The sequence below is a fragment of the Struthio camelus genome, chromosome Z (genome assembly GCF_040807025.1).
Source record: "Struthio camelus isolate bStrCam1 chromosome Z, bStrCam1.hap1, whole genome shotgun sequence".
NCBI classification, from domain to species: Eukaryota; Metazoa; Chordata; class Aves; order Struthioniformes; family Struthionidae; genus Struthio; species Struthio camelus.
This window is the reverse complement of record NC_090982.1, coordinates 21066638-21210816: the sequence shown is the minus strand read 5'-3', so window position 1 is coordinate 21210816 and position 144179 is coordinate 21066638. Positions and strand designations below refer to the sequence as shown.

General features: G+C 37.2%; 1 long non-coding RNA gene across 1 annotated transcript; it reads left to right on the top strand.

The window, feature by feature from the left end:
* The first annotated feature begins 62344 nt into the window (after positions 1-62344).
* LOC104142533 (uncharacterized) lies at positions 62345-125756 on the top strand. The gene is made up of 3 exons (XR_693724.2): positions 62345-62628; positions 88275-88336; positions 125683-125756. It is a non-coding gene; the product is annotated as an uncharacterized lncRNA (long non-coding RNA).
* Positions 125757-144179: the final 18423 nt, after the last annotated feature.

Genomic DNA, 144179 nt, shown 5'->3' with positions numbered 1-144179 from the left:
GATGTGACCAGAGCAAGGTCTGCAGACTTGCACTCCTGTATACTGAGTTGAAATGAAGCTCTGGGTCTGTGGGGGTGGAAGGAGGCTCCAGGTGAGGCTGATAAGGGTCAGTAAGGCCTGCTGGTGCCCAGAGCCCAGACAGAGAAGCTGAAGGAGTTGGTCTTGTGAGAGAAGAGATGGCTTCTGAGAGACCTTACTGATGTCTGCTATTACCTGATGGGAGGATATAAGAGAAGAAGGAACCAGCCTCTGCTTGGAGATGCACGCTGATTGGCTGAGAGGCAATGGGTACACATTGAAATATGGGAAATTCCAATGTAATGTGAGGAAAGAAGATTTTTTCTTACCATATACGTGGTCAAGTGCTGGAACTGGGGCCCACAGTGGTGTGGGAACTCTGTCCTTGGAGGTGCTCAAAACTCCAAGTGAAAATGCCCAGAGCAACCTAATTCAATTAGATCTGCATTGAGCCATGAGTTGGACTAGGTGACCTCCCGAGATCCCTGTCAACTTACTTTAGCCTGTGGTTAGGGGCAGCATTACCTTCTTATGGGAATGTGTCAGAAGAAAAGTCATTCTGAGCAATTTCATGGCAGCTGAATGTAGAGTAAACATGCAGCTACGTACTGAATATGGGATTTGCACTCTAAGAATGAGGCATAGATATGCATCATATGTAATGTTAGGGATTTAACAGGGAGTTAAGTCATTACTTTTCATGAGAAACTGTTACAAGGTAAATTGGATTCATCTGAACCTGGGCTGTTCAGTCTGAGGTTCGTATTCCTATGCTTACATGTTACAACTACTTTAAAGCAAAATTCACCCTTTTGTGGAAGCATGAATGAAAACAATTGTTACTTCTGTAAAGCTCAGTTAAATTAACTATTCACAATCAAATTTATTTCTTAAAGATATTTTTTACTTTTTTTTTTTTTTTTTTTTTTTGCAAAACAGTGATTCGGACAGAATAGTTCCAAAAGTTAACCTTGTTGTATGTGGAAAGCTGACACCGTACAAAGAAAGGTTTTAAGAGGGAACTGAATTACAGCACTTGAGCATGTCCACTAGGTGACACTTAGAAGGTACACAGAATCTACTGCGTAGGCAGAAGGCATGGGATACTGCACTCACTTGCCTCTATGGTTTTTCTCTGAATTCCCTTGAATTCTGTAGCCATCTTTGCAACAATACTAATTGCAGCCAATTTCAGCTGTATTCCATGTACCGTTTTATGGTGAGATGGTTTGCATATGACTAGTCCTCACAGAAACATAACCTTGAGCAGGAGTATCAGCAGGCCCTACTCTTAACATTGATGGAAGCAGGCCATGGCACTAATCTGAAGCAGATTAGGGAACTATAACTGTTGTTGATGGTATTAAGAAAGATGCCCCATGAAATCAGTCACCAACTTTTGATCTATTTTCTATTATGAATGACAACTGCTAAATTTTCTGTATGCTATCAAAGGGGAAGTAAAATGCATCTTTTTGACTATGCTTGGGAAGCTTCTCTCCGAACTGTTCATTTTGTGTGCTCATTTTTTTTTTTTTTCCGTCTTGCTCATCCGATCCAGACATTCCAAAGCTTGCTGTGATTTCTCTGATTTTTCTGACCTGTTCTTCTTTTCTGTGTTTCTGATCGCTTCTACTGTATCAGTAAAACCAATCTTTATACTTTTTTTTTCCTCACGCTGATCTTCTGTATGGCAATTGGTGCTATTCCTAAAACTAGCTACCACAGCATATCCCTCACCATATTCAAATGCTCCCATCAAATGACACCTGCCATCTGTTCTTCTATAGCTGAAAAAGATGCAAAGACTTTAATTGTACAAAAAGCTTCAAAATCACTAGTATGTGCCCTAGAGGATGCATTTTATCCTCATCATCTCTCCCTTCCCCACTTTCTCCTTGTCAATTTTCTGCTTTTTTAAAGTGGTGTGGTGTCAAATTTAGATTATACTGTCTTTAGAACAGAGAAGATATTTTCTGAGGAGTATATTTCTTAAGAAAAATATATATTTTAGAACTTTGACACCTTTGCGGTTGTTAATGACACCATAAATTTTAGCGTCTTTATGAGAGTTTTTCTTTTTTTATTTAAAAAGTTGTTATAGCATAAGAAGAAGAGAGAGATGTAGAGAACCAATTAGACACCTATTTTGTGCTTCTGTATATAATGCAGTTTGCATACAAAGCTCCTGTTTCTGAAATATAATCTTTTTGTTGTGGACACCTCCTGACAATTCTGACATCAGCACAGCTGGATATCTGACAAGCTAGAGGGTTTAAAAAAGATAAGTTTAGGCATTGCAATGTATTTGATTGACAATATGTCTTAGACCAGTGGTAAATGAGGTATCTCTATGTTTGAAGGAGCAGGGAGGTGAGTACTGTAGTTGTCTGTGATTTGTTCCTGGCTAGGAAAATGACACAAGTTACAGCTAAAGGAAGATGCCTTAGCAGAAACAGTTTTTACTCAGATGAGTAATTCCACCAAAATCAGTAAGTTTCCTCATGAGAAGTATTCCAGAACCTATCGGAAGATCTGGGTCGACAGAGTTTCTGTAGTTCAGCTTGCTTTATTTACACTAGAAATTGAAAGAGACAATGGCAAGGTTATTGTCTTGAGTAAACACGTAAGAGTAAATTTCTAGCAGTTCTTTACTTCCACTACATACATTAACTTACTGGTTTCACTGTGAACAAGTTATTTAATTCTTACTGGCTATTTGTTTCTTCCCATTCATGATGCTGGTTTGCTTTTGGAAAGAATAAATGTTTTACTTGTTATTACTGGTTTTTTTTCTCCCATTCACAGAATAATTAAATGAAGAGAAGATCTGTCATTCACGCAAAATAGCTACAATCTACTTAATAAAGCTTGCAACAGCATTTCTGACTATGCCACATTTTGACATGTACTAACAGACATTCATCACTGTTGTAAATTAACACTTAAGGAATTTCAATTAGCACATCTGTTTTAAATGATATCCCACATAACTCATAGCATTATCCATTATCAGGGTCCACTGATATATGTGACTACTCAGTGGGGCTAACACTACTTCCAGTGAACTGATGGGCAGCTTTTCTAGTGATTTTTCACAGGAGTGAGATTAGGTTCACTGCTTTTCGATGCTTGTATCTGTATCACCGAAAATAGTCAGTTTTGAAAGGCGTACGATTACTGTGAGGGGTTGAGAAACAGCTTCAATCAAAGTATTAACGGACAGAGACAGAGACTGTTGAAACATACTGTGGTTTACTTAACTTTACGTAGAATGAAAACCTGTATCTGCAGGCAATTTTCCCAAAGAGAGAAGAAAATGTTCACTACTCTGCCAAAAAATTAATAGTGCATAGTATGTCTGTACCATTTCCATCAAAACAAATTGTCTTTATGATGTTTTTGAACTCAGCTTTGGATGTTGTACTTTGTACTGCAGAGAAGAGACCTATTCATTTGATATTTATTATTTTGCCCCACAAGTTATGAAAATTGTATTGGTGATGGCTGAGAGCAACCAGGAGTGAGAGCTGAAAATACAGTCACACTCAACATAACTCTCAGACTTATTCTGTTGTAAACATGAACTAGAAATGTTTTCTTGAAGTTGCTTTTAGAAACCAAGGTCATAACAAAACATTGGCTTGATACTCAGCTGGGGAAAGGTAGAATAGTTCTCAAAAGTTAAAACGATCCTTTACATTAAATCTTTAAAATGATAGCATATTGCTTCTTTTTCAGCTGTAACAATATAAAACATTATTTACCTTCTGGTGATAATAAGAGGCTTTCTGATGGTTCTCAAAATAATAAAAAAGATGTATCATATATTAAACAATTTCCTTTGTAAATATCTCTCATTCCAGTTCCTGATGCTCTACAATGCTGGTCAAAGGAGTGTTAGCTTGGTTCAGTTAAGTACTATTAGCAAGCTATCTTGACATTATGACAGCATTCAACACTGCACAAAAATAAGTTAATAATTATAGATAGATAGTTAGCGGGTACATATGGTGGTGCAAGAGAAAACATACGCATGCTGTGCTTTGTCCTTACACTTTTAAAGCCTAAGCTGGGTACAGCCAGTAAAAATGCTTAATATAATTTCAATTTTACTCAAAATAAAACCCCAGATCAAACTCATAAATGTTCCCCTTTTATAAGACACAAAAGATAAGGATAGTATATTCAAAGATGGGTACAAAGAGGGTGCAGAACTCAGTACCTTGCCTGAATAACTGATTCAGTAGCTTCTGCTGTGTATGAAAGACCCTGTCATTATTAATCTGCAAACACTGTGCAACAAGTGACACTAAAATTACATCCAATGTACTGTTAAACTAACTGTAATAATTACTTCATTTCACAGGTATACTCATACTCTAGATAAAAATAATCCCGCTCTTGATACTTTTAGGGAATTTCCATGCAAAAGGTAAATAGGTACCCAGGTTCTTTGTCTGCTAAGTATTCCTTCAGGGAAATTTTTTTTTGTGGATTTTTGTTTTTTCAAGTTGTAATAACAATTGTTTTAAAATGACCATACTGTGGTTACTCTGTAATTTAGTTTACAGATTCTTTAGGGCATGTATCAGCTCTCTCCCTCCTCCTTCAGCTTGCCCCTTTTGTATAATAGTAATGTTTAGACCTCTAGCTTCCAATGTAATTCAGCGCAGTGCATGCAGTACAATATAAGTAGTAATATATAGTATGTATTTAATGTCTTAGGTGATTGTTAATTATTGTTAATTATTTACACAGGAGTAGTAAAAAGCAATGTCAGAGCTGAGCACCAAAGCAGGGAAAGCAGACACCAGTCTTTGCTGCTGGTGTGGGATGGAATATGAAATGGCTGCTTGAGGTAGATCTTTTTCATATTAGAAAATGTCATAGGAGTCTTCACAGAAGCTGAGACCTGAGCCTAAATGGATTCGAGTGTCCACGGAAGTGCACAAAACCTACAGTCGTTGTAGAAGGTTAAGACTGTTCATATTAGCTGCAGAATTCAAGGGTTTCCCGACCTTTCAGCAGATCTAAATAGGCTGATGGAGATCTGGAATACAGAATATATGTGGAAAATAATGTCTGGTATACATCCATTGCTATGATTTCTTTAAAGATAAATCTAATGAAATCAGTAACACAGAAAGTTTGAATTCCTGGACTATAGTTGAGCAATAAAGTATAGCAAATATGAAAGGCATGGATTGTTGTTTTTATTTATTCAATACTATGCAAAAATGGATACAGGAGAAGAGCTGATAACTGACTGTAACTCACATTGCTGCAATGCTGATCCTGTCAGCACCTATTGCTTTGTTTCTTTACCAAGTTGGCTCTGATATTCCAAAGCTCTTGCAGTCATAAGGTTTATTTTCCTGACCCTCTGTCAAAGCCTGCATGAACCAGAGCAAATGACTCTGTCCAACTGTCTCATCATACTAAATGTCTGTATAAATTCATCAGCTAGCTAGAAAATCTAATCTGAAGGGCTACATAGCCTGCAATGATCTAGTACATTAAAAAAAAAAATTGTAAATCAGAAATTTCCATCAGATAGTTCTCCCTTTCCAGACATCCATCCTTCCAACATGACATGGTAGGACAACCATAGTAAAAGTAAGGGGAGAGAAAACTTCCTAGCTACAGAAGTGAACTGAGGATAAGGCTTATTTTCTTACATGTGCCTGGAATAACAAGATATATTAATGACAGCTATACTTTCCGCTCATATTCATTCCCTGGTAAAGGCAAAAGTGTGGATTTGGTACTGATCCTACATTAAATTTTTATTTAGCTATCTTGACATTCATATGTATATTTCCAAGGTTTCACACATATCTGGTGATCCTCTCAACTTTCCTTTCTTCCCCCTTTCAGTTTTCCACTTTCAGAAGTTGAATGTTATTCACTTTACTCACAGTGCTATGACATCTGCAGCTGAGAAGGGCTGTAAGGCTTATTTCTTGATTTTTACTGTTTGCTTTATGTAGGTATACAGCCATTTATTTACAGGAGCATGCCCATTTCTTTCACATAATATATCCATCATTATCACCTCCTATTTTATATTTAATACAATATATTTAATGTTATAACAAGACTTACTATCATCTAATATGTGTGTGTGTGTGTGTATATATATATATATATATATATATATATATAAATAAGTACCTCCTGTTATAAGCAGCAAATGACTCTTCAGAGCCTTTTGTTGTCTTCCTGTCCTCAATGTGCACTTTAGAACTGATTAAAGCATCACAGATCTTGATTACTGGTTATCCAGTCCTCCTGATACTTAATCACACGTGTCGAACATATGCCAGACATTGTTGGATGTCAAGAAAGCCAACATTCATATTTTCTGTACTTCCTCAAATACCTCAGCTAATATATTCTCTCCATCTGTTGCAGAAAAGCATATATACGATACAATAATGATACTGGAGTTGTCTGTTTAGTCTATTCCATTACTGTCCAAAGTTGAGACTATTTAAATACCATTGCTTAGTAGGAATAACTAAGTCCTCTGAACAGTTTTGAACATCTCAGCCAAGATTCCTGCATTTTGCCTCTGGCCACAAGAATAAACCAAAATTCCTATTTGTGCCTTTTACATCTTGTGCAGCTACCCGGCTGCATCACAAGCCCACTGTGTGATTCCTAGGGAATTTCTCTTTTTACTCATACTCTGCTCCTAGCCAACAACCTTAGATCTCAGCTTGTGACCAATCAGGCACATATCATGCCGTTATGAAACCTCTTTTTACTTCCCTCGCACACATAACCTTTCTCATCAGCAGCACTCAGTCTCACCGTGCAAGCCCTATCTATACCTGACACTATTGACCACCTCACTTAGAAATTCTAGTCCCTCAAGGAACATGGAATAGCGTGGATGTAATGATAAGGGAATGGGAGAAATTCACTGTTAGCTGTCAGGGAGGATTTCCACCATCAGCATTAACCATATAATATAGTGGCAGTGGAGGGCAATGAATGTGGAGAGAAGTGAGAGCAATCAGCAAGCTTTCATTCAGTGAGATGGAAGAGCTTGTCAAAGACACAAACAACTAATCAGTTGCCAGCGCTGATTGATGTACCAGCCTGCATTCAAATCTATCATCGTGACCAAGTAATGCTTATCGTTTACCCAGTGGATGGATAAACTAGAGGTAATATATGGCATCTAAGCAAATAGATCATTAATTCCGCTTAATATGTGGGGGCTAAAGTTTAAATCTTTTTTTGAACAGCAATCTCTCCTTTTAGGAGGAAAAAAAAAATCTGCTGCGGTTGACTAAGCAATAAAGGGTGTTTTTCTTTTCTTTTTTTTTTTTTTTTTAAGTTACAAATTTGCTACATAGGATTTTATTTCTGCCTACACCTCACAACTATGACTTAGTATTAAATCTATCAGGGAATATTTTTTACCCGTTAATTAAAACGGCTAAATAAGATAGGAAATAAAATGCTAGTGGAGGCAGAAGACTGCTGTTCTGCATTTCTTCCTTATGCTTTACACTTTTGTGTTTCCCCTTACTACTCCCCAAACTCACCCTGACACACTACTAACATTGACTTTGTATTCTTTTTTCTGATCATGAGATGAAATTTTTTAAGAATTAATTGGGTTTTATTATTGCTTGACCTCTTCTTAATTGCGGGGCGTGCCACGGAAAGATTTCTTAATGGTTTGTAAATTTCACATTTGGCACCAATCAGCATCAAAGAGAGCAGAATTTGGCACATGCTTTTGTGAAGTGATAATTCAGGGAATAATTAAAGGAAATATTGAGGTCTCCGTTGATGTAAATTAGAACTGACTTAGGGTTGGACAACGGGAAATAAGCAATCTGTAGCTTTTCAGATAGAGCGAGGCTTGGTTTCTACCTTCTTTCAGTCATCAGTGGGGAAGGATGCAGGGGTTAATAAATACGAAACAGTGCCTGAACTAGCTACATCAACTATGATGAAATAAAAAATAGAACTTATGAAGTGGAAACGCTTAGAAATATAACTTTCTAGGATTTGGAAGTTTATTAACATACTTTCCGGCCTTTTCCAAACATTGCCATTAGCCTTTCTTCAGTAGCATACTTTTAATAAAAAATTAATGATTTCATTCATGATTTGTATCTTATGTGATAATAAATTATTAATATAAGGCAACGACAATATGCATAAAAATTTATATATTCTATTTTGCTTAATATACTTCATCTTTAAGACTACAAAAGAGATCAAACCTGCTATTAAAGTATTTGACTAAAGCAAAGACCTATTGAAATTGTAACCAAGTAGTATATTCAGAGAAGTTAAGGCTGAGAAAAATATTATTTTTCTTTCTTAACTTTCAGAATTTCATTTCTGGGGGGAAAAAAAGCCTTTTTGTACAAGTTCCAAGAGATATTGCAACCTAAACCTAAATATTTAAAGCAGGATATCAAACATGCAAACTTTTCAGTCATGCAGATATTCACAAAGTCAGTGTATAAGTCAAGTGAAATCTTCACTTCCAACAGCATCTTGACTGTCTGACAGTAGATTCCTAAGGCACTTTGAAAAGATAATTTTAATAATTGGTAACAAAGCTCAATTTGCAATCAATACAAATTTTGCCTTTAAAAATATTTCTTGAAATTGTCCCCAACATTAGCATTAGACAAAAAGCACTGATGGAAAACATTCCCTTTTCTCTCAGTGGCTACCTCTGAATCGCAGTGATTCATCTACATGGAAGCTGTAAAAGCACAGGTTTTACTAACTAGAGTGATAACATATCAACTACAAGGCACTGGAAATGCTTATGAAAGAAATTGTACAAGTTTGAATTTTATGATCTTAATTTTCGGTTCAAGAAAACTTATTTAACTATAATGGCTTAAAAGCACCTGTTATAAAATACGTTCACCAGCTCTTTGCTTTGAGAACTGAAATGTGTATGCTTTACAAAACGTTGATCTGTATGTTTGTTCAAAACAAGCTATTCTCTTTAAGATGAATATTTTCTATCACATATGGAAAGAATTTTTGTTATCTAAAAATTCTCAACATTAAAACATGCTTTAGATGCTTTATAATAACTTCTGAATAAACCTTAAAAATTATTTGCAAAGAAAGATAAAATATAATACAATGAAAAATACAATAAACCTACTTGTGTTTGTTAATACAAAACTTTGATTTTCTAATATTTCTTTCATAGCCTCCTTGAGACCTATAAAAACTAAAAAATCAACTCAAATACAACAAAATAGACCTAAGAGGACTGAAATGCAATTCTGACCTGATAAATTATATTCAGTAGGTATTATTTTTGAATGGTGTTCACTGCCCTTGATCCCCATCTTGCAATGGCTGCTAATGTTACTTTACAATCTTGTGCCTAAACAGCAAACTATAGTCTCAGTTACAGAGAAAAACTCAGAGCAATAGCAATTTTTCTCTGTGTTTCTGAGCATGCTTATGCTGTCACAAGCTTGGTTAATCTCTAGCATTTTTTAAGATCAGAGTTTGATGGGAAGGATATTTTAACACATATACAATCTCTTCATATGAACTTCTCATTCTATGACTGCTTTTCACATCCGGACATACCGGTCCTAGTGTGCTTCTGGGCATATTGTGTGGTATTTGGTTACCATCACATATTGGACGGGATCACTTACATTGTATTTGAGTCTCACAGTGGTCCAGGAAACAAGCATGGCTTAAAACAACTACCTCTTTTTAAGTGTTAAAAAGTTTGAAAGTACATGTTATTTCTACAGAAGAAGTAATAACAATCCTTGGGAGGCTGGTACCAGTGAGAGCATGCGTACAGGGGAAAAAAAAAAAGTCATCTGATGGCATTTGAGATATGCCTATCCAGGTCTGTGTACTAGGCAGTTAAATATGTAAGCACCTTCTAAAATAATTGATCTATACTATGAGGATATTAGCTGCAGAGCTCTGTTTTTTATTGACCATGGGTGTCTAACCATCATAAATTAAACTAGAAGCTGTTATGGACTAGGATGCAGATTCCCTTGTGTAAAGGTGCATGTTCTGCCTCTAGGAGAATTTCTGAAATTCCTACAAAACTAAAGAGACAAACGCACCTGAAGGTAGACAGTGGCTTCAAATGTCTAACTCAGAAACTGTGATCTCCATTCACTGACAAGAAAAGTTTCTATAGTTCAGGTAATTCCCAGGTGAACTAGATATCTGATGCGTAAAAACCTGAGCATCCAACACGTAAGATCTTGGTCTATGTGTCAGGGAAATGTTGCCAATATTGCAACCTATATAGCCTGCACACAGTTCCAAAGTGTCACTGTTTGCACAGTCAACTGTTTTTTGTTCCATGATCAGCTCCACCGAGGTCACTGTGATTACTGATAGAGTTAGATACTATTACGCATAAGGAAGCAGCCTAGCATACTGCCCTCAGTGCATTTTCATCTCTACTGTCTTTTTTGCTTTAAGAAATCTAACTGCAGTCAAGTATAGCATTTCAGACCTCTGAAATCTAGTTTGAATTTCATACATTTTTATTCCCCTTGAACTTCGCTTACATTTCACCACAGTTTTGTTGTGGGAGTACTTCTTGCACAGGCAGCTCAAATTATTCAATATCTGAAAGTACGTATAAACATCCCCCTTTATATATGTGCAGGTGTGTCAGTTAAAAAACATACAAGAAATAGAATTTAACAAAGGATCAGAAATACCCAGCTGGTAAATTAAAAAATTCATAGCACAACTGTTATTATTACATTTATTCTATTTTCCTAAATCTGGTGTTATTTACTTTTAAAATGATGCTGTATGTGGCATCTAGTAGGGTAATTGCATGCTTAGCGTGAGAATTTGTGGATAGTGTCTTTGCAAACAACTCTTTGAAATATTATTTAAAATCTAATTTACTTTTTTTTCTCTTTTGAGCCTTCACAGAACTAATTCTTACTCACAGCTAAGAGATTTTGGAAGCGCAGTTCAGTTAATCCAGTGTTAGTGAGCCATGGGACAAATAAAACCCATCGGAAAGAGCCTTTCAATTACAGTGAAATAACCAACTCTACCTACTTTCACTCTAGCTTTCTCCTAGTAAGCAACACAGTTTTCTCAGAAGTGATGATATCAGAAGCTCTTATACTCCTGTTCTGACAAGAAATTCTCAAAATAAATTATTAGACTTCCAGCTACTCACCTACCTCCTTTCTTCAGTGTTACTCTCTCCACGTGAGGAAATGTCAGTCCCAGAGTGGTACAGTTTGCACTCAGCGTGCTCACTCCCAGAAGGAAGTTTATGGTTGGTGCTCAAAAAGGTTTTGTTCCTCTTTTGGCTATCCATAGGAAAGATAAACCATGCCAGATTTTGGTTTAGTCCGCTCACCGATTCTCCTTGTGACCTACACTGCCTTATTCACGCTACTTAAACTAGCATGTTTACCTTTCTACGTAAACCAGACTTTAAATAGGGGTGGGAGAGAGAAGAGATCTGCAGTCACCTGTCTCATTATGCTGCAGGCCATCGGTACTATGCCTCTGTTCTACACATACATACAGTCTTTTTCAAGACCATGCTAACAAAATCCATTTTTAATTCCCAGATATTCACACATCAAGTAAGACATGGAGAATTCGTATAAGCAGGTCACCTGCTTTTGCCATAGCTTGAGAAAGAATATTCTTCACGGAAAAGAGTATTTTTTGAATCAAGGTATACAAGAAGATATCTTTTACATTAACCTCCAAAAGGTTGCTTGCACATATGATATTGTCCCCAAAATAGATTTTTATGAATCAGTCCCTTGCTCAGTTTTTTATTTCTCATTGCGGTTACATCAGATCAAACCTCTGGGTCTTGCTCTGCCCTTCTCTGAGTTGTTGCTTTTGTTAACTTCAGGTGCTCTAGTTAAATTTAAATTCCATATGGCTTTTCGTAATGGAAACATTTCGGGTCAGCTGGAAATGACCTTAAGGAAAGATCAAATCAGCAGTATATTGACTCTTCTTTTTTCAGTTATTTTTTCTTCACTATTAGTTAAACAGATGTTCATTATATGCCAGAAGCATGTATTAAGCTAAACTTCCTGTAATGATTTCACATATTTAGCATATCTGGAGAAAAAGAAGAAAAAAGAACAAGAAGAAATGCGAATTAGTTTTTAGTCCAAATACATACTTTTTTTCAAGAAAAAAATATTAGAAACTTCAAGAGCATTTAGGCTATAAGGGGCTTAAGATACTTTTGAAAACAGGACTTATAAGTATCACCCTAGCCCAAAGTAAAGCATTGTAAAAAGCTCTACAGGCCTCTGTGGTGGCCAAAGCAGAGTGCCACTCTAACAAGTTGAACTGTTTTCAGCGTCTGAGGTACCTTACCCAGAGACATTTCAAATGTGCTTGCAGAGCAGTATAATATTATGGAAGACAAAACTTTTGAAACACCTTCATGATATGGTCACAAGTCAGAAGCTACTTAAGACAAAGTAGGCTTATACCAGAAGAAGGAGCTCTCTGGCCAAAAGTTCTGGGCTTTGTACTTTCCCACAGATATTTTAGCCAAATTCAGCATCTAAAATAAACCTGTGGTCATTTTACCCTGCAGTTTTTAACTGTTGTGCAGTAACTACACAAACACAATTTTCCTGCCATAGAAGGCTCATTGATCTAAATGGCAACAGAGGAAAGTCACATACTGTGTAGCTTCTTAAGGAACACTAGGTTTGATTCCTCTTCTCATTACTCATGGCTAAGGTCACTGCTCTATTTCTTTGAGAGACGAGGTTTAGAATCTGATTCCTTACAATCAAATAGGTGTATTAGCGCTTTTTTTTTTAATGATAATACACTAAAATTCTTTGAATATTTGGACTCTGATAAAATAATACTTCTATTTTCTAGTACCACCTACCTTAAACAGCTCTTCTCATTTCAAAGAACTGTAAAGTTCTTTTCTTCTATTATATTTTGAATTGTGCCCTTTGGGTAGATTCAAGTAAAACTGTGGCCTTAAGAATACAAGAATACGATAATCTTTTCTGCATCAGAAATGCAGCCACTTAAGGAAAGAGTATCATAGGTGTTTACCAGCATTTCACAGAAGTTTAATAAATACAGTGAAGAAAAAAACAGTCAATGTGAGATTTTAGGAAAATAAAAGGTTTTATATTTTGTTTTTCAATAAAAAGCAACAGATTTGATACGGTTACCAGGACTGGCTCTTTCAGCTCTGTAAATACATATACGTTAGGAAAACTGAGAAACTTTTCTTCAGGAATAAGGTGACATTTTGTAGACACAGCTTTATAGACATGGCTCTCTATATGGAGGATACTTAGGATTTATTGTTTTAATGGCTCAGTGATTAAGTACCTGAGATGTCTCAGCATTGGTAGTTGCACAGTGACTGAAAGCCATGCATCTTTTTCTTCCAATACTGCAGTCCAATGACTGCGATGACTCAGTGACATCCATCCTCCCAAAACTGTCTAAGATCCCAAATGCTGCCATGTCCTTGAGTGTACCTCAGAGGTACATTCTGTAGCAAACTAGCACCTTAAGCATTTCTATGGGCAGAGCGCAGATTTTTAAAAATGCCTGTCACAGTTGCTGGTGCTGCAGTATGAGATCCCAAAAAACAATAACTTGGACCAGAGGATGGCCTCTTAGCAGTGATTTTTCAACTTTCTCGATCAGGTCTTACCTTCTTGTTACTCCTTCTTTTCTAGTCCCTTCTTTTTTACCAAGGTTTCAGCACCACATCATGGAGTAGTTAATGATTCTTTGGATATTTCTTTTACATGATGTTACTTACTTTGTAAGGACAGATAGGATCTTAGCTGAGCTATGTGTGATACTACTATAATAACTATTTTCAAATATTTATACAAACATGCAACTTTTTCTTATAGCATCTCTCTAGGATGTCATCTGCCTAAGGAATAAAATTTCCTGATGAAATACATGTGACACTGCAGCCCACCGAGAAAAGCCATAAATTGGCAATGATATAAGGGCAATGAAGTAGTATATCAGACCTGTGATCTGCCCATTGCATCTTTCTCCATCTGCAGATATTGAAAGAGAAATAAACAAATGTGGAGAAGGGAGGCAGTACGTAGCAAGTACAGCTGGCACAGAATGACCCTTAAGCCTTTATGAACATGCTTAATTATCCCTTGCCCTAACTGCACAGGTAAGCAACCTCTGCCTCTTGAGAGACTTGACAGAGGTAGCTAACCTTTTTCCTGCCTATTAAGCAGTTCTCTGCAGCTGACCAGTTTAGCATCCCAGTGGCAAAAACTTGGAAGCGTAACACTTTCTTTTTTTTTTTTTTTACTTTTTTTTTTTACTTTTTTTTTTTTCCCCCGACTCGCTGATCCTTATGTGAAAACCGCTATTGTGCAGCTGGCTTTGCTAGGACTGCAGAAATCAGAATACTTGGATGGAGGGGAGATCAGCTGCTATTACTCCCAAGCTTAAAAAAAATAAAGCTTTCAGTCTGCAAAATAATCAAAATCTAAAAGACATTTGCAGATTAGAGTCATTGGCTCACTTTATACTGTAGGACTGGTGACATTTTGTCACAGAATACACAATGGTTAGTTTCTTTCAAAACTGCTGCAGTGTTTTGCTGATAGCTGCCAAAAAGCAACAGGTGCACGAGAAATCATTAATCTACAGGATGCTGTTAATTATTTATACATTGACAAAATCCGTTTTTAACTGAATGTTCCCTGCCTCATATTTTCACACTTACTCTTACTGAAATCCCTTCCTTTTTCATGTCAAAAGGTGGTAGAACTCAGCCCTGTAATGCTTTGGCAGGGAAGGTTAATTTTCCATGTTTTCATCATGCATGAGCAGTGCTTAACATCATTTTAAATATCATTAGGCAGCAGAACATTATTTGTAAAATTGTGGGCTGATGTTCCCCATGTAGCAATGGGGTAGATACAGCTCAGGCAGCAGCAACGGGAATCTGCCCCCCATCCCTTGCCCCTTCCGGACACTTCAGTGTCAGCAACTTCTTTTCTGAGGAGAGCTCCTCTCTTCAGTCAAATCCTGGGCTAAGACCGAAAAAAAAGGATGCCAAATGGAGCTAATAATCATGCTTTTGTGTTGTGGACATCTGCCCACAAAGAACTCTCCCTCAAGTCATTTAGCATAGGCCACTCAGGAACTATCAGCTGTTAATAACATCTTGTTAGTGCCAGCTTACACTGGATGCAAACCAGTTGCAAAAAAAAAAAAAAAAAAAAAAAAAAAGCGTTTTCTCTCCCAGCACAAGAAAGGGTATTTCTGTGTATGACGTTCAGAAGACCTAAGGTGAACTCCTCTCTTGGACACATATATCATTTGCGAGTGCAGGCACAGGCTTCTACAGTTTGTAAAACTGGGAGGGTACTACCATTTTTCTTTCATCCTTTGTCTTTTATATACACTTGGTTCCTGAGCTCCTAACCAGGGAGTCTGTTGCTTGCTAAGGAGTTCCAGTGTAACAGGTCTCTGATATGTGCTCTAATAATATGAGCAATTAGCAGGGCTTCTAAAAATAGTACTAATCAGCCACTCACTTATGGCTCAGTTGTGTTGCTTCCCTTATGCTTACCAGGGATGTGTGGCTGCTTTCTCTCCCGAGTAATTGGATTGACTTAAACAGGACCACCTGTGGGATAATTATTTAATTTTCTGCCTAAGAACAACTAAACCTAGGCTTCAGCTAGCACTGAAAATTATAGATCGTTACAAAACCCCTACTTAAAAAGGTGTGTGTATATGTATACATATATACATATATGTATATATATATTTACAATGCTGATGTCAGGAAAGACAGCAGTCATAAAATACAGTTATGTCATAATGGAGTAGTTTATAATATGTGACATCAACACACTGTAAAGGATTCTATTACAGAAATCTGCGTACATACAGTTAAGCAAATGTTTTCAGCCATCTTCAGAAATAGTGTTCCTCACGTTTGGTTTAGTGCTGCATTCATGTGTCTTAATGGCAAGAGTATTACTGTTGCATACTAATCCTGGTTATTATGAATGATGCTACTAATTACATTAATACTATAAACAATATAAAGGAATGTTTATGCTATTAGCTGTCACTTTTGATATTTATGGTCATAAATTAAAGTCTAGGAAAAAACAGAAAACTACTTCATTCATTCAAGAGGTGTGCCTGGCTATTCAAAAATAATTATACTACTTGATGAACCATGGTACTGTCTGCTCTCATCTTCCTGTTTGCTTACAGATCAGATACTAATAGCTAATAGGTAAATGATCTGCCAGTAAGTTTCACTTCATACTGTGTTTCGGCATGCACTATAACAATTCATGTGATGAAAAGCCGCTTTCTACCATATGCTGACATATCACAATGCAAGATGGTGAAGTGTCATAACCGACGCATTGCAATGTGATCTGCCACCCATGAAATGGGATGCTTCAGAAAAACAACATGTCAGTTCTAGAATAAACTCTGACTTCTGCAGGTACTGAATCCAGCAGACTGTGTAAAATGCCTTAAAGTTATCCATAGATTGCTCAGCTCTTCTGCCAATATAAAACTACAGGGCTAATTTTAGCTTCACATTGGAAAGGGTGCAGTTAACCTCACAACACTGCAGCACTACACTAGCAAGATTTTATTTTAGCCACTATAGCAAACGCTGACTTTTAGCTTCTATAAGGTTATTTATTAAGACATGCAGTTACCTCCCAGTACACACAATTTCTCGATGTCTGTGGATGGATGGCAAAGGTCCTAGCATTTATTAAGCTCTGCTACAAATCAAGTCTACTGAAATAGTCATGATGTATTCTATTAGTAAACATAAAATATATATGCAATATAATGTCAGCCTTTCAGCATAACTGTAGCCAGCAGCCAGATTTGCACTGTATTTGGCTAATGTGATTCTGAGTCAGCACTTACAGCACAGGGAGTGAAAACAAAGGGTAGCCGGACTGAGGAGATATAAGGAATCAGTATTGAATTCTACTCATATTAATGGTTTAACTGCAGAAAACCAGTTTGGCTGCACTTGGTTAGCATGGGCATTCTACCATTGGACTGATAAAGACATCAGCATGCTGTCTTACATTGTTACTGTGAGTATTTTAATGTACTGTAGTGTTAAATTCTTAGGGTGGGGGGAAGGATTCCAAGTGAGTTAAAAAATTCTTGATCTCCCACTCTGACTTAGCTTGGTTGGGGTGTAATGTGTGCAGTGTGAAGACTGCAGCATTTGTTTCCTTGGAAGGACATCTCAGTTTACAGCATGACAGCAGGGGTGTGGTTTACCTCAGTTATTACCATATTATATAAAAAAATCAAGACAAATGATTTGGAACACCTGTGAGAGGATTTCACATGACAAATTAGTGGATCACTGGGTTGTATGGGGCTAATTCTTTGGTATGTGGTTGGCAAATACTGAAGTCTAATTTCGTTAAATTTTCACCACACCAGAAGATGTAGACATACTGCTTTGTCCTGGAAGAACTGTCACACCAATCTCTTTAAAATCAAACTCGCTTGTACGCTTGCTGCTATGCAGCTTCAGAGGTTCATGACTAGATGACTGTTTTCCAAACCTTCACAGGCCTGCTCTTCTGCTATGCTGTTGCTATGAATGAATTGTTCATCTTGTTGATCTGTTATTTATTTTTATTTTTTTAATAAGATACTTCAACAAACTAATTGCAAAGAGAGTTTATAGATAAACAAACAAACAAACAAAACAACAACAACAACAATGAAAAACACCTAAATCTTTTTTTCTGGGAGACTGCACAAGCATATCACTTACTCATAAATTCCTTCTTGTGTTTTTCTATGGTCCCAGAATAGAAAATCATCCATGTACCCCAATACTATTTGGCAGGAATTCTTCATAATTTTATTTCTCATACAGCTATATGAGCAATCTAATAGAGTTAATTTTATGCAGTCATTAATTTTTCATAGATAAAGCCATTTTGTCTTTCAAGAAACTTCTGATTATAATTTTCCTTACAAGGTTTCTCCATTCTGTCCTCTGCCCAGACTTAAACTATATGACATAAACTATATGACAACATCAGCAGCTAAATTCATTATAATGTAGTAGCCATTTACTTTCTTCTATTTCTGCTATTAACTTTGCCATAAATGTTTATTATCGCTTTTGGCAAGACTGTAATTATTGTGTATGCATATATCATGTATATATTTATTTATAAAACATGTATATATTCATTTATAAAATGGTTTCTCATTTGCTGTTTGTTCCTAATATATCATTGTCACCCACAAAATAAGCCATTAGGGATTAATGCTTAGCAAAGAAAATTCTGTTAAGATATATAAAGATGTTTTAATTGCTTCTTCCCCTGAATGAAATGTTAAGAGCAAGTATAGACAGATGACTGCAAACAGATGTGAACTGCTCCCCTTTCCAGTCACAGCAGAAGTGCAAATCCCAAAGGTGCACAGATACTTTGCTGTGATACTAAGTTAGCGCTTCCTCCCAGAGCTCTTCTAGGTGTTGAAGGCAAATACCTATATAGAGCAGTTACTTCTCACTGACTTTCCTGATGTTCCTACCACTGATACCAGCTAGGACATCTACAGAGCTTGCCTCAGTTATGTGAGGTCCTTCCCAAGGCTGAGATCAGTAGTGCATGAGATAATGGGGTTTATAGCTGATTATCTACCCCCAAATAACCAAAAAATTAACCAAAAAAACCCTCTTAATATATGGGTTCTGTCAGCAGAAGCACCCCTGCAAATAAGGATCCTGTGCTAACTAAGTTCTGACCACCACTACCTCCAGCTCTTTGCACTATCTGGCGCAAATTACCCACAAACATGTAGAGTAACTGACTTGCAGATGTTATATCCCAGGGAATTCTGGTGGTCAGTAGAATTATGAAACAGAGATGAGATACCTATGAAAGTCACTGGTCTCCCATGAATGACATATAGTTCTTAAATTTTAGTTTAACTCTTCACTTTGCTTTTCAGAGATGATAACATAGATATCAGAATTTCTACTCACAAAAAAGACCGGTAGTGGCATGAAAGGATAAAACCGTAAAATAGCTGTTCCAGTAGTAGCTGCAGGCTCTGGTAGACTGCAAAGTATTGTATTAGACTTTTGTTACATTCATCAAAAATGTTGAAGTATACAGGCAAACGGCTTACGCTGACCATATGGCTGCGCTAACAAGATAGCAGTGTGAGAAACTGCCAGATATTCCTGGTATCACTGAAGAGGTAAGGTGCCAGCAGATGGCTAGCCCTGGCCACCTAGTTGCGCTGGTAAGATAATAGTGTGAGGAACTGTCAGACCTTGTAATTATAAGATGAAAGGGAGTAGAGGCTTAACAGATCACTGACTAAGGGGAGATTATCAAGGTAACAAAAAAGGGTACCAAGTCAGCAAAAAAAAAGTGCAAGTCAACAGTGCTGACCAGGGGCTCAGCCCTACTCTTGGTGACTGTAATTTAGGACAGAGCAATAAGCTCACTGCTTCCACCATACTCATGTTTGACTTACGTCCCCCGTCGGGGAGGCCTGGCATTTTTTGCTCTGGCCTTGATTAGGGTACACGGGGACTGCTCTTCCAAACGTCAGCGAGGAAACACCCGGGGGGCACGGCCTAACAACATGGCCCCTTCTTAACAGAAATGCTTCGTGATGTGTTTGAAATTCTAATCTGTAAAACGGAAGCTGCGAAAGGAAAAATTAAAATGCTGCTGTTGGGCTTTGGTGAGCCAAAGCAATTGTCAAAATACAGAAGAAAATGTGCAGCAGACAAGCGATTTCCAAAGCAGTTAGATATCACATTGAAAACATGTAGAATAAAACCCACAAAATATAGAAAATCAAAGGTGGCTCAGAAATGTCGGTATACAGAAGATATATTTTGAGAGATATTCCTCTTAAAACAGAGACAACCACTACATTTTTTTAATGTTTTCTTAGTTAAGTTTATCCTAGCCTTAAAGTTGTGCTATAATGTTTGCAGCCATCTTAGTCTGTGCATAGTATATATTAAACACAGCCGGTTTTGCTGGTTTGAAGCACTGTGGTCTGTTCTCAGCAGGAAACTTGCAAGTACTTCTGAAGAAATCACAAAAGCAAGAGGAAAAGAAAACATCAGTAAAGAAAACACAGGCAATAGGGAGATGATGATGTCATTTCACAGGTTAAGTAGCACACAGTTTAAGGTGTCTGGCAGCTCCTTCCAGTTCCAATTTTAAAAAGTAATTATGGTATTTACTTTTTCAAATAATTATTGGGAGGACTATGACAAGGACATATATTTGTAGGCAGTTGGTTACTGTTTAACTTTGATTTAATCCGCAGTAGGATATTTTCCAGGTTAGGAATGGGGAAGTTGTTGGCAGCATCTCTAATGTGTTTGTGCTTTTAATTATGTCAAAGTCAGTAGCACCGAAGATAGATTTTTATTGTTTATGGATTATAAATATATAAATATTATATATATTATAAATAAATAATGAAAATAATATGACGGATCTGGAAATGGGGGGAGAGGAAATTAGTATTTTTATTTTTCTTTCCAAGGGAAGAGAATACATTTAGCACTCAGTAGGACAAAAGTAGACACCCAAAACAACATTACAGAAAACAGCTGCCTGCAAAGGAAAAAAAAAGTTTCAGAAAACCAGTTGCCATATCACCATCTAGGTAATATATGCTTCTAGATATATGATGAGAAGTATGATGAGAATATATCTTTTCCTTACTCAGAGCTTGCTAGATCTGGCTGATGCGGTGTAGAAGCCTGATTGTATGGTGTTAAGCGGTCATTCACTTGTACTTAAGAATATACCGTATACTGTCCAGGTAAACTCTCCTAATCTATCATTCTTGCCAGAAGTGCGTGCTAAAGATATAGATTGTCCTTTACGTTTTCTCACCGTACAATCAAACTCCAGATCCACTTAGTCAGAAATAAGGTCCAGCGTAGCCATCATTGGTAATAGATGATGAGATCATCCTCAGGAAAGACAGCACCAAGCTGAAACTACAAGGCACTTTTAAATGGTTTCAGGGAATGCTATCGTCTATCTTCCCTCTCCCAAGAACAGTTACAGGACAAATACAGCTAAGAGGGAGCAATGTTTAGCAGAACAGAGCTGCGTACTGGGGGACCTTTTACATAGAGAAATCTCCACCGCGGTCAAACCTCCAATAATTAAAGATAGATACACTTTAGGGGGAGGGCAGGAAAGAGAGAAAGTTTTTTTTCCGTAAGTAGTAGTAGTACTTTTTAAGATAGTTACTATCACCCTTTTCATTTAAAAATCTAGAGCAGATATTTATGTTCCACCTTGGTTATAGAGTAAAATCCAGTAAATCTGAAACAGTGGCACATATAGTCTTGACATCTTATCAGTATAGCAATTTGATCCTAAAATAGTTTCAGAATGAAACACAGCTGAAAGCAGAAACGCTTAACAGCCTTAGTATGTTGTCAATACTGAATATTATCACTTTAATTCAAACTATTTGAGATTGTTAAGTGACAGATGGATTGAACTCCTTTTTTCTGAGTTGGGTAGATCATCTATAATAAAGACTAAAAATATTTTTACAATTTTGTATCATTTCAAGTGTTGTTATCCCTTTGAAACTTTTTATTTTAAATATTCCACAAAGCATTTTAAAATATTAATTTGATCTTGGTGGAGGGAGGGAACATCAGTCACGGAATACTGATTTTTGAATCTGTGACATCATAAAAGCATGAATGGCTTTAATCTATCCTATTTATAACTACATTTTGGGGCTTCTCGAATTATATACGTTGCAACATGAATCACAAAATAGCAACGCAATTGCTAGACGCTTAGAGAGCAATAAAAGGCCAGACAGGATGTATGAACACATTTATTCCTTCCTCAAAGCAGAAAAAAACACAACATTACCATCAACACAGAAACACTTCAAGTAACCAATAACCTTTTAATGATAGACATGATGCTGATCTGGAATAGTATAGAGAAAGAATAGTAAAACCTTTATGACCCATTCCTATTTAATAGCAGCTGTGAGGGTCCTAAACTTCTTGGAATCTTGTAATTCCTTGGAAGAAGGCTTTGGACAAAGTATGGCAAGAATCTGCAAGATAAGTAAAGCTGAGTGCTTCTTTTAATCATCTTTCTTTCAGGATTAAAAAAATCTAAGTATAAAAAGGCAGATGTTCAGAGCAGCATAATGTCAGGTGGGATCTATTACAGGAAGCAATAATCAAGTCTGATGCAGATCTATGCATATAACAGCATGTTCTGTACTGAACTGTGGTTTATTATTTGCCCATGAGCACTTTGATTAATATAAGTTTACTTAAAATAATGCCTATCTTGAATTTTTAATTAGAAATTTGCTTAGAGTATGTTAACAACTTCCTTTCTTCATGGAGAGCATGCGGAACTGCATAATTATGGTGGTGAGCGATTAGCACCATCAGTTAAGGGTGAGTTATGGCTAAATTATTCAGTAGGTTTCAGCTTCTTTGTGCCTCAGAAGGTTTGCATTTTGACTGCAGAACTGGTCCCTCTACTTACCAAGCCTTTCTTTTGCAACTGGGAGTCATAAGGGGGATGCTGCTGCACTGATGTTTTTTCTCCATAGGACAAGGTCTTTATAGAGATTTGAAGAGAATGCACAGTGGACAGTCTTCTAGCTCCCTGCCAATTCACACCTTATCCAGTGACGCACTGAATAGAGCAGAAGGTAAGAGACAACTGCTCCATCTTTGTCACTTCTGTGTGGATAATGGGCTACATCAAACACGAGGTGAAATATTCAGAGATGTTTCATTTCACCTCCTTTTCTACAATAGTATTTACAAAACTATTCAGAACATTTGCAGAAGTTATCCTCCAAGAAGTCCATCAGTTTATCACTCCAAATTATTGTCAAAATATCCAGAGCTGTTAAAGGCAAAATATTCAATGTTATAATTTTACCAGATTTTTGCCTGTAACGTGGCATTAAAAAGAATGTGGCACTAAACTAAACTTAACAAGCTAAACTTAAATAGCTAATAGATGAACTATTTAAATGGCTCACAAGATGCTTCCGGTATTGAGACTTACTTAGTTTTAGTACCAATAAAAACATCATGGAGTCTGAAATAAGAATATTCCAGAAACAGAAATAGTACTATTCTTGGCATGGTGGTGATGATAATCTAAGACTATGGTTTGCCCTTTCATTAGTGGCCTCAGACCTTTGTATTTCTTTGTTCACAGACTTCAGCAATTACTGTTAAACTTTAGTATAGGCCTTCTTCACCTTTTGAAATGCCATCTCCATTTTTCAGTCCTCCATAAATGCACCCCTTCTGCTCCCATTTAATACTTGCTATTATTAACAAGCTAGTACCACAGCAGCAGAAGTTCTGTATTGTTCTGTTAAAACATAATAATCAAAGTTTTTGTTTCTATTACAACAGTAGTAAAAAAGAGAGGTCCTATATTCCCAGATACTGAAAACAGGGTTAGAAAGCAGCATAATATTGAAGCATTTACAGGGAAAAGGTCTTACCCTCAAAAATAAAATTGAAATCAGCAGGAGTGCTCACGGTAACAGCGTTAAGCATGAATTTTAAGGACAATGGTCTTAGGTAATCAAAACAGATATAAACTTGAAGGAAAATTGCAGGTAGAAAAACTAAGCAAAGAAAAGTATATGCTGTCCCTGAATTCAGCAAAGAAGTCAAAGGCAGAAATCAATCCCAGACCATTAGAGTGAAAGTCATGAGCTGTAACAATAGTTTCCTTTGCATATCTATAATGAACTTGTTCCCCTAATCTTCTATAAAGACCTTTAACACCTTCGAAAAGTATCTTGTTAATATAAGTATCTGATTATCCATGGGACAACCTAACAGTACTGGTCAGCCTAGTTTCATGGCATCTACAATATCTTCTACAGCAATGTTAAGTTTTCTAGGTGGTTCTTGAATCTCTGATTATGTAATAATAAAGGGTTTTTTCCTTTGTCTTTGCCTTCCCCCACCCTTTTTTTCCCCTTCCTTTTCCCTTTATTTCTCTTTCTCTTTTGCTTTCTCTCTCTCTCTCTCTCTCTCTCTCTTTTTTTCTTTTCCTTTTTCCCACTCTTAAGATGATAGGTACCTCTACCTATTTATTGCTACAAGAGGTATATCAGGCAGAATAACAGTGCACATTCATGGGATTTCCCAAAGAGAGACTTTATCCCTCATTCTTTCAAAATAAGAAAGTACACCTAAGGAAACAAAACGTTAATGTGGAACCAAGTACCATACGCAGTTATTTATCTTGCGGGTTTCAGTCTTTTGCTGCATTAGCTCTGTCCTCTGATGTAATGTGTTTGACTATTTGCTTGGATAGTGCTCCTGCTGCTGACTTCTACAAATCTTTCAATCTCCCATGTGGCTTTCTTTGGTTAATAATACTCCATAAGTACTTAAAATGGCATTTTGATTTGTTACAGAAGGGAAGACTGAACGGTTCTTGACCTCCCACAGTACTGTAGATCATCCTTGATTTAAAACAGTAATCTAAATTTTCCACATTAGCCTGGAACACAACATTTTTAGTATGCCAATAAAATAAAATTCCTTCAAAGGAAATTTTATTTCCAGAAGCAACTTTCAGAATACAAATATGAATATGCCTTTATAAGTTGTTAGTTTTCAAACATATTAAAAATCTAGATACTCCAGGAAAATATATAAAAATTAATTTAATAAATATTCCTAATATATGAATCGAGATAATTGACTGTCTTATCAGGAATATTTATGATGTGTTTAACTTATAGCTCAAAAATGAATATTAATATTTCAGACTTTAGTAAGTTTGTCCTCTGAAAGAGTTCTACCATTAAGCATCAATAACAACAGAAACATATTTCCTTGGGTAAATGATAACATTCTTGAGCTTATAGTTTCCATAGAAGCTAAGGTATAGCTGGTTCTCATGGTTTTCTTCTTAACTTGTCTAACTTTTTCTGAATTTCTATCCTGTAGAGTAGGCACATATGTAATAGACTTAAATCATAATTGGGCATATTATTTTACTAGCATAATCTCAAATGTTGAGAAGTAACCTTGAAGATTCATAATCTTCTCTTATTATAAAAAGTCATTTTATAAAAATGCTCTTCTCTATTTTAATTATTTTCTTCTTTATGGATGTGCTATGGGGAATTCACAGACAACTTCTACCCAAACTCTTCTTTAAAAAAATTTTATTTCTTTACTTTAGCTCTTTTTTATCATTTGCAATTATTTTTTTCCTCTTTTTGAGTTTCTCCAAGGTAAATGAAGGAAAATAAAAAGGAAAATTGAAGAAAACAGAGTACAGAGGTAAAGTTAAAGATTAGGGGCAGATACTTTTCCAGCATTCATTCTAGTTTGAACTGCCCTTCAATGCCCTTGTCTGGAGGCTACAGCATTTCACCTCCTATGCTAAGGTCACTTTTAAGGACAGAACTGCAAGTTTTGGAGAAGATTGTTAAGCATTCGGTTCTCTGTGATAAAGACATTGATATTTAAAAATATCCTTTGATAGACTTCCAAATCTAAATCATTAGAGCCAAATGCTATTATAAAAGCTGCAGGGTATTTTGTCTGTCTCTGTTTCCAACGACATATAAATGCCAATTGTTTTGCAGAAATACCTATCAGGAGGCACACTCAGAAAGGAATAAGCTACATGGAGTGAGCCCCTGTGAGATCCTAGAGTACTTTAACTGACTCATCTCTTTGAAATGCCTCAGTATTCAAAACTTCTGCTTCTCAGGCAACATGTTTTGTTTTGATTAAATAATTTCCACCTGGCAGACTTTGTCTCAAAGGCTCAAGAAGAGTGTACTCCATCACTCCAGAAGCGTGCAGCAGAACTGCGGTTATCGTCGACCATAGAGAAGGGATTCAAACAATACTCATTGCTTTTACCAAGTTGCCAGACTTTTACTTAGGCTTACTGAGGCAATGTTATGCTATCCCAAAAGCAATGTAACATCACTACTAGTGCTAGTGATACAGCAGTAAGATTCAGTCAAGACTAAATTGAACTCATTTTCAAGATTTAATTTCCATAGTGTGGGTCAGACAGATTCAGTAAGGTTGAAGCTAATGATCCTTGGCAATAATTTTGGTCCTCATCTGGCACATTGAATTATATCTGCCGTAGACAAGTGGGTCAGAATTTTAAGGACGCTTCACATAACCCCATTATCTTTATCATTTCAACTAATTACTCCTCCTTTATTGTATCCCCAGCTTTTATCAGAAGAACAAAGAGTGCAGACAAATATTTAAATAATAAGGACTGCATCTACAATTAATTATGGATGCAGCACAGCATCTGAGGAATTCAGGTTTGCAGTGAAAATATGAATCCTAGAGCAAATGCCTGTCTGAGAAGATCGAACAATAGTTAGATAGCTTTCAGACAGTGTTTACTGTGCTAATTCATTGTTTGTTCATTGTTGTTTTGCGCCTCCCTTTTTGCCATATCCACTCCCTTTCCTTCATTTCTAATTTAAACTGAAAGAGCCTTTTGGTAAAAGCATTTGGTTTCAGTAATGCTATTCCTTGAGCTTCCAGGGAGTTTGCATCCTTTCCTCTGGCCAAATTCTGCCACTTTGGCTCCTTGAAATTCCCTCATGTGATTTCAGCTGAGTAAGGCTGTAGGCATGTGTCCGCTTCCAGTTACAGTCATGCCAAAGTGAAAAGCTACTGCCCCTAATTGCTTATTACCAGTGCCTGAGATCTGCTGGTTGTAAAGCTTGGTTTATAAGAATTATGCTAATTTCAAATATAAATCAGCCTACTGTTCCCGTGTGGCGTGAAAAGCAAATTCTTACCACCCTGTCTCTTTCAGGCTGAACATAGTTTGAGACCATGTGCGAGAGAATTCAGGACGGACAAGGGAGCATCCTGCTACCTTAATGGCTGGAAGAGCCACATAGTCATCTGCCACAGCATGCCATAGGGGCAGCTGGAATTGCCTACCTTCTCATTTTATGGCAGTGGCTGCTGGGTTTTATTTTATTTTATTTATTTTGTTTTATTTTATTTTAAGGTATGTCTCATGACTGACATCCTGTATGTGAAGTGACACTGCAGACTATGGTGTGGGGAAGGGAGATGCTCCACAGCATTTTTTTTTTTCCCTGAAGCCACAGCATAGCCTTGCAACAAGGTAAAACGATGTCAGGTAGTATTTCTGGAATTTTACATTTACCTTGGTAGTAGAAAACGTTTGGGAAATTCTGTCTTTAGAGTCTGAGATTTTGGTTTTTTATTTGCTTTTAATTGTGAACACTTGCGTATTTGTGAGTTCATATGGATATGTCTTCTGCCACGAAAGTGATCTGGATTCACTGGCAGGCAAGTTGAACCCTATATAGTTTTATGATTTGAAGAATGCTAAAGACATTACTTCAAGGATTCACAATGTATATAAATATCATTTATCATTAACATAAGCACCTCATGTGCGACAAACTGAAATGAGGCCTCTTAATAGTAATAATTAGAGATGAGAACAGAGCTTCCAACCTAACTGAATCATTAGGCCGTTAATGAATGAAATAACAGCATTCATGTAACATTTTAATATGCAATATTTCATCTTGTCTTTGTTTTTGCTGTATGTGCCTCTTATCTGATGGTATTTTGAGATTCCAGAACAACAATTTTTAATGGTCAGTTGGGGTGAACTGTTTGCATTTTGGCTTTGAGAGAATTCTGAAATTACATAAAGATCAGGCCTCTCAAAGTTTTAATTATTTTTGCTTTGTTGAGATTGAATAGCAAAAATATATGTGAGAACTTTCAAAACATGATCCAAGCGACATTCTGCAATTCCTTGACAATAAACATATGTAAGACACAGATGGAGAATCAACAGTTTTCAGAACTAAAAGTATTTTGTCCCAAAATAATTGTTTTTCTCTTGCATGACCATTTCTTTTTTAAAAAATCTCTCCCTCTCTCTGTAGATATATGAATATATATAGATGTGTGAAGAAAATGAATGCCCCCATCAAATTTTGTGGGTCTTCCTACTTCACTTTGCTGATGTATAAAATGATTTTCTTATTTTGTTCTAACTGAGTTTAAGTTAAGAAGGATGTTAACAGGAAAACCCGAAGTCTATTCTGAATAACTCTTCCCTTTCCCTTTCCCTTTCTCTGTTTTCCTGTTTTTTTCCACTCTCTGTTTTTCCTTTATTTACATTTTTTCTTTACCAGGACCCCAAACCACAATTACCATGTAATATGACCTTGTATATCTCAGAGGACAGAGCTAACGACACAAATACATGCGCACACACACAGACACACACACACACACACTCACATCACACACACCCTGCGCACACACACACACACACCCTGCACACGCACACACACGCACACGCTCACAGCACACAACCCTGCACACGCACTCACACAAACCCTGCACACACACACACACACACACACACACACCCTGTACACACACACACACACACACACACACACACTCACATCACACACACCCTGTACACACACACACACACACACACACCCTGTACACACACACACACACACACACACACACACACACACACACACACACACACACACACACAGAGTAATACTCTTTGATCCTCCTGGTTTGTACTGATGTAGTAGATATTAAGCATTTCTACCGAGGTATCTACAGATCTGGACACTGTAGGAACTCTTAGAGATTCACCCATAGCTAAATCTGGCCTGGATGCTGGCCTTTTGTACGCTAATCAAAATACTTTGATTGCACACAGGTGTTTATTTCACATATTAGGGAGAAAAAAGAGGCTGTTTCTTGAAGAACAGCATGAGTGGCTCTAAAGTGGAGAACGGCCATCTGAACTGAGCTAGTACTGGAAAAGAGAATGTACGGTTGCAGGGCTTCTTTTATCTTTTAAACGTAAAATATACTTTTCTTCCCATTTACAAAAACAATAATTTCCAAGGCCTTCTTTCAAGCCATGAATATTTTACCCAGAGCTCCCTGAGAGGGAGAGAAACAGCTTTTCCACCAGCTGGTGCAGGGTTATATTTGGCATATGCAGCCCGGATTCAGTTATTGACTTAGAAGCCCATAAATACCCCCCTAACAACAGTGCCGTGTGTAATACACATCGTTGGGGAACTCCTGAACACAGATTTCTAAGGTAGCTAGCCTGCTTGTCGACTAACAACACGATGCACAGCGAGGCAGAAGACTTGAATTTAGAACAGGTGGATAAGATCCTGAGACTGGCAGGAGCTGCGGAGCCTTCAGTAACAAAATAAGCTCTGGGAATTTGTATAATAAAGAAGGAAGCTAGTCCTTCGAACTGTTTTCTGTACTTGTTTTGAATGACATAGCAGTGAAAGATGCTGAATTAATAATGTTGAGGGATGATATCTTTTTTGCAAGTCACATATACGGCACAATTAGCAACAATATAAGCTTTCTTGTAACACCAATCAGTTTCCACCAGGCTTCTACGGAAGTCTGTATGTTGACTATACAGATTTATGTTTTGATATGATTTGGTTCAATTAATCACTTATTTTCTGTTGAGGAGATTAATATTATTGTTTAGGATTAGATAGTTCACTCCTCTCTGTAGAAATGTTCATAAAAATACCTAATTTTTTCAATATTTACATGTTCTCCTAATCATTTGCTTGACAAAAATAGTAGAATGTCCATATATGCTGAATAGTTCAAACCGTGTGTAGTACTGGCATGTAACAGCTGGGATCTATTACTGCCAAGTGATAATTAAGCAAAGTTGGCAGTAGAACTCTGGGAAAAGTTTTGTGTGCAAAATACAGCCATATATCTTCTGTTAGGAAGTTTTCTGTGTGTGTGTGAAAAATGGATGCAGCTGACTTTCTGGGGTGTTTTGTTCAATCATTCGCTAGAAGTGAAGACAATTTTGATCAGTTTAAAATGGGAAGGTTAACTCTGAAAGTTATTATAATCAGAAAGGTCAGTCAAGTAGAAGAATTCCTGAAAATTTACTTTATTTAGAGAACCAGAGTGAAACGTGACTTCGTAACGGTATCCATAATTCATCAATTCTGCCTAATTCCAGACCAGCAAAAGAATTGTATGAATTTTATAATAAGCTTTGCTTAAAGGGAATATTGCAGACTCATTACAGCAAATTGTATGCATATAATTAAGTATTTAAATCAAAATTTTGGCTCCAAGAGTGACACACATTCAATCAGGCAACATAAACCTGCAGGATGACCATGGCTTTGAAAATGCTTACTTGTACAGTTTACGCCAAGCGTTTATCATTCTGTGGATTTAAATATGGCTACTCACAGTATGAAACTCAAGTGTACGTGATATGTTGCCAGGGACTGGTCCAGCGCGCTGATATCTCCACAGTTAGGAATTCCCAAAGGAGCAATGCCAGAAGTGACTTTTGTGTGACAAGTGTGTACAAGGAGGTGATAAATACATAACCTTGATGTGAGAGAAAGAAATGAAACTTATGAAATTGTGAGTAGTTGGTCATCTCAAGTTAGTAACTGTGAATCTTATTGATGTAAAGGACTAAAGGACATCACAAGGTTGGAATCAATAACCTGTCTTAATGGTTTGCACTGCAGGCTGATTTGAACTAGACAACAATTATTTGAGAAGAATTCAGAATTCATGAAAGTGAAATCTTCCTTAGTGCTACTTGCTTAGCACTCCTGAAAAAGGATAGAGCTATTCCTGGACTTATGAGAACTAGTTTTGGGAAAGGGCTTGAAGATTACAGTCATGACGTCCTATGTGCTAGACTCTTCTACAACTTTTATCCCTTTAAGTCTGTTTAACCTCTCAGAGCCCACTTCATTAGGCAAGAGTAGACTCTTCCTTTGGCCACATACATCCTACACCAGCTACCTCTGTGAATAAATTGAAAGCTGTCACTGCTTTGGTTCTCAAGGAATTTGACCTTCAGCAAAGTAAAATCTTTTTAGTTCAACTTACCTCTTCTATTTCTTCTATTTAACTATGACTGAGCATCTGGAATGCAGGGATTATCTAGGGTGATGTTTTTATGCTGTATCTCATTTTCTTCTTTTGTCCTTTGCCTTGCCTCTTGGCACTTTGTCCTTCACCTGGTACGAACCATATTCATTCTTAGTACCTCTTGGTAAGATGCACTATAATTCTTTTCAGACATGTTTATCACTATTGAGTCTAAAAGAATGTGGAAGAAAATATTTTCAGAAGTACCTTCTTGCTGCCCCAGTATAACACAGGGAAGCAGACAATAAGCAGCTATAATCCTAGTTGTATTTAGAGCTTTAGAAAGGCCCTTTTCTTTTTCCAGGTTATTAAAAAAAATAGTTTTGAGAATGGGCTTGGAAACTGAAAAATGTTATAGAGTGCAGGTTGTATACTGTAACTCTGCAGATCTTGGAATATAGCTTGAAAGTTTTTCAGCCAGATAAGTGTTCTGTAAACGTATCACAGAAAGGTGTCACAGTCTGTATAGAATTGTATTTAAAGCTTCTATCTGCCATTAAATATAAAAACACTTCCTGGGTAAATGTAGCTGGTTATTATTGTGGGAATACAGTAGTCACTGAGGTGACATGGTGTAGGAACTTTTCCATGCAGATCAATACTGGCAATTCATTTGGGTGGCTATGAAATTTTCAGTGTTAGTCCATTAACATTGAAAAAGAGAGCTGGAAGATGATGTAGAAACAGAAGCAAGGAGAAGGCAATTATAAAAGAAAACAGACTGCAGTACATTCAAATGGGAAGGGAGAAGGAGCAGACAAAAAATCTTAGCAGTATATGACTAATTTACTCACATATGTGCTGGCTACCAAAGAAAGGTCCTGCTGTTAAAAGCAGAAGCTATCAGCTCAGTGCCCTGAGGATGAACCTTTGTAAGATCCTTGAAGCAACTATTAGTTTAATTTCGTACAATTTTCCTCATGTAGACTGGTTAGGGAGCTATAGACCTCTTTTTAAAACAAAAATGCAAACTCAAAAAATAAAATTCCCATTTGTCTGAAGGTATATATTATTTCATTTATATATAAGGAGCCTGTGGCCACCTTTACTATTGCTCTAGATTTTTCTTGGTGTTAAAGAACAGCTTGAGTTCTTACTCTAGTGCCTGAAGTTAACATAATTAGTAGATTTCAGCAGCAGGGGAAAACAAGCATTTCAACATATAGAGTTATCTACTGAACAGAAGATTATACAGTGAGAACTAGGAACAGAAAGCAATAGCGTATCTTGAGTCTTTATTAGCCTGAAATCTTTGGGTCCTTTCTGCCAGTTACTGATCACTTCTTGCTGCTCTTAGACCTGCACAACCCAGTGATTAAATCTAAACGTAAGCAGCTATGAAATGCTTCTGCTCATTGTAGTTGGATGAATCATACTTACCAAGACGTTGTCATGATTCTCATTAAAAAAAAGTATGTTGTGTAGCTGTCTCTTTGTTTACCTGTCTACTCTACAAGTATCTGTGAATCTTGCTACTGGCAAGCAGGGAATTTTGTATAGGTGGGATGAGGATCTCAGAAAGATTAAACCAAATCCAATCGGATATATCAGTATGTTTTATCTTAAAATACTGTTTAAAATTCAAGGATGAGTATATATGGATGCTCACACCTTGGACATACCAGTTTATACAGAGAACAGGAGAATAAGCAGGGTAGCCTGGAGCAGGGTAGCATTACACTACAATGTAAGATAAGTAGTTTAAACAGCGATCCTCCTTAGTTTCTTTTTATCCTGGGACATAACAATGGCATTGTTCATCACTTAATGACTTCTTCCTTTTTTAATTTTTTTAATAGAATTTAAAACAATTTTACACTATCCAATTATTCCACGAAAATAACGTTTATGGCCTTCTTAAATTTCATTTCATTTATTAAACCAGTTGTGAAAGATGAAAACCACCATAAAAAGTTGGAATATTATTCCTAAAAGGTCAAACTGTACTATTTTCTCTTGGTCTGAACTTATTCCCATGGCTATCAAAGCGAGATATCCTGTTAATTTCAGTAGGAGCAGAATTAGAAAAATATTTGAGGAGTTTGTAGAAATTTTGCCCATATACAGAGGTGGCTTGCAATAAATCCCCAACAGTAGAGCCAAATTTACCTTCCAAGTGGAAAAAATCTCTAAATGGATTCCGGCTTAATCCTTTAACAGAATTGCTGGATGAAATATGTAGCTGCTTGTTTTAAGGCCCATTATGTCTGGTGATGATTGGAAAAATCTGTAGACGCTTGCATGTCTGAGAAACTAGAGTGATTCCTGATCACTTTGTTATCTTCAAATATTTTTCAAAGGCTCCTCTTTCAGAGGACAGAAAAATGGTACCTCCCTTACTTCTGCATGGAGCTCCCTCTGCTGTAAACAGGTTTTCTAATAGGCTTTTCCTTCATGTGTCTTGACAGTAGCAAGCCTAATAATAACCATTTGCCTCTTTAATGAAATCTAATTGGAAGTAAATGTTTTTGGTACACCGTATTGTGAACATGTTGACAGCAGTTAGTGTGAACTGCTACAGTGAGACATCATGCTGTTTGGGAAGTATGAATGTGATGGAACAGCTCTAAGAGGGAGAGGGAAGAAAAACCAAAAAAACCCACAGTCTTTTGCAATGTACAGTGTCACATACACTACAGCAGACCCTTGTCTATGTGTGTTTTCCAGGACTGTGACTGTGAAACATACAGAAACATACACCAATCCCTTTCCATTTGTTACAAGAATTCATCATTATACTACACAGCACTGCCACTTTCTCCTGTGATGAGCTATTAGTAAGGATGGTTCACAATGCTGCGGTGTTACATAGGACTGAAATTAACCATCTCTTCTGTACGGCTTCTGAAGAATGTTACGCAGGAGCACAGGAGGGGTCTGCGGACTTGCTGACTTTCTATGAGATGATGAAAAAACTCATAGACAAATACGAAGGAGCTGTTAAAAATGAGGTCAACACTATGCAGAAAAGTAGCAGTTTGAAAGAAATGTTTTATGGCAGCATGCAATGTCTAGGAACGGACCTTCTTCTCTGAAGTACTGCAAACTTTCCAGGAGGAAAAATCTATACGGAGTCAAGGTGAAAAAAAGATGTATGTGAATTAATTAACGGTTCTTTTTTAAGACGTAAACAATGTTAAGAAAGTGAAAAAAACTTTATATTTTTGCTAGATGTTTTTGCTAGGATTTTTTCCTCTTAAATTTTCTGAGATCTGGAAACATCTTAATGTTCTAGACTCAAAGGTGACTGACCTATGAATGACGGCTTCATATCAAAATATTTACATCATGGTCCATTTGTAATTATACTGTTAGACCATTAAAAATTTGTTGGGCCACTGATAATCAACTATGCTTACATTTGGATAAGATCAGTAAGATTATTTCAGATGGAGATAAAGGCTATTCAGATGCACAGTCTATGAAACCGTGGACACACTCACTACGTGCTGAGGAAAACTTTGTTTTAAAGCTGGCCTACCCAAGAGCACTCTATTAAAAGGAGATACCTAATCTCTGAATTGCAGAAAAAGTGGAGAAGCACAAACTGTATGCTCTTCAACCAATATGTTAAATGTGACCTGGTATATTTACTTCATAATAACCTTCAAAACTGCAATATCTTCACTCTATATTCTACACAGCAAATTGATTTGGCAAGGATGGGCTGCCTCATGCTGTATGTTTGTAACCTGTGGTTGAGCAATTATTCCTTCATTTTTAAGAGACTTTACTGTACAGTACATAGTATTATGCCCTGTGAATTATTATTAGACTATTGTGACTCATGGCTTACACCACTACAGTTTGTATCACAAAGGGACCATTTTCTCTTACATTAATGTAAAGGAGAAAGAAGCCCAAAGCAGTTAAATCTGTAGCATACAGGTGCTAATTACTCCTATATTTGACCTTATTACCTTATTTATGGACTATATGTAGAGTTCAATGACTTTATATTGCTCTACTTTAACAAGTTATCACATTTGGGGTTCTTTTAATTAAAACTTGTAACTTTTTTGTAGAGTTAAATTATGAGTAATCAAATGTGTTCTGGGTGTCATTACATCAGTTTAGCGAGATACAAAAACATTTGTGCTTAACTTCGAATATGTGTAGGTCCTATAATATATTGCATTACTCTTTTAGTTTTTGATTAAGGTCTTGAGACTAGTCATGCTAAAGTAGCCACGGTCTTTCAATATGTTCTGATGATGTCATATCAAATCAGATATTAAATATACATTTCAATAGAAAAATAGGACATAACTTAAAATAAATAGCCTATGTGAGAAAAAATTACCATGCGAAGAGAATGTAAATGAGCAGAAGACAGAAAGGAATTACGGTGGAATATGCTTATAAAACAGAACCAAAAAGTAGGTCACGGAGAGGAAAAAGAATAGACACTGGCTTTATGTGGTAGGCAATCTTATCATTTATTTAGTTTATAATTTATTTACAAGAGCATTCATACATCAAAGACAGCACAGACTTGTTCAAAAATGGATGGGGAATAGATCTGCCTGCACTCAAGAACCTGTGTTACAAGACCATTCAAAATCCTAATCATAGTATTAGCAGCTCAATTTCGATCTGTGAAGCAGGGTGAGTCCCTTTCAGTGCAGCATACGGGGAAAAATGAGGTAAGCTGCTGTTAGAGATGGCTACTCCTCTGAACTGCCATGCCCCATGGATCACCCTTTGATGCTGACAAGCATTGGAGAACATTGACAATTAAAGATGCAAGTTAGGTGAAACAGAAAAGAACCAAATATCTGGCTGCCAAATGATTTCTTTTGTATTGAGGCTATGTGCGTAATAAACCCAGGGCGACATATTTTCGACTTGGGCCCTGATTCAGTCAAACACTTCGAGCTGATATAAATCCCTTTAAAGTCAACAGCATTTGCATATATACTGATACTTAAGTATATGAGTAAAAGCTGTATCAACCACGGCTACGGATTTTATCATTATCTATGTTAGGAAAGGTATGATATGCTTTGCTGGAGATAATCCTGAAATGAAATGAAGATCTAAAATTTAACTTCAGCAGATGCATGCCATTCATATCTCTTCATGAATATTTCCATTTTGAATTTAAGGCTGACTTATCTGAAGTCTTCTGATGTCCACAAAGCATCCATTTGTGGTCATAACCCTCGTTAAAGTACTCTACAGAGTAGTCAAAAATTCATTAGAATGCTGCTGGGGAAAAAAAAAGTAAAAGGAGATAAGATTTAAATAAGTTGTGAGCTCATTTTGGTTAAAAAAAATGATTTAAATAATTTTTTTAAATATATTAATATTGAAGATATTTCCAATAACAATATTTAAGGCAAGGACTCTAATCCTAAACAGATTATTATTCTTTCATTCCAACAGTAATTCTATTCCGTATAAATAACTTGAAGAATGACATTGTAATGCTTGACTGTTTAAAGACTAATGGACAATGATATGACAGCACTTTACTCAAAAAAACAAATAATTTATCTCTTTTTTTTTTATATTAACTCTTTTTTTTTAAACAGAAGCTGTATGCAGCCAATCACATGCATAGATTTCTTTTTCACTGCAGCAGAAAAACTGCAGTTGCAACACTGTAGCTTGTCATCTAGCCAAACTGCTTCCAGAAATCTGGTTACCCTTCTAGGATCAGGTCGTGGTTGCTTACTCATAAAGGGCATAAAAGGGTTTAAGGAAGGCATAAAAGTTAGCAGATATCTTATTTCATGCCTTGTGTACGGGCAACCCGAGATTAGAGTCCTCATGTTGAAAGAATACAGGAGGGCATTCAGAAAAAAAAATAAATGGGGTAGAGGCACCTAAATAAAGTAAAATCAAAAATGCGTTCTCCCTCCTGTAGTCTCCTTCAATTCCTGTAGATTTTAGGCCGGGCTGGGAATGTCAGAATTAAGCGTCTCAAGCGTGAAGTTGTAATGAAACCCAGCCCACCATACCAATCAGTCTAGGTTTTCTTTCGAAGGGTTATTTGTCAGTAAAGACCTAATGTTAAATGATAGCTATTAGACATTGAAATGGCATTTACCTGTGCTTCACGGATTCACTGAAATGGCTTATTTAATAATATTTCATTGTTTTCTTTACTGAAACTGCACGCGAAAGTCTTAGAAATACACGTGCAAAGCTTGCTACTGGATAACAGAACGGATCTTTCAGGAGAAAGGATTAGAGCTATCCATTTTGCTTCAATTATTATCTCATTCACTTACTGGTTTATAAGGAAAACAGTTTTCATTATTTACAGAAGGGTACCTTGCTCTCTCATACCTCCAGGCATTACTCCTTGCTGGATAAAGACAGCATTAAAGGTTATATTGCTGAATGCTTCCCTGTCCCAAAAAGAATATCCTCCATTCTAACTGATTTCTCTTAATTGTTAATTCTATACTACATATACTCATACGCAGGGAATGGTTGTCTCTATTAAGCTGCTTCTGTTAGCTTTTTCATTGTAAGCTTGTTTTAGACATACATTGACTCTATTCCAAATGACTTATCTTTGTGTAGCTTCCCCTTTTAAAAACTGTAAAGTATCAGTTAAATCTAATAGATGTTAGGCTTCTTTGTTTTTCTCATTTATTTTCTTAGAGAACAGTCTAACATATTTTTCATTAAGAATAATTGGTTTAGAATGTAGGTTCTATCATTCTGCATTTTTCCCCATATTTACAACTTGAAACTACTATACAATTTTGAACTTTTTTTAACAAACTCTGTACTACATCTTAGTACTAGATTTTTTTTTTTTTTAATTCTTCCCTATATAGCACTGTTACTGGTGTTTCAAATCAATCCCTTCCACTTTTTTGGGCCCCTCAGGTTTGTCAGAACTGCTCCCTTAGGAGTATTATATCTTTACAATCCCTTTTCTTACTTCTGTTCCATGCTTAACCAATCAGCATTTGTGATTACCCACTAATAGATGACAAAAGTGCCTAATTTTTCTTTAACCTAGAGAAAGATGCAACTACCTTCCTAATTCAAGCTACAGACTTCTGCTTGCAGTTACTTTTGGTTTTATGTTTTCTGAGAGAGTTTCAATTTTAATAGCTTGGGTGAATTGGTAACATATATTTTTATCCCATTATTTCAAAGATTATGAAATTGTCTTCCCTACAAACTCAACTACCTTTAAATTTTATTTTGAAATTTTATTATTTGTATTTTTAGTTTTAAAAAAGAAATGACAATTGATTCATGCACAGAAATGGAATAATGATGGAAAAATGTTTTCTATCATCAATGGATCCAAGCAAAATAAAAAGCACCCACATAACTAGGCTTCTATAAATATTATCTTAATTTTTAAAACTACTTATTTCAGTTATATATTTATTTTAATGTTCCTTTTCTAAAAAAATATTTGGAAATTGATTTATTTTGTTTATCTAAAATTCACTCCAGATAGACACACAGGAAAACCTTTTTCTTTCGTATTGCACTTCAGGGATCTACGAGCTCCTGCTTGTTTAACCATTTGTAATTAAGCTACATTGTTCTAAACTTAGAGAACAAGTACTGAGTAATTGCAGTAAATGATTTCTAGTCAAATCGTAGATAGGAGAAAACTGTTACATTATTTTAAGCTTTACATAGTAGCTAATTTAAGAATTCTCCATAGCGATGAAATTATTATATTATCTACAAAAGTCAGATTCACTGGATTACACGTATATCATGAATTATACAGCTCTATAATATTTTTGAGTAAATAATTTTAGCATTGATACACTGGTTCAGAATTAAAAAGCTTAGGAATCTGAATATGGAAACGTTTTTTGGTTTTGGAAATAAGTTTTCCATTTGGAACTCATAAAGCATGTAATGAAGATAATAGTTCTTTAAGAGTGTTAAAAACAAAAGCAGTATTTGTGGCTTCATTGCCTTTACCATTTCAAGATTAAAACCCAGTACAATTCTTATAGTGAATGAAAAGCAGAGAAGCAATGAAACAAGACTATATTATGAGTGAAAACTTACTGAGATTTGCATCTTTATCTTTCAGTTTTATGTGTTGATATCCAAATAAATGAATAGATATGCATTTAAATGCTTGCTAATTTAGATGGCTATTTTTTCTACATAGACCTTTCCTAGAAATAATTTGTCTGTTTGTTTGTTTGTTTGTTTTTTATTTCTGTTTCATTTTAATCTTGCAGTAAGAAATATCTTAGATTCCTGTGCCTCTCACTGATGTCATCTAAAATTTGTGATATTCATAACTCCTGAAGATTAGGTAATAGGCCCTCCCGTTGGGCGCTCGAAGATGTAATTATCTTATGATGAGTAGAACAAAAATCAAGGGACCAAACCATAGAAATCACTTTTAAAAATGTGTTCTCAATATGCAAACCTTTGGGTTTCCTGAGCAGTGAGAATAATCTGGAGGTTTTACTAATGAAATATTGATTGTTGCCAGTCCTATGACAGTGGCATTGCTTAAGACAGTGTAAATAAAGCAACAGCTCAAGGGCCAGACTCACCAATATTGAAAGTGGGATGTCACAGCCATCGATCCGGGACTCATTAGGGTGCAGGCTGAGCGTTGCTATGTGATCGCACCCGCGAGATGGATCACCATTTGCAGACGGAACATGCAGAGCTATTTCCCTGTCTTCCCCCGAGAAACAGATGCAGTTTTCCAACAATAGGGAGATTTGTGGGTACACAAATCAAGTCTATTATTAAAAAGAGATTTCTCTGGGAGCTCTTAGCTGTTCATAAGAGTCTCAGGCTCCATGGTTGCAGTTCCAGTCTGCAAAGCTAAAATTTCTTGCACAAAACCATTGGAGGATCCGGGGAGACTTTGCTCCTTCTTGTAAAAACTTCTAGGATAGTATTTTTCATCCTGTGGTCTAAGGACTTTAAGGAATTCATAATATAAGGTCATTCTGTACACCTGAAGTTATTAAGGAAAGCTAAACTCACTGGTTTAATCCTACTGACAAAAAAACAATGGTCCAAGCCTCCTCTGGAGAAAGGTAGGGCTGCACAATTGGAATAGTGGCTAGCCACCCTCGGTAAGATACCATGTAGGAATCATAGGGAAGATGAGCTGAAAGATCAAGTCGGTAGGACAGTTTCAATGAGGCTGAAAATTAGCTAGCTGACTTGCCCCCAAAAACCCTAAAAAGAGCATAGCAGATTACCTTTTATCCTTTTAACTTCCAATTCAGATGAACAATCTGAAGGAGACAGCATTTATATCATTAGTGATCTAAATCTGACTGCATTCACTTGTGTCATACATATATATATATTTCACAGAGCTCACCCCTGTTTGTGAACACGCCACATATGTCTTCAGGGGATTCTTTATTGAATCTTTGACTAGGGAAAAGGACTCATTCCCAACGGAAAAAAGTAATAACCTGCCTGATGTTCAAGCTATGCACTTCTATGAGAAAACTGAATCCCAGACTCTATGTTTCAGGCTAGAATTTTGAAATCCATTACACAGGAGCTGGTACAAAATACTCAATAATTCATTCCTATACAATCCGTATGTTTTGAGGTTTTTTTAGTCTTTGACTTAAACTGTGGTAACAAGTCTCATGATGACTAATTGGAACTAATTACTTCTTAGAACAAATTAAAGAGAGGGAGATGGGAGGGGGGAAATCCAAAAAATCCCTTCTGCGGAATGTTTGAGTGGGTGTATTGTGCCTCAGCAGCTGTGTTGCTAAGTACTTTGAATGCTCCCTGTGAGCCTGCAGTCCTAAGCACTCTGAACAAAATACACATACATGTGATTTGAAACTTACTCTTCTGCAAGAAGCTCTGGATTAATACTTAAGTGGTTTTAATAATCCATCATTAAGTCGCTTAATTTAATTATTACCTTATAAAAATGACCATTGGAACGCATAAAAACTCTCTAGATCCAAAAATAGTGAGTAAAATGAACGATGTAGTTGTATGACACCCGATAAAGTCATTTTTCTATTGATTTTTTTTAGCAGAAAAGCAGATCAACGCATTTCAAAAACTTCATATTAAAGTGTATTCTTTCAATCCTGTTTGAAAATGACTTTTTCTTTTGGTCACTGATGCTGATGGCCATAAGTTTTTAGAAGACACCACTCTGCAGTTGAAGATAGGCCTAAAGTACAAGATTCATCACAAGATTCTAAATCCTACATAATCACCTAAAATTTGTGGGACATTATCAGGCACTCTATTTTTCTCTATTCTTAAAGGAATTTTTAAATGATCACAAGTTTCTTTGAAGTAACAAGGGTAATAAATGAGAATGCAATGAAAGATCTGCATGCAGTAGCAATAGCAATATAGTGGCATAATATCTTTTTTTTTTTAGGTCAAATTCTAGAATTTTACAAATACATTACTAGAAAATATCTCCTGCCAAACATTATTGCATGGTAGAATTTTTAGAAAACAAAACCCCACAGTTTAGAAAATTACTTTTGGATTTTTAATGACAACGTTACCTAATAGAGCAAATTAGAGGACAAAATATAGAAATCTTGGAAGGGGAGAAAAGAATTTCCTCTTTTAATTTACTTTATTTCTCAAAAGCTTCTCAAACACTAGCTTCTGTTAAAAAAAAAATATATATACACACACACACACACATATATATATACATATATATATAAAAGTTCTTCATTTTTTACATTTTCCATGACAGTATAGATCGTTGAATACAAAAATCAAAAGAAGATTTCAGATAGATTTGTTTAATCCATAACTTGCTAGGTTCTATTAGCTTTGACTAGGAAGCCTATGTACAACTTATACAATGGCTTGTAAAGGTCTTTGACTGTAAAGGCCAAGTTTTCTGCAGCCCTTGGAATGGATACAGGTTACTAGAGCGCTTGCTTTTTCAGAGGAGCTGTGTTTTTTCACTTCTCTCTCTTCAGCACAATTTGTGCTTGTGCACAGCTTTTCCCTTGGGACTCAGAACAAATACTTCTCCTTAAATGCCTTCAGTACTTTTTCCCCTTTCACATTCCTCAAGATGTTAATTGTTGGATGCTTCATTGCCTAAAGTGTTGTCAGACTAAGTATGATTCCTTCAGCTCCTGCTTGCACACGACAGGACTGAATCAAATGGGGCCCTGGGTTTATAACCACTCTGTCTTACAAACTTTTGGACCATAATATTGAATTACTAGCTGTAGAATGCTAGAGAAGCAATCTGATTGATAGATTTTTAAAGCCAGTCTTTTTATCAATCATAATATTTACCCAAGTACTACTGGTACTAGCAAGATCTGCAGTACTGCAGTTCAAAATACTCAATTCAGAGTGAGAATCAAGAGATGTATAAAGCCTTGTAAAATACATCTGTTTAGGACTGTCTTTTACATGAACAAATTACAGTATGGTTACTCAGTGTAATAGGTATACCTAAGTGGAACATCTGTGCAAAAACATGTGAAATTCTCTTACATGAATGTAGAGATTCATCATCAGGTTCATTGAAAATGATTTATTCTTATAGGTACCTCTTAACATTGCTGCGGAGAAAGTTGCTTCACCTGTACAGGTCATATTTACATATAGCTGGTGATGAAAATCCTCTCAGGAAAATCGCTGCAGTGAACCGGTTCTGCTCTTATAGCACGCTCTCTTCCACCTGAACAGTCTTTTCTGCAGCACTGTTTGACTCTGTGATAACAGTATTTGGTTAGTACATGCAGGCACACATTTTACAGCTAGGCTTTAATCATTTCCAAGGCTAGGTTTTTGTTTACTGGTCTTCAGAAATTAATCACTGCCATTGCATTGTTAAGAGAAAAATAATGAGACATTGATGAAGTAGCTACAATTTGTGTACAGTGTATAAAAATCAGATTATGCAGAACCAAATCAAGAACTTAAAGATATTACTAAGGCAAGCTCCCTTCCTACCTTGCATTGCAAATAGTGAAGGTTAAAGGGGCAGTAATTAACTCATGATAATATGAAAAGACATGAATGCTTTAGCAAATATTCAAAAAACTGCTAATCTATCTGCATGGATACACCCCAATGCAGGTTTCAAGAAATGCTGAGTTAACAAGGCAGTTCAGATTTCGTAGTTTTTTTTTTTTTTAATTATTACTATTATTTATGACTGAACAATACTCCTTCTGCAAATGAAGTAGTTTTCAACAATTAAAAGCTTGTATCCCACATGGCTTGAAAGGAGCAGAATGCATATAAAAGAAGTTAAAAAAATGTTAGATATAGTGCATCAAAAGAATGAATATTTCTGATGGGCAAAGAGAAGAGAGAAACAGATGCTGAGCTTTTTTCTCTTTAAAAGCTCTATATTTTCAAATACTTTATAGGAAGAAAAGAAAAATAATTGTGAATTTCTTGATCACAACATCTTTCTTAGTACAGTCATTTTAGAAAATGGATTTCTCTTTCTAGCAATGCAACTGTTCTAGTGTGGTCAAACCAAAATGTTTGAAAATGCTTTTTTTTTTTTTTTTTTAAATGAAACCTTTCTTTACTTCACATGAGTCCTTTAATTAGGTTTGACTTTTAATTGTCTTAGAAGATTGTATAAGCATCCAGATAGCTCTCTTCTGAGGTGGGATTGAATATTAGGATATAAATTCCAGATCTGGCTCCAAGTTTTAAGGCTGAAAATCACTAAGGAAAAACAGCAAATTGGGAGAAGGCAAGGAGCGTATTGAAATTGAAACTACAGAAAACTTTCTGGCTAGCTCAGCCAACTTTCTTTCTTTGCTTGGGTTGCAAAGAAAAATCTTGCTCTTTGCAGACTGCACACCTGAATAACTGAATTTGTGGTTTTGTTATTACTCTGTCTGCTCCAAGGAAGCATACCCTCGCAGTAGTCAAAGAGTTGTTCTCTTTTTTCCTACTGGGAATGTGTGCAGCTTTATCTGTCATTAACTCATACCCTTCCCCTGATGTCTCACTAGAGTCTGCACCAAGCCGAACAGAAGCATGCTCTCTGCCTTCCTTCTCTTAAATAAGCTATTTGTGACAGCCAGACATTCTAGTTTCCAGTGACAGAGGATGCAAGGTGAATTAGTCATCACATCTTCCATCTGTATATCCTGCGTCACTGTGTCTGTACCTGATATTTTCATAATGGAGGCAGAATGATTGTCCCATGCTTCTTTCTTTCATTTTGCCCTGAGCAGAGAAGTAAATAGCTTCCTTTAATTATATAAAGGAAAGCTGGAATATTCAGCTGGATCAATTTCTTTCCTGTATAAACTACACTCGTGCTAAATCCCCCCAAAACATCACCATCAACAACAACAAAATCGGAAGTAAAACGTATAGCATTTTAAAGTTGACATTAGTTTATTTTCAGTGATTTTCCTTACTCTCTTCCTACAGGACTGATGAGTCTGCCAGTATGGTAATAGACTACTTGATTCTGCCTGAACCCATAAGTAGTATCAGAATTCATGGTACCCACAGGTAATTTTCCTCTTCTACCTGCACTTATAAGCAGCAGTATTTCTCCAGGTTTGTAGCACATGCGTCGTTTTTCACAAAGTCACTTTAGGATTACATCCCTCCGTGCAGCGAAATAAAAAATGCAACCAGCTCCACTCTTGAGACTGCTGGGTAAAGAGATGAGAGTCCTGACTGGAAAACTGCAAAGGGTCACTTAGGCAGGGAACATATGACTATCAGTTGAATCACAGTGGTTTTACAGGGGCTGTCAATGGGACAAATATCCAGCTGGAGTGAATACTATAGATACCTGCATAGCAAGTAGAAAGTGGGCAGCTACGGCCTTGGATTTGTTTACTCTTCAAAATACCATCCTCATTGGAGGGGTGGAAGAAGCAGACATGTGAGTTGTTTTGCCCAAGGCCACACTGCAGGTCGGCAGCAGAGCTAAAAGAGCCTCCAGGTCCCCAAGTCAATCTGCCATTGCTCCATGCCAGCAAATCAAATTTCAGAGCTGATCCCATGCTCCGAGTCTCACGTAATCCAGGATTTGCAATGTTATCTGACCCCTGTGGGAGGAAGTGTGTAGGAAGCGAATACTGGTAGGATCTTTTCCTCTCTTTTGGTAGGCATGCCAGGCAGAGTCTGGCCCAGGGCCTATTTTGGAGGAACAACAGTCTTGGGATCTGGCTTGCTAAAATCATTAGTCTCCTTGTTCATACCAGTATCCATATCACACAAAATGTGAATAAGAAGGCAATAGTGCTATATTAGCAGGAATCAAGGGACTAATTAGTGCTTATGTTTCTTTTTTACTGGAAAACTAAAGAAAAGACATGGAAACGGGAGAAAAAAGCCCTAACCTAGCCTCAGAAGACTGGTTTACAAATATTTTGGACTTGCCCAGGCTTCATGTAACTGTTGCAATCCAGAGTTTGTTTGGCACACTATAGAGGGAATCAAATTCCTGTAATCAGTGGGTACATTTGCTTCGGTTGCTAAGAATAGCAATAGGTGCTTGAAGAGGTCTTGTATTTTTAGTTTATAAGTACCTAGGTTTGTCCCTGGTGAAAGGCCTTTGATGGTCGTTCCTCTGTCTCCTTTTTGGTGGGTCACACCACCATATAGTTGGACAAGTAGAAAGCGGTTAATATTAGATCAGTCAGTGCTCAAGAAGCTATAGGGAAAGTATGTCTGTTGATATGTAAGGATATATTTGACATATATAGTAAATGCATAAATATGAATAAAATATATAAAAATATATTTATATTTATATGTGAAAGAATGAAACAAAAGAACAGAGCAAAGGAAAAATGAAGGCTCTCTAGAATAGATACGAGTAAGTGTGGCCTTGGGAAAGAAAGGCAGTTGGTTTTAGAGTCAATATTTCATAAAAACACAGTGACATGGAAATGGGAGTGACACTGAGGAAACAAAGTATTCCAAACATGCAGTGAGATTAGTGTTCCTAATGAAACAAACATGGCATGTGGGAAGGCCAGTCAAAACCTGGGTGAGTAAATATCACCCACGAATATGATCCATGTGGAGCATGAGCAGATAACAGGGTGCTGCAACATCGTGCAGAAAGTGAAGCTTGTTAGGGCAAAAAAAGGAGACAGACTCTTTTAAAATTCCCACACTCTTTATAAGCATGGAAAAGCTTATGTAAAAGATAAAAATCAATACTATGAAATCAACCACAGCTTTGGAGGAAGAAAGAAAGAATGCTTGTCTAAACTCAGGCACAAGAAGTGTTGGTCTTGTGTGGCAGTAACAGATCACAGAGCCCTGTTTGCTCCTCTGCAGATCATATGCTTTTTTACATCCAGGAAAAGTCTGGCCACGCTAAAATGTAAAGCTCCCCCTGCCTTTGTCTCTACTCCATTTCCTGCTTTGGCCCTACTATACCCGTCCTCCCCTCAAACTTCCGAGGATCAGCAGAAGGATCCACTGGAAGTGGGAATGGGAAAAGCTTTTGGGAAAACTCAGCTAGGACAGACCACTGGAGTGCAGCTCAGCTCATTTCGCTAAAGGCTCATTTCATGCATTTACTCCAGTTTTCTTTACATTTTTCTTCCCTTTTCATCACTTTGTTCAGCATCACGTTTTGTATACTGAGAAGATTTCTTCTGTACTGGTAGAAGATCTCTTCTTATATATCTGTATGTTAATTATTGCACAATTCATAATCCCCAAGAAGGTCAGTGTGCAGCTTCAAGTATGAAAAGACTTTGCATAGATGGACAGGAAAGCTGTGCAATAATTCCACTTTTTGTTCGTGTGCTGGACAAATTGAAAGTGTTTTCTAGCTGATTGAATATCTAATTTTCATTCACAAAATGGAAATATAGCATATTTTAAACTCAGTATCTTTCACTCTTTCAGTTAGCAATAAAGGTAGCATTTGAAATGGAGTGTCACTGGAAGGATGAAGAAGAAATGCATCATTTGAAAAGAGTATAATATTGTGACTTCTCTGAAATTCATCCTTTTTGGTTCCTTATTCAAAGTACCTGACCTTCAGAAAAAATGCTCCGTTAAATCAAAATAAAATTCTTTACAAGATATTTAAATTGAAACTTTTTTTGAATTTTGAAACAGAGAAATGCCAAAGCCAGTTAGATTGCAAGATCCAGCTGGCATATGGCCTCTGTATGATAATGGCATCATCAATATATATGTATAAAAGATAAAGGTAAATCAGCAATAAAATCCTATTCCTTCCTTGTCAACTTAACCACTTCCATGCTTCCCACTGAAATCTGTTGCTGCTATGTCTTCTCTGCTGTATCATGTTCACTCCTTTCCTTTAAAGACCTGGAAGCCTCAGTTTCTTCCTACTGTTTACCGTGTATGCTCTTGCACCATCCTTTTCTCAGACACTCTGATCAATTTCTGTACTCAGTTGTCATTATTTGCCAGTAAATTGCTGGAGTGGTACCGTGTTAGGAGCACTGCCCTCCCTGCATGGTTTGCATGGCAATGGGCCTCGTGACATTCAGACTTCATTCTGTATTGCTGAGAACAAATTAAACAGTTAAGGACACTTACTGGTTTTGTTATTTTAAGAAAAATCAATGAGAGTGCAAGCAGTTACAGATTTTCTCATCATGTTATCTCTCACTGAATTTGGCTCAGTCAAATTAAGTCTCATTGCTCTATCTTTCCAGAAAGGTCTCAGACCAGAAAGATAATAAATAATTAAATGAATCATACAGATGGAAGTATGCAGCCTTATGCAAAACCAGCTCTTCATCTGCTCAGAATTTGTAAGACTTTTTTCTAATTGTAATTAGAAGATTTTGAACAACCAGTAACGCTTGGAGAGCTTTGATGAGCCTTTTAGGTAACTCATTCTGAGTTTGTATTCATATACCTCTCAGCCTTCCTTCCTGCATGGTTCTAATTTTTACCTACCTTGTCTCATATCCAAGAGTAGCAGCACAAATGAACTATATAAAATAAAGTACCTCTATTTCCTGACACTCAAAGAAGCCAGTAGCCCTGAGCTCTGTAGCATAAACAGTTCTAAATACTCTCCATTTAAATGCATATTTTTGACAGTTCACCTAGTCTGAGCAAAAAATATACATTTTCCCTTCTAGTAGTAGAGGAAATCAGAGTTAACCACGGACTTTTCTTGAGAGCCGGCTTCCACATTTACTTCTGAGAGATCTTTATAATTAAAAAGCATACCCATGTAATTTAAGAGAAGAAAGTCTAGTACGTGCTCCAAGTAAATTGAATTTCCTTTCTGATTGTACTAAGAAAGGTTCTTTTGCATTCATGTAAAATGAAGGACAAGGGGGTGTCTATGACTAGAAGATCCTTTTCCTAGGGAATAAAAAAAAGAGAGTATTTGGCCTTACTTTGAAGTGATATAGTGGCACACATTGTAAGGAAAGCATGAATGACTTTGAAGATTTTTTGTCACAGATACTTGGCCTGCTTCTCTGTTATTGCAGCTGGATGAGCAGGAATAAGTCAGCTGTGGTCTTGTTGTTGGAAGGGGCAATAAAGCAAGCTTTGCTGTAAGCAAACTTTTTTTTTTGCACTTTTTTTAAAATTCAGTGCAATTGCGACATTATTCTGTTTTAGCAAGAACAGTCAAAAAATCTACTTTTTAAAGGGTCCTACATTTTGAGAACTTTTACAAGTTGATGAAATTTTGACTGCTTTTCAAAATATCTTTTTTTAAAATAAATCTTAAGTTCATAGACATTTTAACATAACATGTCAATCACAGTTTTCCAGTCTGAGGAGGACTTTTTCCAGTACATGGAAATACATATATGCTGCATAATCACTTCGGTCTTAATCATTAGTCAGGTTAGTATGTTTGCCCCACCTTTGTTCAACAATTTTTCTTCTGAAGACATTGACTAAAAAGAAAAGCTAGTAACAGGAGAGGATTTTAACAATAATGTCATTATCTAAAATGGACTTTTTAGCATCATCCTTTTAAACTGGTACCTTTTAATAAGCAAAGTGGAATAAAATTCTAAAGATCTCTTAAAAATGGAAAAATCCCAGTGAGGCTAACTGTAGCACATTGTATTAATGATCATTCCAGATACTTCAATAGGTACTAGATGTGTATTCTAATACCCCTGAATTAGGGGTATTAGAATCAGAAACATCGCCAGCTTCTCAAATGGTTGTATTGATTTTGTTTTCCTTCCTTGGATTTGAGACTAATAGTTTGAATGAATTGACTAGAATCAATTTCCTTAAGCTACGGTGGATCTAAAAGACATTCTCATTGTATTTGCCTGTTTTGCTCTATAATGCACCTGAAGATGTTGGAATCAATGGGAATTCTTAGGATACATCCAGAAGAGACATCATTTCACTGTAACCCAACATTTAATTCCTTGGCAAAGTTCAATGCTTGTATTATAGGGTACTGGGAAGGAAGCAAATCTCTCTGCCAGATGAAATCTGCAGGTATCCATCTGTTCACGAAGCCTCTTGACAAGAGCAAGCCCTTAGTAGTGCACATGGCTTGCACGCTGCAAAGAAGGAGGCCAGTTCATCTCCGTGGGCCTCAGGCTAGGAGCTCTGCTGTGCTGCCAGGCTCACCACCTTAGCGCAAAACTGTCAGGAGAAAAGCATTTTACAAGCCAAACCTGTCTTGTATCTATTGACCACTTCTATCTGTTGATCAGGTATGTCATCCTGTTGATCCTTGAAAAATGATCTGCAATAGCTAAAAAGTTCACAGCTGTATGAGGTTAAAAGGGTAAAAAGCAGTATCTGCTATACCTACCATACCATACTACTGTACCAACAGAGGAGTCTGGATATGTTATATGTAATTAATTTCAATCTTATGGATAAATTCCATCCTGGCTAGCATCCATATTTTGATAGAAAAGTTTCATGGATCTCCTGGGTGACAAATTTCAGCTACTAACTATTCCAAAATAACTGCCTGTCTCAGAGCAGCTCCTCACAGTAATGTGTGATACCATTAGTTCATTACTCTCACACAGAGAGGAAAACCGAGCGCTAAATCATCATTGCCACTTCCTCTGTCATCTTTGCGTAGATTTGCCAGACAAATAAGTGACCTTGGGAGTTTTGCTGGGACAATATTAAAAATTTTGTGTCATTAAGCATTTTGGCGCATTGAACTTTTAAAGTGGTAGTTTTCAAATATTCACTTGTTACTATTTTAAGAGGCATGGGAACAATTATTGAAAACCACTGCTAAAGAGATCATTTCCTATTGTTTGCAATGTTGCACAATGAACATTGTTTAATGAGGCTAAAAATCCAGGAATGTTCCTGGAACATGCATGTTCCAGGAAACAAGGAAAAATCTATAAGTGATGGTTTAAGCTTAGTCACCGTACCTCCCAAATCTTTCTTATGCTATTTTCTTTTGCCTGTGCAATTGTCCAAAACAGTCCTACATAATCAAATTTTGGAGAAGGAAAAGGAAGAGAAACATATTTGCTGTATCTTGAAACAGCTTTAAGTCTGTATTTCTTCACTGCCTCTTCCTGTTTTTAATGTATATGCATTACCTCTCTGTGGGAAAAGATTAGCTGAGGCTGGGAACATTTCTTTTGCATTTCTTTCCTGCTAGGAGCAGATTGCATGCTACAGTAAAATCAAAGGAGTTATTATTAAAAAAGTACAAGATAAGCAATTTTGATAACAAGCAGATGTGTTAATGTTTAATACTCTGCACTGTTACATGCTACAGCAGAAACTAAGGCTGTGTAGTCTTGTGGCAGTGCCCTAGATTCCCTTGCCTTTGTTCTAGCCATGCATCATTTAGAGCTCTCTTGGGTGAAGCTGTAATACTGAAGAAATGGGAGAGGGTGGGGGAAAAAAAGCAACGAATTCCCGTGAAAGGGCAGCATAATAACTGGTGTCATGTGGTGTGTGTCACTTCTGTGTGATACATACACAACATGGAGCTTATACAAAGCAGTATACAGCATTTTGACACATTAACAGTCTTTTCAGCCAAAAGTGGGCCATATATTTTTCAAAGAGAATTCAAACTTTCCTCCTTCATGGAAAAGCTGTATGCATCGGTATTTTTAGAATATTGCCATTTTAAGGTATTTTTAGCACTGCCTTTTCTAACCTTTTCCTTTCCATATATATCAGTGAGACCCTCTTCTCTGCTGAAAACAGGTTTAGTGCCACAACCAATTTATCTAGCCAGTTGCTGTACATCTTCAATAATTATATTGCCCAACTCTTACGAATGGGATGTCCAAGACCAGAATTCAAAACACTCAGTATATTGACTGTGATACTGGCCTATGTGGTAGGTATTTCTGAATACATTGAACAATGTGAAGATTTCTGGATAACATGTTAATGATGTTAATTATTAAGTAATTATTAAGTGTCAATTAATGTAATAATGCCTTTGAACATTAGCATGGTTTTCAGCTGAATTGATCTTTTGACTATATTAATAAAGCACCTGGTAGTTTTTAATTTATCACTATCAGTGAAATGTGGTTTTCAGTCTGTATAGTTCATCACAGTTACTGGAAGGGGTACATTTAGGCTATGAAAGAAAAAATTACTAGAATTTTACTAATAAGTGCATGGACAAATGGCTTAAATACCCAATACGTCTATATAAGAAGACATGAAATAAATCCTGGTTCATAGGAAGAACTCATAAAGGAAAACAGCTTCAGTTCAAAAAACTATCCTGATTCTGAGGAAACAAAACCAACGTATCTCCTGGGATCATTAAGTGCATATAGCATCATTAAAAGACAGAGGGCACTCCAGTAGCATAAAACCACAAAGGAAAGTTGCTATTGTAATACACAGAATAACACAAGCATCTCCCTTTTGCATGATTTTAATTTTAACAAAATGCTAAATTGTTTTTTCTCCATTTTTGAATCCAACTTTTTCTACGAGGTCACCTTTTATCTTTGTTGGTCTTGAAATGTTAAGGAAAAAGATCAATTCACATTGTGTCAAACTTTTCAGATTATTATGCTTAGTTCTCTTTGCACGACTGATATTCCAAAGCACTCTAACAATTGCCGTACTGAAAATGAATGCTGCTCATTAGAGTGAGGGGTAGAGGGCTGCTGTTACTGACACCTTCAAAAACATGGAAATGATTAAATAAACGGTCTATTATGTAACATTTTATGTTACTCTCAGCATATTTTAGAATTAATATTCTATGTTAATGGAAAAAGTGTAAAACAGGAGGTAAATTTAGTGGATAATAAATTAGATTCAGCTTCATCTTCCCAGCTTTGCCCTAAACTAGACAGGTGACTTTGGACAATTAATTTCACCTCCAAGTGCCAGAATGTTCTATCTTTAAGTATCCTTAAAATATCTAAAGATATCTGCAGAAGAAATAAAAAAGATACATGAGAGCTAACAACCTCTGTCCTTCTAAGAATCCCAATGGATTAACCTGATTTTTTCCAGAGTAGGAGCTTAAAAGGTAGAACTAGAAAAAGAAAATAGAAAAGAAAAAAAAAAGTTTAAGTCTTTTTTGGGGGAGGGGGGTTGGTTGCTCCTTGTATGTTTTTCATTTAAGTGGGAATCTAGCATCAGCCTTGGTTTATACCAACCAGCTGAGACTTACAGAGCTTCTCCTATCCCTGCAAGACTATCTTGGGAAGGAGTTAGGCATCTTGCACCTTAGCACATAGTTCCCCAAGAAGTGGAAAACAAAACCGGGCAGATCATGTTACTCTTACTGGTCTTAATCATATAAAATGAGTTCATATTCACACTCTGTATGAGGTGGTAGTTCCTCATAGCACTTTATTATAGTGTACTGTTTCTATGATAGATTTTATTGCAAAAGTGCAATGAGAGCAAGGGACTGGCTTTTGTGCAGATCTCCCCTCTCTAGCGTTTCTACTGTAAGCTTGTAAACCCTAAACTATACTAAGATCTTCAGACCTTTAACAGGGCTAAGTGAAGAAATGAGTATTGTGCTTCTGTAGAATGCTGCCAGTATTTTTTATAAAATCTGCTTTCCAGAAAACCTTGAGGGCCATTAGACTATACTACAAATGTGGGGAGTAGGCTGGTTTTAGGAAAAATAAATGCAAGATTTGAAATTATTTTCTATTTTGGGGGGAAGGGAGGCAGCAGGCTCAGATTACATCGGATGAGTAACAAGGCAACGTATTTAGATTATGAATCATGTAGGCATCTACAAAGATTGTTTCTGGCAGAGTTATCGGTGTTAAAAAAAAAACAAATCGGTGTTTAAAAAAAAGACAAAAAAAAATTAAGAAATGTTAATGGAAAACATTAGCTTTCGGATCTTTGATCTGCTGTTCAGGTACACTGCCGCAGGGCTGGAAAACAAGAAAAATGGCAAGAGTCTAGATTGAGAACATCTTTAGAATAGAATTTTAAAACAGAATTTCTAAGTGAAGGTAAATATGTGAGGAGGGAGAATTAACTAGAGCTGTAGAGATGAGGAACTCATTTTTCTCACATTATTTCTTTCGTGAATCAGGAACAAATTGGAAACAGCTTAAGGTATAAACACAACTTATAGCTATCTAACATTTTCACATGCAGTTTTTAGGTACCTGTAAATAAATATGAAATTGGAAGGTGTTGGTTACAGTTCTGTGACTTCTTCTTCAGAAGATAGTATAGGAAATTTAATATATTATTCCTGAAGAAGCACACACACACACACACACACACACACACACACACACGCACACACACACACACATATAAAAGAATTATGAAATATTTTGTGAGACTTCAACCTGTATCTGAATATGAAATTACATACTGTAGTATAGCTGCATTACAAAGCCTGTGTACCATCCTTTTTGCAGGTCTATCAAATTTATGTTTTGCTCATGATGTGACCCAAATGTTTGGCATCACGTACCACATTCATTTGATCAGCGAAATCAAGCAAATCTACAAACTGTCAAACTGCCTTAAATGACAGCTACTGCAGGATGGAGCTCATTCTCTGCTAGGATGTTTTCTGAGTAATAACCCTTAAGAACGGTTAGTGAAGTAAGAAAAATACTTCTATCACTTGCAGAGAAAAAAAAATTCTAACTCCTATGTTAAAGTTGTAAATTTAATCTGATATTTTAGGCATGATTTTGTATGCATCCTGTGCTGCCCAGTGGCAGTGGAAGACAGCAGAAAGAGTCTTACTTCTTTGACAAAAAGAGATGAATGTTTAGAAAGTAGAAGGGAGCTCACTTCAATGGCCAGGGTTTGGATCCAAGCAGAGTATTAGTGCCTAGGTTTACTGAAGTTCAAAAAATAGTTCTCTCATCTCTCTCTTCACCTCTGCTTAATACTGGATGCAGTAGCCTGAATAGCCTGAAAATTAGCAGCTTCTGCCTGTGTGAGCCTGGAATTAGTCTACTGTGGTGAGATGTGGGTCTGCTCATTTTGCATGCTGGTAGTTACAGAGGTGTGAAGGAGGGAGGAAGGGTAGCAGGGATTGTGTTGTGCTCCTCAGAAACACAGAAACTATTCTGCGTAATGTTAATGGGGTAGCTGCAGACCCATTAATTCTTTTCCCTGCTCCTTGTAAGTACTCCTGATCGAGCTGGGCAGGATGTAAGACCTCGTATACTCTTTCCTTCTTCATTCTTGTCCATTTCTTTCTGTCTTTGCAGATGTTCAATTTTTCCATTTGTTTTCAGCTTATTTTTTAATGTGCAGAACATGTAAAGCCAGAGACACTGAAACAAATTAGGTATTTAGCTTTAGTTTTCTCCTAAATCTCAGTGTGCTTGGTTCTAGAAACACTAATTTAATATGTTATCACAGAAAACAAGATTAAGGATAGTATTAAACTTACCTGTACATGGTGCATGTATAAAGTTGTGGGAATTGTATGAATACTAATAAGGAAAGACTAAACATAAGCAGTTTAATCAAAAATTTGTCAGCTAGGAATTTCTCTGCAGAATAGAAATATATTTAAGTGAATTTATTTCTGGATATGACTGTAATCATACACTACTGGAAAAATGTTCACTTAAAAAAAAAGAAGTTAGAATAATTTTTTGTCATACACGGCCTCAGAAGCTTGTCAAAGAAGAGAAGTAAAGGGAGAGAATTGAAGATACTACCTGGAAGGGATGCATCTTTGTGTTTTAGCAGGTAGTTAGAGGGATAGAAGTGGGCCTGAGGTACTTTGGACCATCAGCAAAATTAACTGAGGGGAGCTTCAAGATTTTCTGAAATTTGGCAAATCACGTCGCACCATGCTGAAGTAACTTAAGCAATTTCTCATTGCTCTGAAAATCTTGCTAGGCAAGAGGCAATTAATTAACTTAACAAATTTACCTAATTGCCTCTTAACTGCATTTGGATAAGCCTAAAGGAGACTCTTGTAGTCTCTTGCTACCAGATGCCCATCAACTATAGCTGCTTTTAGGTCCTAAGGCCTTTTTGTGATCTGGCTGTGAGCCATCTAGTCTTGTTTTCTAACTCCTCAGTTCTCCCTTCAAAAGTCATGCAAAGAGTTGCTGCTTCTGTTATCCAGAGCCCTGTTCCTATCCTAGAGTTCTTTTCTTTTATTATTTTATCTTTATTCCTTCCCGTGCTCAGAGTACCTCCTGCAAGAAATCTGTGGCGCTGGGACTTTAGGCTGGTAAGAAGCTTACCAGCTCCATACCGTCATCTCTTATCTGTCTGAACTGAGATAGATCTACTCCTTATAGCTCTGGCCTCCAGGGGCCATTCCCTCATGCAAGTGTGGTTCTTCTTCTTACTTCCTCACAACTTTCTCCTTTACTGGCCTCTGGCTGCTTCAGTCTACATTCACCTTTTCTTGTTTATTTCCTCTACTTTTTACACTTGTTTATTTAAGCATATCATGTTTATTTTGTTTGCTTTATCTACTGTTGTCATGACTGAACCTTTAGACTCAGTCATAAAAGGTTTTTTAGTGATGAGGAGCTGTCACTGAAAGAGGCAATCCAAATTCTGGTCTTGGCTTGGTTTTACTGTTTTACTTAGTCAGAATTAGAGCTTTAATTTTGCCTCCACAACAGGGGAAGGTATTATACATGCACGCGCGCGCGCGCACACACACACACACACACACACACACACACACACACACACACACACACACACACACACACACACACACAGACATATATATCTTGTTTTGTTTCAGTTTGCCCTCAAAATTTATTTAAAATGACAGCAATGACAGTTTTATTAATTTATAGCAGCACGCAAGTTGAGCCCATTGCCTTGAGCCCAATATATTTGCAATAAAATTTCCCACAGAACACAGTGTGAGAATATAGCTTAAGAATTTGAATTATGGTATAGGAATAATTCTGTGAGGCATTGAGGACTGAAGGAGATTGTCACCTAGATTTTTTTTCCTTAAAAAAAAAAAAAGTAAAATAGACTATGAGGGAAAGGGTGCTGAAAAATAAGAGTTCTCCAAGAGGGAATTTTGTATTCCTGTTAATATTAGAGATGCATCCATATCAAGCATCTAGTCTGAGTTTCTTCAGATCCTAAGACTATTTTATTCTGACTCTGAATACTAGCAACTACCTTCTCTGCACACAAGAAGCTTAGTATACAGAGAAATGGTCAATATAGAGAAAGGTTCAAATGCAAAGACAGTGAAGGCTGTGCTGTGTTGTTTGTAGGATTTTGTTCAAGCAATTTTTCTTAACTATTATTGTGAAAAAAACATTTTTGTGTTGTTGACACTTTTGTTAGACGAGTGGAAAACACAGTTCTTAACTTTTTCAATTGGTGATGCAGCCTTAGTCACTGTCAGCAAATTGAGCAATGTGGGTGACAATTTTAGGTTCTCCTTGTAGTACTCTGTGGCAGTTGAAAGATTAGGGACATGCTGCTATTTTATAAAATCAATCAGTTCTGAAATACTGGAAGGAACTATTAGCTGAACTAGCTTCTACTTCTGGGGAAGGTATCCAACAGATTGCTTCTGCAATGAAATGAATAAATATTAGAGGTGCCCAGACCATATTTTACTGCAACTTTTACCATTACTTCTTGAAATTATCATTTAAAGAGGAAGAAAGCTTACTTCATTCTCAGAGAGGATACTGATCTTACACAAGTACAATAATGGCTTTCACATTTACATTGAACAGTGGGACATAGTCACTGAACAGACTGACTAGACAAATCATAGATTTCATAGACCCAAATCTTATTTCTCAGATGCTGCAGTATCAAGAACCATATATGCATTCAAATCATTGTCTTCAGTTTAAATGACGGATGGATTCATACCAAATTCCTTAAACAGAAGCCAGGGAGCAGTTCTGAAACTTTTCTGGAATTTAAAACCACTGTTATCACTTACTTGAGATTTTTTTCCTAACAGGATTCATTACTAAACTGAAACAACATTTTGTCTCCAAACAACCCCTAATGTTTTGACCTTCCTCACTTGTCTCTGGGGATTATAGCTTGACTTGCAAAGAAAATATGCATCAGATTTCTCTGTAACTTTTATTGAGCTTTCTGTGACTGAGAAACCAAAATTTCTCCATAAAAAGTCATAGAAGAAACTGACTCCACATGCCAAAACAAAACAAAGATTTTACTATATGTCTTCTGAACACAGTGTTCTTAGTACTGAATTACATTGTCTAGTTCTGACACTAGACAAGTATAGCAAGTAAAAGACATACAGAGAAGAGAAAAATAACCCTTTCTTAAGGGATTCATTAGGGATTTGCATTAGTACAACTAAGGCTGAGTTGCTATGATACTATATAACACCAGGGAAATTCAGATCCTGTAGATCACAGGTAGTAAACTAGTAAGGGATTTTACATGCTGTCTAAGCTGATTAGGTCTGAGGTGCAAGCCAGGAAACTAACAGAAATGGGTTTGTCATACCAAAAGTGGCTTAGCCTCTGAGGCTGAAGGACTGAGAAGTGTTGCTGCCTCTCTATAAATGAATAATATATAGAACCTATAATGTGAGAAAAAGGCACCCAGAAAGATAGCCATTTCAAAGGCATCTGCCTAAAATGCACTTAAATAACACTTTCCTCAAATGTTAATTTGCTTTATGGAGCCAGTAGATCTATTGGTGCATGCACACATACCAAGATGACTATCCTGTAAAGAAGCTCATTAAACAAAGTTGGGTCCCTGTGTAGCCAGCTCCTTAAGTCACACTCATTTAAAGCAGAGAAACACCTTCAAAACACTAAACAAATAGAAAAAAAAAGCACAGCCAGTTCAGCATGGCATTATGTGACTCCTAGTAAGGCAAATACAGTACTGCACAGGAATGAGGAAGGGAAGTCCTTTTACCGTCAGCCTTATCAGCATCGTGGATGCTGTTGGACACCTGAATGGACATAAAGCCGGGTGCTTACTGTTAGAAGCATGAAAATAGTCTCAACATTTTCATTTCTATGCCTCCTAGTCCCTGACTGCAGTTATCTGAGTCATAGATACTCCTGTGTAAGCTGCCAAGGACGCAGCTTCTAGGGAATTATGTCCTCTAGGCTGCACCTGTCTCTTCACCTGAAATCTGAGCAGAGAGTCTGCATTCTCTGCTAAGTATCTCTGTAAAAGAGCTTATTCTCCCTGTTGTTAGAATAGATAATGTAATGGATGTTTAGTGTTCTTCCTGTACTGTAATCTAAAATGTTACTTCCACAGTTCACTGCAGACACTGAACTCACAAAATTTGAGTGTCGCATTTTAAATGTTCTACTCTAGTCGCCTCTTTACCACTGATGTCTCAGTGACTGAAACATTATTAGCCTCCTGCGGACATCTCAAGAGCACACAGTCCTCATTCATCAAGGAGTTCAGGTATTGAAGAAACCCCCCTGCTTCACCACATCATCCCCAGTGATTCTGGCTGGAGTGTGTTCGTCTTTTTGTGCGACCTCCACCTTCTTAGATATTTGGATATATGCTGAGATGGATCTTAGCTGCAATTTATTTTCCTTGAAAACACTGGACGTATTTTCTTTTATGAAACTTTCCCCATCTCCAAATAGCAATCAGTTTTATTTTCCTTTTTGTTGTGTATCTGGCTCTTTGATTTCAAGTATAGATGAGGATCACAGCCCTGGTGGCAATTCCCAGTCCTGAATCAATCTTATGGATTCTTGGCAATTCTGAACTACAGTTTGGCAAGTGTCCTCGTTCTTTTAATAGAGCTGGAAGGTGTATATGGCAGCAGTAAGCTGAAATATGCACTTCTTCACAGAACAGAGCCATCAAAAGTTGATGCCTCTTGATCCATCCAGTGATGGATGATGCACCATGCTTACAATTCCTCTGCCCATGGCAGTGGTAGATGTCAGGAGTGGAAAGAGCTCAGGATTCTTGCCATCCTGAGCCTGGAGGGTAATAAACTGTAAATCCATGAGTGTTGTCTTTCTAGAACAATCATCAGAAAACCGTTTCTTAAGTTGCCCACTTTTGTAAAGCTGGCCAGATATGTTATGATCTTTGAAATACTAGACCGTGGTCATCGGAACAACGCTGCTTTACCTCTCGGTGAACAATACCGACGACTGATAGATAATATTTATATGAAAGAAGAAAATACTGAGTAGGTAAGAGTTTTATGTAAAAGGTGCTTTAAAGCAGTGATAGGGCTAATGTAGAGCATGTTGACTGGATCCTTCCTGAGGAATGATCATGCTCCTTTTTGTACCTTTCTACCTAGGTGGAGACTCACCTGGACCCTCCTGAATGCTGGAATAAGACCTTCTCCTTCAGTTTTTCATTATATATATATTCCCCCTGGGATGTAACCCATAGCATTAAGAAAATGGCCAGATCTTAATCTGGACGAAAATCACAGCTGAGGGGGACTGAATCCCCTAGCTGTGGGGTATTAGATACAGTATAAACACAAACGTTGCTGCTATGTTGTTACTGAATTGCTATTTAGTACATTTCATGAAGCTCCTGCGCAGAGGATATCTGGCGAGTGGCTGGGTCCTTTCCAAAAAAAGAAAGTTTTGGGTGTGCCTTCTAATAGCTTTTTTCTAGTCCTTCTGTCTTAAAACATAAACCCTTTTTTAGTTATGAAAACAGTAGGTTCATGAAAGTGAAAGCCATTCAGTGAGTATTAATCACTTCACTGCAAATAACTGTCTCATAATCATTCAAAATTCCCTTTATCCTTCCCAAGGAAGATTCTGCAGGAGAGCAATACTTTTTCCATTTTAAATCTATCACAGTTTTCTTTTTAAAGTCTTTAACAATATATGCACATATAATTTCCTTTTTCCTTAAAATCTCCAAGAAAAATTCAAATGAGCATAGCACCACCAATTAAATGTAAAATCTTTATTCTGTATTTCCTGGTTCAATACACTGTAAAAAGAAGGTACCCTTAAGACACTTGGCTCTGTCTTGCTATCAGCAGATAACATTGCTTCTGCTGTTACCTTCTTATTTTAAACTTTCTTTTCTCACTTTTCTAAATAAAGAATAAAAAGCAGGGCACTTTTAACTTTTCTGCTTTTCATCCAGATGTCCTATTTAAACCCTGGAAACCAGCCAGAAACATAAAACAGATGGAAAAACTTTAAAAAATCTCTCCATTGCTTTTTTGTATCTTGTTCTTATGTACACTTTTTTAGCTTTTTATTTCAATTTTCTTTTTTAAGTGCAAATATCTGAAGACCAAAGAACTCCTTACCTGCCCCCATTATCCAGCAGATGCCCCTGTTGTGCAGTTCTCTTGTGTTATTTAAAAAAAATCAAATATATATATATATATATGTATATGTGTGTGTGTGTGTGTGTTATCTCCATATTTTGAAAATCATTTGAGCAAAATCCCACTGCCAGTTCCTCACTTGCCCAGCTCTAAATAAGGACTTCAGACAGCCTGATGTGGTTTCAGGTGGATTGCTTCTTAAGGTTTTAGGGATAGAAATTACCAGAAAGCTTGCTTACTTTTTGGTTTGATTACCAGAAAGCTTGTTTATTTTGTGGTTTGACTTGGAAAATCAAATCCCATGAAACTATAGCTTGAGAAGGATTGCAGTTGCTGGCTGGACTATACCTGCAGAAACAGAAAATTACACCTGTGCATGAAAGTGATGAGTAGCATCATTCAGTGGCCAAAAGAAAAGCAGGAGATGAATGGTTATCCCTTAGAAATGCCAAGCTGTTTAGTTTTGCAGTTTTAGGTCTACCTGCTCCCTACCAAGAATGCTGAAAACCACTTTTATAGTTGAGCTCATTGCCCACTTTGGGCTGCTAAGCAACCACTGCATGCAAATAACAAACAGGTACCAACTCAGCTCCTCAGTATTGAGGAAACTTAGATTTACAATTTTTTTAATTCCATCTGACTGGCACTGAGGAAAGTAGTTTTTTGGAACAGATGGTGTCAAATGATTCAAAGTAGAACCTAACTAGTAGCTTATTAAAATGTGCATGTGTGTTTTTCTTGAGTCTCTCTGACTATACAATCCCAGTTTCTGGGCAAAGTTTAGTTTTGGGTTTTCGGCCTAGAATGTGATTGGGTTCACAACTGTAACTTACGCTCTTCACTCTCTCCTCTTGCACCATATTTTTTCTTTCTTTTTTTCCCCCTATTTTTCATCCTCTCTCTTTGTTCTCATATATATTTAACTTTACATGTGGAATGAATTCCTCCTCAAATAGCCAAGTTGTAATTTCATAATTAGTTTCTCTGCTTGCACTAACTGGGGAAATTATAAAAAATTAACAGGAGCTTTCAGATCTGACATTATGAAATTGCAAGTTAACCCCTCTCCACCCTCTCAGGGTCCCACTGCTTACCAGCTGAGGGAGTGTATATATAGACATCCCGGGTTATACTGGGATGGTAAGCACAGGTGGTCACTCACTGATACAACTAACAGCTGAGCTGTTTTTTATTGACCATATGTATGTCTCTAACCCTTTCCAAATGGAATGAAAGCATGCCACCATAAACAACCGCACAGAGTTTCTCAAAACATTTGCATGGTTTTGTAAACTGGAAAGGTGAGTGTTTTACTTGTAACTATAATGAAGCTAACACATTTTACTTTCCATTTGCATGAGCTAGGAGGAGACAATCAATGAACAGTTGATATGATATAGCTCTTTTAAACTGATAGCTCTCTTGTTTTGCAATCATATGCCTGTAACCAAAAGCTGAGCGCTGTTTAAACCTTCTCCGCTTGTCCTCTGAGTTTCTGGAGCCTTCCAACTCTAGTGAGGTTTTCACAGCTCCATTCCTCTGCTCAAAGTATTTCTCTTCATGTGATTTATTCCTGGCACCATTGGCTCTTCGTGATTACTCAGAGCCAAGGAGCCTAACAGAGTTCTGCTTCCTCCAGTGTTTCACTTCTATCTGATCAGAATTGTAGAACATGATCCCCTGCACAAGAAAACAGCCTATTTCTAAAGGCTTTTCTGAGAACCTCTTACATGTAAGATCCTGCTCAGCAGGAAAACAGGGCATCATTATCTATCAGGGAAGAATGCCACAGACCTGCAGGCTGAGAAACGAATGCAGAAGGGTTATACCAGGATGCTTTTACATTTTGGATGGCTGTACAGGAGTGCCTCTTGAGCTGCCTGAGGGACTGCTGGATCATCTTCTTTCAGTAAGTGTTGAATAAATACATATGAAATTCCTTAGAAGTCTAGCTGTGAGTGTTCTGGGGAACCTGTGGAGAGCTAGACCTTGAAGAATTTGGGGGCAGATTTTCAAAAGTATGTAGCTCATGAAATTTCAGAAAACATGTAGGTCCCTATCTCTCAGCAAAATTAAAGGGGAGTGGGACACCTTGGTGTGTAAAAGATTCCAGTGGCAGTCTGGTGTTGTTTATATGGGGCAATTTGAAATGAGGGCCTCTGTGCTTGGAAACATTAAAGTATCGAACTCGAAGCACATTATTGGCACTTCCAGACTGTCACTGTCCCTTCTGCTAGCTCACTCAATTGATGTTTATGCCTATGGGAATGGAAATGTGAAGAATGGATATCTTTGCAAATCTTTCAGGTATGAACCAGCTAGTAACATGGTTGCTTACCACAGCATTAAATGACTGAGGCAGTCCTCCTCCCACACAAGGACAAGGGCCTGGATGATAGACCTGCACCTATGAGTATATGTTTGTAATGATGGAAGATTTTTATCAGCCTGTATATGGGAGCGATGGACACAACACTTTTTTGCAGATTACAGATACATGTCTACTACTTTACCGAAACTCAGGACCTCTTCCCTGAGGATCAACAATTTGCAAAAATTCCTTACATAAGTGGAAAATTTCATATCCAATAGAGGGTGCCATACACACCTGGAAGTTCTACCCTTCTACAAGAATGTGTAATTTCTATGGTTCAAGTGAAAACTCAGATAATTTCTATGTAAATGCTGGGGTACCCAGTTACACAGGGTAGTTTTTGTCTTGTGTCAGTATTTGTATATGAACCTGAAAAAGATCTTGTCTACAATTCTCATTGTAGTTCATGCTGAACTACAAAAATGAGTTGCACATGCCTCTGCACAGTGTATACAGCAGTTTCAACACACTTACAACTGATCTTCAAAAAGGTACATTTCTTCTCGATGTTATGCATTGTACATACACAGCAGAGATGGCTCCCAGTACAAAGAATTTTACAGTTCAGACTGCTGACAATTATTGAATGCTATTAATAGATTGGAGGAGTTCTAGACATCACTGAGGGAGCTGTTAATTGTAGTAAATAAAATGTTACTATACCCTACATCCCCAAATCAACAGTGTCCTACATCCATCTGTCTATTTAGAAACTCCACAAAACTGATATGAAAAAGACAGAGTATGCAGAAAATTCTCCATCTAATTGCACTTTTCCTCATATCTTTATTCTAATAAATCTAACTAAGTATTTTCTGCTACCCCATATATTAGCTCAATCTTCTCTGAAGGTGCAGAGATTTCTTACGTTCTGTTTCACTTGCAGTGAGTTAATATTATCAGCCTAGGTTATCTCCAGAGTGGAAGAAAAAGCTTGTTCATAAGAAATCAATCACAGAAATCAATCACAGAAACGCCAGTATCCAAATTCTTCAACTGCAGGAGTGATACTTTGGGACCATGGGCAGTCAGATACCTGCTTTGCTATTCCCACAGCTAGCCTAGGAATCTCTAATACATCTTAAGGTTCAGGTACCTCTAAACCATCCTGAAGTTACCTCTGTGCTGTTCTCTGTAGAACATATGTTCACATATAGCCAAGGGGCAGATGAATACACTTGTAGAATTACCCTCTTCAGCTCCCACTTGGATTCACCAGAGGCAGTAAATGTGTGAGAGAAAGAATACATTTATCCTCACCAATAACACAGGAGAGGAGTTGTGGGCAAGATACTGTGGTTTGTTTTGAAGTGGTCTGTTTCCTAAGTCAACAAATCAGTGAGTAAGCAAGGTTACCTCAGTCCGTGGCATTTATAACCTCAGTACTCACTAACTTATCCTTCTCCAGTTCAGCTTTTTGGTATGATATTCTGAGGCAGAAAACAATCCCCAAAGCTCTAGTTCTCTGAGGGACAAATTATACAATGGCTCCTATGAACTGCCAGGCTGCAGTATTAATTGAAAATAAAGATGCTAATATAAAATGCTTCCTCATACACTCAGTGTCTTGATGAAATATTTTTTACATGAAAGATGTCTTTCTAAATGTATCTAGATCTGTCTCTCTTTAAACTGCTGGCAGGAGAGTTAGAAACTCATTATTTCTTACGTTTTTTGTCGGTATTTTAGGAGCGCTTAGCTACTATGGTGTGAATCCCCTTAATGAAAAAAATATGTCTACCAGAAACGTAAACCCTAGGCCAAGCTTCAGGACCATAAGACTATCACACTCAAAAGACTTATGTGCAGTTTTCCCTTGTGATTAAAGTAACCCCTTCCAAGACTCCAAATACAGAACTATGTCAGCATATAAAAATGAAGCCAATCCCTTCAAAGTGAAGCGGTAGGATATAGAGCAAAGGGTTAGGCAGATGGCTGATTCCTCTCAGTGAAACTGGATGATTATGTAAAATAAAAAAATTAAAAAAAAAAAAAAAGGAAGAGTTCCTAGGACATATGGTAGGAGAATTTGAGAACTGGTGTCTCCAAAAGTGATAGAAAAAATGTTCCTCCTTTTCAGCTGCTGGGTAAAGGGGAAAATAGGCCCAAACAACTTAATCCTTGACATCTAACATTCAAAAGCTATTCATAACAATGCCTTTTCTGCTGCACAGATGTACTTTGCAAGGGTGTAAATTTCAAACAGCCTTTTATCAGTATACTAGTTTATATGTTCCTTTGATAGAGATTGTTTTAATCACAGGGAAAAGATTGCAGGTAGTTATGAGAGCTAGGTGCACCCTTCGGTATGAGCAAGTTATTTAACAAATTAGTTCAATTTCCTATTAACAAATTGCATGTGAACTATCTTCAAACCTTTTTGTGCATTTGAAAAGATTACAAAAAGTTATTCCAGTGCTTTATGTACACGAATTTGAGCCAATGGATCGTTCATGAATTATTTGCTATACTATTTATAATTTATATTTCCTAATCTCTCTAGTATTGCTATCTGGAGATAGCAATACCATTGTCCTCATTGGATATAAGAAACTTTGAGGAAATAGAACACATGATACAAACACTCATAGAAAAAAATATTTGTAGATATAAATAAATATTTATTTCTATAAGACTCTGTGAGGACATACTTTCCACACACAAAACTGTTATTGTAGTACACATTTTTGAACGACACATGGAAAAGATGCGATGCTATCCAAACTGAGTTGTATTCCTCTATCTCAGCATGTGTTGATGAATAGCTGTTCCCAATACCCCTTAGCCTCACTATCATTTTCTGCTCTTTGCTCTCCTATTTAGCCTTAAGTGTGTAGGCCTTCACTTAAAGATCTAAGTGAAGATCTTCTACAAAATAGGGAGCCAATGACTTTCTAAGCACCCCATAATATTGCAGATTAATAGCTGGCTTAAAGGCTGATGAAAGTCTCGCGAAGCAACTACAATTAGACTGCAAATTTAGACCATGACCATTAACGGACAAAAATATAATAGCGTTAGAATGCTTATAAATTTTCATTGTATTAATTTCCTGTTTTAGGATTGGTATCTTGATTAAATTTGCCACATATAGTGGCAAATGGTATTGCAACGTGTTTCTTTTTATGATAAAAGCGTATATTTAAACATACCTAAACAGGATAGTTTCCCTACAAAACAGGATAGTTTCTCTACAGGTTATTGATGCCCTTCTCTCTTTGTGTACTGCTTTCCATTCAGTTGATTGTTTCACCCACTGGGCTACCAAAACAGAAGTTTCAAGAACGGATGACCTGTGTCTCTGCTGCCGTTTTGATTAATAATATCAGTCTTTAAAATGTGGAATTGCTTTTGAAGAGAAGGAATTGTGTCACCACCCCTTGCCACTCCTTCAGCCCTGTGTTACTAGATCAGGCAGGGTGGAGGCCTACAAGCTGACTCTGGGTCTGAGCACCCTGCTCACTAGTGCTAATCTTGATGATTTAAAAATGAACCCTTTCATTTTTAAATGACTACTGGAAGAGACCAGCATGCCAGGCAGCAGCAGGGAAGAGGAAGCCACAGGACTTATCAATGATTTGTCAAATGGAAAGTATTCTCTGCTGCGAGTACTAGAAAATTAGTTCCTAAGTGCTAATAAATATAGCAAATTTTCTATTACAGCCGGTTTCTAAGGGTTGCACCACCCTTATGCTACTTGCCCAGACTCTTCAGAAATGAAATATCATTTCAGTAAACTATTTATTAAGTCTTCATAATAATGCCTCTGGAAACTGCTACTACTTTAGCAAGCAGATCCTTTTTTAGATAGTTACCCATTATCAGCTTTGCCTTAGGATGGAAAACTAACAAACCAGTTGCTAATTACTTAAAATGGCTGGCTCCTTGGGAAATGCAACTTCAATAATGCATGACTTAAATACCACACTGTGCAATTAAGTCTTTGAAAAAATCTTCTATTCTCTTTCATTGTCTCTTTTCCATAGTTTGGAACAAACATTGAGATGTGTGCATACTTAAGGGGAAACAATACCAAACACAACAGCCTCTTCAACATTAATTGCTGTTGGGGAGCAGAGAGACGGAAGAGATGGGCTCCCCATTAGCTGAAGAGAATAATCCATTGTTTTAGAAACTGGCCTTTTGCTTCTGCTTTCTTTTTATTTTGCTACCGAGTCCTTACATGAGCTACCATTGTGCAAGAGGTGTTTTTATCAAGGAAAGGTCTTTTAACCACAAATTCAGTATTATTCTACTCGTTTTCAGACTTGATATGATTATTGACCTCTTGTACAAAATATCATGCAAATAGAGAAAAAATGGCTATTTTTATACAACTCCAACTGACTTATTTCTGTAAAAGTCTGTGACCGTGCTTCACCTCAGAATTATTTATCTAGAAGGAAAAAATCACTAACTAATATGAAATACAGATTGTATTTTTTAAACCACAGCTTTTTTCATAGAAATCTCATAAATATAGAAAGAAGATTTTCTTAAGTTTGGGAAGCATCAGGCCATCCAATCACAAAACAGAATAAGTAGCATGAAATGTCTGAGACCAGCTGCAGTAAATATAAAATATTCATACTGAATAATCGACAAATGAGCTGCAGGCCAAAACTCTTTTTTTTAAATGCAAATAATTGGTCAAGCAATAGTAAATCATGAATGAAGTAATGCCATATTTGTGAACAAATATAAAAGCTAGCTTCTCAAATAAGCTAAAGACAGTGAATAATTGATTCAGTTCTAATCATGTATAGTAAATTTAACCTTTCACTGTACTAACAGCCAACACACTCAGACTTCTAATGATGAACTTTTTATACAGCCATGCCCATCATGAGAATTTCGGAAAGCTATTGGCTTCTCTATGTGTTAGATATTAGTTTACATAAAATTTACTTTAAAAAAAATCAGTGTTTAACTTTCTCATTTATCTCTCTCGTATCTTTTCGATGACCTAAAGCTGACAAAAATGGGTGTGAATTTGCTGATGTTTTGTGTTGTCAAAATATAATTCTGATTGGATTAAATTTTCCAAGTCATATGAAATCAGAAAATGTAATATTTCCCTAATTATTCTGTATTATCTTGACAGGAGATATCAGCCCTCAAAACAAAGCCTGATTAAAAAGCCAATAATCAGTATCTTTTTGAATAATTGCAGAGAATATTTAAATTGCATTTATGAGCTTCAAAATGCACTCCAGGTTGTTCCCATACTTTTCTACCAATACACAAAATGTAACATTTACAACAGTGATTCCAAGGGAATCAGGTAACTTACCTTGTAGAAGCTAACAGTGGAATGACCATTTGAAAAATAAATTCCTGTAAAAACTAGTTATTTTCAGATTCTTCCTGTGAGCCCTACCAGATATTCTGGGATTCCTGCAACTGTTCCTGTAACTTTGGAACTGTCAGTAGTTAAATGATTTTTTAGCCACGATATATTTTTCAGCTCTTTTTCCTGCCTATGAGCTTTTCATTTGGAGCTGGTCCTAACCATGGTCTTTGCTTAGCTTTCTCTGTCTTTTGTAGGGTCAGCTTTTGCATTAGACCAGTTGTACCATTATCCTCATCACCTCACTGGTATCATTTTCCCCTTAGAAAATGCAAGCTGACAGATCTACTGATCTCGCAAAAGAAAAGTTTACGTGCTGGCTCTCAGGCTGCTGGGGTTGAGCTACCTTTGACACCACTTCCCTTGGGCTAAGACTCCAGCTTACTACAGCTGCAGTGTCTATTATGCTATGCTATAATCTGTCACCAAAGCATGTGTCCTGTGCTGGAGACAGATGGAGTAACACTGGTTGTGCCTTACCTGTACCGATACCCAGAAGAGAAAGGAGGCTGTTCAGGAGTTGTTATCCTAATAATCAGAGGAATGAATGCACAGATCTTGGCAAGAGCAACATCTTCGTTAGCATGAATAGGAAGCAGTAAAAACTTTAAAAAAAAAAAAAGAAGTAAATGCAAAAATTGATTCCAGAATCTTACACCTGTCATGTACCCCAGATTTTCAAGGAATGTCTAGTAGTAATAGGAATTGAATGTAGCAAGGTGAAGCATGATATGGTCCACTTGAAATATGTTGTGGAAAAAAACACATTTGTTTAATTTGTTCATCTCAATCACTGAATTACAATGGCTGCGTTTATGGGCACTTAATTCTTAAGCACTTGCTACGTTCAGGATTTAGGAGACATTCAAGCAGCTGTTAAAGACTTACAGGAGTGTCTACTTCTTGCACACATACAGTCAAGATCATTTCTGTAGTAGCCCCTTACACTGCGACAAAAAGTCCCCACATCAGGAGCATTTCTAGGGAGGAAATCTGTCTTTAGGTAGATCCAGTGGCACCAGTGGGTCACGGAATAGAGAAGGCAATGGCTTCTTATTTTACAATGGTGCATAAAATGGCAAAGAGTATGCAAAGCATGCATTGTGACATGCTTTCCTCACTGCGCTCTGCCTCGTGTAGGAAAATCTTCAAAACTGGGTTCTGTGAGGGTGGCATGCAGGATGGAAATTGTTAGTGTTTAATATACTAGCTTTTCACTTTGTAGTGCTCTTTGGCTAGGCCACTTGTTCAGTGAGCCTTTGTTTGAGCATGAAGCTGAACAAGGGGAAAAGGGGAATGATGTTGCTTAGCAACAGCCCTCTCTTTGGTCAGGTAGTATATGATTATGAGAAAGAGAAATCTGTAAATTCAGTGGATTTGGGTTCTATCCAAAAATTTTACTTCATTCTCTAGAATCAAGCCTTTTCCTCGACAAAATACTAGAGTGTCTTGATTCCCCAAAATCTAAAGCACAGCACTGGTCAAACAACAATATCCTGTACATAGCAGGAGATCTGAGCCTAATAATTCATTTAATTCAGTTATTGGCCTGTATCTGCCCTAGTACAAACTGCAGAGGGATACTTTTTAAACAAAAAAAATACTGTAACTATATAATTAATTTATTTCCCTTTATAAGCCTGTTTTGTTATATGAAAATATAAATCTATACTTCCAAATAGAACACTAATATCCTTTTAATTAGGAGGATATTTAAATATTTTATCCCTTTTGTGTTAATGGGATTTTGGTTCAGCTTTATGTATTTATTTATTATTAATGAGTAGGTAGTAGAAAGGATGCCTGTCAGGAGAATAATTCCTGTCTCTCGATCTCTTCACTGTCTACACACCTGTAGCAGAGGGAGTAATAGTCTTTCTTATGTAAAACATGACATTATTGTATTGATAAAACCTTGTAAAAAACATCTGTGGATTGGAGGTAACCACAGCAGCACCAAAAGCTATAAAGTCAATACCCTTAACTCTGGGAGCAGAAAATATGCTGTTTAACCCATCTACTTTTAATCAGGAACTGTCTGATTTTTCAACTGTGCTTTCTTTTTAGAACCCAAAGCAAGAATTTATTTTGCACCCTAAATAGCTAATTAATGTATCCTATTCTTGAGTCCAATTTGAATTTAAAAAGCAAACAGAAACATCGTGTTTCTGAACAAATGTGGATAAATTCCACTTCTGTCTGATTCTGTATGAAAATGTAAAAAGGATGTTTCTGTTTTGAAGAGATCATTAGCAGTCAGATGTGTGGAGAAGAAGACGACTGCTCAAAAAATAGCAGCCAGACTGGGCTTAGCTGCATCCATATTATGTGAAGTCCAGTTTCTCAGACATTCTCATCAGAATGTCTCCTTTGTGGAGAACATTACTTAATGACAAACTGTTTCAGAAAAAAAAAAAAAAAAAAAAAAAAAGAAAAAAAAAACCCAACCCTCATTCACATTTTTGCTATAAAGTCATTATATCCTGGAATAGAGTCTTGGAGGATTACAAAATACACTGCAGACAGGTCTTCATGTATGTGTGATCAACAAAGTTTTATGGCTGGGTTCCATAGGTTATATTCCTGGGCTTTGGATCTCAGGAAATTTGGATCAACCCACAGGTAAGAAAAACAGGACAGGTACAGTACAATGTACTTTAGCTTCTCTGCCAACCCATTTTCCTCATCCAATGCATTACTTGTAGAGCGTCTCCCTACAAAAAGGTATTTCTTAATGCAGATGGGGGGAAAAAAAAAGAATTAGGAAAGCAACAGAAGTGAAGAAAAACGCAGAGTTCCTCTAATTCCCTTATTCTAATCAAATAGTGATTATTGAAACAGAAAACACACATCAGAAAATGCAGGTCTAGAAAATAATTAGATATATTCCCCACAGAAGTAACTTAAAGCCACAGTGCAAGACATTCATTTTTGTTAAATGATTTTTTATGACAACTTATGAGGATTGTTATGAGTAGATAGAATATTAGCGTTATGTATGAACAGGTGCTGCCTAGTAAACTGTTTCAGCATTGATCTGAGCAGTCTGCATGGGACAAAAAATGTTCAAGGGGTTACAAACCTATCCATACTGTACGATTTTTCCTGCTGCATTTCATGGCTATGATAAGTATGCTTTTGGAACTGCAGCGTGACAGAGGTGGACCGTATGAAATTGATTCACACCTTAAGGCTCAGTGAATGGTTCCAGGGAAATTATACACTTCATTACACTTAAGCACAGAGAGATGAACAATCCTGAAATTCTGATATACAGTAGCCATAGGGTAGGGATTATTGACATAACGAGTAGTTCAAGGAAATAGCTTAGGTTTTTTTGGTTGACTAAGCAACAATCAATGTAATGAGTTTAGCTAACTCTTGATAGGAAAATAATGTAATAAAGTAGTATTAAAATGAAAAAAATACAATATTAAAAAAAACACATTTATTAGAGCAGTAGAAAGGGACTGCGCAGAATACTGGCAAATCAAGTATATCACCTCTGCACAAGGAAGAGGTAAGCTACAAATAAAGTGACAGCATTCAGGTGGATTGTCTTCGTTTGGTCAAAAGCATTCACGTGCTAGTGCTGCATTAACAAGGGTTTTGTGTTTCATAAAGTCTGTTACAATGTGTATTCCATTTAACTCCAATTCATTGTAGATGTGGGAGCTTTAGGGCAGCTGGCAACAGACTCAGCAACATTTTGCACTAAGATTTATATATGAGCTCAGATTTTTGCCTTAATTATCTGGTGTCAGCAAATGTGGTATCTATCTGTATAAGGTACGGAAATACATTGGTAAATTTACCTCTGGAATCCAGCTCACTAAGGTTTTAAGGACACAATTTCCTAAAGAGTTTAAAGGACTCAGGTAAAAAATCCAAGCTGATTTAGCTGTATAAGTGCTTTTATTCTCCTGGAAAATCTCAACAAAAGCTTATGGTATGTAAGTGTGCTTAATTGCTTTGTCATGCCATATGCTTTAAAGGTGACTGAAGTCTTTCTGCATCCCATGGCCACCATGGAAAAGAAAAGTAATTTATCACAACCTTATCGTCACCTATACAGTTGTCTTCTTTCCTGCAGCACATCTCTGACATCTCCTTCGTGCAACCTCTTCTGGTTCTGCTGAGCTACTGAGACATATCAGCTGCGGATCCCTGAGCGCTGTCGAGTGGAGAGAAGCAGAAACTGGGCTGAATCAGCAGAAAATCCAAGAGAGTTAGGAAGTGTTTTCTGCTCCTGAAAATACACTGATCAAATATTGATCTAGTCTGCTGATTCAATAGTTTTATGTTCTCATTTTAAGTCCTCTTTAATTCCTGATGCCTCTTAATTATTGCAGCAATAATTAATAAGCTTTTCAGGAAATGCAAAGGAAGATCTCATCCTCAGCTGATGAAAATCATCATAGACCAACAGAAGTCCATAAACAGAGAGATATTTCCACCAAGAGAGTTTGGCCATTATCCTTCCTTCCCCCTACATAACTGTCTTACTTTCTTCCCTGCTGTTTAATAATCTTATTTCTCTCCTGTTAAAGTCAAAAAAGTCCTAGATTTTTCTCCCTCCCTCAGCCTCTCTCTCTCCCTCTCCCTCTTTCTCTTTCTTTTTCTCTCCCTCTCATGAACACCCCCTCTCACCCACCCCACAGGCTAGCTTATATGCTGTTCTTTAGAGACTGCGGTGAAATCCTCTATACACATGTAAGAAACTGTTACTGGGTAATTCTGCACAAAGCCACATGACTTCGATCTTTCTTTACTTCAGAGGAAAAAGGCTTGGCACTTGCCAACTGCGAACATATATCTGGGATATATGTTTTTAAAATATTTTAATAGATATCTATCAAAAAGAAGCTGATATGGAAAAGTAAAATAAAGAAGAAATATATATTCTCTAGGGAAAATAAGTGCTACTATAGTAGTATAGTAATGAAAAACAAACTTGAAGATGCAGTAATCATTTAAGGACTCTATATCAAAAAACTTTTGAAATGTTTCATTATGTTACAGGCCTAACTTGAAGTGAGATATTATATAAAATAAATGCATGGGATCAGTGGTCTGAAGAGACCTCCTCTTGCTGGAGGCAGTAGTTATAGTGGAAATATTAATTACGTGGTTTGGACCTGAGCATTCTGGAGCATTCTGGAGTTATGGGAGAGATGTCCCATAAAAGGAAGTCTTTACTTAAGTCACTATTTTTGTCAGTTCGAAATTACACTCTAATCAGGTTTTCATCCTCTGGGACATAGAGACATTTCAGAAAGGTAAGCACCTTCAGTTCAGGATTTTAAGTCAAAGTACAGGATGCTTTTCCATTTTATAGTGGACTTAACTACGTTATCAGAAAGAAAAATGATAATCAAAACACTGAAATAAATATGCTACTTCTGACTGGTTTCAGCTCATTATGCATTGATATCTCAGAGGAATTTGTTAGTTTTCCTCAAACCTGCTTGTTCTGATATCACTCGCTTTACTGACTGTTTCCACATGCACAGAAATTGACTAATGGTATACCTGTGTTCCAGTGTCTTTTACCATGCTAACAGTCAGAAACAACCAGTCGTTGTTTTTTGTTTATTTGTTTGTTTTTGTTATTTGACGTGCATTTTTGCCTGCAGCTGGGCCTGGCTCACCGAAGAAGTTTACTTGCCCTTTCACAACTAGATTATTACATGGATTAGGTTCGCTACTGCTCCAATCTAATGTGCATACATGTGTCAGAGCGCAGTTGTATGCAGTTAAGCAGTGTATTTGAGCACAGGTTCACTTTTAAAATGTAGCATCTCCTTCAAGAGCAGCAGAATCAAGCTGCTGAAGCTGCATGTTACAGGTGCATTTGCTGAAAGCATTCGGTTGAATCCATGTCAAAGGCTAGGGTTTCTGGATGTTCATAGTACATTTACTGTGTATGCTCTGGTGCTTAAGGGAATATATTACAGATTCATGAAGAGGTGATATTAGTTCATTCCACCTCCAACGGTATTTAGTGAGGCTACTGGAGTCCCAGGCAATTCATCTTTCTGCTTTCCCTACAGTTACTGAGTGTTCCCGTGCCTTAAAGTAAGGCTTGTCAGAGACAGAGGAAAAAGCCTCCAATTTGAACTCAACAAGCCTTTGCTTGCTAGAGGCAGCTAGAGTGTTTTTAGTACATTTGAAGGGAGACCACCTCCTTTTACCAAGTCTACTTAGTTTACCCACACCAGACAACCCAGAAATGTTTCACAGATGGGCTGAGCAACATCCTTTACTCACACAGAGGGTAAGAAGGAAACAAGATTCACCCCATGCTTTTCTTCAGAAACAGCAGAGAACCCCAGGTTTTCAGACAGCGTGTCTGTCTTCTGTAGAAAGGCTACATCATGGAAGGAGTCAGGTTCTAGCAGCCATCTATTGCTCAGGCAAATTTTGAGGGTATTGTTGTAGAAAGAAATAAAGTCCCGCTAAGCTCAGGTTTCTGCCGAAAATACCTATGTTAGCTTCTTTACACTCAGGAAACAGAATCCGGTGTAAAGAAGATTCTCTGAAGTCTAAGATTTTACTCTAGGTCAGTAATAGCTAGGTTAGATTAATGGCCTTTGCTGGATCCACTCACTACCTCCCAGAATTTTAGTGGTCAGAATTACTTTTCCACTCCCTCACAGAAGGATGTAGTATAGCGGCAAGGGATGTTTAGCTCACTCCCTGTTTAGGTCCAAAAAATAAGAGTCCTTCTTTTAGCCTATTCATGAAAATAGTGAATGACAAATCAATCCTTTTCAAAGTTTAACCACCAGTAATCCAACCTTCCTAATGAGACTACTTCTTCGCTTTGCAAAATACAGTATACAGAAAATACTGCTGTGGTGGCACCTTTGTTTTGCATTTATGCTGTCAGCATAATTTTTCCGAGATTATCATGTTCCTCCCCTGTGACCAGAATAAACCATATGACAAAGGACTTGAATTCATAACAGAGATAAGGATGGAAAGGTAAGAATTCATCTGTGAAATATAAGTACCTAATTTGACTGTTAAGCCTAAAAAGTGACAGAACAAATCTCACGTAAACACTGCATTACATACTCCATTCTTTGGCTTGATCTTCTCTGCCCTTTTTCAATTCTGTGGAAAGTGAAATACTAGTTAGAGCTCTGACTGCTGACTCCAGGCACTTTGCAGTAGGTTTTGCCAAGTTATGTATTTGTACAACATGACAGAAAAAGCTTCAAAAGGATTTAGTACGATTGCTGCTTCTGGAATTGCTGAAGCTCCAGAGGAGGACCATATGCTAGAAAGAGTACTCCCAGATCTACGTCCAAAAGCATGAGAAGCTTTGATCATGGAAAGGGTTTTAGTCTTCACAGCATGTTTTCTCTGTGTATGTGCTTCTTCATTGCTAACCTCGTGGACCTTTTGAAGTTGGTTTATAATGTTTCCTTCATATATCCTTTTTTTTTTTTAAATCCCCTGCACTTGTAGAGCATCTTACCCACCGTAATCTGAATCATAAATATAGACATCTCTATTTTGTCTTGATCTCTGTACTTTGAAATATATTTGAGGGGAAATGTCTGAGTAGTTAGGATTGATCTTCTAGCTATGGTTACGCTTTCCAGCTTAGTAGTCAAGCTGTCTCCAGCAATACATAACTTCTCCATAGATTTTTTGAAATTTTGGAGATCATCTCTGTTATGGATGACTAGTTATATACTCCACAGAAGGCTGAGGATTGCCTTGTGCAGGTGTGGGGACAGAAACTCCGATATCTCTACATGATTGCTGAAAGCTTCTCTCAGGCCCCGTTCACCTGCAAGTGTCAAGGACAACCAATCCCAGGTCCCCAGAAACGAGCTATATTCCCTTCACCCACTCCTTTCTGTTCTGAAGTTTTCTATTTGTACTTAACTTTTCAAATGACTTGTTGAATCTTGTTGGAGGGCTTCAGTATCGTACAGTTGGGGGGGCGGGGGGGGAGATCTATTACATTAGGAGATGGAGAGTTTCCTGTTAGAAACTGAAACCAATCTTCTGCAGCTTTTCAACTTTAGATTACAGGTTTCAGATATAGAAAATATGAACACATCACTATTCAAAATCATAGGCTATGTTTATACAAAGTATTGTCTGCAGTCTGAGTGGCTTAACAATCTGTGGTTTATTAGCACACATTCTGCTGCCTACAGATTTCACTTTTAACATAGCTATTATCACCATTTCTTTGTTTCCTTAGCACTTACAGCTTGGCACTCTGTATTCAAACAGAGCAGAAAGTCTGTAGAAACAGTTCAATGTTGGCCATTTCCAATGAAAGTAGCATTCCTTCTTGTCTTGCCCTTTTCCTCCATTCAGGCCTCATGTTTGCTTCTAATAGTGCAGGATTTCATTTTTTCTTTCTCTCTTTTAAAGCAAGGAATGTAGTCAGAGAAGGCCCAGAATAATTTGTACTATCATTATGTCCTTTGTATAGAAGAATAAATACATCAATTTAGTTTCTATTGTTAAAACTACCAAATTTTCTTTCCAGCTGGAATGTGCACTGTTAAACCCTTTGCTAGATCACACAAGACCTGCATTTGTTAGCATTCCTAGAAAATTTAGGCAAAATGATAATCAATGTAGAATTTTTTTAAAAATGCTTATATTCCCCTCCAAACAATTTTCCTGTTTGTATCCTCCTGTACTAGCGGTTTATCAAAGGTTTATAAGGAATCCCTTAAAGGTTTCAAGGCATGACTGTGTCAGGTAGTGTTTCTTGCCTTACTAAAATATAGCAACAGCATTGCAGTTCCTGGTGTCTAATTTACTAGTCTGGCCACACTCCCTTGACAGTCTGTATGCAGCCTAACATTGCTTTTCTTGCACATACATGCAAGTGAATAACAGTCACTCTCATTTTCATAGAAAGAGAACACAGCTGAAAAAAAATCTTTTTTTACATTAAAAATGCTGGAAATATTTCTTGGTATTCACTCAACTTTAGGTTCCAGAGTCCATGAAAAAGAAATATTCCAGCTGCTTGAAACTCATTGGCTTTGGTGTTTTCTTTTACACAATCAGCATTCATGACAGGCTTGCTGAAAAGAACGGGAGAAGTGGATAACTTCATAGCCCATCAGTTTTCATAAATGCAGAAAAACACCACTCAGAACCTTTTTTTCTTTTTAGTAAAGTAATTGTTTTAATGCAATTCTTACCACTGTAAGAGTTATCCAGAATATGTCACGGTCTGTAGTGTAGTACTTTGTTCTGTGGGCTTGCATATTATTCATAGAAGCAAATCTTACTGAAACAGCCTTATGTACAAGGCATTCCATTAGAAGTGACATTTGTGCAGAGAAACTCAGATTTTTCTTGTTCTTAGACATCGCTCCCCAAAGTTTCTGCTTGCGAAAGTGATAACAGAACTTAGAGTTCAAAGTGCTTTTGACGGAGTGCCAGGTATTTGGAGACGCCTGCAGCTAATGCTGCATTGCCTGACAAGTTGTCTCCAGTAACCCCGCCGGAGTGGTCCCCCAGTCTGCCAGCTGCGCTCCTCGTTACTTACTGAGAGATCACTTGAAGTTGTGAAGTGTGCGACATCATCCACAAGATGTCTGTGGGCAATTACTGGATATGTTTTCACTTGTAGATCTCTACAGTTAAGTGCTTCTGCTTGGGAAGGAGAGTAGTCTCCAGTTTGTAAAGTAGAACTAACATTTATCCCTCTTGAACAAGCATGTAAGGATTGCTTCTTATTGTCTATTGTGACTATGTTAAGCGCTACCAAGAAGCATTTGAACAATAAACTTTCCTGTTAGGACACATTCTGTTGCACCAGTCCAGCTGGTAGCAGGAAGGCAAACAAAAAAAAAAAAAAGAAAAGAAAAGAAAAGAAAAAAGACTGAAGTACGGTTTTTCCTCTGAAACAAATGTTGGAGTATGCATTCTTGTCATAGAAACCAATTTATCATCATCTTGTTTTATACATTTCATATTAAAAGTTCTCTTAATTATCCTAGTTAAAAAAGGAATCCCCAGCATATTCCACATGTTATCTTCTGGCAGTCATGTACATTCTGATGTTTCCCTGTGGAGCGTTGGAAAACCTTTGAGAAAATCAAGATTAAAATATCATGAAGAAGTATTTTAATTCTGTAGCATCATATTTAATAGCGAGTGCCATCCATCTGGTGAAAGATATAGTGCCTCATCTTTTGATGACTTTAATCAAGCCATTATATTTCCCTGATTGCAAAATATTATTTACAAATAGCTATTCCTGTGGTTTCTTTTCTGTCTGAAGTGGATTGTAGGAGCAAGCTAAAAGATATCTAATTCAAGACGTCAGTGGAAAGTCATTGCACAGAGGATGATACAGAATGGCACCTGCAGACATGCAGGCAATTGCTGAATAGCAAGCCTGCTCGGTAAGCCAAGTTCTTACCTTTGGGATTGCACAGGTGCAGCTAATCATGCAGCTCCATAGCTCAGCCAGATACTACACAGTGCTGATGTGTTCTCACAGAAGCCGGTCAGATTTAAATGAGTTGGACAAGAACTGGAACAGTTGTTTGCTTTTTGCTTTTCTTTTCTTACTGCGTTTGCTGGGCATAGGATTTAGACTAGTGATTTCATTCCTTTTTACAGGTTTCATAAGGAAATGATGAAAATATCTAGTAACAAGGTGACAAGAAGGCTCATCAGAAGATAGAAATCATTCACTTACAGTTAAAATTAAACCCAACTATTATTAATAGACCCAAATATTAATATTTAATAAAATGAATAACTATTTCAATAATAAAAATTAATTATAAAATAATGTTAAAATACAAAATATTGATATTAAATATTGTTATTATTATTGAATCAAAAATGTTGTGAATGCTACTACTTAAGCTATGATCCTTATACAAATTGTAATAAAAAGCAGAAAAAATAGATTTGTGGAAATTTTAAATATATATATGTATTACATATAAAGAATATATACATTAAGAACATTGATATTTGAAAGATATAGAGCCAGTCTTCACAGACTTAGTGCATACTGTTCTTTACACGAACTCTTACTGTTTCTCACTGCACTTTCTTATTGTCTTCTAGACATTAAAAAAAAAAAAATAGCATGGATTTTTTTTTTTTAAGTTACTAAAATTCAGGCAGATCCAGATCTCCATAATTAGGTCAGTGTTAGCCTTTACGCTTTCAAATCATTCAAAGTGTCATGCATGTAATACAGAAAATAGAGAATAAAACTGAAAATTACTCCCTAGGTATTCTGGTAGTCAGAGCTACCAGGTAGTATTTTTGATTTTTTGTTTGTTTGTTTGGTGGGTTGGCTATTTTTTCTCCCATAAATACAAAGTGTGACAGGAAAGAAGTATTAGATGACTATCTCTTCCGAGTTTTCACTTCACTTTTGCACAGCAAAATTAAAAAAAATATTTATTAATTGCATCCTTTCACCATTTTCTATTATGAATGGAAAGATGACATGTATTATCAGAATATAACCCCAAGGAGTGTGATAATTAATAAAATTGCCTTTTTGCTTTTTTTATAAATTGAGAGGAATTTAGTACTCTGTAGATATATAGGCAAATGTTATGCTTAATCTACACCTATTCTGAAGCTGAAATCTGCAGCAATTTGGAAATTTTATTTTTCAGGCAAGCTTACTATAATTCTATATAAGAAATTACATTATTTAAGGATTTAGAAATAGTTTAATATGCAGATCGATTCTGACATAAAGAACTGAACTTCAGGTCATTTAGGAATAAAACATTCTGTCCTTCAGTAAGCATAAACTTTTAACAAAATAAAAGTATGCAAATAGTAGGTAGTGCATTTATCTTGAGAAAGGTAAAGTTTTAAAATATAATCAAGCTGAAATATTGCAAAACGAGATCTACTGCAACAATAATTTAAGGTAATAGCAAAGATGTCATTTAAGCAATTTGCAAATCGTATATTTCCCTGCTGTGTTTGCAAGATTACCTTGTGAATCATCAGGAGCCATAACTCAAAAGGCTTTTGATTTACATTTTTCTGAGACCTAAAGGCAAGAAAGGACACTACAGATAAGATGAATAACTTGATGATCTACTAGCTTCAATAAAGAAAAGGCTGCCTTTTCCCAACTGGCTAAAGTTACCACCTGACACATTCTTGCCACCCATCATATAGATATACTGCATGTTAAAAGACTCTGTCTGGCTCAGTTTGTGAGAAATTTTAGTGATGTTTCTACAGTATATTTATGAGTAAACTGATAATTATGGGTCTGAGAGTTTAGGAAAGGAAACTTACAAAAGCTCTGGAGCATGACTGCAATATTAAAATCATTTTAGAAAATTAAAGCCCGGTTTTCTGAACTGGTTAGCCCTATGTTTCTGGTTATTCTGTAGGTTTATCTCTGTGGGAGCCCAGTATTTTTGCTGAATATCTATCTCATTCTATTCAAGTTCAGTTTTGTCTCGGATCACCAAAGCATTTAAGTGCCTTCCCGTAGCACATTAAGTACTGTGGCTAACATCTGTCATGTATTTATTTGTTCTCTCGTTTTTATTCCCAAAGAGAGAAGCATGTACCGTGGAGTGTTATTATTATTTTTTTTTTCCTGTCTTTACAGGGACTGTTCAAAAATGTGCTGCTATGGATTCACATTAGAAGTCAGAACCAAGGAAAGAAATGCATGTTGTGCCTGGAATAGATGATGGTGACGGTCCAGTTGGTCATCAGGTCCTAGGGGAAGCTGTTTACCAGCATGAGACATGATTCAGCCCTAGAGCACAAAGTTCTTCTGTGCCAGAGCAGCAGAACTGCTGACCCCAGTGTTCTCTATAGGGCATTAGTTTATGTTTTGGTAGGTTGGGCCAATACCGTTGAGTGCCATGAGGACAAAGAAAGCAACTACAAACTTGTCTGCCTTCCAAATGGCAACCACGTGAAAAAGAGAGGATAGAGGTAATGTTTCCAATTAATCCATGCTGTAGGGAGATCTGATGCTACATAGCTATGTAAAACCCACCAATTTGCCTTTGCTTTACTTTTCTTCCAAGTGCACGTATCATAGAAGAAAATAAATTTATTCTAAAAAAAATTGTCTAAAGTTATTTTAGATGCTTATGTGTATACTTTTGTGTACAAGCTTCTGTGAAATGGTAGAAAACGTGAACCAGTTGTCTTTTGAAATTTGTAATAGTTTCTAGTTCTATCTGGATTGGAAACAAAACAGTGAAGTGTGCAGAGTCTAACGACTCTTATGGAAGTCTTATAGGCTTCTTACGACATACATGCTTTCATGGGGCACAATGTTTGTACAACTTCTCATTGTCCATACAGTATTCTTGGGAATTTTCAGGAGGTAGGAAAATCCAGTTACAGCATGCATGAAATATCATTCACTGGAATCTTGAAATCTCTGGTACGCAGCTAATTTTAGCATGAAGCTCACCTGTCGAGTCTACAAGCACTTGGCATTGTTTTCAGATAGACTAATACTAGAATTCACCCCCACAGGAATTAGTATGACAGCAGATTTCTCCATCTTTAAACAAAAACCCCAAATCCCCCTTCTGACCTTGCTTTTTAAAGCATTAGCATACAGCATTAAAAATTCCAGTTCTTGCTACTACTTTCTGTCACAGAAGGGAGTAATGCAGAAAATTTTCGTTTGACAAATAACAGTCATCTTATCCAATTGTAAACTTGAATGCTGCAGAGATACTGCAAGATAGATTTAGTATAAGAACCTTCATGCTTGCATGGGAAAGTAAATGCAAAAGCATTGTGAGCTACTTGCACAGATGCATTGCCCTATGTCTTTCAACCTTTTCCTATCCCTAGATATCCAATATCCGTTTCCGACAAAGCAAAAATTTTTTTGTACAGTCATAAATGGAAGAAGAGAGCCAGCAGAGACTGATCCTTCAATTTTAGTCTGGGGAATGTGCTGCAAGATATTTTGAAGTAAGATGCTCCAGAAGACTTTTCAGTACAGTATTTTGGACAGAAATTGTGTTATTAAGAGTTTACCAGACCTGGCAGCTAAGCAAAACCAATATCTGTAAACTGAAGCCTCCGCAGGAGTGATCCTTCCCAAGTTTAGTAGAAGCATTTCCAAACAGAAAGGGACAAAACACTCCTTTTAAACTGAGTTTCCTGTTCTTATTTATGTGATGGTATTCTAGCTTCCTGATATGAAGATATTTCGTATGAGGAGTCATGGGCCTGTGTTTGAACTGAATCTCTGACGCCTTGAGTCTATTAAATGAAGCATTAGCCAACAGCAAACACTGCATATTACTCAGGCTGCTCTAAAAGGTATCAACATTTTATTGTTGAAACACAGGCTTGATGGAACCTAATACTGAACAACCTATGTCTTGACATGGGGCTTAGGAAGCCGTGCAGTGAACATATTCACTAATCCTCCACCAGCAGCCGATTAAATCAATTAGTCCTCCAGTAGTAGCCAAGTAAAATAAGCATATTTCTAGTGTATTACTTCAGTATCGATAGCATGGGACAAAAGTAAAGACATTCTGCTGTGATAAACGTTATTAATTTATGTAACAAATTCACTGGGATCCAGTGGAAACAAAACGTTTTCGGATACCCAGAGACTGTTCAAAATCAAATACTAATGCTTCTTTCACCTTCTTCCTAGACACTGAGTTCAGAATAATCACACCTACACATCAAATTGAAAAGGAAAAAAAAAAACCCAGGGGAGGGGGTGAAAAAAAGCTTTGACTTTGAGTTTGCAAAGGGTTGTTAAAAATGATAACTTTAAAAATTATACCATACATATATCGATCAAGAGAAATTTTCTTAAATAAGTTGTGTAGTGCCTGATTCCTTTTTTAATTGCAATGGTGTAAGCAGAGAAATAGTATACTGACTAACTTCTATACTGGCTTATTAAGAATTTCACTTTATTTCACCTTACTACAATATGTCCTATTAATTTCCAGTAAAATATGCTATTTTTGAAGTAATTTCATATTATAAAATCATCTAGAAATTTTGTTATTATTTTAAAGGCCTTTTTTTTTTTCCACATGAGCAGAACTAAGATGTGAATACTGGTTTTTGAAAGCAATTAGCTAGCTAATCAGCTGGCATTTAAAAATAAAGCCCTCTGACCTTACAATCTGTATGGACTAGGCCTGAGTTTTGGAATAACAAACGCTGTATTAACAAACCTCCATGTACATTAACAAGAGAAAATGTACAGTCCTATCTGCACCAACAAGAATGTTTGCAATGTTTACTTTGCTTTCTGTTTACAGAACCATTGAATTATATTCTATGGCTAGCCAGTTGAAGCACTGAAATTAACCTTGAATTGCTCAAAAGTAGCCTGCATAGGAGGTCTGTGGGCTGATCAGTCTGCACATGTTTCTCATTCAGGCAACAGACCAAAGCATTGTTCTGCGCAAAAGAAAGCCTATGACATCTTTTGCTGGTGAAAGCTAGCAGACATGAAAGAGGGGACATCAGGATATTCTAGGAGATTGTTTGAAGAAAATAAGAGTATTATACAGAATGAGGGTGAGAGGAGAGGGGGAGTTACTGTGAAGAAGAGAGGGTTAGGAAGTCATGACACACATCATTGGAGACCACTGTTCAGAAAGCAACTCTTTTTCAGTTGAAACTAAGATTTGAATACAAGTATGCATCTTTTTTTTTCCCCTAAAATGTAAACAATCCTCATTATAGCACCTAATGTGCTCAGGACACAGAAGCTAACATTTCCTTCCACTTACTACAAACACGGAACCTCTAGATAGAGAAATAAACAACAGTGTTGTGGCCAGACAGTATGCTAAAGAAAGAATTCAGAGGTCAAGATTTCAGCTGATTTCTGACATCAGCTCGATCTAAGTTTGTAGTTTCTATCCCAATAGAAAGCTTTATGGAGATAACCTGTGGCCTCTTTCCTAGCCTGCAATCCACTTATGCTTTAGCAGAGGTTTCCTTTTGTACCTTTAACTTCATAAAGATCTGCCAGTACTCAGTCTTTTCAGTGAGAGCCTTTACTACCGTTATATCTTTTCTTTGGTTGAACAGCTGGTTTTTTTTTTCCCTATTGCTATGGTGTCCTCCAGGTCTACTGCTCAAAGACAAGGGATTTGGAGAATACCAGTAGTATTGTTACCAGTGAGTCCCAGATACAGAAACTGTCCCAGTGGGACCCCAATCCAGGAGAAAGATTCACATTCTGAGTTGAAAGAGCCTCACAACAGGCTGTATGGTACAGATTTCACAGGTCATTAAGTCATTAAATAAATAAATAAATAACAGGAAAAATAAGGGATACCTTCTTAAAAAAAGCATATTTAGTCAAATTAAACTGTGCAACAAATTTAACTTTCTTTTGCCTTATGCATTGCCTTTTTAATGTAGCATAGGTGCAATAAATAACACGTAATGGACACGGAAGAAATCCATTGGCTTACTTTATATTCCAAAATTCTTTATAAAAGAAATATGCCTATACTTAGAAGAAAATCTGTGTTTAACTTTAAGATGTAGGGGACAAAAACAAAAAACAGGAGAGTGCTTTGTTTGGTTTGTGCTCCAGCAGGTGTAAAGACAAGATTGCCAAGGCGGCTTAATAATAACACAAGCCCTAGTGACAGAATTTTTGCCGTCAAAAAGCTATCATCTGCTTATGGAAAGGAGAAAGTACTGCCACAAGCATCTTCCTTTGAATAGGCAGGCTACCCTCTCTTTCGCCAAGACCAGCGGGAGAGCTCCTATAACCACACATTCACGGCTTTTCGACCTCCTCGACAGGTTACACAAGGGAAAAACTCTGCTCCTTTCCCAAAAGCTCATTTTCATAGAGCCAGGGCCAAGGGGATGGGAAAAGGATACATGCTAAAGCTTTTCCCCCAAAAGTTAAAGGTAACGCTTTACTCTTTAGGTCTGTTTTAACACTGTTTGTGAGGAACCTCTCACCTATAGTTTGAGGCAGTTTCAAAAAGTTTGCAAGTGGCCTATAATTTTGTAGAATATTATTAAGAAAGAACTTAAAGATTGTTGAGAGAATTGAATCTGAAGGTAGGAAAAGAACTGACTTGAAGGCCCAGACTGTGAACCCCAGTCTCATCTGGTGACTTGGTGGAAGAAAAGTGTTTTAATGAAAGTGAGATAAGGGATTTGTGGGGTCTTGTCCATTATGACCCTTTTTTCTCCCAGGTCTGCAAAATACGATATTCATTTTACTAAACCTATTTGTTCTTCCTGTACTTTTCTGAATGTTCCGTATTTAACACTTTACAAAAGAGTGATCTTTCTTTTAAAATTTTCAACTTGATTTAAATCTATTGAAGAAGATGATTCTCATAGAATTTCGCATGTGGAAAAAAGAGGTTAAAGGGTCGTTACTAGACATTGCCAACTAATTTATATAGCTAAAACTGCTGAAAAGGCCAGGAAAATTCTTTTTATTGATCCAATGTCTGATGTAAATGTTTGGAATGTAATGACAACTATATCACACCTCTACCCATAGCTGTAATGGTCAGTAGTACCAGCCTAGCCCTTTTTGCTTTGTTCCTGTGAATATTCCAGTTGAAGGTCCCTGTTCGGTGATCTCCTCACTTCCACCTGGAATTATGTTTGACATTGATCTCTGACTGGATGAGATTATTTGAGAGAATATACTATACTACCAATGAAAGGGCAACAGCTGATAAGGAGAAGGGGGATGAATCTAGCATAGTGTCAATTCAAATAAATATTCTCATTTTTTGATCCAGAAAATGGTGACCAGAGGGAGGAGAGAAGAGGGAAACTTTTCTTCTCTTTCTTTTATTTTTCTTTTTTTTTTAATTTTTCCTCACTAGTTCATGTTTTTCTGTTTTGGACTTGTGCTGAAGAAGTAATATAATTTACTGATTGACAGCTGTTCTGTGTGGGTGATGGCTAAAGTGATATCGGTGTACCTTAGCTCTCTGTTATGAAGTTGTAAGGCTTGATTAAATCAGGTTTGCAAAGTATGAGTTGTTCTTGGAGATCCTGAAGTTAAAGGCGTGCTAGTGACAAAACTTAGTAATTATTGCCCATTTTTCTCTGACTAAATTATCTTCAGGACTGTATCCATAATTGGGAGTTTGGGGAATGCACGTATCACTGCTGCTAACAGTAGTATAACTCTGCTATTGATAGCTGTGCATTAACAAGATTCCTGTGGATACACGCATCATGTCATTTAGTCTAGGGTTAGGTAACATGTCAGTAAATCCCTAGTAGCCACAGCAGCTTAGCAGCTTTGTCCATTCTTTTTCATATCATATATTACCAAAGGCAAGTTGCACTGAACGGTGCAACAGTGATAGGAAAATAAGGAAAACATTACGAATTAGCTTCACTCATAGGCCATTTCTAGTGAGGGTATATAGATATTTTTCAGTCATCCTTGCATTCTATTTTTGGACAATTTGGTTTTATTTTCATCACCTTCCAAAGGACTGAGTAATCTGGTTTAGCACATGCCTGCCCTTACTGTCAGAATTTGGGAATTAAGATTGTCTTGTTTATGTTTCAGTTAAGCACCTCTTCACAGAGGAACCTTCAAAGAGGACATTTGAGTGAGAGCTGCTGCAGTGGTTTCATATTTCGTAAGGTTTTTCACTGGGCTGAAGGCAGCTGTGAAAAATTAACAAAAAACAACGCTTGCAGCTGCTTTTCCCTGAAGATTGCTTGAGATATATCCCAAGTTGGGGGGGAAGGGGGAAGCAATCTAGTGTTAAATTTCTTGTGGGTTAAGCAAAGGCAGATGGGTTTTAAGTCCCACTTTTCCAAGAAGCAGCAGGCCAGGCTGCTCCACATGGGTTGAGTGGCCAAGATGATGCCAGCACCAGGCATGGTGAGCAGGCAGTGCCCTCCGTGACGGGCATGGTCCCTTGTGCCTGAGCAGGGCCAGGGCCATGCAGCGTAACTGTTTAGCTTGACCCTAGTCATGAATTAATCACATTAATGTGGCTGTCCCTGAGTAAGGTATAAAACCGCATTTGGGGACAGGGCTGACTTCCAAATGTGGCTGCTGTCTGGAACATGAAATTCAGGATTTGGTAATCTAGTCCCCTCACACCACAGAGAATTTCCTGCTGGTATCAGCTGCCCATAAAGGGAGAATGCAATTCCTGAAATGACTTATTATGTAATTACTACCTCAGTGCCACGTTCAGGATCTGACAGTATCTGTGAAGAGTGTCTGTCTCTCTTCAGCCCATTGTTACACTACAGCTGTCCACTTTTTTCCTCTTTGTCTTCTCTGCAGTTATTTCTGTCCTTTTTCTTCTGAATTTCTTCCCTGTAGCCAATCCTAAATTATAACTTTTAAAGGTATGTAACTCATACCGCCTTTCTTCTTTCACCTGGAAAAAAAAATTATTAGCCTTAGAATAATTAATGCTACAGATATTGAAGCATTAGTGTTGGAATGATGTCCCAGGGAGAAAAGTAGAGGTGGAGAGTTCACAGTCCTGAAACAGTTTCATACTGTTTGCACCTAGAGGCAGGCATCCTGGTTTTGGTTTATACTTTGTTCACATCCATAACCTTCTTTGTTGCTGTAAGGCAAAAAAACCCTGGAGTCATGTTTGTTTTGTCCACCTAACCTATTCTTACACCCTATCTTGGTTCATACTAGGGTACAAATGCCCTAAGAGCATATCAATTAAACGGATATTTAGCTAAATTTGAATTCATGTTGGATTTGGGTCACACATTTGGAGTATTCGCAGGAATGGGTGACTATATTCAGAGCAATTTATGCACATCACTGTAATGTCAATGCTACTAACTCAGCACATTTCCTTCCGCCACCCAGGGCCAGAATGAGCACAAGGTTGGAGTCGATGGGGAGGACTGAAGACAACTGCTGGGGTCAAGGTAATGCTGTTAGTCTATGTCCCTCATAGCAACATGTTTGAGTGTAGATATGAAGAGAAAGTATTCGGTTTAGGGCCCCTTTTTTCTCCAAAGCACTTATTTGTAAAGTGCTGCTACTCTTTGCTTTTCATCACAGTGATAAGTCTTGCCCCTAGTAACATCACTCACCATACAGTCACCATCTTATATCCATGCCATCCATTAGGTGAAATCCTATTGGATAAAAGAAATAAACCTGTTAAAGGAATAGATTTACTGTACGCCAGGACGATGAATTAGGAGGTCTCCAAACCCTCCAGTGTGTTCTATATTTCCTGGCCATTTAGCACATTCCTCACCCAACTTGTAAAGGCAAATTGAATCTAAAATAAAAATGGGATGCATAAATTCTTTAAAAAATGCTGAAATAACTTCCTCCTTCTGATTTTTCCTCCTTTCTTTTTCACTGGGTCCCTGTTAGATAATGCATTCAGTGAGAGTAGTTCATTATCCTGTGCTTTCCCTGCACTTCTATGTATGCAAAAAGAAGTATACATATATAAATGAATTCTTTCCAACGTATTAAAAAGCATTTTCTGGTTCTGGTAATACACTACAATTCCAGAGATATAGGTTCAGTTCCATGCACTTTGATGCACTTCCTATACGACCTTATGCAAAGTGACTTGGTGATGAATTTGACACAGTAGTCAGAATTCTTGAATAAAGCTAGATTTTCATAAAGTTTGGTTTACACAGTTGAGCTGCAGAATAAGGAATGAGGCATTTTCCAATTCCTTTGGTGCTGACCTGTTCTGAAAATAAGGCCATATATTTCACACAGCACACCAGCTAGGATCGTTCAGTGCAGCCGGCCACAGAATTTGGATTCTCAAAAATCTGACCCTAGGCTCTTGTGGCAAGGAGTCACCTATTATCTTTGCTCCTCAATTTGTCACTTGTAAGACTTTGATCTTTTAGCTAAATATTTGAGCTACGCATGGTACAATTCTCATTTGCTGTTATTACACGCTTTGTTAGCATAAAAAATCATAACCTAAGGAGTTCATACTTCTAAAGGAAAATGTGTAGTGCCATATCAATAGTTACCAACATATACATGCACTGTTGTAATTGCAAGATCAAATGTATGAATGAAAAATAGGTAAGGTCAAAACTGAACTAGCAGTGCAACTATTGCATGTATGTATATTTTATGGTAACGCACACAAAGAAAGAGGAATGTGAAAAGTGTTCACAGAAAAAGAATGGGAAATATTGTATATTCTGTATTGCCAGAGAAAACTTGACTTTTAGAGTTTGTTAACTCTTTTGTAGGGCTGGGAGAATTCATAATTGTATTCTTCTTTAAAATAAATTTATAACTAACATTGTGATTTCAATTAATCTCTACTACATTTTTTTTCATTAAGTGCACTTTCCAGAATTATTTTAATGAGCAAATTAATGGAAGTAATATTTTTTATGGTTCATTCAGTTTTGAAACCATCAAACGGGACTTCAGAGCTCTGGGGGTGGTGGTCAAGGGTCTGGGAGCCCAGATCATTTTCTCCTCAATCTTGCCTGTGAGGGGAAAGGACAGGAGGAGGAGTAGACGAGTTTTCCAGGTTAACAACTGGCTGCGCCGCTGGTGTTGGCAACAGGGCTTTGGTTTCTATGACCATGGGACGCTGTTTGAAGATCAACAGCTGATGGGGAGCGATGGGATCCACCTTACAAAGCGGGGCACGCGCGTCTTTGCCAAAATATTGGCCAGCCTGGTAAGGAGGGCTTTGAATTAGGCAAGATGGGGGAAGGGGAGTGGTATAGTGGCAGGGGAGTCAGTAAAACACCGCTCAAGTCAGGAGGCCTCCAGCAGGTGCATGCAGCCAGGGAAGACAGCATGGGACATGGCTATGGAGGATCCTCTTGCACCTCTCCTAGGAAGCCTGCATGCTTGACTGGCTCTCTGAAATATACCAATATACCAATGCACGCAGCATGGGGAATAAACAGGAAGAGTTAGAGATCTGTGTGTGGTCGCAGGGCCACGATCTCATTGCAATCACAGAGACATGGTGGGATAGCTCGCATGACTGGAATGCTGTCATGGATGGCTAGGTGCTTTTTAGGAAAGACAGGCCAGGAAGGTGAGGTGGTGGAGTTGCCCTTTATGTGAGGGAGCAACTTGAATGTATGGAGCTCTGCCTCGGGGTGGATGAAGAGCAAGGTGAGAGCCTAAGGGTAAAGATTAAAGGGCAGGCTAACATGGGTGGCGGTGTTGTGGGGGTCTACTACAGGCCAACTGATCAGGAGGAAGTCGTCGATGAGGCCTTCTACAGACAGCTGGAAGTAGCCTCACGCTCACAGGCCCTGGTTCTCATGGGAGACTTCAACCACCCTGACATCTGCTGGGGAGACAGCACAGCTAGGCACAAACAGTCGAGGAGGTTCCTGCAGAGGATTGAGGATAATTTCTTGACTCAGGTGGTGGAGACGCCAACGAGGAGAGGTGCAATGCTAGACCTTGTACTAATGAACAAAGAAGGTCTAGTTGGAGATGTGAAGGTTGGGGGCAGCCTTGGTTGCAGTGACCATGAGATGGTGGAGTTCAGGATCCTACGAGGAGGGAGCAGGGCAATGGGTAGGATTGCAACGCTGGACTTGAGGAGAGCTAACTTTGGCCTGTTCAGGGACCTACTTGGAGCAGTCTCCTGGGGTAGGGCCCTAGAAGGAAGGAGGGTCCAAGAATGCTGGTTAATATTCAACCATCACCTCCTCCAGGCTCAAGATCAGTGCATCCCTCTGAGTAAGAAATTCAGCAAAGCAGGCAGGAGACCTGCATGCATAAGCAAGGAACTCCTGACAAAACTCCAACAGAAGAAGGAAGTCTACAGAATGTGGAAAAGGGGACAGGCCACTTGGGAGGAATACAGGGACGTTGTCAAAGTGTGCAGGGATGCGACAAGGAAGGCCCGTTTGGAATTAAATCTGGCAAGAGATATCAAGGACAACAAGAAGGGCTTCTTCAAACACATCAGTAGCAAAAGGAAGACTAGGGAAAATGTGGGCCCGCTGCTGAATGGGGAGGGTGCCCTGGTGACGAAGGCAGAGTTATTGAATGCTGCCTTTGCTTCCGTCTTCACTGCTAAGGCCAGTCCTGGGGAACTCCAGACCCTGGGGACAAGAGAGAGAGTCTGGAGAAAGGAAGACTCTCCCTTGGTGGAGGAGGATCAGGTAAGAGATCTTTTGTCCAAACTTGACATCCACAAATCCCTGGGCCCTGACAGGATGCACCCCCGAGTTCTGAGGGAGCTGGCGGATGTTATCGCTAGGCCACTCTCCATCATCTTGGAAAGGTCCTGGAGCTCAGGAGAGGTGCCTGAGGACTTGAAGAAAGCCAGTGTCACGCCAGTCTTCCAAAAGGGCAAGAAGAAGGAGCCAGGAAACGACAGGCCTGTCAGCCTCACCTCCATCCCGGGAAAGGTGATGGGACAGCTCCTCCTGGAGGTCCTCACTAAGCATCTGGAGGACAAGAAGGTGATTGGGAGTAGTCAGCACGGATTCACCCAAGGGAAATCATGCCTGACCAAGCTGATAGCCTTCTCGGGTGGAATGACTGGCTGGGTAGATGAGGGCAGAGCAGTGGACGTTGTCTACCTGGACTTCAGCAAGGCTTTGGACACTCTCTCCCATCACATCCTTGTAGGTAAACTCAGGAAGTGTGGGCTAGATGAATGGAGAGTGAGGTGGATGGAGAACTGGTTGGATGGCCGAGCTCAGAGGGTTGTGGTCAGTGGGGCAGAGTCTAGCTGGAGGCCTGTAGCTAGTGGTGTCCCCCAGGGGTCAGTGCTGGGTCCAGTCTTGTTCAACGTATTCCTCGATGACCTGGATGAAGGCATAGAGTGCACCCTCCGCAAGTTTGCTGATGATACTAAACTGGGGGGAGTGGCTGACACACCAGGCAGCTGTGCTGCCATTCAGAGGGACCTGGACAGGCTGGAGAGTTGGGCGTAGAGGAACCTCATGAAATTGAACAAAGGCAAGTGCAAGGTTCTACACCTAGGCAAGAATAATCCCATGCAGCAGTACAGGCTGGGGGTTGACCTGCTGGAAAGCAGCTCTGCCGAGAAGGACCTGGGAGCGCTGGTGGACAACAAGTTAACCATGAGCCAGCAGTGTGCCCTTGTGGCCAAGAAGGCCAATGGGATCCTGGGGTGCATTAGGAGGAGTGTTGCCAGCAGGTGGAGGGAGGTGATCCTCCCCCTCTCCTCAGCCCTGGAGTATTGTGCAATTCTTCTCCATGGTGCCCAGCAACAGGACAAGAGGCAACGGGCAGAAACTGAAACACAGGAAGTTCCACCTAAACCTGAGAAAAAACTTCTTGACTGTGAGGGTGACAGGGCATTGGAACAGGTTGCCCAGAGGGGTAGTGGAGCCTCCTTCACTGGAGATCTTCAAAACCCGTCTGGATGTGATCCTGGGCAATATGCTCTAGAGGACCCTGCTTGAGCAGGGAGGTTGGACTAGATGATCTCCAGAGGTCCCTTCCAACCTCAACGATTCTGTGATTCTGTGATTCTGTGAAAAATAATCATAGAAAATGATTTTTTAACTAGCAACCATCGCTACTCACATTAAAAACCTTCCTCTAGAATCTAAATTTGAAATATTGCATTAATACTAAGTGTCTTTTAAATTCCAAAGGTATTTTAAAGGGAAAGAGCTGTGGAAAAGACTGTCTGGAGGTAATCAACTTACACCAAGACCTGACTCAATAGCAAAGTCTATACCTCCCATCCTCCTGCTGATTCTGACGTCAAACTTTAAAGGTCTTTAGGCAGAATTTTTTGACCCAATTGGGTAGTTCCCTAGAGGTTTTCTTTAGTCTTTTATATATAGTTTTATATATATATATATATTAGATTATTATATATTTACATATATTACAGTTTTCTTTAGTCTTTATATATATTTTATCTCCTAATTTTCATTGTTATTATTGGAGATTTTCAGGCCTGAGTGTAAAAGCATCACTGACAGTTTGTGAAAGAAAATAAAGAAGAGACTGAAGTAATATTCTGCAAAAAATTAAACTGAGTATGAGGCAAAAAATGCTGACGATTTTGGCTTAATTCAATTTTTTCACTAGATGTAAAACAAAAAGCAGCTATTGCTGTCTAAGAAAACATTTGATTCTACACAGAATGTTTTGTATTCAGAATCATAAAAAACAGAAAGAGATTTATGAAACTGAGGAAAGAAGAAGGAGATTCAGTTCCTTCCTCTGAGGAGATTTTAACTGCATCACAGGAAAGTTCCCTAACCATTGTGGTATACGGGTCTCTGAGGTGGTGTGTTCTCAATTACTTCCGTTCACACTCTGTTTCACTTCTCATGAATAATTAAACATGCGTGGATCAGGGAATAAAGTCTGACTATCCCAGCTCCCAGATGAGAGTCCTAACCTCTAGGCTTGAGAATACTTCTTTGCCTTTTCTTGCCTATAAATATTTAATTATTTATGTAAAGTGTAAAAGTGACATAAGGAGAAAGTGAAAGCATTCAGCCTTATTGCAATACTCTTGGGAAGCTTTCCAGAGAGGTAGAGGAACTAAAAGAGAATAACTGAGCTTTATTTAGCATGTCCAAGCTGATGCGATCAGCACTGAGTGGTCGTAGGATGACAGTAAGGAAATGGTATCCCCTCTTCTTTGACAGTCTTTGTTGATCTAGCCAATAAATTCTATCATCCAGGGACAGCATTCAGGAAATCCTAGTCAAATTACAACACGGTTTTAAAACAACTAATTTCATTTTCTATGATCTTAGTAGTCACCAAGAATCTTATTTTTGTCTAGTCTGCTGATGAAGTAACCTGTGCCAACAAAAGAACCTCTGTTAGGGAAGAAGTCAGCAATAAGACTTTCTAGGGGTGTCATGCTAAAGGAAATAGTACTGAACCCAGCATCGTCAAAAAAACTGATGAAAGCAGCGCTTAACTATGCTATCTGTTTGTGATATATTACATAGAGTTATGATCTTCTGTTTGCTGGGAAAGGAAGAAGACAAGCCCCTCCACAGGAGATTTAGTTTCTAGACAGAGCGTAAAATGCTTTTCTGGAAACAAAGCTCTTTGTTTTCACAATATGCTGATGTTCTACCTCACCATGAGTACTAAATGACTTTGCTATAATGACAGTTGTTTCTAGGGGGCTCTCTTTTACATTGTTCTGAATAGTTAATAATAATGCACAGATTCTTAAAAAATCGAAAATGTGATGGTATTATTTGGTACGCCTAAATGTATCTTTTGGTGTATTTACCCAAGTCCTAAGCTGACCAGCTATTTGTGTCCATCAAGGCCTCCAGTGAAAAAGGTACATAATGATAATTTCTCTGGGATTTTGTCTTTTCACTGCTTGTAATAAATTGCTTAGTAAATACTAAGGTTCCGTATAATAAGTTTTTTTAATACTTTGCTGAAATGAGGAACTTGATCTTCATATACCTGGCTCTTGCTGTCAATTTCATCCTTCACAACCTTCCTTGTCTACTTTTGGTCCTTCCCAGAGATCTTTTCCACTTTGCTCAATATGCTTGATGTTCATGAATCACCCTCATCCGTGCTTCTCTTTTTAGCTGGCTTCTCAGACACATTTCAATGTTCTGATTTCAGCAGGTGGAGATTTGAATTTTTACTGAGCCGTCTTTCATTCACTCATTTATTCACAGGCACATATTTACTATGAGGCTTTAGCATTTCCAGTATCAGTATAAAAGAAGCCAAACAACTAAAACCTGCTTCTTATAGAGATATTTTAGGCTCTCTGATGATCCTTCCTATTTACCACTCTCACAGAAGTGTTTTCTTAATTCTTTGCAAAGCATATTTTGATCCTCAGATGAAAGACTCTCCTGTACAAGGTATAAGGGTTTTATTATCTTAGTTCACTGGAGTGGGGACGTGAAGTAAGATAGGAAAGTGAAATACATAGGCTTTGAAACAACTTGAAAATTTTAACCTCTTAAAAAATAAAGTTATATCAAAAATGATCACTGCATGTAAATTTTTCTTATGTAATTAATGTTCTAGGTGTTAAATTTGTAGCCTTATGCCTCAGCTTGTGGAAGCATTGTATAAAGTCTCTTACAGTCTTAGCTACAATCCTTGTACCAGAGTTTGCAAAGTGCTTTCTCAGTTTGTCTGTTATGGAAATTTTTCCCAGACTTTGTGGTGAAGATTGCAGTACTCCCACTAAAACAACACTTTTTTTAGTTAGTAATAGGATTTAGGCTTTTTCTTTTTCCCAGTAAATGTATATAACCTTCAAGGTAGACCTAATAAGGTAAGAATCTGGTTAAAGAAGTAAATAGACCCTAGTTTAGAACTATATTTTTAAGACATTTTCATTGCATTGGCCAGTGTGTTGGTTGTTTAATCCTTCTAATTAAAGGAACGCCCTTTGGCAGAATCCAAATGATTGAAGGAGAGTAGGAGGCTACAATGTGTTTCAAATAATTCAAAATAAAAGTTGCACAAGGACAAAAAGGAAAGCTTTAAAAAGGATCTAACAACAAAAAAAACTATCTATCTGTTGCAGGATAATGCAACTTCTTACTATAAGAGGTAGAATTCTAGGAATGCTAGAATAGAAATATTTTATTCAAAAATGTTGCCTACTGATTTTGACTACTACCCCATTGCTAAGTAAGACATAGTTTTACTTTTGACTAGAGGAATTTAATAAGTTGTCAGAAAATAAGAAAAGAACTGTTTTATCATGCTAGGGTGTCACACCTGTCTTTTTTGTGAATATAAACCATATACACAATAAATAACACTGTGCACATATTTCTTATTAGGAGGTCTAGACATACCTCTTACATAGCTAATTATATGAAACTGATGCTTGCAGTTCATTGCAGGAGGAAAGAGATTAGAGAGAGAAGGACAATCTTGCAAAAGAGCAAAAAGACTCCAAACAAATTGCTTTAGTATGGATATTTTACTCAGGAGGAAAGGATGGAAAGAAGTGTCGAAACATGGATTTTTTTTTCAACCTGTATCAAACAGATTGTTAATCAAAAGTCATTTTTTCAGGTGAATTCTCTAGTCTGTAAAAGAGACATAGTTCTTCCCCCTCAGCATTGTATTTTCAAAATCCCAGACTAATTCATTCCTTTGAAAGAAATATTCCTTTCAAATGGCTGATGAATGGAGGCATCCATCAGCTTCTAAGTAATTGACAACTGGACATTTAACAGAAGCAATGCATAAAGCAGCATTATAGAAGAGCTGACCGATTCTATATCGTTTGTGCCACCGGTGATAATTAGATGTTACAGCTCAGTGGTGTGGTATATTGCTCAGCTCCCCAAGGTACTTCACCTATACAATAATTCCAGATGCATATCTCTCATGTATCCAAGCCATTGTCAGCACTTGTCCCTCTAGAAAGGAGCAGAAATGAGTGAGGGAAGAGCCAACAGAATAAACTCAAGAGATGGAGAGTCATTTGCATTCCAGGTGGATTGCCAGGGAAACAAGAATTTTTCTTTGAACTCTGAATTCCTGTTATTTGCAGTGCTGTACTCACAAGAGTGGGAAGAGTGGTCTTGCCTGCTCTTTCAATAGAAATATACTATGTTTTTGTTTGAAATGAGGTTTATCCTATTGTGTCAGTTGACATCTAAATGGCTGTACCTTTGTGTCTCTTACGTGAAATTTTTATGTAGCATGTGAAGAACGATTTGTTTGGAGTGTGAAGTACCCAATTATACCTGTTTAGACACTAAGAGTGGAAGTACACTGGAAGTATTAGATCTAACCATGCAGCCTCTTGTTCTTACCAAGAACCAACATACCAGATGATTTCTGGCCAAATTAGCAAGATAATCTATTGTCTTATTCCCTATTGTTCAACAGTAAAGACTTCAGAGTGAAACAGCAGTAATGAAAATATAGACTTACTGTAAGGGTGATTTTTCTGTTTCTCCTAGAGAATAATTTATGCACTTTTATAGCAATTATCAAAATAGCACACGATGCCATAACAGATGTAATTTCAAAGGGACTTAAGGCACCACAGCTATTTATGGCACATACAGGATTTGCAGCCTTGACCAACAAATCACAGCTGCTTCTGGAGTAAGAAACAGTAGCTTCATAATAGAAAACAACAATTTAAGTTTCTTGGGACCTGAAGTGGTAACATACCTTTTCTTTTGGAATGAAGAAGCTATTCAATTTTCTGAAGGTTACTCAAGGAAGTTACTTTATGATATATTCTTTATTGTCCAACATAAAAAATGTCAGGTGCAATTTCTTACCAGAGGTGATCCAACAGTTCATTGTGAAAAATAACTTACCTTTCTTTAGATCTTTGTATTATCTTTTAGAGATCGTTCTCTTTCACGACCATGAATTTTATTCTCTGATCATTCAGTGAATTTGTTCATGATCTCACAGTTCATGATGTTCCTCTTCAGTGAAATTTTCTTAATTTCTGATGTTCCTTCAGGATGCCAGTATTGAAAGTTTGTAGCTACCTCTGTACTGAGTTTTCCTGGATAATTAACCTTTAAGCAGAGTTCCCGAGACCTCCTGGAAAACACAGTATCCCCCATGCTCAAGGTTACGCCCATGACCGTAGATAACTTTGCAAATACGGCATCAGCATGCATTGGGAGCCTGCTCATCACCTGTTTGCAAGGCAGTTGTATGTGTCCAGAAGCAGATTTGTTGCACAATCATTCTTCCAAATTGTTTGCCAAAGTGCATGTAGACATAGTCAATAGGACTGAGATTAGTAACTTATTTTATAAAATAAGACTTCACTGCTTCTCAGAAAAGTATATCCTATCTTTTTGTTGCTTGCTCTTTTTTAATTTGGTTGACCTAATAGTAAATTAAGAAGTAAACAACAGATTTGTTAGCATACACTTGCCCCTATTTGCTTGTAAATAGAAGCCCAACTATGCCAAAAAAAGGCAAAAAAAAAAAAAAAAGTGGAAAAAAGAGGTCTGATAAGTATCTCAGAATTCAAAATATGTTATGAATGCTATTTTTCCACTGTTCAGTGAGTTCCTCTACTTAACGAACCTCTTTGAAATAACTTAGATCTCCAGGCCAGAAATTTCATGGAAATAAGTCATTTTAGCTTAATTTTTTCTGGAACTTCAGTTCAAGGTTCAGTTTGATTTCTGAGGGATGATTGCCTACACAGTACATATTTTCCTATTTGCAAATTTTTGTGCAGTGACTAGCTCGGCAGGAACTAAGCCACAAGGTGTTACTACATTCACTATAAATGTTAAAAATAAAATTAATAATAGATAAGAAATGTGATTGTTGCTAATGCTGGATGTCTTTTATTTTTTCATAAGAATATATCTGTTAGTTTCCAGGCTTTACAAAGATGAATAGATGCTTCAAGTAGATCCTTAGAAGGAGCTGAAGGATACTAAAGGAGCTCTCCCAGTTTCTGAAGTTAAGTTTATGCCTCCAGTCAGGATATTTCTCATAGATGATTTTGTCCATGTCTGAGGTCAATCACAGGGCAATGAAATAGTTCTATTCACTTGATGTGATTCACATCCACAGGTGGAACAAAACATTAAACAACTAGTAGAGTAATAAGCGATAGAGGCAATTCAGAAATGAATATGAAGGTTCTACCATCCACGGAGGAAAAAGGGGAATTTCTGACTTTTAACTTCTTATTAAGAATCTAATCAACAGTTAGGTTCTGATGCACTATGGAAAAGCATAAACTAATTCCCCTGACTACCTTTCTTCTATAACTGTATTTCCTTTTTGGTTGAATAGAATAAATTAACATTGCATCAGATCTGATTGATGTAGCTCGCGCCATTCCAGTTTCATACTAGGACACACTGTTTTTTTTATTTTTCTCAAGTGATTGATCTCTAGGATTCTGTCACTTGGCCACTTTCTCCAGAACCCATTACTGGGTTAATGTCTCTGCTAGCTCTTTTTGTCTGTATCAACATATTGAGCAATGAAGCACAAAATCTGCAAATAGGTTCCTTAATTTCAATATACAATTGTAAACTGTACTCTGGTTGTATTTATTATCTTTCCTCCCCCTCCCCCTGCAAATGTATTCAATTGCATCTCTTAGCTCTAATTGAGAGGAAAAGACTGAAAAACAAACATTTAACTTTGAATAATGATTTTCAATTACTCAAACTCTCTGGAAGAAAAAAAAAATACATCACAAATTACTCAGAATTCTGAATCCCTTTGGGAACTCTTCACAAAAGAAATATATATTAAAAATCTGGCATAAACCTCACTAGGAAAATATGTAGTGTGTGCAGTCCGTGTAATTAATTTCTTAAAGACCTGCCTCTAGTTTATACTTCTTCAGTTATTCCGTCAATTCTGCCCAGTTAGACAAGGTCTTTAAAGCAATTACAAAAGGTTAATTGTACCAATTAGCATATCTAATATGATACTAATACCCCTATGTGTGGGGAATATCAGCAGTTTTATCTATCATATGTATTAAATCTTCACAGCCATTTGTCAGATTATATCTAAACATAATGACCTCTTGAAAGTTTTCGGGTGACTAGTTTTTTTTTTTTTCCTCTAGTCAGTTCTGAATATTCAGTTTCCTTTCCTCTCACAGACACTCATATATCAGTCAAACTATATTTTTGTTTGTAGCGTACAGAAGTGCAGCTGATCTGGCTGCCACAGCTTTGCATATCTTGAGTAAACATTAAAATAAATAAATAAATAAATAAATGCATCTGATCTGCTCATTGTTTTGGAAATGGCACTGAGTAGGCGCAATGTAACGGAAAGCTGCAATATTTACGTATCCTTCAGTACATGCTTGCTCTTTGGTATTTTTGATACGGATTAAAAAACAGCAATATCAAAAAAAAATTAGGAAAATCTTGAACTTGTCTGCCTATTCTGTAATCTAATCTACTGAGGACATAATGATAGCCAATTATAAAAAAAGAGAAAAATGTTTTTTATATGGGAGCAGAAAAAGTAGTCCAAACTGACACTTTCATTCTGCAGAAGAACTGCGTTAGTTGTATGGTAATGTTAGCTTACATTGGCTTACCACAGGGGATTTGGGATATGTTTTTAGCTGTATTTTGAAGGATGATGAAAAAAAATTCAAATTTTTTCATTATTTATTTAAAAAAAATATTAAGAGATCAAGGCAAAGGGAGAATGATAGGATGCTTTTCTTCAACTGAAAACAAAGTGGAATATATCACTGATGGTAATAGGAAAAAGAGACCAGATAAAGTAAGGTCGGATCAAGAGGAATACAATTGAGAAGCGGAGGGAGAGCAGTTAAGTTAACAAAGAAAGAGATAAAGGCTACAGATGAGAAGGCTAAGTTTGAAATAAGATCAAAAGAGTTACAGAGAAAAGAATAGAAAAGAGAGGTAAATTAAAGAAATATTCCTTTAAGTGGATCCTGATTTCACAGATGCTGAAAAGGAGAAAATAAAGATAGCAAAGAGATATTTTCAGTATATAATGAATATTATGAAGAAATTAGAAAAGTATTTTCTTATCCTTTTAATAATTCTTCTTGATAAAAAAAAAACATTTTGTACCTGTTGGCAGCTGCAGCTGTGTTGACAATGCTTGAAGTGGTAGTGTCGACTTGAATGAACTGTTATCCACACCACTTTGAAAGGGCCTCATTTTCACTATGAAATCCAGGACCAATAACTCTCCAGCAGCCATTAATGATAACAATTGTGATCCAAAGAGTCCTTGGGCGGTTTTGATGTTTCTGCTGCCTGGCTCTGTCCTGAGCAGATTGATATAAATCATGTCATAAAGATGACTAGATCCCTTCCACATATGGCTTTGCAAATGCTGGAGATGTACCAGGCACAGAACATGGATCCAAGAAAGAGCTCGTTCAGACCAGAGCTTCTACAAGGGGATTTAGTCATGGGTTTTCAGCAGGGGAAGAATTAGATTTGGCCCAATCTGTGTCTTCAGTTATTATGGGGTTTAGATGTGTTGTTGCTAACAAAAGCAAACACAAAGCCCTGCCCGTGGGTTGGACAAACCTCTGGCAGCAGGACTGCTAACTCTAAGTGATTTTTTAATACATTGCATAGAAAATCCAGCTTACAATAGTTCCAGCTCTATAGCTTTGTACTGGAGTGACATTCTTAGGATCAAAGTGGTGATTTCTGTCAGCATTTTGATGTGACAGAACTTCATAGACTTATTGATGTCCTTCAGATGTACCATTAAAATAACATGACCCAGGTAAATTCTCAAACTTTGGCAGACATCCATGCATACGTATTAAATAATCTTTTCAAAAGATAATTGACCAACCAGGCTATAGCAACCTTCCAAAAAAAAAAAAGAAGATAGAGAAAAGCGAAGCAGATGTTACTAAGATCTGAAAGATGTTTACTTGCAGCTAGACCAGGTGGTATTTGGGATTCCCACCAAAGCCAAACCAAAAACAGGCCAAAACTATTCCATTTTAGAAATTGTAGGAAGTCTCGTCTGCCTTCCAGCTGTAATTCAGAAATTACATATAGGAATACAGGTCCTACAGATGTCTCAAACTGATGTTTTAAATGTCATTAGATGCTTATGGTTAGGTGATGGCATCCCACCACTAATGTGAGTTAAGACTCGGTACTTCTGCATGAATGATCAGAATCCCTCTGGCAAATATGATCCCTCCTACCGTGGAGAATCTATCTGTTCATTAAAACACTTCATGCTTTTTATCATATATTTCGTCTGTTTACATCTATATTTAAATATGTAAGCACATGTACACTGTCTAAATCTGGTCATGACAGAGGGGACCAAACAAAGGTAAAAAGTACTAAAAATCTTATAACTTTTTCTCTGTTAGTTTAAATGTTACATCTAAATTGGTGAGATATAGACTTGGTAAGTGGACAGTAAGGTAAATGGAAAATTGATGGACCGTTGGACTCAAAGGGTTGTGATCGGTGGCACAAAGTCCAACTTGTTGCTGTTTACTAACGGTGTTACTCTGGGGTTGATTCTAGGGCTAGTAAAGCTTCATCTCTTTATTCATGACCGGGAAGATATGACAGAGTACACTTCCAGCAAATCTGTCTGATATCAGGTTGGGGGTAGTGACTGGTATGCAAGAGGGCAGCAACGCAAAGAGACCCTGGTGGGTGGGAGAAGCAGCAGATAGGAACCTCCTGGAGCCCAACATTGGCAAACGCAGCGCTTGGCCCCTGGGATGGACGACTCGGCAGCAGGACAGGCTGAGCTGGCAACCAGGGAGCAGCTCTGCCAAAAAGGGGCCCCCGGCGGCCCTGAGGACTCCAGGTCAGCCCTGAGCCAGCAGCAGAGATGCCACCAAAGCCCGAGATGTGCCAGCATGGTGTGCTGGCAGGTCCACGTTGAGGTCCAGGTCTGGGTGCGATCCGGCTCCACTATTCAGGAGCTGCGAGGCCACCCCTGGAGGCTGCGCCTGGCAGGGCGCTCCCCACACAGGACAGGTGCCAGCCTCCCTCAGTAAGTGCACAGAGCCAGCAAAGAGGGGTCGAGGCTGGAGCTCCAGGTGCCTGGGGAGAGGATGAGGCAGCAGCTCTCGGTCGCCTGGGGAAGGGACGGCTCTGGGGGGGCCCTGGAGATACTCAAAGCTGGACTGCACACGGCCTACTCTAACTGGACCTGCTTTGAGCAGGGGGCTGGGGTAGGTCGCCTCTGGAGGTGCTTTCCAACCCACATATCTCCATGATCCTGGTGAGGTTTCAAACACAATTTGTGTAACCGAGAAAGGCCTGATAGTTTGTGTTATGCACCAAATGCCATACTCACCAAATTAAAACCCACAGTCACATCTTTTGACTGTTTAACTTCTCCCTAGGTAGTTAATAGTAAGCTTTTCCTCTCTATTCAATCATTTAAATTAACATATTTGGTTTTTGAAGCTTCTTTCACTTTAGTAAAGATTTGTTGTTATGAGCATAAATGTATAGCTGCAGAAAAGATTGTTATCGACTTACCCATTTCAGAAGTGAATGAGTGCTGCATTTACACTGTTGTGTTTGAGGTAAAAGGATAGAAGGGTTGACTCTACTGGCCTTGATGGTGACTATCAGCGGGGAAAAAAAACCAATAGATTACTCGGGGAAAACTATAAAACATCTTAGGAGGATTTTTCAAAAGACAGAGAAGTGTACTCGAGGGGAGTACTAGCTCTGACAATGAATACAGAAAACAGACTGCATACATCATATAAACTCATTTTCCAAGCTCTTGCACATTCTTATTCCTGTCTCTCCACCAGAGTAAACATGAGGATACTGTGACAAGCACAAGTCAAGCAACAGATACTGGACCACTGTATTCAAGGAGACCTTTATGTTCTTACTATGCCAACATTAATCCAATATGTTAGTTACTTGAAAAAATGAAAATAACAACAGCAAAATAGAAATTTATATATATATATATATATATATGGTGTATATATATATATATATATAAAATAAAAAACCATATATATATATATATTTTATTTATTTTACTTATTTTTTATTTTATTTATATTTATTTTATTTATTTATATATATATATTATATTTATTAATTTATATATATATATATAATTTATATATATATAAGTTTTTGTCAGCTTTTTTTGTTTATACTAAGATCTTCTTTCCACTAATAAGTGAGCCCTCAAGCCTAGAAGTAATAGATGATTCTCAAGATGTAATATCTTATCCCATCTCCCAGCAAACATTATCTGATATGTACCAGAAAAAAATTACTCAGCAAACCTATTGAGTCGCGTCTTGGTTTCAGCACATCACATCCTGATGTCTGATCAATGCAGGAATGCAGCCTTAATGTTGTTTTATCATAGCTAATTCTTATGACTTCACCATGTCTGATATTGTTTCCTTTTTCTTTTTTCTTTTTTTTTTCTGCTTTAATTCTAATGATATCCCACATTCTTTGAAATAAGTTTTAAAACATTCTGAAACTATAACTAAGATCTCTCATTATATCTAATATGGTTGAGTCCTAGTCTTGAAGAAACAGTTTTTGTATTTTTCTCTGAGCTATGTATTCAGAAGTGAAGCCTCCTCTAGTGAAGACAGCTACCTGTTTTTAGAGGAACTGAAACTAAACCATCTTCGTGGAATTTGGCTGTCCTCTCTTTTCCAAGGTTAGGAAACTAGTTAGCAAACTTTTAAGGTGTCAAAAATACATAAAGAGGCTGTAGGGAATGCACTGATATGCAAGTAATTATCCAGCAATATCTGCGCCTCCCTGAGTGGTTAACTTCCTACTCTACATCCTAGCACATGAGCATGTCTTTCAAACGCTGACAAGAAAGATCCAGAAGCGTGCCTTGTAATTACGTGTTCTCCAGAGCTCAGCATGCTACTGTAACATAGATAAAGACTGGTAGCAGAGCAGAGGCTGAGGCTGAAAAGGGGAACAAGGGTTTCAGCAAGTACAAAGGGGTGCCTGGCTGAGGAGTGAAAGGGGAGAATATGAGTAGTAGGAGACCTTAAGAGATAAGGAAAACGGTTTGTGGGAGCGAGCAGAAGACAGGGAACTACGGATCTTCTCTATTCTGTTATTCTGATAACAGAACAGAATGGCAATGTGAGAGATGGCAAAAAAACGTTGGTACAGTCTCCTGATCCAGGTATTAGATAAAAGGGAAAATAGAGTTCTCTTTTGAATATCAGGTGAAAGACATGCCTCATTTCAAAATCTCATGTAATTGTGAATGTAGGTGACTTTACAGAGGTGAAAAGTAACAATTTTAAACTAATGCAGTAATGCATTTCACTTAATATATGCCTATGGGTGTTCCAACAAAGTTTTTTCAAATGGTCATGATTGATAGTACCGTTGCGACAAAACAAATTTATTTTAGTATTATTTAACAGTTGTTTTGTGTGAAAATCACTTCCACAGCAGACAACTACATATACTCTGAACTGTGTCGGTAATACTATTTATAACATACACAGCTGCATGCCTCTGTGAGTATAATAACAAGCCGATGCTAAAGGAAAGCATAGAGTATTGTTAGGATATTGCCTTCAGCATTTAATGCCCTAGGAATCCATTTTCAATTGGAATCCACTCCATCACTTATGTTTTAGCGTTTATTAGGAGCAAGAAGATCAATTTATCAAATGCAAGCTGCTGGGGGGAAAAAAAGAAAAAAAACAGAAGACATTGCTTGAGGTTCTCCGCTATATTACATTGGGATAGCAACACTTAAATGCCTACAATATAATCTGAGCCCTGTAATTAGTAATCATTCATTACAAGCTGAAAACACCGTATAGAGCACTTACAGCCCCAAAGGACTTAATTGTTAACTGCAGCTAGCGTTGTTTTATGATTCCAATAACTAAAATCTATTGACTGTGATTTTATTATGGTTTGTAAAGAAAGAAATTGAGTGCCTCTTCTATTTTCCTCTGGCCTCAGGCATTTTCTGTCTGTCTTATTTTCTGCTACCATTAAAATTGAAAACCTGGAGAGAATACAAAGTACACTTCTTTATATTAGATGGCCGATGGAAATTAGCGATGTGAAAGCAATTGGTGATATTAAATTAACATATTTAATCTTAAGCATCAAGCTGTAGTGTCCCTTTTACTAATATACTTTCAACCATATGGTTACTTTTGTTTTTGGTGTCAGTTTGTTGGGTGGGCAATGCTTAGGCACAACATAAGATACTCTTATTGATTCTTAAAAGGTCTTTATTCACACTTGAGCCAAAGCAGCTGGTGGAGGGCTACAGAGCACTCAAGTCACCCAAATCTCTGGATATTGCTTTCTGCTGTACCATCTGTATCCTGTTAAATATTCCCGACTTTTGCCAAGTTTGGCCAATTTATATGTTAAATCAGTTGCTGAAAACAGGTTCCAAGATGCTTGTGGAGGAAAAAATAGTATTAAATTGCATACTCTTATACATTAATCATTCATTTTGGAAAAATCTAATTCAAGTTCTGCCACACAAATAATCACAGTGTCAGATGTCAGATTTCTCAAGCTCTAGGACAAAAATGGGAGTGCAAGTGGAACTTCAGCACATTTTATTTCAAGAGAAGAGTACTTTCTTTAGCCTTTAGAGGAGAGGGCACCTAACTTCTTACAAGAGGGAAAAAAGACCAGTGCTATAAAGCAATTGAAGTATCAACTGCAACTGCGAATGTTTTTTCATCTAGTATATCTAGTATATGCTATAACCAAATAAGTCCTAATGTGCTTGCTAATTACTGGAACAGTCTGACATTTTACTGCAACCTTGCAACCAACTGAACATCGAAGTATTCCTGAATACCATACGTGTAGCTCTACTACATGATGTTGATAATCTATAAACAAGTCAGTGTCTTAATTTTCTGTTAATTTCAGTTACTGAATTAAGAGGACAAATATCTCACTTGCAGGCTACTATTTTTCCTTCAAATTAAAGTACCTGTGCCACCATGCTAAGGATGTTCCATCCACTGATTATCAGTCATTTCCATGCTGAAGTTTGAGCTTTATCATCTTACTAAAATCCACTAAATGCATTAAAAAGTATCTTTTTTTATCTTTACAAAAATCTATGGCAAAAAAGAATTTAAAAACAAATGCTTTAGAATACCCTGAGTCTGTTTTCACACATCTTTGTTCTTTTTTCTACCTATTTTTCTACAACTTTTTATACATTTTACTTTTACAGTTTTAAGCTCTGACATTGCAAAAATATTGATTGCAAGCTTGTGTATATATTATGCCAGCAGTGGGACCTTGCCAACTTTCTGGCATGATAGTTTCATAAAGATAGAGCCCTATTGCTCCCCCTCCCCAGAATTATATCAAAAGAGTGGGGGTGTTTTGCTGCTTCTTGCTCCCATGTTAATTGAATTTGAGAATGAGAATTCCAATGAGAAAGCTTCCCTGTTGCAATTTGGTGATGTGCCTAACTTGAATGTTATATTAGTTATTCAAAAAAGTATCCAAGGCAGTGTAGGCCAAACAATAACCTAGAATGGCACAAGTCTTTCAGAATAATATGTATTCATAACATAAGCAGGTCCATCAGAAAGAAGTCCTTATAAAAATATTTAGATATGTTTCACATTCTTGCCTCTGTGGCTGTCTTTTGGGCCTATAACTGTTATGGGAACCAATTACAGAGTTCACATTAAGAATGCAAAGCCTACTATCTGGTCACTTTTGACTAAAATTTTGATGTAATTCACTTGAGTGTATGTTTATTTTCAACCAGATTTTTCATTTTATCATACCAGTGCAAACTGCTTGGAAAAGGAGGAGGTGGAAAAGGAAAATATGGTTAATCTTCACTATATGTCAAGATTGACTGAGCAATAGAAATACAATACTCTTTTTACACAGTGAAATTTCACAGCCTCTTCCTAAGCCTACAAGTCAGAGTCAAGACTGTTCTTTCTTGACAGTAATGCATAATATGAATAATTTGTGAATTGGGCAAATCTGAAATTTAATGCCGCTGGTAATTTGCTTGGTCTTTTAAGTGCAGACTTTTTTGTCTTTATTTTTGTTTTCAATATGATGACCTAGGATATCGTTTAGCTGGATTTTGTGAGTAAGCGATCTGTTTGTAAAATATGAACAATTACCCTGTTAATGGGCAAAACTACTCTTCTGTGCAGCCTCCCCGCCTTCAGTGCCACAAGTGGTATACAGAAGATGTGTTTTGCCTATTGGATTTCTACTTTTTTCTTGAAAGGATTTTGCCTTAAAAATTTACCAAGGAGAAAATATAATTCTTGTACTGCAGGTACAAGTAATGACTTCAAAAAATATATAATTGCCTCACTGAACAGTAATAAAAATTTATTGAGATCTACTTACAAACTATTAGCAATCAAGAAGAGGTGATAGCCTTTTTTATTTTACAATTGGCTTCAAACAAAAAAAGAAAACAGACAAAAACAAACAAAAAAAGATTATTAGGATATAATTTTAAATAGTAAGCATTGAATTAATCATTTGATTTTCCAAATGGCAAGACAGTGATTTCACAGGTGGTGTCAATGCTTCATGACAAGTGTTATATCAGAATTCAATAGAATGACACCACTACTTCGTCATTAGGTCTCAACTACCTACATTAAATTGAAACTGTCAGCTCCTGTGATTTGGTGATCATGGCTAATTTTCCCAAACAGTTCATAAGTTACTTGATGTTTATTGAAGAATTAGGATGCAGTATGAATGCCATCTTTGAAACAAAATCATGCAAGATTTTTAATTTCATATACTTCTGCTGCATGAATTTGCACTATTAATGTGCATTCATTTTTGATTGATGATAATAATATTTTCTAACACCAGGTGAATACAGAAATGATTTAAAGTTGGTCTCTGCGTCATTAATTCAGTGGGACGCAGATGGTGCTTAGCATGAAGAAACTGTTAATACCTTAAAACTACCTGGAATTCGGTGTTCTAGCTCTCAATGGCTGCGTTTAAATAACATCTACAGTTCTTTCACATGTTTAACTTAAGGCTATTTTTAAACTGATCTGTTAGATTTGCCTAAAAATAGATTAAAAAAACACTTTGCAGTCATAAAGTACTACTGTGCAACAGTTTTCTCTGCTTTGAATCTTTCAGAGTAGATTTGAATGAAGATTTGAGATGGACAACAGATGAAGGGATATAGGGACAGAAATTTTGGCTTGAAAATATCTGCAATGCCTCGTTCATATTCGGGCATGATTTCCTGAATTTATGGTATTGGTATGAGGTTTTTTTTAGCTAAGATGACTCCTGACACAAACGGAACTAATATATCTACAAAACTTGTAAAAACCTTTCTTTACAAACTGCTATAATCCAAAACATCTTTAATAATGGTCAGGTTCCCGTGAGTAATCTTGTACTGTATACTGGGACTTATCTTTTAGGATTCCACTGTTCAGCAGTGCTTTATGTACATGAGTTGCTTAGAACATTTATAATATTCAGAATAAAGTGGTTATACATAAATAGCTGTCTTACTCTTCCTCTTTTGCCCAATGATAGCAGAAAATGAAGCCCTCCAGGTAACTGTATCGGGTAAAAATAGACAAAACAAAGACTAATGGTCAGATCTTCAAACACGGTCAGATCTGACAACGGTGCAGCGGATGTGTCCCATAAATGTTAGATTCGCTGTTCATGTGCCAGTTACCTTAATGCCTCTCTCATGGCAGCTGTTTCTATGATATCCTGCACCCAGAGTGGAAAGGCAGTGAATTAGCACTACAGTAAGTGTCCGCAGCTGAAATGAGTGACCTAAGCAGTTCAGATTTTTTTTTTTTTTAGTTGCAATTCATGTAAAGTCTTGTCTTCTAAAATAGGACTATTAAGGAGCTGTAAACTGACAACTATTTCTTGCAGAAATCTTGGGTAAGATATTATTATCTTGTACTGGGCCTAGAATTTTGTTATATTTCTCTTTGTATCTCTTTCCTAGGTCTCTACCAAATTTAATTGCATCATAATCTTTCTTCTCTATTTCCCAAATTTTAAATATGACAAATCCATACATCAGGGTTCTTATTAAGATTTTGTGGTCTGGAAAGGTGTATTCCGAGCACCTATCTTTCTTTAGGTATCTTTAGGACACAGGAATCTCAGGGGTTTAGCTGTGAGAAAAGGAATGTTTTAATGAATACAGTGATTTCAGTAGCTTCCTGTTTCTAAAGGTTTTTAGACTAAGGAGCTGCTCATGTACAAACTGCTCCAATTTCCCATAACAACATAGTGAAAGATTCATATCAGTGTAAGCGTGCATAAGAAAGTCATCACAAATATAAATATGTTTATTTTATTTTCATATGCTTGCTAATCACATTGAACTAAGGCTTTCTTTCTGCTAGGGGCTGTGCAAGCATAAGAAAAGACTATCTCTTCTCAGTTGGCCTTACATTTTGAATTAACCCTAACATTCTGAGCTGGTTTTAAATCATTGCCATCATCGTTGTTCCCTGCATACACTCTCTCAAGGTCCCTCTACTTCAGATTACAATGAATTATGCACGTAGCACAACTAGTCGTACCAGCCTCGGTACCAAAAGCGGTGCAGGAGTAGCAACATAGACTGCAGAGTCTAATTAATCTTGCTGAGAAGCTTCGTGTTGTCACAGCTAGACACCTTGTAGAGCTGTGCTGGCTAATGCGTTTTTCTGTCACACTGCCGTCCACTGTGCAGATGATCCCAAACTGTCTTACAAAGAAGATCACTTGCTCAGGTTAAGTGCTTAAATTCCTAGCTTAAAGAAGAAAGCTGTGAACCTGCTACTTACTGTTCCGAGTACTTCTAAACCAGCAATGACTGTTAAGTCGGGGTCCACTCCAAGGCCCACTTCCTTCCCTCTCTTCCTAGCTGCATCACCATGATTCCCCTTTTTCTCTCACACATGCTAACTCTTTTATTTTATCACTTTATACTTTGGATATAGTAACAGCAATATGTGTCATTTATTTTCCATGCTGCCATTTTGTCACTATTTTTACCCTCTATAATTAAATCAGATAACCACAAGGGGAAAAGATTGAATTGGTGGTCATTCAAACTTCTTCCTGCTAGCCTTTGAGTGTGCTAGGAGGGAGAGAAGGAGGGAAGGAAGCATAGCTGCTGTAAAATGACATGCTGATTTTCTGTTTATTTCAATTGCTGAATTCCATAACAAATTTACTCATTTGGAAGTTAATGCCAGATATTTCTAACTCTCAGAATTACACGCTCATCTTTTCTCTGAAAACTAAACCAAATTTTTCTTGTCTCTTAACCTCATCACCCACAATAAAGATTTCAGAAACAGAATTTAGCTCACAGCTTTTGATAATATGAAACAGCATTACATATTGTATTGTCTTGTGGCACTGACTGCACTAAAAGTTTTTGCTAATAAATTAGGAGCTGTGATTCCTAGAATGCAGGGATGCAGTCATGTGAAATAATGAAACGAAATATTTCTGTGCTATTTCTTTTGATCATAATTGGGTGACAGTTGAATAAATGTAACATGTACCTCACAGAAGTTTTTTCCCATAAAATATTAATCTCAGCTACAGATATTCCAGAGTTTTTTCTCATTCATTCCTTCAGCTATGATGACCTCAGCTATGGTGACCTGCCAGTGAAAGAACTGAGCTGAAAACCAGCCCGGCTTGCCAGCTTCATGCTGCTGAAGCCGAGTATAACTGCAAAAATGAAAAGAAGCAGACGATAATGGTGATGAAGATTGTCATCTTCAGTAATAAGAACAGTAAAAATAATGATTTGATAATAGTAATAATAATACATCCTCTGTCTGGAAGTTTTCCTTAACTACTTCAGCCCTCAGAATTTTAAAGAATACTTGTCCAGATGTGTATGGAAGTCACAAACTAAGCAGTATCTTAACCTGCTGGCAAACAAGAAGGAAGCAACAGCAGTTTCTTTGCAAGCTAGTTTTTTGATAACTTTAGTGAGATTCTTAAGTATATTTATCAGTTCTAGCTGAGTGAAAAAGGATTCCATTATAAAGTTAAACTGTAGAATAACCCCTAAGGAAAGAAAGCTGATTTCCACAGGCTTTGCAAGAGTATTCATTCCCTGGTGTGGGTCTCTCACGGCCGCAGTCCCTTGGGCGTTCCTGACCCAGCATGGGTCCCCCACAGCTGCAGTCCCTTGGAGGTGTCCCTGCCCCAGTGTGGCTTATCCACAGGCCTCAGACTCATGCACAGCCCCCTCAGAGGCATCTCCTCTCCAGCATGCATCACCTCCTTCCCGGAGGACACCTCCAGCCATGTCCTTAGCAACTTCCCTTTCTACTTACCTCCTCCATTTTTTTTCTCCAAACTCATCTCTTCACAGGTCTCCTCGCATGTTCCCTGTTGTGTCCCCTGCTGTGTCTCCTCTCTTGGGCATCTTCACGTGTTCCTTCCTGTTTCTCCTCGCCTGATGGCTGCTGCCTTTTCTCAGACAGCTTTCAGCAGTGGCACCACATGCTCCTCTGACTAGCTGAAGTTTTGGCACATGTTGGGACATTTCTATCCGTTTCAGAGCTGATTGCAACCAGCCGTGACAGACATAGGGCAGTTCGTGGAACTCCTTGGCACAGATCACCCCTGCAGCCATCAGCTATTGAAACTCTGCCGTTTACGCCCAATACAGTGTTTTCATAGCATGTTTTCACAGTTCTACTAGGTCAGGACTGTCATGGGATGAACTTCATAAACATCTTCTTATAGCATGCGCAGACTGATTAGGGAATAATAAACATTTTTCCAGTGTATATTTGTATATAAGTTTCTGGCTTTGTAGTAGAGTGCTAACTGCTCCAAGACAGGCACAGCTACACAGTGTTCCAGGAAGTGTTCATTATTATTCTGTTTGTAGGAAATCAACAGCAGTGAGTCACACGTGTTAACATGGAAGGTCAGGTAATTATTTTAATGAAAAATTGTGCTTACAGATTTCACTTTATAGCACATTTTAGTCTGGCATGTTGTGATCTTTTTCCATGTTAAGTTTCCTGAAGGTGTATCTAAAAAACTTATAATAATTTCAGCTTTATACTTAATTGAAAAGTAACCTCAATATCTTTACTTTAAATGACGCTAATGCACTCAGTTTCTTGATGCAGCATATGATTGCTACATACAGCAGCAAATTTACCATCGCTAAGAAATTTGCATCTTACCTGATAATTTAATTTTTCTTTTTTCAATCATTAATTGATTTTAAGACATCTGTCTTCTACATCCTACAGTTCTACAGTTTCTTTTGTTTTTTTTTTTTTTTTTTTTTTTTTTCTGTAGCATCTATCATATTGACCAAACATACTTCGGTTATAGAAACTCATCAGTCTAGGTTTCTCAGTGGACTTCTATATTTTGCTCTACAGCTGGCTATTCTACTTTCTTTTCAGTATATTACTTGATTTTCTTTACAATGTAGAGCATTTCACATGATTGACACATCTGGTACCTATTAGATAAAATGCTAGAACATTTTTATAGAAAAGCTATTGTCCCTTGTGAAAAAAGAACCGTCCGTTATTATTTTAAGATTAAAATACTTTACATTCCCTTCAACCAGGAAACCAAACGTGTAGGTGATGTAATTCAACATAGCTCCACTGACTTCAGAAACTCAGCCAATTTTGTATCAATTGTAAATCTGGCCCAAACTACTTTCTGCATTTCTATTGAGTGAATTTAATGGGGATTATTGTCAGTTTCCATTGTAAATGCTGAAATAGTGCTTATTGTCCCTTTTAGCTGGAAGTTATTGAGCACTTCTATTGCATCTTCTCCCTTTTTGTCATGTGTGCTGCTCAAGAAAATCTGTGTGGAGCAAATAATTTGTAACCAGTGACTGAAAGAATGACAAAACATTTATTTTAGGAAGAAAGAGCTCTCAGTGATCGTGAGGAATAAACTTCAAAAAGATCACTGAGTTTCAGCACATACAGGCCGGCTTTTTAAAAAGCATAGGAGGGCTGTCGGTCAGAAATGGTCTATTTAATTGTAATATGAAGGAAAAACTGCATTCACAGAGTTAGAGTTTTTAGCAAAAATTAAAGGCTTCAGACACAGTGGCAGAAGTCAAGGGTGACTAAAAAGAAAACCCGTTAGCCCTCAACACAAGTTAAAACAGCCACAAATAAGAGAATAGGTCAGTCAAGTTTTCTCTAAAGAAGCCTGGAAAATCACTTCATAGCATTGATAATAATGAGTGCAAAATTAACTGATTAACTGTTAGATTAACTGTTCAGAGGAAGGGTACACAACAGTAACTATTCTCGCTCCTGGATTCCAAAGTATGAAAACCAGTTAATGGACAAAACAGTTTCCTGCAAATATCATACAATCCTACAAGTCCAAGGCAGAGGGAACTTAAACCACATTCATTTCCAGAACACATTATTATTATTATTATTATTTCCTGTGGAAGGAGTGCTTTTTTAGTGATTTATTTTTAAATAAAAGGCTCTAATATGCAAAGATGACAAGCAGGAAGGAAACTGTTGAAACTAAAAGATGTGCCAGCACATAGCAGAGTGTTCTGTGATAGACTATATATTATGACTTAGTAGTTTGGACTGCTCCCAATAAAACAAGATGAATAATAAAGTAATAAGGTCCCAATTAGACATGATTATTTTATGTGATTCAAAATGAATAGTGATTTATGTGTTTCCTTCTACTACTTAATAACATCAGGTGAGTGGGTTTTTAGACACTTTTCCTTGGCATCATCCTAATCAAAGCAAATACATTTCCGTTCCCTCCATAATCATCCACACATTGGCAGAAGATAGAATTATTATTTTTGTACCAAATGAAAAGACGTTTCCTCATTAACGTTTCTGAAGGAAAGAGCTGTGGCATTTAATGATCACTAAACTTAATGAATGATAAAGTAAATCTGACCTGACTTTGATTTGTATGTGCAGCTGTCCATAGATTTCAGGTGAGAGTTGGTCATTCGTGTTTTTTTCTGGATCTGAGTCTCAGGGCTTATGTGGCTTGCAGGAGGAGGGCTTTATTGTGCACCAGGATCCAGTGATCTGTGCCTGTAACCAGACATTCACTGTGCTTCTGAGTGATCATGTCTATGAACAGATACAGAATTGAATTCTTCAGGCATCATTTTTTTGCATTGCAAATAATGCTAATTTTGCTTTTTCAGTGGCCTGGGATGGAAAGTGAGAGAAACTGTTAGTAAAAGAGAAACAGTAGAATACCCTGTGCACAAATAATATCAGAAAAATAAGCAAAATTCTATTTTTCACTGTGAATAAGTACAGATAAAGGGTAGGCCTAAAGCTGATAAATAATAAAAGAGACAGAAGATCATGAGATTTTCACCACTTCTCCTCATAAAGAAATTTACTTTCAGTAATTGCAGATCTGGCTAATATAAAGGTCTTTTTGCTGCTAAATAGGTGAGGCAGTGATAGGTTCAGAGGTAAAAAAGTAGATGGAGTTTGCATATCTTTATATCCATAAAAGGCATCTTTTGTATGTACCATATACATACTAACATTTTAGGTATCAAAGCACCTCTGGTCTCAGGCAACACTTACATAACGGTTACTGAAAGACAAAATTAATTTACCATTTAAAACGAACAAACAAACATTTTCTTTAAAATTTCAGTGTTTTTATGCTGAATACTGTGTCATAGTTCTGTCCAGCAAGATCATAGGTATACTTTTAAAATCTATCAGTCTCTTGAATTAGCTTTAAAATCATTTCCTTGCCATCTTTCAGCCTTACCACACTTAAAAACATACTGCTTTGTTCTTCTCTCTCATTTAATCTCTTAGCTGCAATGAAAGAATTGGTTATATCCTTTCTTTACCCCTCAATTTTTCTTCTAGAAGTGGAATTAAACCTGCATGGAGCCTTTTTTTTTTTTTTTTTTTTTTTGAGGTCAGAAAAAGAACTATGCATCTTTTCGTTAGTTTTTCGTCTTGCTTCATGTTTGGCTGGAACCAATAAGAAGGAGAGGGAGGCTACAAGAGTTTGTAATCCTGCAGCCATTTCAAGTCCCTTTTAGAAAACTGTCTGTAAGAAATCTCACAAGAATATTCATCTAAGTTTGCTAAACTAATTTTGCACATGTCTAATACAAACTAACCTGTAGGCTATGTAACTATAGCAGTCTGAGATAGTCTGTATTTTCAAGCACGAATGAAAATGGAAGAAATTCCTTTTGGGGTATCAAAACATAATATTCAAAAATAGATGACAATGTGTGGTTTGAGGATTTAGCAATGAATGCAGTTTCTGTGTCCAGCTGAGTCTGAGAGTTCAGCATACTTCCATGAAAGAGAGAAATCCAATAAAGCAAAGCATCTGAAACTCAAATTTAAAATTCTTGCCTCTGAAGGACGGTTTGTTTTTGAGGTACCACTTAAGCACTTTTCTGTGGATTTAAGTAATTGAAGAGGCACAGAAGCCCACAATAACCTTCTGTAATTTTTGCTTCTATTAGGCTGCCTCTCTTCTGTTATAAACTCTTTGATTTAGCACGTATAAAGTGATTTAGAGTTTCAACTTTCCTCCACAGGAATCAAAGGGAAGGCTCTCCCTGACTCTACTAGAGCAAGATCAAGTTGCAAAAGCATAAGGCAATTAAAAAGCTACATCAGAGCAGAGAAAAGAGAGAGATTAGCTATCTTTCTGTGGACTTGTACAAGTTTTAGGCTATTAACTATGTTTGTTTACCAAGGTTAGTTTATAATGCCTGTGAACAGATGTACAATGCTTCCCTTCCTTGCAAGGTTCATTCAGATGCCAGTAACAACTCTGATTTTGCTACCTGAGGATGTGAAAGTCTGGATTTTGGTGGGGGATGGGTATTTTGATTTGTTTTGCATTTAGATTGCTGCAGAGGGGAAGAGGGAGGAAAGGCTGAATTTAAAGAATAACTTTGTGGGCATAGTCCTTTTTTATATGAGAAAGCTTTGTAAGAGAATGCGCCTGAAATGCCCTGTGGATGTATCTCCCACTTGAAAACCCATTACCTTAGTCCCATGCTAGGTATTTCTTTTAAGGGCTTCCAAAACAGTAAACTTACTCAGATAATAATACCAGTACTACAACTATTGCAATACAGTATAAATGTAAATCGTAAATTTAATTTGAAATTTAAAAAAAGAAATAAATATGCAAATAGTATAGTCCTAACTGAAGTTCTGTGTCTTTGCCCTGTTTTTCTCAAGATAGGCCTTTCCTTTCTAAGAGTTACCATATTAAAATAGATGTGAATTACCCTTTTTTCCAAGCAAATTCACTCTGCACTAAATGCTTGCCTAATACCTTCTGAGCAAGAACACCCTACATTTAAAGAAAAGAAGTGTATTTTGCCTTTTCAATTGCATTTGAATAGAACAGATTGCTCGCATTTACAAAGATTGCATATGGGCTAGCAGTCTTTGCATCAGAATTGTTTACCTTTCTTCTTTCAGTCTCCTCCCCTCCAAGGAACCCTGCCAAAATTTTATAGTTTGCATAATTTGTAAGGAGGTGGTTGGTTATTTAGCACACATGTGGTTGATTTTCCTTTTGAAGTTGTTATTTATATATGACTTCAACTGCATTGATATTTCACAATTAAAGAGTATGAATTATGTACACTGACACTGTTTGGCTAGATATGCTCTGATTCCCTACTGCGCAATACACTCCAGATTATTAGCTCTTTCAGCGGTTACTTCAAACGCTGATGATTCTGGGCCAAGTGGCTGTGGTTAATAGACTATCTTCTTGCATAGTTCCTGATACTGTCGGTTCAACATGTAGGAAGCCTTCCTGGGCTATTTTCCCAACATATGGTCCACAGCAGCCTTTCTGTGTCCATATGGCACAGATATTTAGGCCTTTTTCTGGCTTTCTGCCAAAATTTACTATGCTATACCATCCAGTTGGTCAAAGTCAATATTGAAGTTTGTTTTCTTTTTTGTTTTTTTTCCATCAGTATGTACGTGTTATTAGATATAAAATGTAAATCAGCAAATACTATTCAAATATGAACAGAGATTCCCTTCCTTTATCTTATCTTATTGAAACATGCATCAATATCTTTTGCATGCAGCCTATTTCATAAAATTCAAAAATATAACAGACAAATATTCCATGTTATGAAACTTAGAGAAATTGATCTTTGATTTAGATCTATACAAGAGCAAGACCAGTTCAGGTAAATTCTTTAGACCCACAGATTCCAGAAGCTATACTATACATACAAAATCTGTTGTTGGTACAATATACACAGCATATTCGTGCATTCCAAATTATTTCAACTATTTTCAGCACAGTTCCATTCTGGATGTTCCAGTCTTCCTTTAGCCTAATGCATTCTTCCAAAATTACTGGTAGCAGATAACATCTTCCTATCTATAAGTCACAGCAAGCACCATCTTTAAGTTATCTTTAACATATTTGACTGTTCTCTTAACATCTTGGAATTCTTTGATTTTTTTTTTTTTATGTCTATCCTCCTGTTTGCTCTACCTCTCTAATCAGGTGTGGCCTAACACACCTTCAGAAGATCTTCATATTCAGAAGACTTCATATGCTTTTCTGTTTCATATAGTTTTTTTCATTATTCAAAGAGATCTGTCTTTCACATATCTTTACAACTTAGTAGCAGGAATTTTCCTGTGCAGAATTTGCTGCTGTTTTTTTCCCCCCTTCAGTTAAGATTTTTTTTTTTTCTTTTTCCTGAAGCAAACCTCGAACATCCTCAGGTCTAAGCACACGTTATAATTTCAAAATAAAAACCAGAAACCAAAAAGCTTGAAGATTTTCATCCTGTTTCTACTGTCCTAAGGAATATACTGTATATAGTACATAACGCTAACAAGATTTCCTACAATAAAGTATTGGTTATATATATATTTGGTATCTGAGGTGACATGAAGTCATGAGGTCACATTTTCTTTCAGTCATCTCTTGTGCAGTGATATTCTTCAACGGATTGACTATGAGCAGTCAATTATTGATCAAAGCCATGCACTTCTGAGACCCCAGTTTTCTCTTCTGCAAAATTATTTTTCTCCAATAATTGTAAATATTAATATTAAAATTAATAAATATTAAGGATTTCTAAAAGAAAGAGGATGCAATATTTTTCTGAATTGTAGTTTCCTTAGAACCGGTAGATATATGTGTTAAAGAATTACCATCTTTAGGACTAGAATGGCAAAGCAGCTCTTAGGACTCCTGTGAGATAAATTGATGACTGTATAATTTTAAAAACATATTCAAAAGAATGGGAAGCTATTATCTGGGTTTATAAAAGATAGTAACAGTGGCTTGAGTTCATGAAGAGAACTTGACCTATCTCCTTTCCTGGGCACTTCCAGAGACTTGTGAGATGATTCAAGAGCTGGTTACCAAGGCCTTTTTAGCTACCATATGGGGCTTCATAGGATTCAAACATTGTCAGTGCATCAAGTAAGACCTCCCTGAGGTCTCAAGAAACTATTCTATTGAGTGGAGTACTCTTCCTGATATCTCAGATCCATTGAGGAAATGCATACCCTATTGTCCTTGGTATAACCTTTTCAAAGTTCTGATGTTTTGTGCACATTCTTTCCAAAATTCCTTCTGGTAGGCTTTGGGTCTACAACTTAATTTTGCGGGAGTGATGTCTGAGCAAATAAGTGCATTCTGATAGAGAAAAGCTTTGCATAGACGTAAAAAAAAAAAAAAAAAAAAAAAAAAAAAGCTTTATTTAATAGTCCAGACATAAAAGGTCATTTAATATATGTAAATGCAGTACTCCTCTGGCTTTAACCTTTGCCTAAGCAAGTTCCTGGTGTGGCTCCTCTCATTCTAAACTAGAAGACAATGTGCCCCTCAAGTGAAGTCATTCCTACCCTCTGGGAACATCTGGTCTTTTTTGCTAATTCTTTGGCTGAGGAGTAATAAAGCTATTGCAGCTAACTTCTCAGACAGGGCAGCCTGTATCTGTTAAATTAGTTCTTCTCAGAAAAAAAAAGGCAGTTATATATCACATTTGCTTTTGGGTAAAGAGCCATTTCCTTTTAACCCCTAAACTGTGGGGGTGGGAAACCCTTTCCATCCAATGAAGCTGTGAGGTAAGATGAGATTGCTGGGATGAATCCAAGTGTTCCTTGAGGGTGAAAAGGGTGATCACTTACCCTTTTCACCACCTCCCACTCACCGCTGCCCCAACCTCTCCTTCACTTGCTCTGACTATGTCACTGGAAAGTATATTATCAAGTCAGTTCAGCTCAATAAACAAGATTTTTGTTGTTGTTTTTCTTTTCCCTAGTAGATTAGCTTTCCAAGGGTTAGTGAGCTGAACTGACTGAGAGAGAGCAGCAGAGCCACAGAGCCAAATTAGAGAAAGAAGTAGTGTTGCACAGCCAGAAGCAGTGCTGAAGTGAGGCAATCTCTCTCTGCAGGGGTATCAGGTTGATTCAGCCAACTGCTGAAATCCAGGATTAAAACATTACAAGGTTAAAAGGAAGTGGAGAATGCTACCATAAAGAGCCAAGCATACAAAACACCTCTGGTAAGGCGGAAACAAAGTTCATCACTTCACGTACAATTCATGAAGTGAACAAAGGATTTACAACATTAGTACAGTTAGAGTTTGAATTTAAAGTGGTATGCAGTATGGCTTAGACATAAGTGGCAGTTGAATGTAACTTAGAAAAGATTTATCCATAAACATGCTACATAACTGAAAATGCAGCAAACAGTAAGGTGTCTGGAATTGACCGGGCCTTGCCCATATATGTGTGTGTTCAAGGAATTACATACAAGTTGCATTTTTATCATCAGGCCAGTTCCCACTTTGACTTGGGAGATACTAGGAGACACCAATGCAGTTTTCAGTTGAAGAGCCTGAAATAAGAGTTAGAAAGATGTTGCTCTAGAGTGCACTTTTCTGCATACATATTGTGCTTAGTTTTGGACAGTTCTCTACCTGACAAAGATAGATAAACGCTAATGTGCCCAGTAAAATACAACAAAAATGATTAGAGCTTTCTTCTGGAGAAGGGATTATAAGATTAAACAAGCATAGCTCAAGCTATCTGAAAGAACGTAGTGTGAGCATGTTATGTATATGAGCACAAAACATGGAAGAGAAGGGCTTTCATTTAATGTGATACTAGTAACTGAACGAGAATTAGGACAACAACCTGCAACTTCTCTTAAAGAAAAATTCACCTATATATCAGGCAAAAATTCCTTATAAATATTTGTGCACATCTGCTTCATGTGACCTGTCATCTGCTAGCCAATGACTTAAAGACTTCTGAATGCAATTAAATCTGTCTGGTCAAAGAAAGAAGGCTGGCACTGACGGGCTGACAGCAGTTCGTGCACTTTATGGCATGCATGTGTTACTCTAGACCACAGCTGAGTACAGCTGTCCTGTGTTTTCTGCGTCTTCCCTTGTCTGAGTCTACAATGAATCTTTACATTTTATATGCTCCTTTGAACATTTCTGATAGTGATAGCTTTCACTGTCCACACATTACAATATATTTTGCAATCTTCTGTCTCACTAGCTTTAGGCAGAGGCAATGTTTTAATCTGCTGGCACCTAAAATATCTCAACTTTGTGAATTCTCATTCCCCAGTAATACACAAGAGAGTGGTCAGCTTCAAGCAATCTGCTCGTTTTTTCATTCAATGATACCTCGTCTTCAAAAAAGAGACTTTTATTGTTTTGCAAAAGCTTAAATGTAAACAATAATCAACATGGGATGAGAATATAAAAGAGATAAAATTGGTTCTGCATTCAAAAGGAGCTAAAGTGTTTATTGAATTCTGAAGAGAGAACCTGTTATTTTCCAGCTTACACAAAGACATCTCAATTATCACCTACTGTATATCCAAGTTTTGATTCCTGATCGACAAAGCACAACAGATATGCATTTGCTCAGCTGTTGCATTTCAAGAGTGCTAAATGAAAGAGGAAGGGGGAGTCCTGGGACCCGTGGTAAATCATCAGAATGAAAGGGAATAACATATTTGAAAGATAGGCATTACTTTTGCAAACATAAAAATTCTTAAAATGCAAATAAAAGTGAAAATGTAGCTTATGGATCCCTTCAGTTGGCTGTTCCTAAATCTGTACCTTTTTAATACGTAATCTGCATAAGATGCTGCTATAAAGACATCTGATGACTTTCTTTGTCACATTCTTCATGCCTTATATCAGTCAGATAAGATACTTTCAAATGACAAGATCAAAACACTAAGACAAGCAGAGAGGCAAGGAAAGAAGGAAGGAAAAATATTGAACAGTTTTGCGATATCACATGAGCATGGGTTGTATACCCTAAGTTACTGTTCAAAAATGTAAACTGTAGAAATAAATATTGCTTTAGAATTAGTAAGTGTGGAGTGTTGCTTATGTCAGTCTCTCTAAAATGTAAATAAAATCAACAACATTTTCCATAAACTGTCTGTAACAGTTCAAATTTTTCTTTGTGAGAAACAAAAAGGGATTTTGTTTTGGTTGCGTTTTAGGCAACATACAGGAAAGTAACTGCTCCAGGCACAAAAAAATAAGCTAGGTCCTGAAACACAGCATATGGAACAACAAAATCCTTTCGTTTGCAGAAATGTCATATTTTGTTAGTAAAAGACACATTTAAAATAGCTTCAAGATTAATGCTCAGAACAGGGAAGAATCAGTAAAGGGCAGCCTTCTTTTAGAAAGCTTCAGGAGGGGCTGGAAAAGGAGAGTACTGTTACTACCATAACCCTGGTCTACAGACCTGTAACGAGTATCAAAGATGGGGGGGGGGGGGGGGGGGAGGACTGCCATATCTCTGTACAATACACTGAAAGCTAAGAATCATAAACTTAGGGAAATATATTCTTCACCACTTTTCTCCTGGAAAACAGTAAAAAGTCTACAAATTAAACTTTTGAATGCAGAGTATGCACCTATATCCCTTGAGAATTTCTTTCATATTTCATAAACTAAAATTCTATACTACTCATAATGCAATAAATATGGCTTTTATGAAAATATTGGGGAGTAATGTGCTGAATGAGCTGAGTATTTGATGCTCAGGCTATTTCTGATGAAAAATAGACAGACTCCTTCCTTTTTTCTTTTTCTGGATGTAGAAGAGCAAAGGAACAGGTGACCCTACTTTGTTTTCCTATTAATGAGTAGCCATCAGAGCATATTATCAAAATATTAACTCAGGTACTGAGATGTTGCTTAAATCTTCACATATTAATTGTAAAGATATTCTTACGCCTAAGATAATTTTGAGCACAATATTTTTAAAATTTATATTTGGCATCCTTGCCTCAAGTCTAAAAATAGAATAAGAACATTTAGAATTTTTCAGTTCTCTGATTTTTTTTTAATCAAAATATGTTTCATTGTTTTCATGTGTTTAATATAGCGTATAAGTAATTTTTCAAAGTTTTAAGGGATAATTGTATGTTAGTAATAACACTGGAACATGATAGATTTTCAACAGGTTTCCTCTGTAAATTATGTGGAATAGAGAAGGAAATTGTAATTGTGCTTTGAATGTGTTCCCAAAATGTATTTTTACATATGTTGTACAGATGTATAAATTTTGCTTTGCCCAGATGAAGATTTCTAAGCTGCTTTCATGCTCAAATTACTTATCACAGTTTTTCTAAAACTCATATTTTGAGAGCTTTTGCTTATTTTATTTTGAAAAATTGCTGAAAAGGTGTTTGTTCTTAAGTATAAATAAGAAAATAATTATAAAAGAAATAGTTTCATTCTGAGCATCCCTACATATGTGCAAAGCTTTCTAGTTTAATATTGAATTTTGAGGAAAATAAAGCCTCTGAGCTTTCACTGAGAAACAGCAAAAATATTTTCTTCAAAAGAAAATTCCTTTCAATTCATGTGAGTTATGAATATTTAAAAATCACATCTAGCAGGATATTTCCAAAGCACTTATCATTGGCTTAGCTATTCTGGTGGAACTAATGGAAAGATGCCCATTAAATTCGGTGGAAGCACATTTATATTCAAGATTTTTAGTGTCACTCTCAACAGACTTGTGCAGAAGATACAAATCCATTTTAAAGTCCTGCAGAACAGTGGATTCTCATTTGGAATCAGTTGGGTTAGATTCTTTCAGAGTTGGTAGCATAACAGCTGTCTTTCTGTCAGTGTAAACTAGCAGCAGCCGATTAAGGTCTTTGTGTAAGACAGATGAAACTACAACAGTCATGAGTGAAGACTAGAAGCTCATGTGTTTAAACAGAAGCTGAACTGTGTGATTCAAGAAGTTTCTCTATGAATCAGCATAGCAGTGCCTGCGATGAAGTTACTGATTGTGTTAGAAGCAACTGGCCATATGATACAGAAGGCTACTGGGAGGCGTCACTGATACACCAGGGGGCTGTGCCGCCATTCGGAGGGACCTCAACAGGCTGCAGAGACAGGCAGAGACAAATCTCACAGAGCTCATTAAAGGGAGTGCAGGGTCCTGCACCTGGGGAGAAATAACCCCATGCACCAGTACAGGCTGGGGGCTGACCTGCTGGAAAGCAGCTCTGCAGAAAAGGAGCTGGATGTCCTGGAGGACAACAAGTTGATCATGAGAAAGCAGTGTGCCCTCGCGGCAAAGGCTGCCAACAGTCTCCTGGGCTGCGTTAAGGAGAACATTGCCAGCAGGTCAGGGGAGGTGATCCTTCTCCTCTGCTCAGCCCTGGTGAGGCCGCACCCGGAGTGCTGGGTTCAATGCTGGGGTCCCCAGCACCAGAGAGACCTGGACATGCTAGAGTCAGTTCAGTGAAGAGTCAAAAAGATGGTTAAGGGCATCTATCATGTGAGGAGAGGTGGAAACAGCTGGGATAGTTCAGCATGGAGAAGAGAAGGCTCAGGAGGATCTTTATCAGTGCTTATGAACATCTGATGGGAGGGTGTAAAGAGGATAGGGCCAGATTCTGCTCAGTGGTGCCCAATGACAGGATCAGAGGCAACAGCCATAAACTGAGCAATAGAAAATTCCACTTGAACACAAGAAAACCCTTCTTCACTGTGAGGGTGGCTGAACGCTGGGACAAGTTGCCCAGAGAGGTTGCGTAGCCTCCATCCTTGGAGATATTCACTCTCCAACTGGACACAGCACTGAGCAACTTACTGCAGCCCACCCTGCTTGAGAAGGCGGTTGGATTTGGGGTTCTCCAGATGTGCCTGCTGGCCTCAGCAACTCTGTGATTATGTGATAGGCATACAAAAGAAAGACCACCCCCCCCAAAAAAAAGACTATGAGCAGAGAGAGAGATATTAAGGAACTACAAGGCATAGAAGCTCAGATTTGTTACTCTGACAATGAAGACTGCTAAGCTTCCTGCTATACGAGATGTAGCTGGTGCCACAAGCAAAGTAAACTGCTCCTGTTGCTAGGTATCCCCCGTGCTGATGGGGAAGCAAGACTTTATCCAAACTTGACTATGTTCTGTTTTATCTAGAGACACACCTATTCCACCCTCAATATATCTTTATATTAGAATCTGGATTAATTGCTCAGGTCAAGAGGTGATAACCTATTCAGTTTGTGTTAGTACCAAAACAAAATGAGTATTTGGACAAAGTAAAACATGTATAATTTAACTTTTTCTTTCTAGCTGATGTTTTTCACAGTAGTAGGAAACATAAGTATTTTAATATATCTGTATGATGCTATGATTACAACTATGTTGGCTATATTACAACATTTTATTATTAGTGTAAACATTTTATTAGTATAAAAGCATGAATATTTGTACTTTTTATTTATTTTTTCTGTATGTTTCATTGCTTTCATGTTTTGCTTTCTTAGCTCTTGTATTCTAGAGGCATCTGAGATGGACAAGAGGAAAGGAAGAAACTAAAATGGAGAACATTGCAGATGAGCAGATATCCTGTAAGCAATTGTTTTAAAAGCTTAAGACATCTAGAATTTCACACTATGCTGTCAGACTGAAGAAATGTTTTGCATTACATATCTGGAAAGTTGAAAATCTCCACTTAAGATAACCTACAGTTGTCATTTCACTATATAAAGTCTATCAGAAGCTTACTTTCCGTAAGAAACTCAAAAACAATTGGAAATAGCAGTATTGAGACAGAAGAATATTTTATTTTTCTCTAGCAAATGCTGTATTGAAATGCATTTTTAATAGCTTCATGATAAGCAGTAATTTGCTGTAAATTTTTTGATAGTGTCTATTAGGTTACATTTATTTCAGACCAAAATCCCACAGAAATCATCTCAACTCAAAAATACAGAATCAATCTTAAAATACATATCATAGCTTGATTTACATTAGCTGCTACTTCAATTAATTTATGTTACAGGAAGGAGAACAATCTTATTCCTATCCCATATTCATAAAGCACTAGCTAAGGAATGGCTAAGCATAGCAGGATAATCTTTTGGTTTGTTCTAGTTTTCCTTTTGTTTAAAATAATTTAACTGTTCATGCTGGATGTTTAGCTTCATATCGTGTATCTCAAAATAAGGACTGTGAGAGAGGATTAGGCATGGTCTTTAAAATATGACAAAAATCTGCACAGGAAGATGATTTGCTGCAGACCATCAGCAACTGATGCCATCTGCAGGTGGTAAGAATAAACATTTTTCCGGCTAGCTTTTCATGAGGTAAAGTATTTGTTACAAGTGATGAGGGTGCAGAGTGTAAATATCATTCAGCTAAAACAATGTAAAAACATAGGAAAAGTTTGTTATGAATTGGGTAAAAAATTCTCTTGAATTTCTGATGCTAAGAAGGCATCCTTAAGTGGATATTTTTTTCTATCTTCTAATCTTTTCACCTCCCTTAGAAAAGAAAATCTATTGGTTTTCTGTAAATACGGATGAAAAATATCCAGTGGCTCTAAACTGTTATGTATTTTCCCTTTATAGATATGGTATATTATGTGCATGAAATGCTTTTCCTGTGAGCAGTTTGAATTTTTAAATTCTTATATAAGCCCACAGACAGTGATGCAGCCTTTAGTAGCAATTATAATGAATATGGACTCTCTTTGTGATGCAAAATAATCTCCATCACAGGTCTTCTAAGAGAAGAAGTCGGCAGCTTCAAATCACAAGAGGTTCATCCTTTGCTATAAAGTAAGAAAAATGCTATGCCAAAGCTTTGAAGGAAGCTCTGCATAGGAAAAGAGAAATGCTCAAAAATGTTACTTAACTGTTGTGCAAATCCACTAGGGAAAACAGACTTCTACCACAAATAATTCCCAGCAGATATCTCTCACATCCTTCCTTCCATCTCACAGGCTGTTGATTGGTAAGGAGAAAAGACACTTGAACACAAGGTGATTTAGGTCTTATGTTTGACACCATGCATTTTTCATTCAACCAAATAAGTAATGAAGTACCCTGAAGCAAACTTTTCTACATCGCATTTTGATTTATGGAGATGACAGTGATCCCATTGTTGCTTTCCTTTCATTAAGCTGTTCTCAGTAAGAAAGAAAGAGAGAGGGAGAGAGAGAGAACGCACAAACAGTCCAATCTTTCAGCTTCTAGTAGCAAAATTCAGCGACCAATATATGCTTCCCCTGAAACAGAAATAAAAGTCTCAGTTGAGACTTTTATCATCAATATTGAAAATGCTCTCTCAGAGGGAGTTAAACTACTAATTACAGTGTCAATATTTCTTCTGCTGGTGTCTTACCTTTGAATAATCATAACATACAGAGTGTGAGATTGCTCAGAGAAAAGCTCCCCAAACCCAAAATTATTGGAATTGAAAATATCTATCTACATATAGTTTGTCTGGAGAGATAGTAAGATACACAAACTAGCTTCTTTTTAGGGGGAGGAGGGTCTTTTCTTTGTTTGTTTATTTGCTTGTTGTTGTTGTTGTTTCTTCCCCCTACAGACTTACCCGTTTGTCTTTCTTTTCTTTAGCCTGCCAAGTATCCTTTAGTCCTTTAAGGTGTCATCTCACCACCAAATACTGAAGTTTGCAAGTTCATTTGTTTTATGATACTTCAAAAGCTGCCTGACATGATTTTGGTTTGATTAATGTCTGGCAGCACTTTGAAAGTATGTAGCAAAGGGGCTGCCCAGAGGTAATCACAGGAATCAAGAGTCTATGTGGTCTTATTTCAGCTGAGCTGTCAATACAGAAATCACCAGTGAATGGAGGAGTATTTAATTGTAACTTGGGAAACAAATTTTATACTGTACAGTGATTTTGGCATCTTAGTCTCGGCAGGATTTTTCACAGCACATGCCTCACAAAATGGACCTAAATGCTCTCAGAGTGGAAGGTTTACATACTGGTTTAATTGTTTTGTAAATGCATTTTTATTTTTTTGCGGTGAGAAAATAGATTGACCAGAATTCTTTAAAATTATAAACCTGCACCATGATTTACAGTTCTTTTCTACTTCATTCATATCAGGAGACTAGATATTGAAATATAAATATGTTTTACCCCATTTCAAAAAGCAGGTGTTGCATATTTCATTACGTGGCCACAGGGTTAGAAAACACCCTGGATATTTAGGGTGGCATTGAGCTTCCAAGATTCAGGCAGGAGTATTTGAGAAAGTAGGTCATGAAATGAACCTCATCGCATTGAAAAGGTAATCTGAACTGGAAAAACTGCATTCCCAAAAGAAGTTCTTTCCTTATTCCTGAATACTGGTCAGGAATACTGACCTCAATATTGGTCAGGAATAAGGAAATCAGTTATTAATACGATCCCTGACGTAATCTCCAGGTGGATGTGTGCGCAGTGCCAGAAGCTTTTGAAAGACAATGAAGAGATGTCTAGACGGGAGGTTTCGTGACCTAATGTTTTAACAAAACCATCATGTGATCATCAAATGTAGAGGCAATCATAGAAAATGCAACCTGATCCAAGCCAGCCACAAAATAATTGCCTTCCAGAGGTACTTTCTGAAAAACATCTGTGCCTGCCTTGTGCAGGTCAGATCAGAAGATTACAGTAGAGTTTTCTAGCCTCAGATCAGTAAGTGAATGAATAAGTTACGGATGCCGCTAATGCTGTGTCTATTCTTCACGTTCAACACAGGTCCAGGAACTGAGGTTTTGTCACTCTTGTCTCTCAACTATGTTACAGGCAGTTTTACTGGCTTCCGGCAGGAAGCAACTGGTGCTGTCTCCTCCCCCCCCCACCAAGGACGCTACTGATTGTAGCAGGTTTCTCCTCACGAACTCGTTCATTGCAAAATGAAACAGCTGAAAATTTGACCATGATTACCTTCAGCTAATCAATTTGTGTAAGAATTGGAAGGAAAAAAAAAAGGAGAAACGGTCACATAGGCAACGCTGATCTTGGCAAGGAAGCATTATCCATAGTGTTAACACTGGAACAAGACTCTGGAGATAGTTTTGAATATCTCCAAGGATGCAGATTACACAACCTTCCTGAGTAACCTGTTCTCGTGACCGACTACTTTTAAAGTGCAAAATTTTCCCTTGCTACCTAACTGATATTTCCCTATTTGCAGCTTCTGCATAATCTCCATCTTCCTTTTACCATGCTCCTTCTCTGCAGCTTCCTTATATATAGCTGAAGATAGCAATAATACCTGCCCTCAGCCTTCCTTGCTTAAGGCTAAACGAGTGCTGCTGCCTCACCCTCTCCCCAGGCACCTGGTGCTCCAGCCCCAACCCCTCGCTGGATCCATGCACTCACTGCAGGACGCTGGTGCCTGTCCTGTGCGGGGAGCCCCGCACCAGACGCAGCCCCCCAGGAGCAGCCTTGCAGCTCCCAAATAGTGAGGCCAGATCCCACCTGTGCCTGGATCTGGCCTGGACCTGGACCTAGACCTGCCAGCAGCACCATGCTGGTGCAGCCTGGGCTGCGGTGGCATTTCAGGTGCCCAGGTGCTGCTGGCTTGGGGCTGACCTGGAGTCTCCAGGGCCCTTTGGGCCCCTTTTTGGCAGAGCTGCCCCCCGGCTGCCAGCCCAGCCTGTCCTGCTGCACAGTCGTCCATCCTAGGCGCCAATTTTCCGCCTTCATTATGATTTACCTATCCTATTCATATCTCAGCAATTTAGATATAAAATTACTACGATGATATATTGAATGTTGTAGGATACTACATTTGTGAAGCTTCTCATTCTCTGAGATACTCTCAGCAAATAATTTAAGCTAAATTCACAAATAATTGAGACATCAGCAGAATTTTCATGAACTATATATAAAGCAATACAATCTTCAAAGCGTCTTTCTAGTCACTTGCCTATTAAAAAAGAAAAAAAAAAGAAAAAAAGGAACATGGCTGTGAAGGACATTGAGGGCCCAGGAAGCGAAGCAGCTTATGGCTGTGTTTTTCTTTTTGACTGCTGAGGTAGTTCCTTATTCTTTGTATAACGGGAACCCATATATAGTTCTCTATATTCATTATTTATGTGCGCTTCATGATTGACTTAGCTATTTCAGAATGATAGTTTCTGAAGGATAAACACCAAAAAGATAAACCTCGTGAAGCCAAACCACAATTACAATGCTGACAACTGAAACGTCTAACTCCCTTTGTGACCCTTAAACTTCAGTTTGCCTCAGTTTCCTATACGTAAAATTTAGATAGTAATTTCTTTCATCCTAAGATAGTAGGAAGGATAAAAAACCCCTCCATAGATGTGAATATTTAGGAAGAGAGGCTGTAGATAACAGTATAGAAAAATCTAGTAATTTAAAAATTCTTTTGGTAAGAAGTTTTTCTTTAGAAATTGTCATTATCTCTGGATTCTCTAGCAGAAGCTAAAGTATCGTTCACAGTTTGCATTCATCTACAGCATAACTCCAAAAATATTTTTCCCCAAAAAGTTGGCTGATACCGTTCTGTAAATTATATAAACAATTGTATTAATTAAGACAGAGTCTAGAAGGCAGCAACTAAACTGCTGCCTGACCCCTACAGTGATACTTTCCCTATTGGAAAATAGCCTGTCAAGTATGAGAAGACAGAGATGAGAAAACTTTATGGCAAATTTAACTGTAAAATAAATGTTTTCTACTTGAGTAGAATAGTTCAATAATCTCTTGTCCAATTTGAAAGTAAATCTAACAAATTTCACTAAGCTGGCTCTGAATGACAGAACCACAATGCTTTTCTGGTCCTGCAAGCTCACAACATTAAGACAATCTCACACTAAAGCTACTGCTCCTGAAAGATGTGAAAATAATTGCATGTTCTGCCTGAGCTACTAAGCAGAGAAACATTCTGTCTCAGGCTTCTGTAGAGCATGTCAGTTTCCAGTTTGCATGTTTTCAGCTTTCAGTCCACAACATGCTTGAGAATGCATTGATTTGAAAACAAAAGTATCCTCTAACAACTAGGGATTCAGTAAATTAAGCAGACCCATACTCCCCTGTGTATCTGACGGAAAATCATCACTCTCTCAGAAGTCACTGTGAGAAACCGAAAAAGAAACGTTTTAATGAGCCTATATCTTGCTAATTGTACTTTTTGCATAGACATTGTACCTCGATTAGAGCCATGCAGAATATTTCATGCTTAATATGAACCTTGTTCTTCTTCAGTCATGGAGATTAGGCCTCCGTTTCTGTGGGAGAGTGCTTCATCCATTCTGTTCAAATCAAATGTCTTCACAAAGTATCTCCAAAAAGGCAGTGCATCCAATTAGTGAGATGATTTAAAAGTTAAGTATATCTTTTTAAGATACGGAACTTAAGTTTCTGTTCTGGGGAAAAAGTTCTTACAGGTTCATACCTACTGCAAATCAGGGTGTTCAGTCACCACAGCACATCCTCCTTTCTGTTGTTAGTGAGATTGAAATGGTCTTTAGATGTCTAGCCAAATGTCAATGACATATTATGTTGCATAGGGCTGGGATACAAGAATGACCTGGAGGACAGGAAGCGTCCTAGCCTCAGTCCTAATATTGTCCAAAGTCTGTATCACATAGGATTTGTCCCCTTTACTTTTGAAATGCATTTCTTCTTTAAAAAAAAAAAAAAAGCCCTTATTTTTCTTTTGTTTCTCTTTTAACATAGAAGTGACAAGAGGCTTGCTAAGTTAAGCAATTATTCTTTTTGTATATTTAGTTTAAACTCTTTATGTTGCTAGTCACCTCCTTACTGTTTTCAATCTTTCTCTGGCAGCTTTCGCAGTCATAGTGCAGCTGAATAAATTAGGTGGATGAGCGCTGCTACGCCACTCTGTCACTGAGTCAGACAAAAGAAGCTGACTTTGCACTAAAGAAGAACAGGAATGCTCAGACTGTCTTGATTCAGGGAGGACTAAATGGATGGACTGGGAAGTCTATGCCAGAATGCTGCATGTCCTCCACTTCCTCCTATTTTAAAATCTTAGTTTTAAGTAAATTTTTGCTCTTCTAAATGCTAAATTCTTTTCTTCTGAAATAAATATTTCTTATGAGTAGTAATTAATATACAACATACTTTTACAGGAAAAAATTATTTATTATGGGGTTTAAATATCTGTGGCATGTAGAATACAGAAGAGTTTGGATCAGACCAAGCATTCCTAATCTGACTCCTGAAAGTGAGGAGCAGCAATTTCCTCAGAAGGTAGATAAAGTGAGTGCAGCTAACCCTATCTTAGGTAAAAAGTTAATAACTTGTTCCAGCAAAATAGCATTCTTCCTGTCTCTTAACTGTTATTCTCTTTTGATGCCTGAAGGATAATATTTCCGTTCTTTTTATACTTTGTAGATTCAGTATAATTTACATGGGGAGAGGAGATGAGGTAAATTACACCTAAAAGTCACAGCAATATAATTTGAATGACTAACCTTTGTATATTTTTCTTTCAGTATGTTTGCAACATATGAAAAATATGACTTTTCAAGAGAATTGCTTAAAAATCTGTCTGTTTTTCTTTTCTTTTATTTCCACTATCAATAATTCATTATTTGTCTTTAATTAACACTAGTATCAAAAGCCAAGACCTTCTGAGTAACCTGTGTGTACATAGCTGAAAGGAAAAGAGGTAGAGAAAGGATCTCTGAACAGTGAAAACTTTTTTTTTTTTTTTTTTTTTGCACATAGGATGCCGTCTATATAAGACAAAAACTCACCTCATCCATGATGGATTGAAATTGTGGATTTACACTTTCAGAATTCATGGATAAATTGATGGAACAGCTGCTGCAGGATGCAATATTTTGTAAGAGCTATTGTAATTAATTTCTTCATGTTTACCTCACTTTCTTGTTCATATAGGTTTAAAAATATCTCTCAATATCTTAAATTGAAAGATTATTTCTGTAAATTGATTAGTTGCTGTACTGAAGGTGTCCATGACTAAGCAATGCACTATTTTGTCACTGAATGCAACTGGTAATTTTCTTCATTAAGTGGTAATAGAAGAAAAATACAGAAATGAGGATTAATCTAGGATAACATAATTTTCTGAATGAAGAAGAAACTTCTCCTTTTGTGATTATTATTTCTCTTACAGCTGTTCTCAGTTTGAGAAAGGTAACATTCATATCACGCTAGCCATTTTAATACTTCCTATCTTGATTTGAATTCAGAGACCCTCCTCCTATGTAACTGAACTGTTAAGGCTAAATGAGCTCAGGTTGGCTTTGATCAGGATTTTCTATACTTTGGATGTCCAGCGTTAGCTAGTGCTGGCCCCATGTCACCTTTCTCTGCACCTTGAAATGGGATTTGCCTTCTGCAAAGGCATGGGGACTAGCCTGCTATCCACCTGGGTGGGGTTGCTATCACTCACCCAAAGTCTTGTTTTCCAGTCTTGTGGAAAGTAATGACAGCTTCAGTTTTAAGGTAGGCTCCACTGTATGTGCATAATGGAGAAAACTGAAAGTAAAAATAAACAAATAATAAATAAATAAGCAAATAAATAATAAACAAACAAACAAATAAATAAAATGGAGTCATAGCACTCTCCACCTGCTAGGTATACCATACAGATGGCATGTAGTTTGCAAACTGAGAGCTTTCCCACTGTCCTTGTGTGTGCATTGCTTCAGAGTAATGCACTGTATTCCTTCCTGAAGTTTGGCACGGCATAGAATGCAATCATGCACTCATTTGCAAGCTATAATTAGTTCTATCATTGTTTCTTAGGGACCTTGAGCTGTTGCACTTACTTATCATTCAAGAACAGTAATAATGTACATGCATTATATTAAAAATATTGTCTTAAATTAATAGCCAGGAAGTGCAACATAATTACTCCATAGGAAAGCTTGTTTCTGTCTGTCAGCAAGTCCAATCACTAAATTCATCTGTAGTATGTAACTGGTTTATTTGGGTGTGTTCACTAAACAGATTTAATAATGATCATACATGTACTGTGCAATTCACTGTCTTATTTGTGTACTTCAGTTAAAACACTAATTCCTCTGTCAGATATTCATTCATTTGAGGGGCTTCACAGTACCAAATTTTATGAACTTAGTGGAAAGAGAGCTTGTTGCAGAGCTGTTGAGAGTTCCTCACTCATCAGTGCATTTCTTTGGGTTCTGTTTCCTTTGCCCTGTCCATGCCATTGTGGAAATAATCGATGACGTCAATATCTGTTCTTCCTGTTGTTTAACCACAGTTAAAATGCATTTTATTGCTTCTTTAAAAAGGACAAACAAATCTTCTCCTTTTCCATATTACTGAATGAATAGAATACACGAAGAAGGAAAGGATAATCTTTCTTTCAGTTAGGCATTTTTTAAGTGAAAGATATTGATTCTTATGAGGCTATCCATTATTAAATACAAAAGACTAATCAGAACCATACTTTTGAGTAGAGAATCTTGCAAGCATTACTTGTAAATATATTAGCGATACAGAGCTGACAGTGCTAACTATATAAAAATTCAGAAATTATGTGAATCTAGATTACAAAGAAACTTTGAGAGGATGCACCTAGCTTGCATATGAGACCTAAAACGATAAGTATGCTGAAAATCAAGGTCCTGATATTAGTCTACTAAAATTAACATCAATGTTCACATTCATTTGATCAGAAGGAAGAAATAGCATTATAATTTCAACAGCATTCAAATTCCAAAGCGTTATTAAAAATAAAAATAAAAAAGCATTGTTAATGACATCTGAGTAGAAAATTCCAACAGCATCCACTGTTTCCACAGAACAAAGGATTAAGTCTTCTCAGCTGCTGCTGCCTGGGTTAGCAGACCGGTCTCAGTCAGGAAACCTGACATTTCTTCTCAGGAAAATAAATAGTCTCATTTCACTTGTTGATTTAACTGCACTGGTGAACAACTGAGGGAGGGCTGTGGCACTTAAATTTTTTATTTTGCAGTTTTCTGTCCAATTTGTCCGCAAACGTAGCTGTGCTGCACCTTTTGCAAGCAGTAGCACACAGTGCAACTGGTTACTGACAAAGCTAATAAATTAAAAAGAAATGTACACCTGTGTGTAATTAAATTAGACTTGAGAAAAGTTGTAGAGATTAATGCATGCAATCAAACTATGTGCTTTAATCACCTCCACTGTCAGCTATAATTTATGGTAGAGCTTCTTTAAAACAATTCACTTTAGGTAAACTTAAAGATGTGTACACGAGGAAAGGAAGGGTGCTGCATTTCTGGATGGCATCTCGTGGGTTTTGACAGATAACAGTTCAACAAAAAAAGCCCAGAACAACCTCCTTTACCACTGCTACATGACATTGAAACTCTGTGGTTAAGGGCTTTAATCACCTGAATGTATATGAACAAATCTGATCTGGGTCCTGACTGCTGTGTGTCTTGAACTGAACCAGAGGAATCTGCTAGCAATGAGGACTCAAGAGGCTTTAGTTAACTGAGGAGGTTTTTATATATTTTTTTTCCTTTTACGTTAACTTTTTATAGATTCAGGAGAAAACCTGTTAGAAGCCAGTCACTCATTCCTCAGCGCTGTCTATGCAGTAGTAATACTGTACAGTCATTTTTCATTTGGTAGTGTTTTGTTCAACATATAACTTTAAAAGTATCACACACAAGCTTACTTAAAAGGTAACAGTGCCACAGTGCCAGATTTTTTGTTGTTGCTGTTCTAATGGGCGGCACTGAGATGACAGAAAAGGAAGCTTCAGCCATCTACAGTTAAAATACCTTCACTTTTAAAAGATTTTCTTTGAGTAACAGCTTTAGATTTCAATAATTAGCGTTAATTCATTTATTTAAGTGTACTTGTGGATTTCCATACATTCATACATTCGCATAAGGTTTTGTGCAGAAGAGCGCACACATACAATCAGTGCTTTTACTCGAGCTGCTATTGAAAGAGATTTTTTGCTACTGTTAATATACACATTAATGACAATGAAGTAAATACTGATCTGTGGCATACACATTAATGACAATGAAGTAAATACTGATCTGTGGCAGCCTGGCACTCTGAAACACGGAAGAGCACAAGATGTATTTTCATAGTGTTATGACAAAAATATTCATTGCTTCAAATAGATTCATGCAGAATGCACAAAAGAAGCTGCATCCTCATAAAACTCAGGCCTGGATACACCCAAGCTTTGAGGCAACTAACATTCACGTGATGGCTGTGGGATCTATTTCCTAAGATGTGAAAAAGACGTCTAAATCTGAGAAGCAGCTTTAGGTTGCAAATTCTATTTTTGTACAGGTGCCTATCACAGGGATGCTTAAATCCAGGACAGAGACAGCATTTCAAACACGTGTCTGCCTTTGTAGTTTAAGCATGCTTCACTGAATACCCTGGATATGTTGACACGCATGACTTTTTTTCTGTTCGCTCTACAGGAGACATATGGACATGTAGGAGACCTGTGAACTCTGCTCCCTTGTCTTATTTTTTCAGATTTTGAGCTATTCCTTACTGTGCCAATAGGTAAAAGCACCTCACTGAAGCTCACTAGGTTTGTACTAAACCTTAACCGAGACAGACTTAATGTCTCCTGACTCAGAATTTTTCCTTAAGATGTCAACAAAATTTGAAACCAGGGAAGGTTGATACTCAGTAGCAGACGTAAAAATATCTATTCCTTCCTTAGCCTAAATATCAGCTCTCCGAGCGAGAGTATAAATTCAAGTGAAGGCCAAAATAATCACGTGCTAGAAAGGCTTCCGTATAACTTCAGCTCATTCCTAAATGATATTAAGTCATCGATACAGAGCATAGCATAATTTGACAGTTTATGCTACTGAAGACATGCTTTCCAGAAACCTGAACAAGGTCTACTTAGTTTTAATGGAATGGATGCTATTCTGCACAGCTGGATGAGAGGAAAGCACAGACTGAAAGGTGCAGTTTCTGGAGTAGCTTTAACTGTAAGCCATCCCTTACTCACACTCGAATTCAACTTAGCCAAAGATAACTCTGCCCTTTGGGAATTCAGGTACATTGAAAACTTGACTCCTTTACTATTTTTTAATCATTTTTGGAGAAAGAATATGGGAAATTTATAGTGTCTTCTCATCATCACATCCTTTCTAAAATCATCATATTATTTTTCCTTTAATACCGTGTAAAGATTTTATGGTTTAAAATTTATTTTAAAATGCTCATGAGATAGAAGCTATATACAAAATGACTTGACGTTGGAAACAAAATATTCAAATATTATGAATTTTGAGGATTCCAGCTAACAGGGCATAATTGCACAGTGTTTTGGTTCATTTGGAAGCTGTGAATTGAGACCCATTTTCCTAATACAAACCTCTGCTTTTAAATGTCAAAGCTTTTTAATCACAAAAATAAAGGACACTTTTCTTTCATTGTGAATATGTTTAAAAAGTTCATGCCCCTCTACAAGAAAACCATTACCCCAGAGGGGGCTGGAAGTTGCATTGTTCTCTTAATGAACATAATGCATGAAAAAAACCCGTCTGATTAATCATGGTATTGCAACTTTTATTTGGCAAACCTTACTTTGACAGAAATGTGTAGTTGTGCACTTTGTGCTGAGTGTGGCTGCTCTTATCACTACTGGGACTATCTACCATCTCAGAGCTGTCATAGCACAGAGGTTACTTGAGATAAATCACTTAACAGCAGCTGCAGGCCCTTCCAAAGTAACAGATTAGATACAGTATATGCAGGGTAATGCAGAGTGAAACCGACTGACTGAATATTCTGGAATCTAAATCAGTAATATCCTCTTCCCTAGTTAAAGCTCAGACCTGGCAAAGTGTCATAGAAACTGGTGAAGATCATTCTTCAGTAAGGTCAATGTGGTCTGGAATAAGAATATATTGAGCCAGCATAGCAAAAACATTCTTGTCACGGGCATTTTTTGCTGCTGTTTTCCTTTTCTGACAGGTTAATTTTTTATTCTGCTTTCACTTTTACACCAATGGCTGAGGAGCCTTTCCCATGCAAGGCCTTGGTTTTTTTAGGCGGGAGAGATTGCCTCAGGATAATGCAAAACTGAACAGGGGATAACCCTTTCACGACTGGGATCCAGAATAAAGTAAATTTAATGCTGTTCATGATGAATGTTACTGCTGATCTGAGAAGAGTGAAAGAAAATGAGCGCTAATCAAATGAGAATCACAAACATTGAAGCTAGTCTTCAGCTGATGATTTTACAAGAAAGAGAAAATAATAATATACATATTTTTGTTTAAAAACAGATAGAGGTGCCTGTCACTGAGACACCTGCATTCCTTCTTATCAGCAAAATCAGGAGAATATGATAGTACACCCTGCTTGCAAGTCCTCTGCCTCTATTATAAGCTATACCATGCGTTCTTATTTACTGTCAAACACAGCAGGAGATGGGGAATTTTATCATCAGGCTTTTGATTTGACACATATGGGACTGCTGGTCTTTTCCCTAACTAGAAATCTCAGGTTACTTAAAATCACTCAGCGGGATTCTGCTAACGAATTCCAGAGTTCTGAGCGGGTTTAGAGTTAAATCATCTTACCCATAGTATATGTATTCAATGGCCATATACAAAAATGTATGTTCTGAAACAAACCCTTTCCATGCAAACTGGCTGTCAATTTAGGAATAATTGTGGAAAGAAGAACAGATCTCAGAGAATTTTCCCTCTGAATATGGAAGGAAGAAAAGAGATGCTGAGAAAATGTATACATTAAAATGTATCAGGAAACAAGGAGATGTAGGGAAGATCTGACGAATGTTGCATGGAGACATTTTCAAGTGAGGCAGACAACAAAAGAGGGAGGTTTGGCATAATAACACTAGCAGGCATACTAATGCTTTTCATAGACTAATACAGTGCCTTTTTCAAGTCAAAATGCTTTTCCTAAAACATGACTTCCAGAGATCTGGATAGGCACTAAGATGAAGATTTATTTATATGAAACATATAGCTGAGCTGCTAATTGTTTGTAATTTCTTGGAAGCTGTGGAAAAAGGCACAATTACTGTTCCCCCGATCAACACCAACTGCTATTAAACATTTTTGTCTTAAGTTCCATAAAGATGTTCATTTGGCACTAAGAGAACAAATAAAAACAATTTGAAACATCTTGCAATTACGCACTTTCCGAACAGAGTTAGGTGCTAATTGCCATTTATTCTTTATTAATCTTTTCCTAATAAGAAAGAGAAGGATAAACTGTTCAAACTGCGTTTTATATACAAATTGGTATTGATTTAATTTTCCTTTTGATCCTAGTGTAAGAAAGGACAAACCGAGAAAGTTTGAATCCAATCTCCAAAGCTGTAGGTGTAGCCGTATATACCTGAGCCTTGATAAAGGTTCCAGTTATTTGAGCAAATGTCCATCTCCACCGTTTTTAGTTTGTGGAATGCAAAAGGTAGCTCATTGTTTTAAAATTTCTTTACCTTTTTTTCTCAAACCAGAAACTGTGGTGACTTCTTAGATCAATTAATGGTTATGCAATCAATCAGATGGAGAAACTTTAGAAAGTCAGTTGGCTCAAGCAAGGAAACTCAGTGTTTTCTAACCTTTCTATGGAAAAATGTCAGTTGCTGTAGGGAAACTGCAGAACAAAGGTATTTTTTGTAACTTTTAAAACCAAAGGGATTGGCTAAAGCAAAGAAACTTACAGAAATATGAATCCTGAGTAAAAATAATTACTGTGTTTTCATGGTAGGCAAAAGGGTTTTTTGTTTGCTTTTTGTTTTTTAATAGAAGAATGACCACTATCTTCTCAAACTGAACTAGGAAATGTGCAACAATTCCAAAGAGAAGTCACCTGCTTAGGTAAACAACAGCCTCTTTATAAAATTCATTAGTAAACCTGAATGACTTTCTCTCTGCTTTAAGAAAGATGACTTTCTACCTGTATTGAGGCAGAAAAAGTACATAGTTAAGGTTAGCATTGTCTAGATCTATTGTTTTCTTACACCCAGTAAAGATAACATTTACAATTCTGTGAAACATATGATTGTTTGGAATGTCCATCCTTTGTCCTGGGACAGAAAACAGTCTTTGACACAGATGTCTAGTCTGTTAGAGAGCCAAAGAAGCTGGACAACACTGGACCACTAGCGCATTGGGCCAGGGAATCTTGTGCAAGGCAAATACGTGCCTTGGGAATGTCGATCGGTAGACCGGAGGCAGGAGCAATACCAAGATTTTGGATATGGAAAGGTTTCAGAAGCCAGTCAGACAGGTCAAAGCCAAAAGTCAACGAATGTTTATATATATGTATTCACAGAATCACAGAACAGAATCACAAAACGGTTGAGGTTGGAAGAGACCTCTGGAGATCACCTAGTCCAACTGCCCTGCTCAAGCAGGGTCATCTAGAGCACATTGCATAGGATTACGTCCCTGCTATAGATACTATATATTTGTGTGTGCGTGCGTGTGTGCATGTGTGTGTGAACTTGGGCACCCTTGGGCATCTGTGCATGAGAGTGAGACATCAGTCCACTGTTAGTCTAGAAATAGCACAGTTATTCCTATGCAATAATTCGTAGAGGTGCCCTATTATGTTTCCTATTATGTTACCAAAGAAATGTAGCTTTCTGTTATTCTCTGAGAGGAGCTGGCTTTCTCCCATCTTCCTTTCACTTCCTTTCTCTTCCTCCCACAAGATAAATACTCTCTCATTTTCACATGCACTCTGTCTCCCAGCTCTCATTACAGCCCTGTCTGGCTATGCCTTACATCTGGCAAGCTTAACATGTCACTATCTGTCCCCAGAAACAAAGTGCACAGGAATACTCAATAAACTGCAAGAGGTATCTGACCCATATTACCCAGCAGACTACGAGCATGTCATTTCTGTAAAGCACCTTGCATGCCTCTGCCAGCCAAGAGCTTTCTCGTCTTCCGTCCATTTTGAAATAAGCATCCCTTGTGTAGCAGCATGTGCACCTCTATACATATTTTACCATCTACTCCTGTTTTAACTGAACCTAGATGATGTTCTTCTGACACTTGCAGACTTTAAAATATCTTCGACTGCCAGAGTCCCAGAGCTTTCAGATACATAGACATTGCGATGCTTTAAAACACACAAAAGACAAGTGCATGTGTATGCAGTAAATGGACTATGAATTTCAGTGAATTTTCTCCTAACACTTCAGTGCTACTGAATTTCCTGTCTATCATTTGTTCTACTGAAAACAATGACTTTCCCTTTAGAGGTGTGAATAGATTTCATAGAATTTAAAATAACTTCTGGTATTCCACTGCTGAACTGCTGCTCTTGCATGGAGCAGGAACAGACCACAAGAAATTATCCTTTCTAGAGTAAATGGGCTACCAAATGATATGGGCAAGCCATAGGAAAAGGACATTTTAAACAGTGACTTTGTGTTATTGTACAAATATACTTTCTCTGCCTTTAATGTTGCAAGTTTTTGATTGTCGCTCATCTCTTTCTGCCCAAAGACTTTGGCAGCTTTGGATGTTGTCATACGTGAAATGATGTCAGGCTGTACCTTTATTAAAATGATGTGACACAGAACCTTAAGTTTTCTCACTCCTGACTTCTGCCATCCACACAGACAGTGAGTAGAGGCGCGAGGAGGAAGTGGGCAATTTAGCTCAAATTATTTCATGAGAAGTACTGAAAGACAAAAACATTTTTAAAAGATGCTTTGCAATCCACCTTTAATAGAAACCACCTTCAGTCTAAAGTCTGAGGGGGAAATAAATTAAAACAAATTAACTTTTATTAAAATTAAAATTTAATAGGAGTTACAGTTCTTATACAAATTTTCTATGTTGCTATACAAATTTTCTATGACCTCTTTTAAAATATTAGAACAAGGAGGCAAGAAGTTTGCAACATATATTGTGGCTTTTTGCACTGTTTTTCTGTCTTTCACATGCATCACTGCAGGAAACAAGGCTTCAACAGGTTTATTAAAGATGTTTTTTAGGCAAATCACTGGTTCAGCAAGCTTAAATAACAAACCATAGGAAAGTAAACCAATAACAGATGTAACTAGTACAGAAAGCTGCAATGCCTAATTCTGAGGTACCAGCTTGAAAGCGTATTTTCTCTATCATATTAAAAGCTTAGCTTGCCCTTGAAAACTCGTTTGAAACTCAGCCAAGAGAAACAAATAAAAAAAAAAAAAGCTCTCTTCATTTCCTTTGTCTTATTGTTCTATTTTTCCTCTTTAAGTTTCAGTTGTATGTAGAGGTGTCTTACGGTTTGGAAGAGTCATTTAACAATTCTATTTATCTAGTCATTCATTTGTTTGTTTATTTTTACTGCATGCCATGCTGATGAAATCATTAGCACTGGACAGAGAATACTCCTTAGCATGATTTTATGTTTGCTCTGCCAGTTAATATAGTGTTACTATTGTTACATGTAGTTTCTTCACCTGAGATGAAAAAATAAGTGACCAAAGAAGTGAAAAACTAGTGCCTCTGTATAAATTACCCAACTCAGCCTAGTCAAATTCGGAGAAAAAAAAAAAAAAAAGACACATTCCTGTTGCAGCCTGAGGTATTGCTTCTAGCTATTGGTAGATGCATGGCTCCTCCCTCCTCCTGTCTTTCCTCCCTTCTTTCTGGTCTTTCTGGCCCTGGTAACTCAGGGAACAAGCCTTTACCTGAGGGAGGCTTAGTGCCAGCATATATACAGTGCAATACCTTTTTTTTTTCTTCCCCATGGATACCAAAAGGGAGACCTGAGACCTGCTGTCTTTTCAGTTACCTCTTTCCTGTTGTATTAAAGAAATAGTTTGTTTTTATTTTCATGCCCACTCATTAAATTGGTTTGTATTTATAACTGTTAAACAAGATAGCAGAAATTATTCTTCAGGCTTTGAGACCTCAGATCCTTGGTGTTTTTGTGTCAATTACTATGGGAGCAGTAATTCCACCACTCTAAAGTCTGTCCGAACTCTTTCCTTCCAGCTCCGTTTCCTGTCCCCTCCTGAGGCATGATTTCCAGTACTTTTGTTACGAGCTTGTATTTCTGATATGGACACTGACCATTCAGACAATCAAAACCCATGACTGAACCTGCTTGTTTTAAGAAGCTTTTACTCAAGAGATTACAAGAACGCAGTAAACTTCCATTGAGCTTTGGAGGGAACACTAAAATTATTCTACCAATATTCTCTCGTGATGAATATTTTTGTATTAACATCTGGAAGCAGAACTGGATGACTATGACTTGCACTCATACCTAACTTCCCCTGAAATATTTCTCAGACAGACTACCGTGCTGAAGACCCAGACTTCCAGCTTTGACTGAACTGTTTTTAGGCATAAGATGGTGCAGTTCAGACAGTTTATGCTACTTATTCACGTGCAATTGTTCTAGCCTCTTTGGCTAATGAAACATATAGAAATAGCTAGAATCAACCAGTACACTAGGAAAGGTTAGAATAAACTGCAAATATGCCATGGCAGCCAGGTTTCTTGAAGAATCTAAGCTCCAAATGCTCAGCTGATTTATGCCATTAGATTGGGGAGCAGGCTTTGGGCCAAAAGCTCTAGTAATGATTATGTTGAACCATCTCTTTAACGCTTCTTTGTTGTCATATTTGCTATTTTCTAAAGGTCCTCAATATATTTTCTGTAGGCAGAAAATTTGAAGTCCTAGTTCTGCTTCTTTGTTAATAAAACATTTTGGGTCTTTTACATATTAAAATAATTATACTTAAAATTTAATTTGCTATCGATTTATTTTAGTCATTGTTATTTTAAAATGTTCACAGAAAGGCTACTATAGATCTTATTATCCTAAAAAAAGATTCACCTGTATTAATATAACTTCTCCTTTCAGGCACAAAAGTTTGATCTCTTAACCCCTGAAAATGGAAATGGATTAGGATTCCAAAGGAATGCTTGCTTTTCTCAAAGCCTCAAATAAATAGAAATATTGGCCGTCCATCATGATGTCCAAAAGCACAAGTTGCTAAACTTATAATTAGGAAATGAATATAAATGCCTGGGAAAGAAATTCTATT